The sequence below is a fragment of the Artemia franciscana genome, chromosome 9, assembly GCF_032884065.1.
Source record: "Artemia franciscana chromosome 9, ASM3288406v1, whole genome shotgun sequence".
Taxonomy (NCBI): Eukaryota; Metazoa; Arthropoda; class Branchiopoda; order Anostraca; family Artemiidae; genus Artemia; species Artemia franciscana.
Window position 1 is genome coordinate 6,277,737 of NC_088871.1, and position 144,179 is coordinate 6,421,915.

General features: G+C 34.6%; 2 protein-coding genes across 3 annotated transcripts in view; one reads left to right on the forward strand and one right to left on the reverse strand.

Moving 5' to 3' along the window:
* Positions 1 to 19,105: 19,105 nt before the first annotated feature.
* LOC136030936 (uncharacterized) lies at positions 19,106 to 99,647 on the reverse strand. The gene is made up of 3 exons (XM_065710045.1): positions 99,595 to 99,647; positions 35,270 to 35,506; positions 19,106 to 22,218 (listed from the first exon to the last, which is right to left on the reverse strand). Exons 2-3 carry the CDS (start codon positions 35,499 to 35,501, stop codon positions 21,638 to 21,640), a joined length of 813 nt encoding a protein of 270 aa, XP_065566117.1. The 5' UTR covers positions 35,502 to 35,506; positions 99,595 to 99,647; the 3' UTR covers positions 19,106 to 21,637.
* An 11,775-nt stretch (positions 99,648 to 111,422) lies between these two features.
* LOC136030937 (asparagine--tRNA ligase, cytoplasmic-like) overlaps positions 111,423 to 144,179 on the forward strand; it is a 124,618-nt gene continuing 91,861 nt past the window's right edge. The window contains exons 1-5 of one of the 2 annotated variants that reach the window (XM_065710046.1): positions 111,423 to 111,555; positions 126,421 to 126,572; positions 129,919 to 130,176; positions 135,393 to 135,654; positions 142,988 to 143,172. In XM_065710046.1, the coding sequence (XP_065566118.1) occupies positions 111,504 to 111,555; positions 126,421 to 126,572; positions 129,919 to 130,176; positions 135,393 to 135,654; positions 142,988 to 143,172 (909 nt within the window). In that variant the 5' untranslated portion in view covers positions 111,423 to 111,503. The remainder of the gene's footprint in view (positions 111,556 to 126,420; positions 126,573 to 129,918; positions 130,177 to 135,392; positions 135,655 to 142,987; positions 143,173 to 144,179) is intronic. The other variant, XM_065710047.1, reaches the window with a different exon arrangement.

Consider the following 144,179-nt stretch of genomic DNA (forward strand, 5'->3'; position numbering starts at 1 on the left):
CATTTGCATGTAGGCTGGAACTGAACCACTTTGGTAGGATGGCTTTGTTGTGGAATGTATCACCAAGGTAATTTATTACTATGATTCCAAGGCCAATACAGAATTCAGTAATAAAGAGTAATATTCAGTCTTAAAGTTAGTCAGCTAGAGATTATAGGATAGCTTTTCAAAGTGTTAATTCAGGTGTTTCATGGTTTTCAACCAGTCAGCTAATTGTTTATTCCAGTAAAGTCCACTTTTTACCCACATATCTTTTACTTTTTTGCGCTTTTTAGCAACGTGCATACAAAGCAGTAGAGTCTATATTTGCTGCTAGAGAAGAATACACTGGTTCCCTTTTTGCTTACTTACCTAGTCCATACTTAAATCGTATGTTTAGGAATATGGTATTGCTGTAATATTTTCTGTGTAGTATTGTTTTTGTCAGATGGTTTCATCTTGGCACCAGAAAAAGCTGAAGACCCCAGAAATATATTTATTTTTAAGGAAAGATTTTTGTACACTTGGGTGAAATAAAAAGAAATACACTGTATACAAATTACTGACAAACCCAAGAAACTAAAAAAGATCTAATATTATCTCATTCCGCATAACTTTTATTTTATTCGTCCATAGAATTCATTCTTTCATTTTCTTGAATAAGCTTGTTTGTTTTGTGCTCAAAATTAATAATGAAACAGCTTTCTGATATTATACTTGCCGGTTTCCCACTTAGCTGTTCCCAACAAGTAGTTGCTACCAAATTCCAAAGTTTTTTTTTTAAAGAATAACCTGTTTTGTTTGGCTAAACAACTGTAATTGATGAAATTATTCAGATAGCGGTATTTATTCTTTCACTACTATCATCCATCCAAATTCATCCTACCATTGCATTTGTAACTAATTTGGAAATAAAAATTGGTAAAATCACTGCTTTAATTGCTGACTGAGAACAAAATATTGACAAGCTGAGATTTCAATGGTTTACATTTCAGTTTCACAGAGTTTCAATGTTTTTGCACCACGATTTTACAAACTCAATTTTTGTTTGTCATGTGAGCAAAATGTTGCAGCTGGGGCGGAGAAATTCTCGCCTGTAAGGCTTTTCGCTCTAAGATCCAGATTAAATATGTCAGTTAACTCCAGTGAATGTGTCTTGGTCAGAAACTAATGATATTCTATAATAGTCTATCTTGTTTCTTTTGATCTGAATAATCTCGTTTTGATCATGGGGCCATTCTTCAATGAATTTGAGGCATGGCAATTTATTCAATTTATGAACTTGGACATTTGCACTATCATAAAAGTTAATTTAATGTTATTTGAACAGCAAGCTGACTGAAATTTGCTAGGGGGCATAAGCGTCCAAAGACTACAAGGGCCTCCTGTCTGCTTCGAATGTTGTGCAAGTGACCCCAATTATAAGCTAAGAAAGTTGGGCTAACAAAAATTGAACTGTCTGTGCTCGTGTCAAGGGTTCGACTGTCAAGGCTTTTTCACAAGGTCAGGTAGTTTTACCAACGAAAATGCCCAGATAGTCGGTAAAATGGTGTTAACTTAGACTAAGCAGCTAAGGAAAAAGAAAAAAAAAACAATATACCAGATCAAAATATCAGAAAAAAAAGCAAAAAGATCTGAATAATCTCTTCGTATTGTTGAACAAGAATAGGTAGGACATATTAGTAAGACAGCAGACATATTAAGCATGGAAAGAACGAATGAATGAAAACAAAAGCGCATTGTGCTTTATACGGCATAATATACTTATTTGGGTGCATACTATCTCCTCGAGACTAAAGTTCCGACATTGATACTAATCCAGATCAAGCGATTATGTGTTGTTTTTTTGTTTGAACTTCCAGGTGATTTTCAATTGTAAAATAATTACTAACAAAAGCAAAAAATCACAAAATTGAAAAATTCTGCTCCAAAGCAGAACACCTTAGCTATGCCTTCGAGTTAAACTGAAAAAATAAAAAAAACTAGTTTTTCTAACTGAAAGTAAGGAGCGACATTAAAACTTAAAACGAACAGAAATTACTCCGTATATGAAATGGGTTGTCCCCTCCGCAATCCCTCGCTCTTTACGCTAAAGTTGGACTCTTTGCCACAATTCTACTTTTTAAAACAATTAAAAGCTTTAGCGTAAAGAGCGAGAGATTGCGGAGGGGACAACCCATTTCATATACGGAGTAATTTCTGTTCGTTTTAAGTTTTAATGTCGCTCCTTACTTTCAGTTAGAAAAACTAGTTCTTTTTTTATGTAATTTCTGAAAGTTTTTGAATTAATGCATGTTTGATTTTGCCTCTCCACACATAAATTATTAAAAGGAAATATGCATTTTAATTCCTTTTTTGGCTAAATGGCTTTCTCTTAGTTCTGATCAGACGATTTTGAGAAATAAGGGATGGGGAAGGAGGCCTAGTTGCCATGCAATTTTTCGGTTACTCAAAAAGGCAACTATAATTCTTTTATTAGTAAAAAATATACGTAACTAAAGAATTAACTTACGTAACAAACTTTAATATTCTTAAATTTTTATTATGTATATGAGGGGGTTTGTACCCTCATTAATACCTCGCTCTTTACACTAAATCGTAAGTTTTGTGCCGATTCTCTAAGAATGACCCCTGAATCAGAAAGGCCGTAGAATAAATAGTTGAAATTACTAAAAATACTATAGCATAAAGAGCGAGGTATTTATCTCCTCCTGAATACCTCGCTCTTTATGCTAGAGTATTTTTAGAACTCCTCATATGCGTAATAATCTCTGTTCGTATTAAGTTTCAATGCTACTCCTTGCTTTCAATGGAAAAAACTTCTCCATGTTCATTTTTTCATTGTTTTTTTATAGTAATTTTAGAAAATCCTGCGCCCTTTTCATTGAATTTCTGTTCCCCCATGACATATTTCTCGAGGGAAAGATCCTCCCACATAGCCCCCTCTCCTCAACCCCACCCCCAAAACCAAAAAAATCCCCTGAAAACGACTGTACACTTCCCAATAACCATTATTATATGTAAACACTGGTCGAAGTTTGTAACTTGCAGCCCCTCCCCCAGGGACTGTGGGGGAGTAAGTCATTCCCAAAGACATATTTATTATGGTTTTTGACTATGCAGGACAAAATGGATATCTCAAAATTTTGATCTGTTGACTTTGGAGAAAAATGAGCGTGGGAGGGGGCCTAGGTGCCCTCCAATTTTTTTGGTCACTTAAAAATGGCACTAAAACTTTTTATTTCCGTTAGAATGAGCCCTCTTGCAACATTCTAGGATCACTTGGTTGACACGATGACCCCTGGGGAAAAGAAAAAAAACAAACAAAAAAATAAACACGCACCCGTGATTTGTCTTCTGGCAAAAAATACGAAATTCCACATTTTTAAAAGGACTTTTAAAATTTTGTTATAGGGTTCTCTGATACGCCGAATGCGATGGTGTGACAAATTTTCTCAGGTTCGTAACTTTTGATGACAAAGACCAAATTTGATGAAACTTATATATTTAAAATCAGCAGGAAAATTCGATTCTTTTGATGTATATTTTAGCATTAAAATTCTATTATTTAGAGTTTCGTTTACTATTGAGCCGGGTCGCTCCTTACTACAGTTCGTTACCACGAACTGTTTGAAAGAAAATAATTCGGTATTTCGGGGCTTCTGACATTATTACTCTTTTGCGGAAGTTAGGCTCAAAATTCGAAAAGGATTATATTTTTTCTCTGGGCCTCTTCCACCTCCTAGTTCGTTTATTTTCCCGTTAGTTTTCACCTGTTTTCGCTTTATAGTTGTGTTATCTCTTAGCAGTTCTTTCGTTAGTTGAGTTATGGTTGTGGTATATATGTTTTATCGCTCGTATAGTTGTGTTATTTTCAAATTATACTCCATATTAGAGGGGCTCCGAACACCCAGCATTGTATATTAAGCTCTGAATTTGACGTTTTTTTCTAACGTGGCCATATTCGTTCTGCGCCATGCGCCCTTTTCATTGAATTTTTCTTCCCCCATGACATATTTCTCCAAGGAAAGATCCTCCCACATATCCCCCTCCCCTCAACCCTACCCTCCAAAACCAAACAAATCCCCCCTGAAAACGTCTGTACACTTCCCAATAACCATTATTATATGTAAACACTGGTCGAAGTTTGTAACTTGCAGCCCCTCCCCCAGGGACTGTGGGGGAGTAAGTCATCCCCAAATACATAGTTATCATGGTTTTCGACTATGTTGAATAAAATGGCTATCTCAAAATTTTGATCAATTGACTTTGGGAAAAAATGAACGTGGGAGGGGGCCTAGATGCCCTCCAATTTTTTGGTCACTTAAACAGGGCACTAAAACTTTTCATTTCCGTTAGAATGAGTCCTCTTGCGACATTCTAGAACCACTCGGTCAATACGATGACTCCTGGGAAAAAAAAAAAAAAAAAACAAATAAACACGCACCCGTGATTTGTCTTCTGGCAAAAAATACAAAATTCCACATTTCTTTAGATAGGAGCTTGAAACTTCTACAGTAGGGTTATCTAATACGCTGAATCTGATGGTGTCATTTTCGTTAAGATCCTGCGACTTTTAGGGGGTGTTTCCCCCTATTTTCCTAAATAAGGCAAATTTTCTCAGGCTCGTAACTTTTGATGGGTAAGACTAAACTTGATGAAACTTATATATTTAAAATCAGCATTAAAATGCAATTTTTTTGATGTAGCTATTGATATCAAAATTCAATTTTTTAGAGTTTTGGTTACTATTGAGCCGGATCGCTCCTTACTACAGTTCATTACCACGAACTGTTTGACAGACATCCGCGATCACTTGCATTGACCAAAAATAATACCAGTTGATATTTGCTTTCGCTTGGGTTAACACTAAACTAACAACTGAGTATTTGTGATGCATAGTATAAGCATTTACGTTGCTTCTACTGTGTTATGATAAGATAGTGATTGACTTGTTTGAAAATTTCATGGATGACGGTTATGATCGTGAGAAACGTAGAAGGCAATATTGCGCTCATTCAGACAGGGCCAAGACCCTCAAGAAAGGCCCAAACTCCAGAGTTTGGGGCCAAGCCAATGTCTATTGACTAAGATACCAAAGAGTTCATAATTTTAAATATTCATTTTCCATCTTTGTCATCATCAAATTTTTGTGATTCTTCATCAGTAGTATTAGCCATTCCAAGCTTATGTTTTGCAGATAATTACCCTTTACCCCAAAGAACCAGCCGCCAAACCATATTTGCTAAATTTCGAAATTCGACAATAAATGGCCATCGCAAAATTTCTATCAGACGCATTACAGAAAAATACGAGGTTTGAAGGGGCAGGGGTTATCTGCCCTTCGATCAATCTGAATTTTCAAAATGGCAGCAGAACTTCTAATTTCCAATTCAACGAGCCCCCTCCGAAGTTTATATGATCTCAATTTCTATATGTTATTTAAAAAAACAAGTTTTTTTTTTTAATTGAAAGTAAGGAGCGAGATTAAAACTTAAAACATCCAAAAATTACTTCGTATATGAAAGGGGCTGATACCTCCTCAACGCCCATCTCTTTACGCTAAATTTTGACTCTTTATCTCAACTCTACTTTGTAAAATAATAAAAAATTTTAGCGTAAAGAGCGGGGCGTTGAGGAGAGAACAGCCTCTTTCATATATGGAGTAATTTCTGTTCGTTTTAAGTTTTAATGTCGCTCCTTACTTTCAGATAAAAAAGAAACTTCTTTTTTAATTTAATTTCAGAACGTTTTTGAATTAATGCATGTTTTGATTTTGGCTCTCCGCACATGGATAATTAAAACGAAATTTAAACATAATCTCTTTTTGTTTCAGTGGCCCCGTGTTCTTTTACTTGTCCGAATACTTATCTGACTAATCCAACTACTACTACTACTACTACTACTACTACTACTACTACTACTACTACTACTACTACTACTACTACTACTACTACTACTACTACTACTACTACTACTACTACTACTACTACTACCCTTAATACTACTACTGCTGCTACTACTATCACTGCTACTACTACTACTACTAATACTACTGCTACTACTACTACACCTACTACTACTACTACTACACCTACAACTACTACTACTACTACTACTACTACTAGTACTACTACTACTACTACTACTACTACTACCACTGCTGCTACTACTACTACTACTACTACTACTACTACTACTACTACTACTACTACTACTACTACTACTACTACCGCTACTACTACTACTAATACTAATACTAATACTACTACTACTACTACTAACAACTCACCGCAGCACCAAGCCAACTGAGGCCAACACAGCTTAGCAAGCTCTTCCTCCATTCCAATCTATTCAAGGCCTCCCTCTTCACACTCTCCGAGGAAGTTCCTATTTTTCTAAAAAATTTTCCTGATGACCTCCTCTCGCCTCAACACTAGACGACGTGGTTTTCCGTTTAGCCCTGGACGGTTGGCCGAAAAGGACGATCCTCAATAATTTGTCATCCAGACATCGCGCCCTAGCCATCTCAACATTTCTCTCATTATAACCCGAGAAAGTGGGATTGAACCATACTTTCCGTTCAGCCTACTGTTTGAAATACGATTCGTCAATCTGGTACCCAGAAGAATCTGTAGGCAATTTGTCTAGAAAAGATCTAGCAAATCTTCATCAAACAGTTCGTGGTAACGAACTGTAGTAAGGAGCGACCCGGCTAAATAGTAACCAAAACTCTAAAAAATGGAATTTTGATACCAATAGCTACATAAAAAAAATTGCATTTTAATGCTGATTTCAAATATATAACTTTCATCAAGATTAGTCTGACCTATCAAAAGTTACGAGCCTGAGAAAATTTGCCTCATTTTAGAAAATGGGGGAAAACACCCCCCAAAAGTCATATAATCTTAACGAAAATCAGATTCAGCGTATCAGAGAACCTTATTATAGAAGTTTCAAGCTCTTATCTGCAAAAATGTGGAATTTCGCATTTTTTACCAGAAGACAAATCACGGATGCGTGTTTATTTATTTATTTATTTATTTTTTTTTTCCAGGGGTGATCGTATCGACCCAGTCGTCCTGGAATGTCGCAGGAGGGCTCATTCTAACGGAAATTAAAAGTTCTAGTGCCCTTTTTAAGTGACCAAAAAAAATTGGAGGGCACCTAGGCCCTCTCTAACGCTCATTTTTTCCCAAAAGTCACCGGATCAAAATTCTGAGATAGCCATTTTATTCAACATAGTCAAAAAACCTAATAAATATGTCTTTGAGGACGACTTACTCCCCCACATTCTCCCTGGGAGGGGTTGCAAGTTACAAACTTTGACCTGTGTTTACATATAGTAATGGTTACTGGGAAGTGTACGGGCGTTTTCAGGGGGATTTTTTGGTTCGGGAGGGAGAGTTGAGGTGGGGGGGGGGGTACGCGGGAGTATCTTTCCATGGAAAAACTTCTCATGGGGGAAGAGACTTTCAATGAAGGAGGTGCAGGATTTTTTTGCATTATTTAAAAAAAAACAAGGAAAAAATAAATATGAGAAGTTTTTTCTGCTGAAAGTGAGGAGCAGCATTAAAACTAAAAACGAGGCGAAATTATTGCGCATATGAGGGGTTTACCTCCTCGTAATACCTCGCTCTTTACGCGAAATTATTTTTAGTAATTTCAACTATTTATTCTACGGCCTTTGTAATCAAGGGTCATTCTTAATGAATTGGGACAAAATTTAAGCTTTAGTGTAAAGAGCGAGGTATCGACGAGGGGTGAACTCCCTCATATACGCAATAAAAATATACGAATATAGAAGTTCGTTACGTAAGTTAATTCGTAAATTACGTGTAGTTTTTACTAATGAAAATGTTCGTAAAACAAATAAAAGTCCTAGTTGCCTTTTTAAGTAATCAAAAAATTAAAGGGCAGCTAGGCTTCCTCCCTCTCTCCTTTTTTCTCAAAATCTTCCGATTAAAACTATGAGAAAGCCATTTAGCCAAAAAGAAAATTAATATGCAAATTTCGTTTTAATCGTTTATGAGCGGAGAGCCAAGATCAAAACATGCATCAATTAAAAAACGTCCAGAAATTAAATAAAATAAACAAGTTTTTTTTTAAATGAAAGTAAGGAGCGACATTCAAACTTAAAACGAACAGAAATTACTCCGTATATGAAAGGGGCTTTTGTTCCTCAACGCCCCGCTCTTTACGCTAAAGTTTTTCCTTTTTTAAAAAGTAGAGCTAAGAGAAAGAGTCAATAAGAGTAGAGCTAAGAAAATTAATATGCAAATTTCGTTTTAATTGTTTATGTGCGGAGAGCCAAGATCAAAACATGCTTGAATTAAAAAACGTCCAGAAATTAAATAAAAAAAAACAAGTTTTTTTAAATGAAAGTAAGGAGTGACATTAAAGCTTAAAACGAACAGAAATTACTCCGTATATGAAAGGTGCTTTTCCTTCTCAACGCCCCGCTCTTTACGCTAAAGTTTGGCTCTTTCTCTTAACTCTACATTTTAAATAGTAAAAAAAACTTTAGCGTAAAGAGCGGGGCGTTGAGAAGGAAAAGCCCCTTTCATATACGGAGTAATTTCTGTTCGTTTTAAGTTTTAATGTCGCTCCTTACTTTCATTTAAAAAAACTTGTTTTTTTTATCTAATCCACTATTAGGAGCGCCCATGCTTCAAAATCATATTTGGCCACTGTTATCACTGTAGCTTCCAATATCCTAATCTTTGTTTGCAGACTTATCTTCCTATTCTTCCAAAGTTTTTTCAATTCTGAAAAAAAACACCCTGAGCGTTGGCTATTCTACTTTTAACATGTTCACTGCTCCCTCCGTCTTTATTGATAATATTACCAAGGTAAGTGAAGCTGTTACCCTGTTTAACATTTTAGGAAGATGGTGTTTTGAAAATTTTCAGCGGTTATTGACTATCGATGCTTCTATAAATCGATTTTTCACGAAACTAATTTATATCTTATATTTATTTTGTCTCAAACTCTATCCTGCTTCTTAGTATACAAAACCAAAGCTTCACAAGGCAACAGTAATGCTTTTATCTCACACATTTTCGTTCAAGCCATGGTTTAATTGGAATCTATCATCTTTACAATTTTCTTCCAATATAAGATTATAAATATAATTTTCAAGGAAGGCAAACTTCAAGTCTGTTATGCTGACTTGGTAATTATTCAGTGGAAAATGAATTTAGCCGAGGAACTGGGACAAACTTTCATATCCTCTCATTACCCCTCAGCTTATAATTAGAACTTTTGAAATAAATCCTGTCTATACTTACTTAGACTTAATTGAGTTTATGGTGCGCCTACATCCCCTTCATATTCAAGGCTTTGAATATTTTACCAGTAAGAAATCCTCCAGGAAGAAGACTCTTGGGAATTTCGTGAAAAGGATTTAATCAATTTTAAAAGAATTATCAGGTTTCGTTGGATAAGACACAGAATGAAATCTATTTTGATTATTTTAACGTTTATGGTCATGGTTACCAATTAACGAAAATATAAGGTTTTTTTTTCTTGATCTAGGGAAGGGGCAGGGTCAATATTATCATTTTTATATTTTTTCAACAAAATGCACGTTTGGAAGGAGTGGGGGGGGGCAATTGATTTATCTTTTTATCTCCCAATTGCCGTCCTTATTAATGTGGTCCTATTGACAACCAAAAAAACCACAAACATAAAAGGCGGTTTAATCTTAGAGTCTGGTTTTCATCGACAGTATATTCGTCAGAAAATCCGCAAGCTCAGTCTGGAGGAATTTCATTTTTATACTTTGTTCAAAAATTGACAGAAAAAACAATCAAAACAAACTACTCTTGCTTCCAGAGACAAAAGCTTATTAGCGAGCATAATTGATAAATTCACTAAACAAACAGCTCATTTAATACTGATATAATGGAATTCATCTTTTCTAGATACATTCAAAAAAATTCTTCTTCTCTCCTCTTCTTTCCCCCCTTACCGAACCAAAAAAGAAATGCATACCAGACTAACCAGAAGTAAAAGATTTAAGAAGAAATTAAAAGCAAATCGGTATAATCAACTAATATTTCCAAACAACCTCAATCAAACAGTTCGTGGAAACATTAAAAGAATAAGCTTATTATGCTGAATCCAAATATATTAGATTCATCAACTTTAGTTTTCCCGTAAAGTTACAAGCCTGAGAAAATTTGCTTGAATTTTGAAATAGGGAGCAAAAATCAACTAACATTAAAGGAATGTTAATGCAAATCACACCATGAGATTCAGCATACCAGAGAACCTTCCTGAAGAAGTTTCAAACTCTTATCAGGAAAAATGTGGCTTTTATCGAAAGAGTGTAAGGGGGTGAACAGTGCCTCCCCCCTAAATCGCGATCCAGACACTTTTTATAAGAATTTCTGCAAGACATAAGTATTCTCTACGTAACAGGAGTTGCGTGAGTTGTTAAATTTATTGACGACAAGGTAATCTCGTGTGACTTGTTTTTGTTCTGGGGGATCTTTATAATCCATATAAAATAGGGATTTTTTTTTACATATACAAAAGTTTTCCTCAAGATACAAGTGTTTTTTATGCAATTTATCGTGACTTATTGGAGTTAAGGGTCCACTAGTCAAGCGGGGAAGCCCTGGTTGTAAAAAAAACTGATCTTGGTCTAATATTTACATGTGAAGATGATGTAATCTAGCGTGACCTGTATTGGTTCCAGGGGACATTTATAATCCAGAAAAAAGAGGGTTTGAAGGCTAACGACGCGTGACTTGATAGATCTCACCATTCACTTGCCTCCCTTTTAGTTTTTCTCAACTTTTAAAGTCAGTCCAAGGATTTTTTTTTAACCCGAGCCTTAAGATGATTACTAGTAGAATACGCATTACGAGTACGAAAGGGTCTATCTCTCCTTAATTTTTTTCTGGTTTTGAACAAGAAAATTGACACAATATCGTATTAATATGATTGGGCCCTATACCCGCCCCCCTTTTCTAAGAAATGTCCAGAAAAAGCTTCTCAAAAACAAAACATTTCGAAGTAAACACGTCTCGAATTTAAAAACGTCTCGAAGAAGAAACATCGTCTCAAATTTTAAAATAATGTCACCAAAAACATCACAAAGAAAAAAGGTCTCAAAGTTAAAAAAAACTTCAGGTAGAAAAACATGCCTCGAAACAAATATCTTGAAGAAAAAACGTCACAAAGAAAAAAAATATCATGAAGAAAGACGTCTCGAAGCCAAAAAAACATCTCGAAGAAACACTGTCTCGAATTAAATAAAACTTCACGGGGGAAAAAAAATTACGAAGAAAAAAACAACTTCCCGAAGTTACAAAAAAAAGTGTCACGAAAATAAAATCGCGAAGAAAAAAACATCAAGAAGAAAAAACAGCGTCTCGAAGCTAAAAAAAAAGTCACGAAGGAAAAAATACCGCGGGGAAAAAATATCTTGAAGAAAAATGTCACAAAGAAAAGAAAAACATCACGAAGAAAAACATCTTGAAATTAAAAAAACGTCTTGAAGAAAAAACGTCACAAAGATAAAACAACGTCTTGAGATTAAAAGACGTCAAGAAGAAAAAATGCATCGAAGTAAAAAAACGTGTCGAAGTTATAAGAAAAAATGTCACGAAGAAAATACTCGAAGTTAAAAAGCGTCTCGAAGAAAAAAAAAGGTCAGGAAGAGAAAACTTTGTCTCGAAGTTTAGAAACACCTTGAAGAAAAAACCCCTCAAAAAAATAAAACGTCACAAACAAAACGAAGATAAATCCTTAAAAAATCACAAATTGTACTTACAATGCGCTTTTGTACATAATGATGGGCAAAATAAACTATCCTTACTGTTATATAATATGGGTCACTTTTAGTTTTAAATTGCAAAAGCCATAGTTGTACCTTATCTTAGTTTAACTGTTAAGCTTCGTTTATTTTCCGAAGAACCACAAGATTAGTTTTCCTTCGATTTTTCCACCTAACGAATGGCATAAATGAGACCAATTTCCTAAAGAAAAGTACAAGAGGCAATTAAGCCGTATTGATCGCTGTGAAATCCCCTTCTCACCTTTGAACTGTGAAGCTTTGAGGTGAGGTGAAAATCCTTCACTCAAAGTCTCTTGTGTCCTGATGACGCTTTACTAGGCTTTGATAGTAGCTCTTGCTCAATAAATGTTTAAGATGACAGTTTAATGGTAGTTTTGAAATTAATGGATTCCTACAATCTGTAACCTTTTTCATGCTAAACCCATCCTACATTCCAGGACTTTTCTTTCGACTAAAGCTTTTTGAAAATGTAGGATGTTTAAATTTGCAAGGAGGATGTTTAAATCCGTTCAAAAAGCAAAGAAAGGGAAAATTGACAAAAACTATTTCCTTCTTTCGTATTTTTATTTTCCCCTCTACGGCCTAGAGTCTTTTTGGGTTACCTCTCTGAAGCTTTAATATTGAATGCTGTAATTGAGAGAGTGTGGAGTGAACTTTGGGAGTTCATGCATCTGTGTGGAGCAACTTCGTGTGGAGGGGGTAGTTGTAAAACATTGGAGGGCCCTTTTTGACTTGATATTTAATGTTATAGTGTTCTTTTTAGGGCTAAAAGGACCCTGCTAACATCTGTCTAACCACCAAAGGTAATAGCTAAAAATTTTGACGCAGCTATTTTGTTCAGAATTGACTAAGGATCTAACAAGCATACCTAGGTTATAACACCCAAACAGCTCGTGGTAACGAATTGCAAGTAGGGAGTGACATGGCTCAATAGTGAATGAAACTCTAAAAACCAGAATTTAGATACCAATATCAAAAGAATCGAATTATTGTTCTAATTCCAAATATACAAGTTTAATTAAGTTTAGTATTACTCGTCAAAGGCTACAAGCGTAATACTCGTAATACTCGTCAGGTATCAGGTGAAAAAATTTACGTGATTTTTAAAAAAGGGTGGAAACACCCTTTAAAGGTCAAAAAACCTCATTGAAAATCACACTATCAGATTCAGCGTATCAGATAACTCGACTGCAGATATTCGAAGCTTTTATCTACAAAAATGTGGAATTTTTTTGGCCTTTTTATGTAAGAAGAGAAATCATGGATGCGTGTTTACTAGTCTGTTTTTCCCAGGGGTGATCGTATCAACCCAGTGGTCCTAGAATATCGGGAAAGGGCTTATTACTAGGGAAATCAAAAGTCGTGGTGCGCTTTTCAGGTGATCCAAAAGTGAAAGGCAACTACGTCCCCTCGCATGCCATTTTCTCCAAAATCTTCAGACCAAGAATTTGAGATAGCCATTTTGTCCAGCATAGTTTAAAGGTTCAATAACTATGCTTTGGAGATAACATAACCCCCAACAGTCCCAGGGGAAAAGTGGTTAAGTTAAAAATTTTACCCATTGTTTACGCATAGTATTTGTTATTGGGAATTATGCATGCATTTTTCACGGGGTGGGAGGAGTTGAATTTTTAGCCGGGGTTTTTCCACGGGGAGAATCTTTCATGGGAAGGGAATTTTCCAGAAGGTGGAGATATCAGGGTAAATTTCAAACAGGGAGAATTTGCCAAAATTCCTATACGAAATTTATGTGTCTTGCTTTCTGTTTTCCGACTCAATTTTATACTTGGAGATGTTAAGGGTAAGTATCCGGGGATTTATTTGTCTATGGGATGAGGGGGATATCCATGGAGGTGGCACCAGATATCTTCGTATTATTCAAAAAGCGATCAGAAAATTACTAAAAAACTAGTTTTTACAACTGAAATTAAGGAGCAGCATTAAAACTCAAAACGAACAGAAATTATTACGTATAGGAGGAGGTTGCCCTGCTCCTATACGTAAAAAAGCCTCTTTACGCTAAATTTTGTCCCAATTCGTTAAGAAACACTCCTGAAACACAAGGGTCGTTGAATTTGAACCATAACTATCTTTTTTAAAAATAGGAACAAACTTTAGATTACAATGTAAAACCTCATATAAGTAGTAATGTCTGTTCGTTTTAGGTCTTAGTGTTGCTCCTTTCAGTTGGAAAGACTTATTGTTTTTTTTTGTCTAACAGAGTATATGAAATATCTCAGAAACGACTTGGGGGCCGGATTGAGACTGCTAGAGATAACTGAGGGGTCTTGCGGGACTAAAATTTGAACTGAAGAGATTGCTCAAAGTTGAGGAAAGGTATAAGCAATGTTCTGTTCCAGGCATAAATGCTTTGTGTTATAAGCCGCAGTTGGGCTTAGAACACATGTACAATGAAGCAGCGAGGTTAACTGAAAGAAAGTATGTCTACCAAGTCTATTGAAATTAAATGAAGAAACAAGTTTTTTTAAACTGAAAGTAAGGAGCAACATTAAAACTTAAAACGAACAGAAATTACTCCGTATATGAAAGGGGCTTTTCCTCCTCAATGCCCCGCTCTTTATGCTAAAGTTTGACTCTTTCTCTTAACTTTACTTTTTAAAACAGTAAAAAACATAAGCGTAAAGAGCGGGGCGTTGAGGAGGAAAAGCCCCTTTCATATACGGATTAATTTCTGTTCGTTTTAACTTTTAATGCCGCTCCTAACTTTTAATTTCAGAAATTAATTCAGAACTTTTAATTTTGTATGAACGTTTTCATTAGTAAAAAATATACGTAATTTATGAATTAATTTACGTAACGAAATTCTATATTCGTATTCTTTTATGCGTATATGAGGGGGCTCACCCCTCGTCAATACCTCGTTACGTTAAAGTTTAAATCTTGTCCTAATTCTTTAAGAATGACCCCTGAATCACAAAGGTCGTAAAATAAATAGTTGAAACTACTAAAAATATTTCAGCGTAAAGAGTGAGGTATTACGAGGAGGTAAACCCCTCATATGCGTAATAATTTTTGTTGGATTTTAAGGTTTAATGCTGCTCCTTACTTTCAGTAGAAAAAACTTTTCATATTTATTTTTTCATAGTTTTTTAAATAATGCTAGAAAATCCTGCGCCCCCTTCATTGAAATTCTCTTCCTCCATGACAAATTCCTCCATGGAAAGATCCTACCACGTAGCCTCTCTCAACTCTCCCCCTCAAACCATTACTATTTGCAAACACAGGTCAAAGTTTGCAACTTGCAGCTCCTCCCACAGGGACTGTCGGGGAGTAAGTCGTCCCCAAAGACATAGTTTTTAGGTTTTTCGACTATGGTGAATAAAATGGCTATCTCAGAATTTTGATCCGGTGACTTTGGGGAAAATGAGCGTGGGAGGGGGCCTAGGTGCCCTCCAATTTTTTCGGTCAGTTAAAAAGGGCACTACAAATTTTAATTTCCATGAAGAGCCTTATGATTAGAATGAGCCTTCTCGTGACATTCTAGGACCATTGAGTCGATACGATCACCCCTGGAAAAGAATAAAAAAAAAAAAAAAAAAAAAAAAATCAAATACGCATAATCTGTCTTCTGGCAAAAAATGCGAAATTCAACATTTTGGTAGATAGGAGCTTGAAACTTCTACAATAAGGTTCTCTGATACGCTGAATCTGATGGTGTGATTTTCATGAAGATTCTATGACTTTTAGAGGGTGTTTCCCCCTATTTTCTAAAATGAGGCAAATTTTCTCAGGCTCGTAACTTTTGATGGGTAAGACTAATCTTGATGAAACTTATATATTTAAAATCAACATTAAAATGCAATTCTTTTGATGTAACTATTGGTATCAAAACTTCATTTTTTAGAGTTTCGGTTACTATTGAGCCGGGTCACTCCTTACTACAGTTCGTTAGCACGAACTGTTTGATAGCGTATCTAATATCAAACAGTAATATCAAACAGCTTTAGTATAAAGAACGAGGTATTGACGAGGGGGCGAACCCCCCTCATATACGTAATAAAAATACACAAATATAGAAATTCGTTACGTAAGTTAATTCGTAAGGTACGTATATTTATTATTAACAAAAACGTTCGTGAAAAGTAAACAAATCTAGTTGCATTTTTAAGCAACCAAAAATTGGAGGGCAACTAGGCCTTCTCGCCCAATCCTTTTTTTTTTTTATCAAAATCGTCAGATCAAAACTATGAGAAAGCCATTTAGCCAAAAAAAAAAAAAAAATAACATGTAAATTTCGTTTTAATTATGCATGTGCGGTGAGCCAAAATCAAAACATGCATTAATTAAAAAACGTTCAGAAATTAAATAAAAAACAAATTTTTTAAACTGTAAGTAAGGAGCGACATTAAAGCTTAAAACGAACAGAAATTATTCCATATATAAAAGGGGTTGACCCCTCCTCAACACCTCGCTCCTTACGGTAAAGTTTTTTATTGTTTTAAAAAGTAGAGTTGAGAGAAAGAGTCAAACCTTAGCGTAAAGAGCGAGGCGTTGAGGAGGAGTCAACCCCTTTTATATACGGAATAATTTCTGTTCATTTTAAGTTTTAATGTCGGTCCTTACTTATAGTTTAAAAAACTTGTATTTTATTTATTTTTCTCAGGAACAGCTTATTCCTGAGATATTAAACTTTCAAGGAATTTTTGGGAATAAGGGGGCTTCAGTTTTTTATTGGTGGAGGGATGAGGTGGGATCAAACAAATATTTCCACCAAAAAGGGTTTGTGCAATTTCCCCTGTGGAAGTTCTTTTTTTCACTGTTGAGTTGCAAGGTAAATCAAAAGATACTATGTAAGTCTGGTTATATATAAGTCAAAATAAGTCTACGTACCTGTGATTTCATAGTAAGAGTTTTGGGGTGGGGCGAGTCAAATTAATAATTCCTAAGAATTTTGGAGGGGGTCCTAGGTAAGTCAAATTTTATATTTTGGAAAGGAATGAGAAAGCCGAGAAATCGTTTGTTTTTTTTTTAATTATTGGTTTACTAGACTTAAAAGAGGACCAGAAAACTTTTCTTCTAAACTTCATATTCAGAAGTTCCCAAGTCAAGCGGATTCTAGTGCACAAAAGAACAAAAAGAACAATTTTGGCTCGCCTGAATAAAGGCCAACAGCTTATAATATCTGATCGGCCAGCAATGAGTGCATTTTGATCAGCCTGGTCCAAAGAGTAACTAAATTTTGAATGTTTTGATCAGTACTGGACATAATTATAGGCAGAATTAAAGGCATAATTACATAAGTACTGGAACATAATTATAGCCACACGTCATTTGGCCAAGTGAGCCAAATTATTGTATATAAAACATGTAATTAAATTTGGAGAGGGAGCAATTGCTAATTCAGTATTATTTGAGATCAAACGTTCAATAAATTTACCAGCTTTATTAGCTGGCTTATCCCCCCCCCACCCCCCACAAAAGGCTTTGGGCATTAAAATCTCCACAAATAAATATTTTTTTGCATATTAGAATTGCTTAGATAACTGAATGAATCCATAGAATCTGTATTTTAGCTCTTTGGGTTATTTAAACTTATTATGTAAGTTTTGGTGTTATTCAGCCAAACATTAATTCAAATTGTATCAACATCACTAAAAACTCAACTAAGGCGTGAAGATCTCTTCTAAATAATAACAACATTGGAAAAAGAGATAGTTAAGTATTAAACGCATTGAATATGTTGAATAAATAATATATATTATGTATATTCAGTATACAGATAATTAATAGTTACTCGCACTTTTCTTTTTGTTTTCGTTTGCATAGCATCACTGTTTGGTACAAAGGTCATATGTGATATTTCAAAACTGGGATAATTACCAGAACCCGTTTGCTAAGCTGCTCTCAAAGGGAGGACTAGCAGAACAATGTAGACCAAGATTATCATTGTGGTGGGATATATATTTGCTCTTTTTTTTTGCTTCATCGATAAATCTTGCATCTAAGTTTTGCTGATGGAAGCAAAGAGTGAGGGATGAAACTTAAAACGAACACAAATTATTGTATTTGAATTTTCTATTAAAATATGTACAAAAATATTAACTGATTCGATTCGTGGAACCAGAAAAATGCCCAACATCTCCTTGTTTGTGACAGGCTTGATGCTCAACAGACACTCAAACAGGGCCAAGACAAAGCATTTGAAATATCTGGTTATTCAGCTAAGAATTACTAAATATTAATTTAGTACCATAAAAAAAAACTATCTTCAGGACTTATTGATTCCCGTTAGGACTGTAATTGTACAGCTGTGCAATTATACAGCTGGTTATGCAGTAATTAACATGTACTGCATCATATATTTCACAAACCATTGTTTCAACTGGAAACTTCGCGTGAAAATTAGCTGCAGTCTGCAAAGTTGATTTTTTTAGCTTTTCTTTAATTTTACTCTCGATTTCTTTAGCTATATTTTGCTTTGTAGCCGCAAGTTCATTCTCTGTGTTATGCACTTTTAATTTGTGAACCTAATTACATTTAATTTTGCGAAATTAATTTGCGAACAAAGACATAATTTGCGAACCTATCAGCTACTCTGAGCAAAATCGCTCTCTCAAAATTTGTATTGGATGCTTTTAGACAACATGATTGGCTTGAGGTTCGGGAGGCTGACCATTCACACAAAATGGAATTAAAATGTAATAAGACAAGCTTTAGATGGAAACCCAACTTGTATTACCATTATTCGAGAGCGAACAGATCACTTTGAATCTATGTATGGCTGCTACTATTTTTTTTTTTTTTTTTTTTGGAAATTTGACAATACCCGAGTTTTTAGATTCAATAGAAGATCTGGAGAAGAACATCTGGGGGACAAGATTCAAACTTACAGGGATCAGTGACAGTATACTAGAGGAGCTAGGGCAGATATTTTTTTTTCACTTCATTTTAGTCATTTCAAAGAAGAATTTATTTGCAGAATGTAACCCAGGGAAAAATGAAAGAGTAGCCCAATTTTCACAAAAGAGCCAAGGGAATCTGGCTTTTTTTCCATTTTTTGGTATGTATCGACAACATCTAATGTAAAGACACTAAAAAAAAACCTGCTCAGTTGCAGAGCAAGCGTTAACTTGTTGCAGAGCAACACAACGTTGCAGAACAAGTGCAATCTTGGAATATACATGAATAAAGCCAGTATTCAAATATTCTTAGCAAAGCTTTAAATAACAAAACACCAGAAAGTCATACCTTCTTGAACTGGAAATTTGTCTCCTTTGCATATTGATATTATATGACGTTTTTTTTTGTACAATCATTCTTATTTTACCTACCATTTTATTACAAGAAAGATAATCTTTAAACAACAAGTCTATTTTGTCTAGCTGGACATACAATGCTATAATTTTCAAGATTATTCTTTCCTTTCACACTTAACGTCAAAGATTGTCATTAATAACGCAAGAAACGACTAGATAATAAAAGCTTTTGAGCTAAAATATAAAATACGGCAATGTTAAAACCAGGTATTTCTGTAAAAGAAGGGGGAAAAACAAGTCGAAACTACTTTAGGACTGATAATACTTTTTAAAACCCATAATGGCACTAATTATGATAGGCTAAAGCTTAATCACAAGCAGTTTTTAAAAGTTGAATTGAAAGGGAAACTGAAATATAAAGAATAAGTAAAGAACAGGTATATATGTTTCCCGACTTTCAATATCATTTGTAAATATGCTCGTAAGACAGGGTGAGTTATGGCCTTGAGCTGTGGGGGTTCTAGGTCAGGTAGAGATGCAGGTGATTATGCCCTCTCCTGTTTTTCTCACATTAATTTCCTTTTATTTTACTCCCTCCCCCAAATTATGAGGCCCAATACCGCTACTGAACAAGAGCAGGGAGTTTGAGTTTTTGAATGAAGAAAAATTGTCTAGAATGAATTTGAGAACATGTTAGAACAGTGTTTCCAGTCTGTTAATGATAAAAATAAAGTTTTCTTGTTGATTTTAAGGTTTAGATGGCATTTACTTGTATTCAATTCTTAAAAGTATTTTTTTTATTTATTAGTGCCACTGGAGGAAAGTGGGACAAAAAAAAGAACACGCAAAAAAAAGATAGGCTAAGTACAAACTATACACCTGAATTCTCAACAGTTAAAAACAGAAAATGGCATACCAGGTTCGAAAAAAAAACACTTGGTATTTAACAAAATTTCATTTTTCGTTCCAGGTGAGAGTGAACTAACTTCGGGACGACAAAAGTTGACTTTGTATTCGCATTAAATTTCTACGAACATGGCTAAGTAGCATCTTCAGTGTATTAGCTTCTGCGCAATCAACATCAAATTGGGAATATAAAGGTGAGACCAAAAATATGAGAATTAGTGTTTTTTTATTTACTCATTACCCATTAAAAATATTCAAATTTTAATAATCATTATAATGTGTATCAAACTTTTAGTTTAAAAGCCTTTCCAGGTTCACACTTAATTCGCATTGAATATGCAGTAAATAGAAATTGAATAGTAAATATCCATCTGGAATACACTCAAATAAAAAAGAAACAACAGTCCCTACTTATGTTTTATAAACTGCCTTTTGATTGCTCTTGCTAATTTTTGTGACGGATTTTAGACAATCACATTGTTTCCTATCTCCGAAGAGACAAATAGCCCCAAAAAACTAGGTTTATTACTGCTTCAAGTTCACTCATACTGAGTGGCAAATCTAGAAAAACAAGGAAAGGCAATTTCTGGAGAGACAGATTACTCCACCATTTGTAAGACATCAATATCAAGCCAGCCCAATAATTCTGAAGATTGTTAAGCCAGTAAAAAAAAAAAAAAATGGCCATAACCAAACTCCTAGACGGTAATTCCTTAGTATTACCAGAAACACCCCACAAGAAAATGACAATAATAGTAAAAAAAACAGTAAAAAAGACTTTAATAATTTCAAAAAGATTACAGATGCTTAATTTATTTTTTGCTTTAGTTTATGAAATTTTTTTTTGTAAAAAACAAATTACTTTGCTTTAGAGCTAAATCCCAGATTTTTATATCTACTGCTAGAAATATCTACTGCGTTTGAAGAAATTCAAATAAAAACAATACAACTGGTTCTCTTTTAGTGTTTCTTAGCTTTGATTTAACAGACGATATGAACACATTTACAATATTAAACGCATGGTAAAAAAAAAAAAAAAAGTGACAACATCTAAAGAATAACCATGATGAAACAATCACTGATTTTATGGGTGCTAAATTTGCCCCTGAGCCAAACTACATTCAGCTGAATGTCAGCTGAATTCAGCTGAAATTTCAAGCAGCATACAAATTGAGATTCCATCTTCTTTCTTTTAAGTTATAAGTAATTGGTTCGATGAAATTAATTTTTAATTGACTCAGTGATATCAGATGCACGGCATGAGACGGCCCAGACATAAAAGCAAAAACGCGCCGAATGGAACATTTCTGGAATAAAAATGCCCCAAAATCAATCGACCTTAAAAACACGCTGATTTGATGAACTCGATCCGGGAGCACCTTACAAAAGTGCAAAAGTGACACAAATGTACCTCATGTGGCAACATTGACTTAGCTCACAATTTGGTTTACCAATCATTTTCAATAGTTTCTTCGTTATGTTTGGCACTATTTATATATTAGTACAAATTGTATAGTAGTGCACACATAAAAACTATGGTCACATATAAATATATACAAAAGTGACTCTGCTGATAAATAAAAATTACAATATTTTTTATAGAACACGTGTTCAAGTTGTTTCAGAATGGGATTTAAATGCCAAAATAATTTGTTGGAATGGTAAATCTTTACAATCTTTAGAGTGCAAAGCCATCTGATATTGTTATTACAGACCATTTCACCGTCTATCGCTCGTTGTCTTCGTGTTGTTTGGTCTCAATTATTTCCTCTTGCCTCTCATTCTGTTCCACTTTTTGATCATCTTGTTCTTTTTGGAGATGGCCTGTCAAATCCAACGGGTCTTTAGTAGGAGCTACGTTTGAACTACCTGTTGGTGTATGCCTTCTCCAAGCATCTGAATGCTGCTGCATCAGCGTCATAGCTGGATCCATTTGACTGGCTAGGTTCTGCTGCGCCAGAAGGGTATTCTGATAAAGGGAACTAAGATGCAATTGCTGCTGAATAAATCTAAGCTGAGCATCACTTAGATTGCTTTGACTTCTCACAGCATCAAACAAGTTTTGCATTGGATACTGAACAGGAAAGCTAGATGGGATTTCTGTTTTTACTCTTTTTGGTACAGGTGACACCGTGGGTTCTGCATGACGTTTGCGACTCTGTTCTGTAGAATCTGACTCTGTTTGAACTAATGACCGTATATCAAACTTTCTGCTTGCCGTTGATTGGACAGGAGAGGGATTCACTGGTGGGGATGCATAGCCATAGTGTGAAAAAGGAATCCTAGGACAATGAGTGACTGGACTACCTGCAATTAAAAATTAATGTTGAATTGATTTTTATAATGTGTTTTGTCGAGATAAACTGGGAATTACTAACATGTTATATATCTTGCAATGGAAAGTTGATGTACCAAGGAAGGCGAAAATGAAATTTGAATTAGTTACACCGAAACGACACAACTATATTTATATTTTAAATAAATAAGTGAATTAAAAACAGATCACATGTGTATTTAAGCAGTAGCAGGCAAAAAATAAAAAAAAAACTGGGGGAGAGATAAACAAAACCAATAAGTTAAAAAATAAGGTGTTGCTTTATATTAACATTGTAGTTGTTGTTATGAGTTTTCATAAAGTAATTGTTTGAATTTTCGCGGACAAAGAAAGAAGTCAAATTTAACCGATTAGGTTTTCCTTATTTACTTTCACAGGTCAACGGAGCAACACTGCTGATAATATGGTACTGCCCTGAAAACTTTATCATTTTAAAGCAACCAAAAGAAAAGTCATGGAAAATCACGAGCATCAGGTATGAATAAATATAAGTTGAATTTAGTAGACAAAAATGTTTAATTTTTGATGTCTTTGGTGCTTTGAATAAGAATGGCAATTCCGTACTTGGTTCTAATGGAAAGAGAAAATAGGAAAAATGCGTTTGGGTTTCGGTAATACTATAAGGTTTACCCTTAAGATATGGCAAAATAGCCAAATAGTCTGTTGATTTAGAATTAAAATCAAGTAGTTGTGGGCATCAAGCGCCTAACTGTAGAAAAAGCCAAGACAGATAGGCCGAGCGAGTGACAGGCAAATCTGGCATAAGCCCTTTCTAGGATTGTATAAAAACGATGTGTTCAATTGTTGATAGATATTGCTTGTGTGTACAAGCAATCCTGGGATAGTAAGGTCTGAGGTGTCAATTCACATATATAGGAGAGGTAAGGAGCTCTTTCAGTTTTAACTACAAAATTCTTAGCCGATTTGTTAGTACGCTAGACTTGTAATCTTCAGGAAATGCTTCGAGTCTTGGGGTCACTGGCTATTTGGTTTGAACGGGGGTCAATGGTTTGACTCTGTAACCTCAGCCACAGTCAACCCAGCTCTAAATCAGTAACGGAGGAAATTTGGGGGAAAAAAGGGAAGCATCGAATGATTTGCTCCCAACCACGTATTGCACTCCCAGCTGAAGGCAGAAAATCAGGAGACCTGTGCTACGCAGACCATTGGTCAGCATGCAAAAAAGGTAAGATAAAAAGATTTCTTTAAAATTGATATACAATAAAAATTATTTAGATAATCTAGGTGGGGAGGGGACATACTTTCTACATTTTCAATGGAAATAACAAAAAGTAATTTCAAAATATAGGGGAAGTTCTCCTAGCCTGCTCCACTCCCAATTTGCAACAATGAGTAAATGAGTGGATTGTCTTCTGTGAAAAATGAGGGTGAACTGATTCTATCAATGTGCTTCGTAATATTAAATGTGGATTGCTGGTATTTTGACAATATAACTTACTCGAAAAACTTTATAGCTTGGTGTTTAGTTCCAATATAGTGGAAAAATATGAAAAGCGCCTGTGTTTTTGAAAATATTACACAGTTTTCCAGTAGAAAGGACAGGTTTCCAGTCTTATTCTTTTTTTTCGAAGTCTTTCCAAAAGGTATTTCCATTTGTTATTAAACAGTTCACCTTAAGTAGAACGCCATAAAACGTCTTCCATAAGAAGGAAAACAATCCACTTTACAACGATATACTTGTACGTTATGCCATTATGCTCCATTATATTGACAACATAATTTCGGTCAAAATTTTTTGGCTATTTGTATCACAAAATTTTCACATAACTCCGTGTTTAAAACAGGTAAATTTTGGAAAAACACTCTACAATTTGATATAATTATGGAATAATTAAGTCTCTTACAAATATTGTATTTACCTTTAAAATTTTCAAAGTTCTCAAAGTTTTCAAAAGTTTTATAAGTTTTCAAAGAAGCAGTGCTATAGCTAGAATTTTTTAGAGGGGGGTCACATAAAAACTTTAAAAATGCATCAAAAATATGGTTTCATGCCTTTTTATTACATTTTTCCGAGACGGACAAATATTTCGAGGGGGAGGGCTCAATCCCTCTAACCCCTCCAATGAATACTTCTTTGTTTTAAAGATTTATTTCCTTTTTCATGGCATGTCAGTTCAATTTTAAATATTCTATGTGCCTTCAGTATGACAAAATTATTGAATAATCTTTATATTTATATATGATTCTAGATGGCAGCATTTGTTTAATGTCCATTGTCCTCAGACGTCACGAAAACCATTTGCGGATCCCTATTATCATTAGATTATCATTAGATGGATCCTTTCTATTTCTTATCATCATCACTAATTGCAAAGCTTTTAGAATGGAATTTTATCTTTGACGGTAAGTCATTGCTTCATTTCTACTTAAAGAAAGCCAACAATTAACAATTTTATGCCCAAATTCATATTTAGCCATATGAATTTATTCTGAAAGTCATGTCAACAGACATGATTGTCGCTGAAAAGTAGACTAATGGGATATATTCCATATTGCAGTCTTAAATGTGTAACCGATGGATAAATGGAAAGTTTAATTTTTGGGGGGATTCATATCTTAAACTCGGGTAACGGATTACAAGCAAGTGTATCTAAAAATTAAAAAAAAACTACCTGCAAATTTTATGCTAATAACCCAATATAATTTACAATTATGCTATCTATTTTTTTATTTTTGTACACCAGTTTTCTTAAATAAACTTGATTTAATAAATTGATTTCTTAAATAAACTTGAAAATAACTTTTCTTAAATAAAACTTGTTTATGGTTTTTTACCAGATTTTACGATTGGCTTTCACGATTGTACTAACCGGTCACAATTGATTAAAACGAAGTCAGGAGAGCAACATTAGTCTGAGTGTCCAAGTACTCCGAATTTAATTATAATTGTTGCACTTCAACTGTTTTGGTTCATGGGCTTCTTCAATACCCGATAGCCGATAAACTATCTTAAGAAACAAACAAAAAGAAAAAACAAACAAAAACAAAAAATAAACAAAAACAAAAAAACATGGAGATAAATAAATCAATCATGAGAAGTTCCTGGGAGGGTGTAAAGAGGGCGGCTTTGAATAGATTGGGATGGAGGAGGAGCGTGCGTAGCTGTGTTGGCCTCTGGCAGCTTGGTGTTGCGGTGAGCTGTTAGCAGCAGTAGTTGTAGTTTTTATTTCACCTTCGCTTATTATGGTAGAAAGACTACGTTCTACTGAATTGTGGCAACAATTACAATAACCAAATTTTTAGCAATTTTTATTACGAGGGAATGCTTTCAGTAATCCTACAAAATTTTATGTTCAAATCTGAATTTCTAATAATGTCATTACTGGTCACACTCAATTGAGTTTCCGAAAAATTTACATCTTAGACACTTTATTCAACCACTTTAAAATAAGTCAGCATAGGGCCTGATTATTAATCTCTGACTGTCTTTAGCAGAAGAAAATAAAGCCATTTCGGACATGGGTCCCCAGGCTAATTTGTTGGCTAGGCGGAGAAAAGTTCAAGACAAGTCAACTAACAGATGCTGTTACTGGAGAGCCTCCAAACAGACGGTTCTGACAGAGTAAATGGTAAATGGGGGAACATTTTGAGAAAAGTTATTGCAATTGGTCTGCAAGACCCCCTTGCTACTTAAAAAAAAACGTTGATACCATTGTATCTCCCAGAGAAATATTGCAAGATAAAAACTGGTGAAATGCCAAAATTGATGTCAGTAAGTTACCCTAATTGTGTTAAAAGTAATTAGGAAACGAGAAAGAAGTGGCTCTAGTTGGCTTCCGGTATTGGTTGTAGGTTTGATTGTGTTTTGTGAACTATGGCAGCAAGCATTTAAAAAGTGAGAGGCAATTTTGCCTGCCCCTCAAAATATTTTTTTTATTTCTGAGCACTTCTTACGCAAATTATCAAGCAAATCTTTTTTTTTATTATTTCTTCCTCCCCCCAAAAAAACTGTTTTCAGATAGATGATTCCTTAAAAGAACTCAAAGGTCGTTGTTTTTTTCTTTTTTTTATATTTGGGAAGCATGATTTTTTCTGTCCATGTAATTTTGGGTGTCATTTTCAGTTGAATAGATCTAAGAATAGTAGTAATAACTAAGAATCTGAGAGAAAATTTGACTTGAGATTCAGCTTGATCATAATAAATACTATCAGATTGGGTCTATTGCTTAAAAAAACAAGCTTTTTTTTTATCTGAAAGTAAGGAGCGACTAAAACGAACAGAAATTGTTCCGCACATGAAAGAAGCTGTCCCCTCATCAACGCCCCGCTCTTTACGCTAAAGTTTTTTATGGTTTTAAAAAGTAGATTTGTGAGAAAGAGTCAAACTTTAGAGTAAGGAGCGGGTGTTGAGGAGCGGACATCCCATTCATATACGGAATAATTTCTGTTCGTTTTAAGTTTTAATGTCGCTCCTAACTTTTAGTTAAAAAAGCTTGTTTTTTAATCTAATTTCTGAAAGCATTGAATTAATGCAGCTTTGATTTTGACTCGCCATACATGAATAATTAAAACGAAATTTTTATATTTTTTTTTACTGTTTTGGCTAAATGGCTTTCTCAAAATTTGGATCGTACGATTTTGAGAAACAAAGGTTGGGGAAGGGGGCTTAGTTGCCCTCCAGTTTTTTTGGTTACTTAAAAGGCCACTAGAATTTCTAATTTTATTTACGAACGTTTTTACTGGTAATAAATTTACGTAAAACACTTCTTAATTCGTATATTTTTATTACATATATAAGGGGATTTGCCCCCTCATCAAAACCTCGCTCTTTACGTTAAAGTTCGAATTTTGTTCCAAGTCTTTAAGAATGACCCCTGAATCCCAAAGGCCGTTTAATTAGAATCAATAGCTTTTTTGCAATTACTAAAAATATTTTAGCGTAAAGAGCGAGGTATTGAGGAGAGGACGAGCCCCCTCATATACGTGACAATTTCTGTTTGTTTTAAGTTTTAATGTTGCTCATTACTTTCAGTTAAAAAAATTGTTTTTTTCTATATATTTATTTCGGAATATTTTTTTAATATAATACTGGAAAATCAAGCACCCCCTTCATGAAAATTCTCTTCCCCCATGATAAATTCATTTATGAAAAGATCCTCTCAATTAACCCCTCCCCCAACCATGGCACCATCAGAAAAAATCGTCCATGAAAACGTCTGTATACTTCCCAATAACCAATGCTATATGTAAACAGTGGGCAAAGTTCATAATTTGCTGCCCTTCCCCCAAGGACTGTGGTGGATTAAGTCGTCCTAAAAGACATAGCTAATAGATTTTCCGACTATACTGAACAAAATGGCTATCTCGAAATTTTGATCCGTTGACTTTGGGTAAAAATGAGTGTGGGAGGGGGCCTGGCTGCCCTCCAATTTTTTGGTCGCTTTAAAATGGCACTAGGGCTTTTAATTCCCGTTAGAATGAGCTATCTTACGATATTCTAGAAACACTAGATCGATATGATTACCCCCGGGGAAAAACGAAACAAAAAACAATTAAAAACGCATCCGTGATTTTTCTTGTGGCAAAAAAAAAATACAAAATTCCACATTTATTAGCGGATAGGAGCTTGAAACATCAACAGTAAGCTTCTCTGATACGCTGAATCTGATGATGTGATTTTCTTTAAGATTTCATGATTTTTTTTTTTTGGGGGGGGGAGGGTGTTCTCCCTTTTTCGAAAATAAGGCAAATTTTCTCAGGCTCTTAACTTTTGATGGGTAAGACTAAACTTGATGAAACTTATTTAAAATAAACATAAAAATCCAATTCTTTTAATGTATATATTAGTATCAAAATTCCGTTTTTTAGAGTTTTGGTTACTATAGAACCGGGCCACTCCTTACTTACTGTTTGTTACCACGAACTGTTTGACAGTTGAAAATTAGTTCTTAATATTTATGATAATTATGGATTTTTTTGAATTATGGAATTTTTTTTTACATCGATGCATATCATAATTTGGGTTTTTAAACTTATTTTTGGGAGGATTTGGACCCATTGCCTTCTGAACAATCGTTAAATACAGGAACCCATGAACTTCGATACCGTGTTAGAATCAAGTTAATGGAACTTTCTGCAGTGATTAGGAGTTATGAAGGCCACTGGTCGTGTCCCTGGGTATTTCCAGGGGTCAAATCTAAATAAAGCAGAATTTCCTTCTGTGATTAGTAGGGGATTTAAGATTAGTATTGACGAGATTCATGGGGGGTACTGAATCGTTTATATTACAGATTGAAGCAGCAGTATCCAGGCTCAAAACAAATGTGTTAGTATCCCATTGATTCCTAGCTTTATTTATCATTGTACTAGTAAATAACTTTCCATGTTCTCAGAACAAGGTGGGATGGAGAAGTAGTATTCATAATCGCTTATGCCTAAAATTAGCGATTTTTTTCGACTTGTTTCTCATTTCTCTCAATTTTCTTATTGATTTACATTCACTTATCCTTAATTGACTTAAAGACTATCAGATGAATTGGAAGAAGCCTTTTAAAAGTCATTAAATAAAAAAAACTAATTTTTTTAGCTGAAAGTAAGGAGCGACATTAAAACTTAAAACGAACAGAAATTACTCCGTATATGAAATGGGTTGTCCCCTCCGCAATCCCTCGCTCTTTACGCTAAAGCTTTTCATTGTTTTAAAAAGTAGAATTGTGGCAAAGAGTCAAACTTTAGCGTAAAGAGCGAGGGATTGCGGAGGGGACAACCCATTTCATATACGGAGTAATTTCTGTTCGTTTTAAGTTTTAATGTCGCTCCTTACTTTCAGCTAAAAAAATCAGTTTTTTTTTATTTAATTTCTGAACATTTTTGAATTAATGCATGTTTGGTTTTGGCTCTCCGCACATAAATTATTAAAATGAAATTTGTATATTAATTCTTTTTTTTGGCTAAATGGCTTTCTCTTAGTTTTGATCAGACGATTTTGAGAAATAAGGGGTGGAGAAGGAGGCCTAGTTGCCCTCCAATTTTTCGGTTACTTAAAAAGGCAACTAGAACTTTTAATTTTTAACGAACATTTTTATTAGTAAATAATATACGTAACTTAAGAATTAACTTACGTAACAAACTTTCATAATCTTATATTTTTAGTATGTATACGAGGGGGTTTGTACCCTCGTTAATACCTCGCTCTTTACACTAAATCGTAAGTTTTGTCCCAATTCTTTAAGAATGACCCCTGAATCAGAAAGCCGTAGAATAAATAGTTGAAACTACTAAAAATACTTTAGCATAAAGAGCGAGGTATTTATCTCCTCCTAAATACCTCGCTCTTTATGCTAAAGTATTTTTAGAACCCCTCATATGCGTAATAATCTCTGTTCGTTTTAAGTTTCAATGCTACTCCTTCCTTTCATTTGAAAAAACGTTTTCATGTTTATTTTTCATTGTTTTCTTATAGTAATGCTAGAAAATCCTGCGCCCTTTTCATTGAATTTTTCTTCCCCCATGACAGATTCCTCCAAGGAAAGATCCTCCAACATAGCCCCTCCCCTCAGCCCCACCCCCAAACAAAATAAAATCCCCCTGAAAACTTCTGTACACTTCCCAATAACCATTACTATATGTAAACACTGGTCAAAGTTTGTAACTTGCAGCCCCTCCCCCAGGGATTGTGGGGGAGTAAGTCATCCCTAAAGACATAGTTGTTATGGTTTTCGACTATTCTTTTCGACTGGCTATCTCAAAATTTTGATTCGTTGACCTTTGGAAAAAAATGAGCGTGGGAGGGGGCCTAGATGCCCTCCAATTTTTTGGTCACTTAAAAAGGGCACTATAACTTTTCATTTCCGTTAGAATTAGCTCTCTTGCGACTTTCTAGGACCACTTGGTCGATGCGATGACCCCTGGGAAAAAGAAAAAAAGAAAAAAAAAAACAAACAAATAAACACGCACCCGTGATTTGTCTTCTGGCAAAAAATACAAAATTCCTCATTTTTGTAGATAGCAGCTTGAAACTTCTACAGTAGGGTTCTCTGATACGCTGAATCTGATGGTGTCATTTTCGTTAAGATTCTACGACTTTTAGGGGGTGTTTCCCCCTATTTTCTTAAATAAGGCAAATTTTCTCCGGCTCGTAACTTTTGATGGGTAAGACTAAACTTGATGAAACATATATATTTAAAATCAGCATTAAAATGCGATTCTTTTGATGTAGCTATTGATATCAAAATTCAATTTTTTAGAGTTTTGGTTACTATTGAGCCGGGTCGCTCCTTACTACAGTTCGTTACCACGAACTGTTTGATTAAGATGTCTATTGGGTTGTCAGATTATAGAATAAAAAACTATGTTTCTTATAATTTATTTCTTTTGAAAGTTTGAGTTAAGACCTAGAAAGAGGTAATTAAAGTTTTTCAATTTACTGTCTAAACAAAAGAAAAAACATGTTTCGCTGGTTTTCTAGCGAAATTAAGAGTAGAACTTCACTCTGAAAAAACTTTCTTCAATAATTTAAGAAAAGTGACAAAGCTTGATGAAGGGAATTTCAAGAGATTTTGAGGAATTTGTATCTGAGCTGAAATCTTTGCTGCTTAAGGCAAAAAAGAAAAAAAAAAGCTTAATATTCTCAAAGCGCAATCACAAACACTATCAACTCCGTTAGGCCAAATATAAATAAACACAATTGAAAAAAAAACAACCAAAAGTTCGAATTCTAATTTCTGGAAAGTAGCAGAATAAAAAGAGAAATCAGTCCTCAACTTTCTATAACCATCCCTTCTTTATGGTGACTCCTTAAATATGTAATAAGGAGTCCGTCGGACCCAAATTTTAAATTATAATTTTTTTTAGCTAATATTTTCTTACGGTTGGATCCTTGTAAAAGAGGTTAAAAAAAGCTATCTGGAGACTGCTTCCAAAAGAAGGGTATCCGGTACATCAAATGGTCAAACAGTTCGTGGTAACGAACTGTAGTAAGGAGCGACCCGGCTCAATAGTAACAAAAACCCTAGAAAATGATCCGGTACATCAAATGGTCGCTGAATAAAGCTCCGATTGAATATAATCCATGCTATTTTTACAGCTCTTTAATCTTTCTTCAGAGTTTCGGTGAGCCTTTTCCATGTAAATATGTCCTTGGCTACAACAGGCTCTATAAAGCCCTGACTTTAAAAGTAATCCCTCTTTCATTTTCTCCATATTCAGAATTACAAAGATACTCTTTGGTCTGGATTCTATTTATAGCTCTTTTGAATATACCGCTGCTTCAAAAATATATTTCAATCACGTGTTGTCTGAACTTTTGACCGAACATCGTGTCAATTAAAATTAAGTTATCATATAAAAGCCTTATGCAGTAGAGTTACCCCCTCCTCCATTGAACAACGTGCCGAATCACTTTTTTTCTTGGGAAGTGCGGTTGCGTCTTTTTTTTACCAGGGGGACATTGTCGGACAAAGGGCTGTAAAATGATGAAAGAAGGCTGATTTAATATGAATCACCACCTGTAGTGCCCTTATTAACTAACAAAGGAGGTGATGCTACAGCAAACTGCGTTTTCAGCCATATAATGGTATCATACATCAATTTTCACCAAAGAGGATAAAAATGGCAAGAAATGGAAATTATAAGATAGTCAATCTATTTTTCATGACCTAAAACCTTAACCAGGAGGCTCTGACCAGTTCGATTTGCTTCTGCCTTCTCCCCAATTCAAAACTATAAATCGACGTGATCCTAAAATAATCCCTTAAAGTTTCAACTGAATCTCTTGTGCCATAGTGAACAGTAATCTGGCAGAGCGAATGACGTGTAAGAGCTTAATCAAAGTACAACTAATTACGAATAAATAGTTTTTTGGAAAGTTTTAAGACCTACTCCTTACTATCAACAGAATATATAATTTTCTTGGCCCAAAGAATGATCTCTAAAAGATTAAAGCTTATCAGGCACCATGGATAAAACACATACCCCTTTCCCGTTATAAAACTCATCTGTGAGTAATGGGCAACTTACGTTCTTTACGACCCTTGTCCCAGGGTTTTGGGGTCATGTCATGTTGGACCTTTTGACTATTTGGAACTAAATGCCTATCTGAAAATTTCGATAGAATGACTTTGGGGCTAAAGAGAGCCAGGTAGCGAAAAAGGGAATGAGAGGAGGTTGACTGCCTCAAATTAATTTTGAATCTTAAAAAGGGCACTAGGACTTCCAATTTCCAGTCAGATGAGCCCTATTTGAAGTTTCTTCGATTAGCTATTCCATACGAAATGGCCTGGCGAAATTTTTTTTAACAAGACATGGAAGGCATTTTGCTCTTTGCTTAGGCAGCGCTACTGCGCTGTCTGTGATAAATCCTTCAGTGAAAGTTTAGTTTACTTTTCAATATCCCTAGACTTTTTTTTTCGGTTTCCTTCATCTGCACATGTTATATGTTGTTTATGTAAATACTTTTTAGGTTTGTCTTTTCATTTTGTTTTGTAAGCTTCAATCTACAGTTTTATTCTTTTTTGTACTACAGTTTTGTCTTTTTGTACTTCTTTTTGTTTGGGACGCTTGAGAAGGTTTTGCCCGAAATATTCGCATTTTGTTTTATTTAAGCTCAATTTATAATGTGATTTTATGATATCACAGCGATTCCAATCACATTTAAAATATTCTTTTTTAAATAAGGTATTTTGGTATTTTATAGGGCTCCCCCGCCCGATATCAACCTCTGACTTAAATTATTAGACTTTGAATTTTAACTCTAAACATTAATTGTGTTCAGGTGGAGGAATCCCAGTACCCATCCACTCTTTAACCATTACTTAATTTACAAGTACGGAGTATTTGGAACCTTCGAGGAAAATTTCTGGACCAGCCTAAAAGAAAATGACGAAAAACTCATATCGAAAATTCTAAGCACCCTCTTTAAATTGAATTAACATTGCCACCTTACAAAAGCGAGCTTCAGAGGGCAAAAAGGGGATTGACTGTTGGTTGAACTGAGTATATTCAATAACATTGATTTATTAAATCGTCTTATTACTGTCTTATATATTGTCAAACAGTTCTCTGAACTACTTGTGTACAACACACATAAAGTGCCTTTTAATCGTTTCTGCGAGATGTTGCAAGACTGTTGTCAACAGTTGTTGGAGGGTGTAATTGTTCTTAGGTGTCCATTTTGAGCAAAATCTAGCCCATTTTAGAATTTCACAACAAAAATCGCAGATCCGAAAATTTATGGCAACCAGTACTTCATAAACAGCATTTCTGAGCATACACAAAAAATTATTGCTAAAAATTTGAACTGTAGAAACGTGTTTACAGTGGTACTATTATTACTGGTGTTTTTTATGTTTCAATCCTGATTAATTTTTTAGTATAACCACACATTCAAAAATTAACGCTATCAACAAGTGATAAACTCGTTTTGTTATCAGTGTTGCCACCTAAATTAAAACTCTTTGGATCTCTTTATTTGAATTACTCCAACCAGATAAGGCTTTAAACTTGTAAGACTTTTTGTAAGATATTTTGCTTTGGCTTCTAAACCACAAAATAAAACTAGATAAAGATCACTGTTTTTATAGCAGTAGGATAAACCGGAGAACATAGATTTTATCACTTCTCAGTTCATGGCCCTTTTTGTTTACGACCGCAGCTAAAGTATCAAATAAAAAGTTAGGAACTCAAGAAATTTAAGCAGATCCCAGATTCTTATTTATACTTTAGTCTGGGGATTAATTTTGTTGAACTTTTTCTAAAATTATATTTTTTAATTATATTTTATTAAATTATATTATTTTCAAACATGCTTTTGTACATTATACATTTACATACAAAGATTGTCCTCACCAGAGCACATTGTGTAGCTGACCACAAAAATTGTCATTTTATATAGTAATAGTTCTCGCTATTAAAAAGCAATTCAAAGCACCAAGGACAATGATAGTGAACTTTTTTGTGTGAATTGGTCAAGTGGGAACTTGTACAACTATATGTGTCTCAAAGGATTTGAACAATTAGGAATCCGATTTTTTCAGAAATACAACCATGTACAGTTATGCTGTTTTTGGCAATAGTGGGCGTAATATTTTGAAAACAAGAAACGTTGGTCAAAATCAGGAAAAAATAAAGAAAAACACATGGAACCAAACAGCTTAAGAAAGAGTAGTTCTACTTTCAAGGTTTAATTTTCATTCAGAATCAACAGACTGTTCATTTTTCACCGACAAAAGTGTTTTTTAATTTAACTGATTAGTTTTGAATTTTGACTGTTTAACGTGGCAACGCTGGCAAAAATGTGATACTGTCTGAAAACTTCTTAGTTTGCAACAGCCAAAATAAAAATCCGAAAATTGTGGTTTTCCATGTGCAAAAAGACCCAAGATAGGTTTAGGGAAAAAATACTTGTGATTTGATGTCCTCGGAGCTTTAATAGTTAATTTCTATATTTTGCAATTTGAAGCTGATTACAGCTTATGTTTCAGATCGTTTTGGAATGTACCAAGACATTTTTGGAGGGTTACGAAAATGTAAAAATTATCTAAAACAACTCAAATATAGATGCACCGACGATACCAAAAGGGCTACACCACTGTAGTCCTACCCGAATTGTATAGTACAACCCGTGGAAAGAAAGCTGGATTCTGATGGGAAAATTTTGGCTATTTGGGTATAAAACTAAGGTAGATATTAGGATGTACCAAAATATACAAAAATGTATCAAATATAAGAAAATATGCAAAACATAACAAAAGTTTTATGCTCCTATAGGGGGTACGGTTATAATAATATCCTAAGGATAAGTTTACTTTTGGGTCCCCCAAAAAAATAATGGTAGTAATTAGTGTTTCTACCCTACTAAACAATGTAATTTTGAAAAAAAGCTGGATTGGGTACCTTCGAGAATTGTTTTCGAAAATAGCAAAACTGACAAATTACTAGTATTTTGTCTTTAAGCAGGCTATAATTAATTTTACATAAACACATAAAAAAAAAAAAAAAAAAAAAAAAACGGTGCATGCCATATGGTCGTCTAGCAACTTATGCACATATGTGGTTCATATATACCTGAATGCTCAGCTGTGAGGCCATAGCTATTTTTTTGTTCATTTGCTGCCAAACTGCTTGACAGCTGACGAAGCATGCCACTGAAGAATCCTGGTGGAACGACGCTCCCATGGTACAAATACAAAGGCGTAGCTGCTAATAATTTCGATACTAAATTTGAGTCTTTATCGAGCTGGGGATCAGCAGGTCGTTTTGGCAATGTAGGCTTAGTTGTCATGTCTTGTATACTCATTGAACCTGAAATTACTCTGAATTTAATAACTGACCTTCCCATCAAGGGAAAGGGTTCGACAGGGGCTAGCCTTGAGAACATGTGTTCTAGTCTTGGTGTCGCTGGTTTTTTGGTTAGGAACAGAGGTCAGTGAAGGGACTTGTAAACTCAGCAAGAGTCAACCTAGCTCTAAATGGGTACCTGGAAAAATTTGAGGAAGGTAAACAGGAAGGGTGTGTAAAAGCACAGGATGGCGGGCCCTAAAGCTGTATTGTACTTCCTGGCATAAGGGCCATGGAACAGAGATCAGCACAGCAGATAGGGAGTAGAATGTCCAGTGGTGTATTCTTTACCTTGCCTTTTACCTTAAATTCCTATCAATGCCAAATCTGGGACGAGGTGCCTGGTTTGAACACACACCCGAAATTTTGTTTGACTTATAAAAAGTAAAAAAAATGCATAAAAACCCATTTTTAATGCCTTCTGTAAAATTCTTTTATACGCCTGCTTCCTCCAACAAAATGCTGGATACAGTCTTGCTTCCCATTACGCTCACCTTGATTAAACACTGACACTGGAGTACTAATATAAATGAATAGAAATGTCTTAAAATGAGAAAAACATAAACTGAATATGCTAATCAAGCTTCAAATAATCAAAAATCACTGCAAACAGAAGGGGGAAGGAAGGGGGCTACTGCCCCCTTCCCTAACTGCGAAAGTCTAAAGGCCTACTGTGTCAATATTGACAATAAAAATTAAATTGCAATAAAATAAAATCTTGAGCTGATAAGGTTGAACAATTAATAGCATTAAATATCAGATATTCAGTTTATTTTTATTAGTTCTTTCCAAGATTGTCCATGACAAATATAGTTTTCAGCAAAGCGCCATAACATTAATACCTATAATAGTAATGCATAGGTATATTAATAGGTATATAGGTATATTAATACCTGTTGTATGCTTGTTCGCTATAATTGTTTATTTCTGTTCGTTTTTGGCTTTGTACATTCTTTAGTAGTAACTTCTGGTTGTTTTGAGTTTCAATTATTATATGTTTATATATCTGCTGATCGTAAGTTTAAGATGGCCTTTACTTTTCTTTGAAAATGCTTTTTTCAATTAAAAAAAAATTATTTCTGTTTGTTTTTTATTGTTAAAGTTTCAAGTTTTTCAACATTCCCTATTTCAAAATCGTTTTTTTATTCAACATCAAAGTTTCATCAAAGTATCAACCCAACAGTATCAGAGTAACAAGTATCAAAGTTAAGAAAGCATCAAAGTAAAAAAAGTAGCAAAGTAAAAGAAGTATCAATGTAACAATTAGCAAATTGCATAGCTTACGGCCCTTGTCCTGGAGGCTGGGGGGTGGGCTTCTAACCTTGGAAGTGTAGCTATTTGGTCTTTTGACTATTTTGAACGAAATCATAATCTCAAAATTTTGACCAGATTTATTTGGGTAAAAGGGACTAGAGAGAGACTGGATGCCTTTTGATCACTCTTGAATCATAAAAAAGAAACTAGAACTTTCAATTTCCAATTGAATGAACCCATTCAAAAGTTAATACAGCCGCCTGTACCACAGAAACCTTATATTCCAACGATGGGCAAATTGCATATGTTACAGACTTTGCATAACTTACAGCTCTTGCCCTGGGGGCTATGGGAGTCACCCTCCCATCACTTTTGACTCTGGTAAAGGATCTATAGTTTCTAATTTCCAAAAAAATGAACCTCCTGCGAAGTTTATAAGATCATTCCTTACATGAAAACCTTGTATGCCTCTGGGGTTTAATTTATAACACTTTCTACGGGGCTAAGGGGGCTGTGTCAATCCTGCAGCTATTGGTAACTGATCTTAGGGCTATTTTGAACAAGTTGGCAATCTCAGAATTTTGATCAGATACATTTTGAAGAAAGAGGCCGTGACGGGAATGGGGGACCTAGTTTCCCTCCTATTGCTTTTGACTCCTAAAAAGGGCACTATAATTTCAATTGAATGAGCCCCCTGCAAATATTACACGACCACCTCTTTTCTATGAAGTGCCTCTTAAAAAAAACTAACAATGAAGCCTTATGACCTTTACTATGAGAAACGTTATGGTGTTACGTCTGATTTTATTTTATTACAGCCCCATTGTTCTTTGTCTTAAACAGTTGGTCGTAACGAACCGTAAGTAAGGAGCAACACGGCTAAATAGTGAACACGAATATATACCAAAATGATATCAATATATATATATATATATATATATATATATATATATATATATATATATATATATATATATATATATATATATATATATATATATCATGAAAAGAGAAATCACCAATGCTACAGCACAAACACACAAAAAAAAAAAAAAAAAAAAAAAAAAAAAAGAGACAGAAGGAGAAAAGGAAGACTGTTTTCCTAAATTAGTGATTAATATAGACCAGCACTTGAATGAGGCCTTAACCCTACTCATCCATACAATCACATAGGTCAAACAGCATAGCCACACACAATCAACCATAAAGAATAATCCATGGACAGGCAGTCATGTCGTCAATAAGTATAAGTCGTCATTTACCGAACAATAGAAAAAATAATATAGACAAATAATTCAGAGGCAACACCCAACATAAGGGCTCATCAGGAGAATACACTGGCCTATATAGGGTTTCGCCACTCTAAATTCTCTACCCAGCACAGTGTTATGGCTACCACAGAATATCCATGGCATCCCCGCGTCAGGTATCACCCCCAAAATACATGCCTATGAAAAAAAAAAACAGCAAATGTAAAACAACCAAGTAAAACCAAAACAAGCTTATCTTGTTAATATATCCCTCCCTTTAGCAACAATAGGTAAACTAAATATTATAAATTTTACCAAATCACAAATATTAACACATTGCAAAAAATCTGAATGAACTAAACAATTATAGAATTCATCTTTACCATGTGGCTAATTTTTAAAAAAAAAATCCGCTCAATTAGAAACACAATTCAAAATAAATGGCGCTGTGACAACATTTCTCGAACCTCCGAAATTAGTTAAAAATTTCTTTAAGTATTTCTAGATAATTCTTTTGATATTTATTTAAAAGTTCTTTATAATGGAAACTAAATTTTTTAAATTGCCAAGTTAATTTATTTGCAGAAAAACCTCTTGATATCAATTTTTGGCTTAAGATTTTACATCTATTTTTAAAATCAATATAATTACTACAAATCCTTGCATAACGAAGTAACTGTGAGAAAAACGCTGAATATGTGATATTTGAGTGTATATTACTTTCAGGGAATGGGAAACTAATCACTTCAAAATCAAAATCATCCGTTTTATTATACATTTTAAAACTTAATTTATTATTATCACAAATATTAATATTTAAATCTAAGAAATGATCTTCATGACCAGCGCCATGACTAGGCTCAAGAATAAGCTCTGATGGATATATATTTTTAGAAATATCAATGAAATCCTTACAATTTAAGACCAAAATATCATCTAAATATCTTTTATTATTTGACAAAGCATGTTTTAAATTAATTGGATTATTCTTATCCATCATATATTTATATTCTAGTTGACTTAAAAACAAGTCAGCTATAAATGGGCTGGCATTCCCCCCCATGGGAATTCCCATAATTTGCTTGTACAAATCACCCCCAAATCTTATATAAGTATTGTATAAAACAAATTCCAATAACTCAAAAATCATATCCAAGCTGTAACATCTCAAGTTAACTGTAGTATTAAAGCAGTTTGTCCATATGGCTTTTTTATTATAACTGTCTATTTTTAAGAACCTTTTACTAGATAAGAGGAAAGATTTCTTTATAACAGTTTTTAAATTATCAAACACTAAATTAAGTGATAAATTAGTATACATTTATACATATATATTAGTATACATTAGTATACATATATATATATATATATATATATATATATATATATATATATATATTATATATATATATATATATATATATATATATATACATATATATAAAATTGGCTTAATAAACAGTTTCCAAGTATATAAGATTCATTAAGTTTAGTATTACCATCAAAGGTAACAAGCTTGATAAATTTTTTCTAATTTTCGAAAAGGGGGAAAACTTTTCCTTAAAGAGGAAAAGTTTTTTCAAAAAAATGGAACTTTGATACCAATAGTTACATCAAAAGAATCGCATTTTAATGCTGATTTTAAATATATAAGTTTCATCAAGATTAGTTTTACCCATGAAAAGTTACGAGCCTGAGAAAATTTGCTTCATTTTAGAAAATAGGGGGAAACACCCCCTAAAAGTCATACGATCGAAAATCATACCATGAGATTGAGCGTATCAAAGAACTTAATTGTCGAAGTTTCAAGCCCCTATCTACAAAAATGTGGAATTTCACATTTTTGGCAGAAGACAAATCACGGATGCGTGTTTATTTGTTTTTTTGTTGTTTTTTTCCCCCAGGGGGATTGCATCGACTCAGTGGTCCTGGAATGTTGCAAAAGGGCTCATTCTAACGGAAATTAAACATTCTATTCCTTTTTAAGTGACCAAAAAATTGGAGGGCACCTAGGCCCCCTCCCACGCTCATTTTTTCCCAAAGTCACGGGATCAAAATTCTGAGATAGCCATTTTATTCACCATAGTCGAAAAACTTAATAAGTATGTAACTGGGGACGACTTACTCCCCCGCAGTCCCCGTGGGAGGGGCTGCAAGTTACAAACTTTCACCTGTGTTTACACATGGTAATGGTTACTGGGAAGTGTAAATACGTTTTCAGGGGGATTTTTTTTAATTTGGGGAGGGGGAGTTGGGGGGGGGTACGTGGGAGGATCTTTTCATGGGGGAAGAGACTTTCAATGGAGGGAGCGCATGATTTTCTAGTATTATTTAAAAAAACAGTGAACAAAAAAATATGAAAAGTTTTTTCTGCTGAAAGTGAGGAGCAGCATTAATACTTAAAACGAACAGATATTATTACGCATATGAGGGGTTTACCTCGTTATACCTCACTCTTTACGCTAAATTATTTTTAGTAATTTCAACTATTTATTCTACGACCTTTGTGATTCAGGGGTCATTCTTAAGGAATTGGGACAAAATTTAAGCTTTAATGTAAAGAGCAAGGTATCGACGAGGGGTGAGCCCCCTCAAATACGCAATAAAAACATAGGAATATTGAAGTTTGCTACGTAATTTAATTCGTAAGTTATGTATATTTTTTACTTATGAAAAAGTTCGTAAAAAATTTTAAGTTATAGTTGGCTTTTTAAGTAATCAAAAAATTGGAGGGCAACTAGGCCTCCTCCCTCGCTCCTTTTTTCTCAAAATCTTCCGGTTAAAACTATGAAAAAGCCATTTAGCCCCAAAAAGTTAATATGCAAATTTCGTTTTAATTATTCATTTGCGGAGAGCCAAGATCAAAACATCCATTAATTCAAAAACGTCCAGAAATTAAACAAAAAAACAAGTTTTTTTAAAATGAAAGTAAGGAGCTACATTAAAACTTAAAACGAACAGAAATTACTCCGTACATGAAAGGGGCTTTTCCTCCTCAACGCCCCGCTCTTTACGCTTAAGTTTTTTACTGTTTTAAAAAGTAGAGTTGAGAGAAAGAGTCAAACTTTAGCGTAAAGAGCGGGGCGTTGAGGAGGAAAGTTTTTTACTGTTTTAAAATAAAGAGTTAAGAGAAAGAGTCAAACTTTAGCGTAAAGAGCGGGGCGTTGAGGAGGAAAAGTATCTTTCATTTACGGAGTAATTCCTGTTCGTTTTAAGTTTTAATGTCGCTCCTTACTTTCATTTAAAAAAACTTGTTTTTGTTGTTGTTTAATTTTAATAAAAAACACACCATCAGATTCAGTGTTTTAGAGAATCATACTGTAGGAGTTTCAAGCTTCAATTTTAACAAAAATGAAGAACTTTGTATTTTTTGCTAGAAGAAAGACACCAGATGCGCGTTTATTGTTTTTTTTATTATCATTATTTTTTATTCCTAGGGGTGGTAGTATCAACCCAATGGTCCTAGAATAATGGGATATGGCTCGTTCGAAAAGAAATTAAAAGTTCTAGTGTCCATATAAAGTGACCAAAAAGATTGGGAGCAGCTAGGCCCCTCCCGCGCTTATTTTCCCCAAAATGAGTCTGATTAAAATTTTGAGATAGCCATTTCGTTCAGCATAATTGAAGGCCCAATAACTATGCCTTTAGAGACAACATGACCCCACATCCCCTCGGGAATGGTCTTGAATTATATAATCGGCCCAATGTTTATGAATAGTATTTGTTATTGGGTTATGTTTTCAGGTTGGGGGTGTCTGTGGTTTTTCGGCTGGAGGAAAGTGCCAAGGGGGGAATTTTCTATGAGGAGAGAAGTTTTTGGGGGTTGAAGTTTTCAGGGGTACACTGGGGGACTTTTCCAGGATTCCTATACGAAATTCTTCTAATTTGTCTTACTTTCTCTTTGCCGACTCAATTTTATGCTTGGAGATCTAAATGGTAATTGTCAAGGGTAAATTGTCACCGGGATTGAAGTGCCTAGAAATTTTTTTTTTGGAGAGGGGGGATTTTTCCGTGGAGATGGAGTCGGATTTCTTAGTATTATTTAAAAAACAATAAAAATTAAAAACAAAAACAAAAGGGAGAACATTAAAACTTAAACGAACAGAAATTGCTGCGCATACAAGGGTGTTTCCCTCTTCTCAAAACTTCGCTCTTTACTCATAAAAGTTGATTTTGTCGCAATTCCTTAAGAAAGAATCCTAAAACAAAAGGATCTTTTATTTAGAATATTAAAAATCTTTTTAAAGTGCTAAAAACTTAAGCTTAAAGATTGCGGTGTTGAGGAGAACCCCCCCTTAAATGTGTAATAATTTCTGTTCGTTTTTTTTTTTTTTTTTTTTTTTTTTTTTTTTTTTTTTTTTTTTTTTTTTTTTTTTTTTTTTTTAGCGTCATCAGACCACTTTATGCGTCACCATTATATTTTATACGTCTCCACTAAAACAAACTTATTCTCATTATTTTTTAAATCCGTACAGTTATATTTTGAGAATAAGCTATACATTTCCGCATAATCCATTTGAGGAATATATCAAAAACAATCAAGAGATATTCTTTTCTTTCTCACATTGCAATCAGACCCAGTCAGAGAGAAAAATACACTTGGATGGAATGAGATGTGGAAAAGTGTCATGAAATTTGATGGAATTGAGAGAAAGTCAGCGGAAAATAGAACGATTCTCATGCAAATATGGACATGAATTGATGTCAACACTGTCTTTTAGTAGAATTGCTCTTGATAAAACCTAAGAAGAATAACACAAAAAAGTGAAACCTTGAAGAGAAGCATTTTAATTAACAATTTTTAGCCTATTTTCTCTTTTTACCTCTCCTAGGGGTAGATAAACTAAAAGGGTTACCTCTAATAATCATACTATCTGAGGTAATATTCCACTGATATGTAAAGTAACTCATTATGCGGAAATTAAATGTTCAGTGTTTGTAATCATATAGGAGGGTGCCCCTTCTGCGCCCTAAGCGCCCTTACTACTACTTACTACGCGCCCCTCTTTACCCCCAACAATAGTGAATACAAATTTCAAGAAAGCCACTTTTTCAAAAGGGTTAAAATACTGAATAAATAAACTTTAGAGGATGACTTGATCCTTACAGCCTCTGGGATAAGGCCTGTAAATTTTACAACAATTTACAACAATTTACAGTGATTGTCTGTAAATTGTCTGTAATTGTACTGTATATTGTCCGCTGTTCATATATACGTTTTATAATGAGATCCAAAGGCATGGTAATTGGGCCTTTCAACTATGATGAACAAAATGGCTTCTTAAAATTTTAAATGGGCGATTTTGGGAAAGAAAGAAGTAGGGAGGGGACCTAGTTGCCCTCTAGTATTTTTGGTCACTTAAATTTGGACTAGAACTTTAAATTCCCATTTGAATGAGCCTTCTCACGATATTCTAGGACAAATGGGTCGATACGACCATCTCTGGAAAACACACATCTGTGACCTTTCTTCTGGCAAAAGATACAAAATTCCACATTTTTACCGATAGATGTTTGAAACCTCTATAAAAGGGTTGTTGAATACATTGAATCTGATGGCGTGATTTTCATTAAGATTCGATTTATTTTAGAGGGTGTTTTCCTCTTTTTTCGAAAATAATGAAAATTTTCTTAGACTCATAACCTTTAATGGGAAACACTAAGCTTAATAAAATTCATATATTTGAAATCAGCATAAAAGCCAATTCTTTTGAGGTATCTATTGGTATCAAAATTATGTTTTTTAGAGTTTCGTTTACTATTGAGCCACTTTGCTCCTTACTCATAAATTGTTTCTCCGGACTGTTTGAAAAAGGGGTCTGTAACATCCTAAGTCACCAATTGGCTGGAAATCAGAGCCAAATAGGAAAAACATTTGTTATGAGAAGGGGAGATGTGGTAGCTGGAATTAGGCTTAAAAATTGTTTGGACATAATTGATTTTGAGCCAACACTCGCAAGTCCTTGGGCCAAGAACAAACAAATACACAAAAAGCCATTTTTTTTGTGGACGCAGGTCCTCTGAAAATTGGACCCAAATGTAGTAACGCCAGGTTTTTGTCCAATCTGCTCTAAACCTACAGCCCTTAAGTCTTCGGGCTAAAAGAACTCCACTATAAAAGAATAATAGAAACAAATATTTGGTCCCCAGAAATGGACCTGAAAAGGGCCAAAAAAAGCCCAACAGTCTGTTTTTCAAGTGAGTACTAGCATAGAAAATCCTTTTTGAGTTAGGAGGATTGGATTCCCAAAAGTCAAGTCAAAGTCATGATTATCAAAGAAGTGTTGTTTTTATCAGCATGTAGATTATATCTTAAAATCACCTTATATCCTAAAGGACCAACTGAGCAAGGTAAAATTGAAATCAAAACAGTCATCAAAAAATGGGGATAAAAATGTCTGAATTTTTCTTTTAGCTGGAGTTGAGCACACCAAACGTGGGCCAGAACACAGTCAGAAAAATTATTCTTCTGGTTGGCTTGAAACATTCATGTTATGCTGCCTGGGTAAAGGTGACTTAATTTTTGCTCTGAAGAAAAAAATTGCTAATGTACCCAGAATTGGGTAAAAAAAAAAAATAGGTGGTGATATGCCGGCTTATAGCTCCCAACTGCAAGTCATTGAGCCCAGGGGAACTTAATGTGAAAAATTCAATTGGCTCTCCAAAAAAGGGGTCTAAAAAGTGCCAAAAATATTTTTCTTGTCGTCTGAGAACTTACATCCTCATTTCCTCTGATCAAGTAAATCCCAATACACAAGGAAGATTTTAATTTTTGGGCAGCTTTGCCCAAACGACCTATTTGGCCAAAATGGGACCAGAAACTAGTTTTCCTGATTCGCTTGAAAGTTTCAAAGCTTTTTGACTGGGCTAAAGGGACCAGATATTTGGTTTTTGGGTTAGGATGATAGAGACTCCGAAAATGGGCTGAATAGCTTGATTAGTCTGAAAATTTTAGCCTTTATCCCCTGGACCAAGAGGAACTTAATATGAAATAATAACCTTTCAGACCCTGACAACCGACAAAAAGGAGTCTCAAAAAGGAATAGAAACATTGTTTTTGCTTAGCTCAAAAGAAACATTGTTAAGCTCAAAAAATACTTCATTAAGCCTTGGGTCAAGAGGATCCTAATGAAAAGGATAATAGTGAAAAAAATTAGTTTCTCCCGAAAATGGTAATTTTTTCCTATCAGTTTGAAACTTACACTTTCAAATTTTCGAGTCTATGGGATTCTAATGTAAGGAACAATTTAGGATGCAGCACATGCTTTTAAAATAGGTTCAAAAAATTTGTATCCATTTGGTTTCAATTCTATTTCTGGGCCAAACGGACTCTACTTGACACATACATGAAAAAAGAGATTTTCACCAGAAAATTGGGCCCAGGAAATGGGCCAATACACTTTTCACTTCTTAGAAGATAGGTCTTTCAATCCGTAAGTCTGTCGGCAAAGTGATCATTAACACACAGAAAAATGTTATTTTCGCTCAATCAGTTTGAAAATTAAAAGTCCTAAGTTCCTGAGCCAAGGAGAAACTGCAAAAAAAAATTCCTGGTGGGTCACACGGGGCTCAGAAAGGGCCAAAAAGATAAGTCCTTCAAACCGTAAGTCTCTCGGCAAAGCGATCATTAACATACAGAAAAATTTTATTTCCGCTCAATCAATTTGGAAATTAAAGCCCTAAGTTCCTGAACCAAGGGGGAACTGCAGAAAAAAAGCCTAGTGGGTCACATGGGGCTCAGAAAGGGCCAAAAAGATAGGTCCTTCAAACCTTAAGTCTCTCGGCAAAGCGATCATTAACATACAGAAAAATTTTATTTTCGCTCAATAAGTTTGGAAATTAAAGCCCTTAGTTCCTGAACCAAGGGGGAACTGCAGAAAAAAGCCTAGTGGGTTACATGGGTCTCAGAAAGGGCCAAAAAATCTTTTTCCAAACAATTACTTGGAAAACCATTGATAAGCATTTCTTGATTGGCACTTCAGTTAGATACAAATGGGCCAAGAGAATTTTGAAATCACTTATCGTGATTCCTCAACTGAATTTTTACTTGGTCGCTGCGAGAAATCACATTAACTATGAAGATATTTTTAAATATAGAATCAAGTATATTACTGGATGAAGTTTAAAATGGTTTATCAAAATTTGTTAGTACCTGAAAATTATATATGCATACATAGATATTGTTTTAGAATTTCCCTATAAATAGGTACATAAATAATACTGTCTTCGTTCAAATTATAAATGTATAATAATTTTAGAGCTGAGGTTCAAGTCTTCTATCTAAAAATATACCGAATTATGTATTTTTTCCTGCTCTGATGATCATATTGAGTGACTGGTCTTAAAAATTGAGAGAGGACTTAATTTTTTTTTTTTTATTGCCCGTGAGTCCTAGTCAGATTCTAGTAACAGTCCAAATATTCTTGAATTAACATTAAGCTGATATGTAATATATTGTTGCTACTGGCATCGTAGAGCACACATGAAATAATTATCGCAGTATGTATTGTTATTGTTAATTCTAAAGATGACTTTTATCCAAAAGGATAAAACCTGGTTAACCTGGTAAGGCGTAGGTCTCTCCTAGTAAGGAGAGACCTGGTAAGTAAGGCGACCTGGCTCAATGACTTTTATGTATTACTGCCTCTTTGCAAAATTACTTAAGTTAGGATCTTTTACGAGGATTAAATAAAATAAAACAAGCTTTTTTAACTGAAAGTAAGGAGTGACAATAAAATTTAAAACGAGCAGATATTATTCCGTATATGAAAGGGTCTGTATCCTCCTCAACGCCCCGCTCTTTATGCTAACGTTTGACTCTTTCTCATAAATCTGTTTTATCAAAAAATAAAAACTTTAACGTAAAGAGTAGGGCGTTAAGGAGGGGACAGCCCCTTTCATATACGGAATAATTTCTGTTCGTTTTAAATTTTAATGTTACTCCTTACTTTCAGTTATACTTTTATGTAAAACAAGCTTAAAAACTTTTTTTTGGTTTTACTTGTTTTGCTGTTCGTTTTAAGTTTTAATGTTATTCTTTACTTTCAGATAAAAAAAAACGTGTTTTTTTTATTTATTTAATCTTTAAACGTTTTTGAATTAATGTAGGTTTTGATTTTGGCTCACCGTACATGAACATTTAAAACAAAATTTATATATTAATTCTACCTTTGTTGGCTAAATGGCTCTCTCAAAATTTTAATCAGACGATTTTGAGAAAAAAGGGACGAGGGAGCGGAGTCTTGCTGCCCTCCATTTTTTTTTTTTATACTGAAAAAGGTCACTAGAACTTCTACTTTTATTTACGAACGGTTTTATTAGTAATAAATATACGTATCTTACGAATTAACTTACATAAAGAACTTCTATGTTTTTATGTTTTTATTACTTATCTGAGGGGTTCTCCCCTCTCCAATACCCCACTCATTACGCTAAAGTTTGAAGTTTTTTCCAATTCTTTACAATGACCCCTGAATCACAAAAGATGTTTAATTAGAATAAATATCTCTTTTGAAATTACTAAGAATACTTTAGCGTAAAGAGCGACGTATTGAGGAGAAAACGAACCCCCTCATATACGTAATAATTTCTGTTCGTTTTAAGTTTAATATTGCTTCTTACTTTCAGTTGAAAAAACTTGTTTTTTTATTTAATTTCTCATTGTTTTTTTTAAATAATGCTAGAAAATCCAGCACCCCCTTCATGGAAATTATCTTCGCCCATAATAAGTTCCTCTATGAAAATATCCTCCCACGTAAGCTCACCCCTTGACCACCCCCACCAGAAAAAATTCCCCTGAAAACGTCTGTATACCTCTAAATAAACAATAATAATTGTAAATAATGGGCAAAGTACATGCTTGCAGCCCTTCCGCCGGGGACTGTGGGGGATTAAGTCGTCGTCAAGTACTTGGCTATTACATTTTTAGACTATGTTGAACAAAAAGGCTATTTCAAAATTTTGATCCAGTGACTTTGGGAAAAATGACCATGGGAGGGTAAGCTAGTTGCCCTACAAAGTTTTGGTCACTTAAAAAGGACACTAGAACTTTTGATTTTCGTTCTAATGAGCCCTCTTGTGATATTCTAGGACCGCTGGGTCGACACGATCACCCCTGGTAAAAAAAAACACAAAAAAACTAAAAACAAATAAACACGCATCTGTGATCTCTCTTTTGACAAAAAATACGAAATTCCACTTACAAATAGGATCTTGAAGCCTCTACATTAAAATTCTCTGATACGCTGAATCTGATGATGTTATTTTCATTAAGATTCTATGACTTTTAGGGGGGTTTCCCCTCTTTCTTGGAAATAAGGCAAATTTTCTCAGGCTCGCTTTTGATGGGTAAGACCAAACTTGATGAAATTTACATATTTAAAATCAGCATAAAAGTCTGATTCATTTGTCGTGTCTATTGGTATCAAAATTTGCATTTCAGTTGCCATTGAACCGGGTTGCTCCTTACTTACAGCTCGCTACCACGAAATGTTTGATCTTTTACGAGAGACACGCGTTTAAGCAAATTAAGATGCAGCATGTTCAATGGAATTTAATCACTCTGATAGATTTCACCAAAAAGCCTCCGTACATAACCTACCCTGGGATAAAAAATTAAAAAAATAATATATGGCCCGTCAAACAATCACGACAAAAATTTAGCAATACAGCAGAAATTGAGAAAGATAATATAGCTATTTAAATCCAGGGGGAGGAGAGAGTCAACGGTGGTCAGCATAGTATTTTGAGCTACTTAAGGTACTTTGAAACCTCAAAGACACTAAAAAGGGGTTTCAAGACCTTATGAGAACCAAAAATATTCATAAGCAAGGTATATTTTGATAAAATTAGCGTTCTAGGTTAAGTTCGGATTTACTTGGGAAAAATTAAACCCTCTGATGCAATGTCACAGCGAGGAAGGAGGAGGTTAACCCCTCCCCAATTTTTGTAATAATTTACGTGTATTTAAAGGGATACATATCAGTTTAAGGCATCTGTTAAATCCTATGACCTTAATCTGCAGTCCCTGCGTCTTGTTGGAGGGACAATACACGACTTGTCAAGAATGACCGGATGTCATTCTGACTTAGGGCAAGATGCGCACAAATGTCCAAGTGTGTTTATTTTAAAACCCTCATTAGCTGTAGAGTTCCTTTGAAGAGTTGATATGTGTGCTTAGTGCCGTAGACGTTTTTGTGATGATCACACCAGCAACACAAGCCTTGAGATATACAAGTATTTGACATATACAATTATTTGACACATATACAAGTATTTGACATATATTTTTGACATATATAAGTATCGTACAATATTTTGCTTCTTTTTTTCCGACTAAACAAAATATTGTATATCGGATCGTCTTTGTTCTTGAAAAACCATTACATGATTAGATAACACTTGCATTTATTCCTGAAAATAACGGAAAATCCCTTTGTCCGCCAACAACATTGAAAACAAGGAAGCTGTGTATAAAGCAGAAAAACCTATGTGAAGGGGTTATGATCATTTTGGACTATGTCCCTACTCGGGAAGGCCTTTTGGGCATCCTTAGGCTTTTTTAACAATCAAAGAAAAAACTGGGACGTAACGTCTATGTTTGCATCTTGATTTCGCGGGCCCTGAAGGTTTTTACTGATCATGGATGTTTAAACATGTAACGTAACATGTAACAACCAAAGAAATTTTGAAAAAAAAATATTTGCAAAAGTAAACAAATAATTCCCTATTACGTAACATTCAGGTGTATTATACCACTATATAACAAATAGATTTATTATAGTATTGCGTAAGACCCAGGTACGCGTAATAACGTTTTGAGGGGCTAGTAGCTCCAATTTTACACCCCCTATGGGCCATTTAAAACCAATTGAGGCAACACTACTACAATATAGTCAGATTTAAACGCTTCACATCCTGGAGTGACAAGATTGATATACTACAGATTGACATCCTATTAAGACTTAGCTTCTTCAAAGTTCAATTAAAAAATGTGACTTTTCAATAAGCCTCTTTGTCATTGAGTATGTGTCTCCCTGACTTTGTTATTTTCGTTTGTTCTTTCAGAGAGAGAATCTTGACCTTTGCGACGCCACAAAGTCTGCAACAACTATGAAAAGAATTTTGGAGAGGCCCGAAAGAAGACAAGTGTAATATTTACACCTATTTACAGATTTGGATATCCCTATTTTGAAATCAAGAACAATAGGGCGGCAAACCAAGAGAGACGACGCTCCAGACATCTCAGTTGAGGCGTACCTCAGTAGGTCACTATTTTTTCCATTCCTCAAAAACACTTTTCAAACTTTTACCCAAAAGTTTGAATTGCATCAGAACATATTATCACCTTTCCACCGTCAGTTACAAACCAGCCTAGAAGAATTTGATAATCAAAATTCTCTTGGTTTTATCAAGTGCTAGTGGAATTTTACTACCTTGAAACTTCTGGGGGTTGTGATGAATTCATTCTGCTGTGACAAACTTTGAATTAACAAGAAAAAAATTTCATTGAGGTTTTGCAGTATTGCAATGCTTATTTCTTGTCCATGGTAAGCGTTACTCTGTATTTTAGCAAAAATTCCAGTCATTACTTGTACACCTGAAAAGTCATTTTGAAGTTCCTAAGGACCTACTTGAGAAACACGGCTATCATATAGTGGCTAAATGGTCTGGCAAAGGGATAAATACACGAACGATCTGGGGTCAATGAGGATCAAGTAGTCGATAGTTTTTGTACAAATTTACGAAGGCTCAACATTTCTTTGTAAAAAAACAAACAAAGACAAAATAAAAAATAATTTTTGGAAAACTTTGGACATACGGTCCACAAAATACAACAGATAAGCAAAAGACAGAAGTACACCTGCATTAATCCCAGGTAGGTTTTATCTACCCGGCCTGAAAATAGTCCCCCTTGTGATCTGACGAATTTGATTATGCTCAATTAGAATCTCAAGTCAAAGTTTCCCTCGGATTTTTGTTTTATACTCTTGATACATAAATTTATTCAGTTTAAAATGGAACCTCATATTTACTGGGGATCCCCTGACTGCTTCTCATGTAATCTCTCTTTCTCTTTTTGGTGTAATGCATTGGATAAATTTCTCGTTGACTTCTCATTAACGTTTAATGCCTACTGCCACCGTACTTTACCTTTACAAATCATATTATTCCTTGTTTCTAATTAACATTACTTAGTAGATTAAAGTGCTCCGACATTGCTTCAGAAACCCTCCCAAACTAATGTCAATTTTTCTCAGGTGCTGTGGAAAAGGAAAGTGGCAGACAATTAAAATCTATGGTCCAAAATATGATTACTGGAGAATATTTGAATGGATCGAGTTTTCCAACTGGAAAGTGTAATCAATATTTTCCCACTTTTGCTTCGTGGTTAGCCCATTGATTTTTTAAGGCGACAGTATATACGCATAACACATTGACATTCTTTATCGATAGAGCTTTCTTCGGAATTTTCTAAGAAAGGGGAATAAAAGCACTCAAGTGAGTCATTTTAAAGAATGTGCAATGATGTATTGTTTCTGTCGCTTTAATATCAATTAAGGATTTGCAGGTGAATAAGAAAACATATTAAAATAAATTTATTTATATCCAAATAATTCAAATAAAAAGAAATTAATGTTCTTCTTCTTGCTACCAGGAAAAACTGAAATGTCTTAAGGTTAAAAATGAAAGCGCAGGGTGGTTCTGACTCTAATATTTTTATTATGCTTCTATTTTTTTAGTCTTTGGTGAGTCTAAAAATCAGTATATAAGTATATATATATATATCTCTTTATATCATTTTTTAAGTATGTCTTTCTTATCTGTCTTTTAAGTTTGTCTTTTTAGTCTCTAGCAATTTTTGAAATGTATATATATATATATATATATATATATATATATATATATATATATGTTGTTGTAGTTCATATGTATATATATATATATATATATATATATATATATATATATATATATATATATATATATATATATATATATATATATATATATATACAACAAGGAAATATACAATATACAATACACAATATACAACAAGGGGAAACAACAACAAGCAAACACAGATCCGTAATCTTTCTTCTAGCCAAAATTTTTGCAGATAAGACCTTGAAACCCCTACAGAAGGATTCTCTGATGCGCCATATGTAATACCCTTATCTTATTGGGGGTGTTTCCCCTTTTTCGAGAATACAGCAAATTTTCTCCGTCTCGTCACTTTCGTTGGGTAACACTACTTAATGAATTTTAAATATTTGGAATTAGTATAAAAGGCCAATTCTTTTCATGTATCTATTGTTGTCAAAATTCTGTTTTTTAGAGTTTCGTTACTATTGAACCGGGTCGCTCTTTACTTATAGTTCGGTATCACAGGAAACTACAAAAGGAAGGGAAAGGACATTAAGCAAAAACTAAATTTGAATGAAGGTTGACCGAGAATTGGCTGAAGAAGTAAATACACTTGCTTATTTAGAAAGTATTACAACTAAATCTGGCTTTTCCCTTGTAGATGCTGAAAAGAAAAGGTAAAATGATGCATAAGTTGGCTTTCATCAGATTGGGAACAAACTAGAAGAAATAAGATTTCCATAAAATCTAAAGTTTAAATATTTAAGACAACGGTGGTGAGTGTAGCTAAGTTTGATACAAAACCTTGGCATCTAAAACCAGAAAAGGGGATTGTGCATATTGGCGTAGAGTTGGTTGGTTCCTAAGGGGCGGGGAAATGAGCATACAGGGATTAGGAATTATCTTTATGATCAATTTGAAGTTATTTATGGGAAGACTATCAGTATTCTAGAAGGAGGACTCATAAGATGCTTCTCCTATGAATAGTTTCAAAATAACTTTAGAAGTAAGACCCAGTTAAAAGATATGAAGCGACATTTATTAACGAATAATTGATTTGAGTCTACTCAGAATATGATTTAAGCTAGAATGGCAAAAGAAACTTAAGGATGTTGTTCTTGAGGCTCGTACATGACCGAATCGCTAGAATATTTTTAGTGAACAGTCCATAATGAAACAGTCCATGAAACAATTGCCATAATAATGATACGGCAAAATGACACGGCACAAAACGGATTCTCAAAATGAAATCTTTCAAGGCTATAATTCCTACTTTCTTGTTATTCATTCAGAATCGTTTTGATATAAAATGGCAATTGTTCAGCAGGTTTTTTTTTACATCGGGCCCAGTGGGCCCAGCCCAGCGGCAAGTTTGTGACAGAATAGCAATTTCGAACAACAAAATTGTTGTGTTTATGGTGCCATTTAAAGGGAATTTCAATGCCTTGAGTTCAGGGATTCTTAAACAGAGCAGTTCTGCCTCACTTGTTCTTTTTGTAGTCACCAAGAAACTCATAAGGAATAATATTTTTCAAAAACGCTCTACTTAGATCATTTTGCGTATAAAATTTGTTCTCTAAAGAGTTTTTCCTCACAGTCGCTGTTAAACTTCTTCAAGAGCAGATTAAACTCACGACACCTCCATTTGGAATGGTGTCCCAGGGGATGGAATTCCTAAAAGTCTCTCTGTTGATTTCTTTAAAAAGAAATTGGACAGACAAAACTCTCTGGAGTGAGCCCAGGGAAATGGTTGAATAGTGACATAATAGGCCCTAAGTTTTTTTTAGCAGTCTGAGCCATATGTTTTTTTCCATAAGGCAAATTTAGCATATTTAATTGAAACCCAATTAATAACTGGCTGAACAAGTGACATATCATTAAGTAGTTGACACCATCGTTATCAGATGTTAGTTACTCGTATCCCTTTCCCTCTAGTATGGTGAGTGAAGTATGCCCTTTTTATTGCATAACTGATAAAAACATTTTGAATATTTGAATAGTTCATAAATGAGCATTGACATCTATATTTTCATTTTTGGTTCAGTGTGAATAGAATATTGTATGGAAGAAAAGAAACTGTCTATGATTTTGACAAAGAAAGGGAACTTTTGTTATCCTTGCTTACAACACGCTTCTCTTTCCCCATTTCCTGTTCAAAGGTCTCCTCGAATAATACATCGAACGTCCTCAGGAAAATAATCAGCAAGAGTGATGTTAAAACTGCTGACTGCTTTTTTCCTCAATAGTCAGTTTTATTGAGTGCTGATATCGCTGAAGCGATCAGAAGCTGACAAGGGCTCTCTTTATCTTTTAATAAGGCAATTGATCGATTGTTTAATTTTTTTGTGTGTTGAAGGAGAAAAATTGTTTAAAGCTAAACATAGCTTTTAATGTCTTTTTTAAATTAAATTCTGCTGTGAATTAGTTGGTATACAATTGCTTAGCTATGTTCCAGTACTTAGCAGAACAGATATATCTCAATAAACTTGGATTTTGGGCAATTTTACTAAGGTTATTTATCTTGTGTAATTGATATATTTGATCTTGTTTAATAACTTAAGTGTTTTTAACTTAGAAGGAGTTTTCAATTAAGGGAATATAATTAATTGATGCTCTGTCACCCTCGTAACATATAAAATGTTATCTTTAAACTAAGAAATTATACATCATTGAAATGAAAATTTTGATGAAACCAGCAACAACACAATTACAAGAACTACTACTGATATTTCGTGGCAGCACCAGGTCGTTTGAGGCTAACAAAGCTGCGTATTCTAATTCCTCCATTTCAATTTACTCTTAGCTTCACTGCTTACTCCCTCTCATAAGGCTCTTAATTTATTAAAATCTCTCTCATGCCCTAGTCCCTCCCTTACTATTTGAAGAACTCAGATTTGTTGTCTTGCCCCAAGTGGATGGGCAAGAAGCACAATTTTTATCAATCAGATATTCTTCATCACCATAACGCGATTTATTCATATTAACCTTTCCTTTACATTAGAATCCCATAAAATAAGAACTCCAATAAACCAAAAATGAGTAAAAATATGATGAAATAATCTACCAAGCCTATAACTACCATAAATCAGCATTGATAAAAAAAATGAAACCTAAAACGAACAAAAACTACAATAAATAACCGAGTCAAACTCAAAATGGGTGCCTTCCCAAGGCCAGAACATAATTCGCACTTTACTGAAAAAAATACAAATGAATGTGCATTGTCAGTTTAACACACATGTGCTGATATTTATTCCTTAAAATGTTAACAACGCTTGATTTATTAAAGTTATAAAGGTGAAAACATTAAAAGAAAAATTGTGATGTAAATTGAAATGTTCACCTTAATATTATCAACTGGTCCTGAAGCATTGCTGATACGTCCTCTTGACCACCGAAGTGGGATAGTGTCTTTCGATTTATTTCAATACAGTTACAATATTGCCCAAAATTTTCACCTTAATGCTCTTAAGTTCAGTAGTAGTAGTAGTAGCACTAGTAGTTATATTAGTAGCAGTAGGAGTAGAGTTAGTAGTAGCCTTAGCTTTAGTAGCATTAGTAGTAGTAGCAGTAACATTAATAGTAGCAGTAGCAGTAGTAGTTTTAGGAGTAGAACAGTAGTATTATGATGCAAATATTGTTTTTTGGCTAGTTCAGCATCCCCCACAACAAGCATTGTAAGTTTGAATTTCACACACAAAACTGTTCCTAAGAAATTGCTGAAATACCCTTTTGAAAACCAGCATAGGTAGGGCAGGTTGTCATCCGTTCAATAGAAATTTTCAGAAATATGATCTGAAAATTTTACCTTCATACCCGTATGCATAGCTGTAATAGTAGTTACAACAGTACTATAATTACTCAACTTAATACAATTAGTAATTGGTATGATATTGTCGATTTGCTCTTTCGATAACCTGTATATTCATATCCTTATTGAATTTTTTATCTTAATGCTCTTAACCTTAGGAGCAGTTGCAATAGAAGTAGTACTTGGAGCAACAGTAATAGTAGTGGTAGAACCAGTAAATGTTGCAGTAGCCGCAGCATTATTAGTTATCAGAGTTGCCAACTTGCTCACTTTTCATGTGAAATGTATTCCTTTTTTCCATTGCACTCTTTCAATTCACGGATGGATTTGCACTCTTTTTGCCCATTATTTGTCATCCTCAAAGACATAATTTCCGGACCTTTTAACTACGTTGAACGAAATGATTATCCCAAAATCTTGATTGGAAGCGTTTGCAAAAATTGATGGGCGTGGGGGAGACATTTGCCCTCCGTACTAATAAAAAAGGCACTAGTCCTCTTAATTTCCAATCGAATGAAGCCTTTTTGAAGTTTCTATGAAAATGCTTTCTCTAAGAGCTTTATATGCCCAAAAGGCAAAACTTACAACCCTTGCCCTGAGGGCTGTGGGGAGGGGGGTATTCATCCTCAAAGACATAATTTTCGGACCTGTAAAATACGTTGAACAAAATGGCAATATCAAAATTTTGATCGGAATTGTTTGGGGAAATGATGGCCCTGGGCATTTGCCCTCTAATCACTTTCAACTATTGAAAAGGGCACTATCCCTTTCAATTCCCAATTGAATGAGTATTTTCGAAGTTTCTACGACAACAATTTGTATAAAAACCTTAAATGCCCCCAGGGCATAACTTACAACCCTTGCCGTGAGCGGTGTGGGGGGTTGTCATCCTTAAAGACATGGTTTCCCGACCTTTCTACTGCACTAAACGAAAAGGTTATCTCAAAATTTTGATTGTATTTGGGGAAATGGTGGGCGTTAAAGGAGGGTTAGTTGCCCTCCAATCACTTTTGATTAGTAAAAAAGGCACTAGCTTTTGCGCTGCTTATGATATACCGTAGAAAGTGGGAGCAAAAAACATTTTTCGTAGATCTTAATGTTCAACACATAGTCACTCAACGACTACCTAAATTATTCTTTTAGAAAATTGTTATGAAAAGCTTTGAGTGAATGTGCGTTGGTTTTCTGAAATATCAAGCGTTTCAAAGCTGAATTTGACCACTGTTGTCAGTGTGGTATTTAGCTTTTAATTTGAAAGAATAAAAAAGTTTTACTTCATTATAGACAAATGCCAAATTATACTTTAACAAGAGCCAAGAGCTCATATGGCACTTGTGACGATGTCAGAAGAGCCAAGAGACAAGAGCTCATATAGCATGAGCTCTAGCAAAATTCAAAGAATCAATAGATTGATTTAAAAGGAAAATCAGAGGCTTAATGCCGGTCGGGACTTAAAACAAGAGCTCTGAGACAAAAGGTCCTTCTAAATATCAAAATTCAATAAGATCCGATCACCCACTCGTAAGTTAAAAATACCTCATTTTTTCTAATTTTTCTCTCCTTTCACCCCCCCCCCCAGATGGTCGAATCGGGGAAAAAAAATTTATCAAGTCAATTTGTGCTGGCCCCTGACACACCTAAGAATTTTCATCGTCTTAGCACATCCAGAAGCACCAAACTCACCAAAGCACTAGACCCCCCTAAATCCCCCAAAGAGAGTGGATCCACTCCGGTTACGTCAACCACGTATCTACAACATTTGCTTATCTTACCCACCAAGTTTTATCCAAATCTCTCCACTCTAAGCGTTTTCCAAGATTTCTGGTTTCCCCCGCCAACTCCCCCAAATGTCACTAGATCTGCTCGGGATTTACAATAATAACTCTGAGACATGAGTTCCTTCTAAATACCAAATTTAATTAAGATCCGGTCTCCCGTTCTTAAGTTAAAAATACACAAATTTTCTAATTTTTCTCTAATCCCCCCCCCCCCCAACTCCCCAAAGAGAGCGGATCCATTCCAATTATGTCAATCACGTACCTACAACTTGTGCTTATTCTTCCCATCAAGTTTCATCCCTATCTCTCCACTCTAAGTGTTTTCCAAGATTTCCGGTGTCGAAGATTTATGTTTCCCCCCTCCAGCCCCCTATGTCCTCAGATCCAATTCAAAATAAAAATGAAGCATCTGAGACATAATATCTTTCTATATATCAAGTTTCATTAAGATCTGATCACCCTTTGGTAAGATAAAGAGACCTCAATTTTCACGTTTTTCTAGATTTCCAGTTTCCCCCTCCAATTCCCCCCAATGTCACCAGATCTGGTCGTGATTTAAAATGTGAGCTCTGAAGCACAAGATCCTTCTAAATATCAAATTTCATTAAGATCTTATCAACTGTTCGAAGTTACAAATGCCTCATATGTTCTAATTTTTCTCAATTACCCCCCCCCCCCCCCCAAAAAAAAAAGCAATGAGAGCGGATCGGGTCCCGTTGTGTCAGTGACATAAAGTGGACTTGTGCTTATTCTTCCCACCAAGTTTCATCTTGATCTCACCACTCTAAGCGTTTTCCAAGATCTCCGGCCCCCTCCCCCCAACTCCCCCAAATTACACTGGATCCGGTCAAAAATTAAAATGAGAGATCTGAGTTACCAGGTGTTTTTACAAATAAAATTTCATTAAGGTCCGATCACTTCTTCGTAAGTTAAAAAATACCTCGTTTTTTCTAAATTTTCATAATTAAGCCTCCCCCCAACTCCCCCAATGAGAGCAGATCCATTCCAGTTATTTCAATCATGTATTTAGGATTTGTGTTTATTTTCCCCACCATGTTTCATCCCGATCCCTCCACTCTAAGCTTCTTCCAAGATTTCCGGTCCCCCCGAGAAAGTATGACAAATACAAATAATAAACAAAATTTTGGAATGTTCTACCTCTATCTCAAAATACAGACAGAATCTATGGTGTAGGATGTCCAATATTATTTATTTTTAGATTTTTATTTATCTTAATTTATTTATTTTTTGACTGGGTTGGGTTATTTTAGTAAGGTAAGATAAAGGTCAAAGAAAATAATTTAAAAATGTAAAATTTGTGGTAACTGTAAAATAGCTGACCTATAATATAAACTCACATATGTTACAGGCTGGGACTAAGAAGCATTCCCTGGAGTTGGTCTGATACCGATAAGAGTTGCACTAGCTGAACTATTGGGGGGGGGGGGGGGTTAGAGTGTTGGCAAGGGATGTTGGCGACTAGCTCTTTATTTTTACCGACTGACTTGGGCGATACTGCTATTAAAATTATTTTATTTTTACGTCTGACTTTTACAGACACATTTTCTTTCATTGATTTTATGTCACATCTTTCCATCAACCTCTTTGTCCTAACAATAGAAAAAAAATGTAACAATAGTAAAAATGTAAAAAAAAGTAAAAATATAAAAATAGTAAAAAAGTTGTCCCATCTGAAGTGCCTTGTGCATGTGTGATTTTCCAGGAACGAAAGCGCAACCGCCCGGCATTACTTCCTCCGGAACTAGAGAGTTCAATTTAAAAATTTTTGAAACTTTTAATATGAATTGACAATCCCACAGATTTTAATCGATTGCAAATTGGTCCTCCATGGGCTAAAATCATAGGTTGGTGCCACAAAACGGTAGAAAACACCACTTGCCCATGGCACAATCTCTTTGGTCAATTTAAGAGGGTTCTAGAATCTTAAATCTCTCTCCAGTAACTTATCAGAGAACCCTACTGTAGAGCTTTCAAGCTCTTATCTACAAAATGTGGAATTTTGTATTTTTTGCCAGAAGAAAGATAACGGAAGCATGTTTATTTGTTGTTTTTGTTGTTGATTTTTTTTTTCTTTTCATGGGATGATCGTATCGACTCAGTGGTTCTAGAATATCGCTAGAGGGTTTATTCAAACGGAAATTAAAAGTTCTAACGTGTTTTTTAAGTGAGACAAAAAATGGAGAGCTACTAGGCCCCTTCCACACTCATTTTCTCCCAAAGTCATCATATTCAAATTATGAGATAGCCATTTTGTTCAACATGATCGAAAAATCTAATAACTATATCTTTGAGGATGACTTAATCCCCCACAGTTCCTAGGGGAAGGGCTGCAAGTTGTGAACTTTGCCCATTGTTTACATATAGTATTGGTTATTGGGAGTATACAGACGTTTTCAGGGGGGATTTTTTCTGGTAAGTAGGGAGGGGGGTTGGGGATAGGTAGTTACAAGGGAGGGTCTTTCCATGGAGGATGTTTTCGTGGTTGAACGGACATTGCTATGAAGGGAGCACCCGATTTCCCAGCATTATTTAAAAAACGATCAGATATTAAATAAAAACAATAAGTTTTCAACTGAAAGTAAGGAGCAACACTAAAACCTTAAACGAACAGAAATTATTATGTATATTATGGAGTTCACCCCCTAGTCAAGACCTCGCTCTTTACGCTAAAGTTTTTTTTAGTACTTTCAAAATAGCTACTTATTCTAATTAAACCGCTTTTCAGCATCAGTGGTCATTCTTAGAGAATTGGAACAAAATTCGAACTTTAGCGCAAAGAGCGAGATATTGACTAAGGGGCGAACCCCCTATTATACGTAATAGTTTCTTTTCGTTTTAAGTTTTAATGTTGCTCCTTACTTTCAGTTGAAAAAATTGTTTTTATTTAATTTAGCTAGGACCATAAATCCTTCTACAAACATTCTAGGACCATAAGGTATTTTGCATATGCATATAAATTAATAATTGAAAAAAAAAAGTTTTTCCGATAAATTTTAAGATGGAAGTTGTATATTAAAACAAACAAACATTATTCGTTCTTATTTTATGCAACATACATAAGAAAAACAATTTAAAAAAAAGATGGCTCGTGACATTTCCCTATATTTCTACGATTTTGAATAACTAGTGCTTCACTGAAAATTGAGCCTGCTTGATTTTATAAAGCATGTTGGACATACATGTACATTAGTAACTAAAAAAAAATTGATAAGCGTAATGACGGAAGTTGAAATTAAAACAAATAAACATTGTTGCTTCTTAGTTTAGGCAAAGTATATAAGAAAAAATATTTAAAAAAATGATGGCTAGTGACATTTCCCTTTGAAGGGTGCAGCTCAACATTATGACTTACGCAAAACCCCCACACACACAAACATATATACATATGCAAGCCTACATAAAAACACAAAGATTTGTATAACTTCTGCATGGCGGCTTCAATAATGTTACTTCGGAATTTATCTTTCACCCCTTTCCATTTGAATATCCCTTTTCTTGTTCATTAGTTTCTGCTCTTTCCCATTAAATGGATCCCCTCATCCTTCTTTCTTCCCTCCATACTGTCGGGAAGTGTGACCCCAAAAGGCAAGAGGTTATATTCTCCATCTTTTAGATTACTGCAGAGAGAAGCAAAACTACTGTGTTCTGAAGAAATTTTTCATTCGTGCATTCAGGGATTGAAAAGACTGAACGAAGGAAATGAATGTTAGCCTGAGGCAAGTGGCTCCTTTGAAATTATTGTGAATAAGAAATATTGAGCGGGGAGAAAAAAAAACTAGTCTAGAAGAATTATTTCCTGGAGCGAGTTGTGCTATTCAATTCAAATGGATAAGCTTTATTTCACATAATAAAACCACTATGATTTACTTGGAAATTTCAAAGTTTAATTTATATCAAACATATTTCCCGAAAGAGACATAAGTTACAAATATATACTAGAGTCAAACAACCACAGACTAGGCCAGAAGACACACCCCGATTTGTTTTTGCTAGTAATTATGACTGTCCGTTGAATTCCCAGTTTATGTTTTCTTATAATATTAGTCGCTGCGATTCTTCCGAGAATTTCATAACAGCTAAAGCAGCAGTTTTCGGTAGTTTTCCAACATCTTTGCAGTTTGGACTCTTGCAATTAAAAAATGGAAAGGTGTTACTTTCACAATTCTTTAGCATCAACTTTTTCTTCCTCTTCTTCTCTTATTATTTTTCTTGTAAACAAGAGCAATAGAACGTGGATCGTGTGAAAGGAAATGTGAAAAAAAAAGCATAAGTGATCGCTTAACCAAAAAAAGCCTTTGCTGGTGGCGTGAAAAAAAAACTCATGCTGTCATTAGTCTAGGAAATTAATGGAAATCTGTAGTGTGAATACGCTACAAACACGCGTCTAACTCTCAGAGATAAAGGATAAAAAAAGGATAAAGATCCTCCTGAGCCATTGCTGGCGCATAGGGCGTCGAGTCGACGTTTCAGTTGCGGAGTGTTTTTTACAGGGACAAGTAGCAAGCTTGTCGCCCAGCCTTACTGCAGCGGGGATCGAACCCAGGTGCTCCGTATTGCCAATTAGAGCATCAATTCACTGTGCTACAACGTTTCAAAGAATATTAAAACACACAATAACTAGTATAATTAATATAACTACATTAATATGTAATTAATGAACTACATAATTAATTAACTACATAATTAATTAATTAACTACAAATAATTTTTAATAAATAATAGTTTAAATATTACACAATAATAGTTTAAATAACTAATAAACTACAAATAACTTAAATAACTACAAATAATAGTTTAAATAACTACAAATAATTAACTAAAAATTAAATAATTGATTAACTAAATAAATATAATTAATAACTACATTAATATAACTACACAATAATTAACATAACTACAGGACCTGTAAGCAGAGGTGAATTGACTTTTTGAACGGATAGCAGAGATTAGTTTCATAGTGGTTCCGTACCTATTATGGTGAGATTATTCGTGCGATTTCCTTATCTTGCAATAAAAAATCAGATCTTCGGATTTGCCGTTTAATATAGATTAATTTGAAAAGCTTTTTCTACAAAACCAGTTTTCAAAGAAAAACCCATTTTTTCCAAAAATGATCAGAAATAGAGTCAAATAATCCTCCAAGCGTAAAAATACCACAAATCACTATCAATAAATAAATGAAACTTAAAACGTACAGAAATATAGATTATAGCTAAGTCAAACGCATAACGAGCACAAATTAAAATCAGTAGAGCTGATAACCCCCATGCCTTTTAAAGATCAGAACATAATTTGCGCTTTACTAAAAAAAAAAGGAACGTGGATTGTCAGTTTAATATGCACATACTGATACTTATTTCTTCAAGTCCTAATATTTTTTTTATTTATTAAAGTAAAGTGAAAATATTTAAAACTTATTTTGTTTTCAGTAATGCGTAAATTATCTTCTGGTCTTGAGAAGGCATGGGGGATATCAGCCCTACTAATTTTAATCTTTGTTTGTTTGGAATTTAACTCGGCTATTTACTGTAGTTTCTCTTCGTTTTGAGTTTCATTTATTTATTGATAGTTCATTGTGGTAGATGACTGCTCATTTTTGGCTAAATAAAGCCCTTTACTTTTCTTTCAAAAACTTGTTTTGTGGAAAAAGTTTTTTAAATTAATTTCTGTTCGTTTTTATTGACATAGTCTTTTTCTTGAAAAAAAAAGCTTATTTCTTTTCATTTTTTTTCAAACAGTTCGTGGTAACGAACTTACCGTCGTGGCTCAATAGTAACCGAAACTCTAAAAAATGAAATTTTTATACCAATAGTTCCATCAAAAGAATTGCATTTTAATGCTGATTTTAAATATATAAGTTTCATCAAGATTAGTCTTACCCGTCAAAAGTTACGAGCCTAAAAAAATTTGCCTCATTTTCGAAAATAGGAGGAAACACCGTATAAAAGTCATACGATCTTAACGAAAACCACACCATCATATTCAGCGTATCAGAGAACTCTATTGTAGAAGTTTCAAGCTCCTATCTACAAAAATGTGGAATTTCGCATTTTTTGCCAGAAGACAAATCACGGATGCGTGTTTATTTGTTGTTTTTTTTTGTTTTTTTTTTTCCCGGGGTGATCGTATTGACTCAGCGGTCCTAGAATGTCGCAATAGGGCTCATTCTAATGGAAACTAAAAGTTCTAGTGCCCTTTTTAAGTTACCAAAAAATTGGAGGGCACCTAGGCCCCCTCCCATGCTCATTTTTTCCCAAAGTTACCGGATCAAAATTCTGAAATAGCCATTTTATTCACCATAGTCGAAAAACCTAATAACTATGTCTTTGGGGACGACTTACTCCCCCACAGTCCCCGTGGGAGGGGCTGCAAGTTACAAACTTTGACCTGTGTTTACATATAGTAATGGTTACTGGGAAGTATACAGACGTTTTCAGGGGGATTTTTATGGTTTGGAGCGAGAGCTGAGGGGAGGGGTTACATGGGAGGATCTTTCCTTGGAACAATTTTTCATGGGAGAAGTGATTTTCGATGGAGGGGCGCAATATTTTCTAGCATTATTTAAAAAAAAACAATGAAAAAATAAATATGAAACGTTTTTTCTACTGAAAGTGAGGAGCAACATTAAAACTGAAAACGAACAGACATTATAACGCATATGAGGGGTATACCTCATCGTAATACTTTGCTCTTTACGCTAAAGTGTTTTTAGTAATTAAAACTACTTATTCTTCGGCCTTTGTGATTCAAGGGTCATTCTTAAGGAATCGGGACAAAATTTAAGTCTTAGTGTAAAGAGCAAGGTATCGACGAGGGGTGAGTCCCCTCATATACGCAATAAAAACACACGAATACAGAAGTTCGCTACGTAAGTTAATTCGTAAGTTACGTATATTTTTTACTTATGAAAACGTTGGTAAAAAATTAAAAGTTATAGCTGCCTTTTTAAGTAATCAAAAAACTGGAGGGCAACTAAACCTCCTCCCTTGCTCCTTTTTTCTCAAAATCTTCCGATTAAAACTATGAAAAAGCCATTTAGCCGAAAAAAATTAATATGCAAATTTTGTTTTAATTTTTTGTGTGCGGAGAGCCAAGATCAAAACATGCATTAATTTAAAAACGTCCAGAAATTAAAAAAAAAACAAAACAAGTTTCCTAAATGAAAGAAAGGAGCGACATTAAAACTTAAAACGAACAGAAATTACTCCGTATACGAAAGGGGCTTTTCCTCCTCAACGCCAAACTCTTTACACTAAAGTTTTTTACTGTTTTAAAAAGTACAGTTAAGAGAAAGAGTCAAACTTTAGCGTAAATAGTGGGGCGTTGAGGAGGAAAAGCCCCTTTCATATACGGAGTAATTTCTGTTCGTTTTAAGTTTTAATGTCGCTCCTTACTTTCATTTAAAAAGACTTGTTTTTTTTGTTTAATTCTATAAGAATCCATAGTTTGGCTTGCTATTTGTATACTGGGAGAGACTTTTTCAATAATCTTTAATCTTGACACAAACAGGATTTTTAATTTAATTTTATACTTCCTCAGGTAGACCTGAAAAATGAAACTTAATATCTTTTTTAAAAGATTCTATCTATCCTCTTTGACACCCTGGATTTGACACTCTTTTTATTTATACATATATTGTAAGAGCAGAAGCAATAACAGCAGTAGCCCCGAAGGTTTCAACTTAATACCCCCAGTCGTTCTCGCTATATTGCTGAATTGTCTTATTGGCAACCATAAGCATAATGCCTTTAGATTTAGTTTAAAGCAACATTTAGTTTTAAAGCATAATGGGCCAATTGTAAAACTGTGGGGGTTGACGTGCCAAATACCCCAAAAGACATAGTTACTGGGCCGATATACTATACTGAACAAAATGGCTGTCTCAAATTTTGACCGGATGTGTTTGAAAAATGAATGGGCTTGAGAGGGGCTGCTTGCCCTCCAATCTTTTTTTATTCTTAAAAAAACACTAGATCCTTTAATTTCGAATTGAGTAAGCTCCTTCAAATGTTTTGATGATATTTCTACCTATTCTGGAGTGGTGCTGCTTATGATATTGCTTGTATGCCCTTTTGAAAACTTGTATGCATACAGTTTTTTTGGTTTAGTTGAAACTCTCCCTAAACGCTCCCTAAAAGTTATACCTGAATACCCTTGTCGTCATTAGTTATAGTACCTTTAGTGGTAGTATTAAAAGTATGCACATAGCACCAAAGCACAAAATCTCAAAGAAAAGAAGAACGAGGACAATAAACATCCAGTGAAATAATTGAAAATTATGCAAATATCAAACAGTTCGTGGTAACGAACTGTAGTAAGGAGCGACCCGGCTCAATAGTAACCGAAACTCTAAAAAATGAAATTTTGATACCAATAGTTACTCAAAAGAATCGCATTCTTACGCTAATTCTAAATATATAAGTTTCATCAAGTTTAGTTTTAACCTTAAAAGTTACAAGCCTGAGAAAATTTAACTTATTTTAGAAAATAGGGGGAAAACCCTCTAAAAGTCAAAGAATCTTAACGGAAATCACACTAGCAGATTCAGTGTGTCAGAGAACCCTACTGTAGAAGTTTCAACCTCCTATCTTCAAAAATATGGAATTTGTATTTTTTCCCAGAAGACAGATCACGGATGCGTGTTTATTTATTTATTTTTTTTCCCAGGGGGTGACCACAGTCCCCGGGGGAGGGGCTACAACTTACAGACTTTGACCATTGTTTACATATAGTAATGGTTATTGGGACGTTTACAGACGATTTCAGGGGGACTTTTTCGCGTTAAAGGGGGTCAGGGGAGGGGTTTACATGGGAGGATCGTTCCATGGAGGAGTTTATTAAGAGGGAAGAAAATTTCCATGGAGCGGCGGCAGAATTTTCTAGCATTAGTATTTTTAACTTATGAGCGGGTAATGGGATCTTAATGAAATTTGATATTTGGAATGATATCGTGTATCAGAGCTATTATTTCAAATCCTGACCAGATCTGATGACATTGGGGGGAGTTGAGGGGGGCCTAAAATCTTGGAAAACGTTTAGAGTGGAGGGATTGGGATGAAACATGGAGAGAAAATAAGCACAAGTCCTAGATACGTGATTGACATAACCGGGACGGATCCGCTCTCTTTGGGGGAATGGGGGGAGGCTTAATTCTAAAAAATTAGAAAAATGAGGTATTTTCAACTTACGAAGGAGTGGTTGGATCTTAATGAAATTTGAAATTTGGAAGGCTATCGTGTCTCAGAGCTCTTATTTTAAATCCCGACTGGATCCGGGGGAATTGAGGGGCGGGGGAACCTAAAATCTTGGAAAACGCTTAGAGCTGAGGGATCAGGATGAAACTTGGTGGGAAAAATAAGCACAAGTCCTTGATATGCGATTGACATAACCTGGACGAATCCGCTCTCTTTGGGGGAGTGAGGGGAGGGTTAATTCTGAAAAATTAGAAAAATGAGGTATTTTTAACTTACGAAGGAGTGATCGGATCTTGATGAAATTTGATGTTTGGAAGGATATCATGTCTCATAGCTCTTATATTAAATATCGACCTTATCCGGTGAAGGGGAAGTTGGGGGGGGCGGAGCCTAAAATCTTGGAAAATGCTTAGAGTGGAGGGATCGGGATGAAACTTGGTGGGAAAAATAAGCACAAGTCCTAGATACGGGATTGACATAACCAGAAAGGATCTGGTCTCTTTGGGGGAGCTGGGGGAGTTAATTCTAAAAGTTAGAAAAAATGAGGTATTTTTAACTTGCGAAAGAGTGATCATATCTTAATGAAATTTCATATTTAGAAGGACCTCGAAACTCAGATCTCTTATTTTTTATCCCGACCAGATCCAGTGTCATTAGGGGGGGGGGGGGCGAAAATCTTCGAAAACGCTTATAGCAGAGAGATCAGGATGAAACTTGGTTGACAGAATAAGCACAAGTCCAAGACAGGTGACTGACATAACCGGACCGGATCTGCTATCTTTGGCGGAGTTAGATGTTGGGATTCAGTGCTTTGGTGAGTTTGGTGCCTCTGGACGTGCTAGGACGATGAAAATTGGTAGGTATGTCAGGGAGCTGTACAAATTGACTCGATAAAGTCGTTTTCCCCGATTCGAACATCTGGGGGGCTGAAGGGAGAGTAAAAATTAGAAAAATTGAGGTATTTTTAACTTGCGAGTGGGTGATCGGATCTTAATGAATTTTGATATTTAGCTTGGCCTCGTGACTCAGAGCTCTTATTTTAAATCCTGACCGACATTAAGCCTCTGATTTTCCTTTTAAAGCAATCTATTGATTCTTAGAATTTTTCTAGAGCTCATACCATATGAGCTCTTAGCTCTTGGGTCTTCCGACCTCGTCACAAGTGCCATATGAGCTCTTTTTTTTTTTCAAAATCGTCCGATCAAAACTATGAGAAAGCCATTTAGCCAAAAAAAATAATATGCAAATTTTGTTTTAATTATTGATGTGCGGTGAGCCAAAATCAAAACATGCATTAATTCAAAACGTCCAGAAATTAAATAAAAAAAATAAGTTATTTAACTGCAAGTAAGGAGCGACATTAAAACTGAAAACGAATAGAAATTATTCCGTTTATGAAAGGGGTTTTCCACTTCCTCAACGCCTCGCTCTTTACGCCAAAGTTTTTTTTTAAAGTAGAGTTGTGAGAAAGAGTCAAACTTTAGCGTAAAGAGCCAGGCGTTGAGGAGGGGACAACCCCTTCATCAACGGAATTAACTTGCGAGTGGGTGATCGGGTCTTAATGAATTTTGATATTTAGCTTGACCTCGTGACTCAGAGCTCTTATCTTAAATTCCGACCGACATTAAGCCTCTGATTTTCCTTTTAAAGCAATCTATTGATTCTTAGAATTTTGCTTGTAGTTAAATACTTTTTTTCATTTAATTTCGGTCAAGACCTCTACTTGACTGTCCTCAGTGCAAAATAGACTGATAAAAAAAAAAAAAAAAAAAACAACTTAAAACAAAAGACAAAACTAAAATATGATGACCCTTTCTTAGTAACGGTGAAAGGGTAACTGAATAAAAAACACAAGTCTAAATGACATTTCACAATTTCATCTTACATACAGCACTCAATGTTACATAAATACTTACATACATACAGCACTTACAACAGCCTAATCGCTCTCCAGGTAGGTTGTTTGATTGTTTCACAATCGAATAAAATATCTGATAATAATATACCTGGAAAGCGACTAGCCTTTAAGAGTGCTGTACGTAAGATGAAATTGTGAAATGTCATTTAGACCTGGGTTTTTTATTCAGTTACCCTTTCATTGTTACTAAGAACCTTCTGGCACAAAATGCCAAATTTCACGTTTTTTTAGATAGGAGCTTGAAACTTCTACAATATGGTTTTCTGATACGTTGAATCTGATGGTTCGATTTTCGTTAAGATTCCGTGACTTTTAGGGGGTGTTTTCCCCTATTTTCTAAAATAAGGCAAACTTTCTCAGGCTCGTAATTTTTGATGGGTAAGACTAAACTTGATGAAACTTATATATTTAAAATCAGCATTAAAATTCGATTTCTTAGAGTTTTGGTTACTATTGAATCGGTTCGCTCCTTACTACAGTTCGTTACCACGAACTGTTTGAATATTGAAGACATAGTTATGTGCTCTTTGGACTATTGGTTACAAAATGGCTATCTCACTATTTCGATCAAATGCGCTTAGGGAAAAGAGGATGTCAAGGAAGGGCGTCTATTTCCCTCCATCACATTTGACTCTTAAAATAGAACTAGAATTATACATTTCCAATCAAATGAGCCTCCTCTAACGTTCACAAGACCACCCTTTCCATTAAAATCTTACATGCCCCAGGGCATAACTTATAACCCCTACCCCCAGACTCTGGGTGTTGTTTCAACCCCAAACCCTTCTTATGTGATATTTGGACTATTTTTGAACAAATTGCTATTTCAAAATGTTTATCGGATACAATTGAGGAAAATATGGCTTCAGGGGGGGGGGGGGTTAGCTACAACCCGATCACTTCGACTCTTACAAAAGGACAACTAAACTTCCGATTTCAAATCCAATGAGCCCCCACCAAAGTTTATAAGACCACCCTTTCCATAAAACCTTGTATGCCCCTCCCTTGGAGTATAACTTACAACCCTTTTCCTGAAGGCTTTGGGGGAGGCTTCTCATCCTGAAAGACATGATTTCCAGACCTTTAAAGACCATTTCTTTTCTGCATTTACTATTAGCGATGTCCAAGTAGATGTTTCTTTGGATATAAACTCGGGACGTAAATTAGTTAATTTTCGATTCCCAACGCATCTAAAATCTGGATAGCACCTTGTAACTTCTGGTACCCGTTGAAAATTGAAAAATAAAATTGATGAAATGATAATCGATGCTTTCTCACAAGAATTAATATTTAATCCTAATAATTCCAAGTTATTGGCTCTTTTTGGGGAAGGGTCTATGAAGGTAGTACATCAATAAAGTTTCCTATTTTCATCTGTATGCAGTACTGACATCTGTTTTCCAAACGCACTGTTTTTAGCATTCAATGATACCACGGATAATCTGTATATATCTATGTCTATGTCTCTGATTAATAGATGTCTATTTTAGACATCTAAAATACTCATACTGATTTTACTGAACAAAACATCAGTAGGCAGCATACTCACATTTATACACCTTAGACCTTCTTGAGTGATTAGCAGCCTGCAGCCCTTATTTTAGATTCAAAGATGTCCGGCCCGAGTAGTGAAGAGTCGACTTCAGGTTTGGCGAAACTACTAAAAACACATAACAATATCGGATTTAATTGTAAATTAGAAACATAAAGTGCTAAAGAATATTTTTGATGTGCAAAAATTTAACATTTTAGGATGATTGTATGTGGTTTGAGTTCCTTTTACAACATCTGCAAATTCAGCCCAGTCCAATAAGCAGCTCTATTTTCGGTTCTAAAATAGACATTGGATGATTATTTGGTATATTTGTCAATTATTTTTTCGCGGGCTATGTAATGACTTTTCGGCTCCTAAAACGAAATTCAGTTTTCTGTGCGTGTGGTTTGTGTTCAAACAATTCGTGTTAACCAACTGTAAGTAAAGATTTATTCCGCCCAATTGTAACCAAAACCCTAAAAACAGAGTTTTTATAACAATAGATACATCAAAATTGGCTTTTAATGCTGAATCCAAATGTATAAAGTTCATTAAGTTTATTATTATCCGTCGAAAGCTACGAGCTTAAGAAAATGTACCTGGATTTTCAAAAATGGGACAAAGACCCATAAAAAGTCAAGCGATCTTACCAACAATCGTGCCATCAGATTCATCATGTTAGAGAACTCTACCGTGGAGGTTCCAACCTTCAATTGATAAATATGTAGAATTTTGTATTTTGGGGCAGATTAAAGATTAAGGATGCGTTTTTTTCATTGGTGATAGTATTGAGGTATTGATCGTATTGATCGATTGACGCCCCTGCTGAAGGTAAAAAAAAAAAAAAAAAAAATAAGAAAAACGAAAAAATAAAGAAAATAAAAAGAAAAAAAATATAAAAGAAAATAAAAGAAAGAAGAAAAAAAATAAAAAATAAAATAAAAGAAAAAAATAAAATAAAAATAAAATAAAAGAAGAAAATAAAAGAAAGAAGAAAATAAAAGAAAATAAAAGAAAATAAAGAAAATAAAAGAAAGAAAAAGAAAAAAGAAAAAAAAAATAAGAAAAAGAAAAACGCTCGAAATACAAGCTTGACTATGTTTTTCAAGTCAATTTTCCAAATCAAAAACCAAAGAACCAATAGAAGAGGAAGAAAATGTCTTTTCAAGAAAGCATAAGAAAACCCTGTTACCAATTAGTTGACTGTCTCGTCGGTTTACTAATAAACACCAATTAAAACCGGAGATAGTTACATGCATTACATGAATTTAAGAAAGTTTATCTGAGCTCTCAGTTGGAATTTATGTTCATTCCTGAAGATCTACTTACCTAAATAAATCCAACTTCGCAAAAATCCACTGTCTTAATAGCCGTCCAATGGTGTGAAAACCTTCTTTGTCTTTACAGTTCAAAAACCTAAAAGATTTTAAGCAAATGAATTAAGGAAAAGGAATGCAAACTTTAAATGAATAGACAAAATGTCTTAGAAGTTATTGTTTAAAGTTCCATTAGTATTACTATTTCAATTCTGGGATATATGCAGGGACGCCAATTGAGAGGGGGCACCGTTCAAGCTATGTTTTTTGTCCCTCTTCCCCCCCCTTAGATTTTGAAAACCACCTTTTATTAGTGTTTCATTTAAAAAATTATTTGTTTTCACTTCATAGATTGTAAAAAGCAAAAATATTACCCCGCCCTAGAATTTGAAAATTACAATTTTAGCCCTCTCCCCATATTTTGGGAACTAATGCCACTGCATGTATGCAAATTTTTCATGTAGAACTATGGCCCCAGGCTAGTGTATATTTGTGGATAAAAGTGTGCAAATTTACTTGAAATTGCAGCTTCAGATGCAGAATTTGTGGGCTTCCTTTGCCATTTGAAAAAAAGAAAACACTCAAATAGTTTATAATACATTTTGGAGAAAACGATTTCTCAATAACTGTATTCGTTTTTTTACAGTATTAAATGAAAAAGATTCTAGTTAAACCGATCAAAGAATAGGATATGCTAACGTTTAAACTTGAAACTCCAAAGTCTCGGAAGTTACGCTAAAATTGCTGATTTCAATTTTGGCGTGCATTTTTGTTTGTTCACTCATACAAACTGGTGCACATTTATGACAATAACCATTCGCAATTGTTTGAGACCCCAGATTCAAGTAGAGAAATTGTAATTTTGTGTTACCTTAACGAAAGAACTTCGCCAAATAACTTATAAAACACTTTAGGGAAAAGATTTGTTTTCTATTATCTTTTTCTTTTAGAGTAAAAATAAATCAAACTGATGTTAAATAAATGGTGAAAGAATAGATATAGAAATTTATAAACTTAAAAGACAAAAAAAGCATGAGAAGAAATTATTTTTGGTACTTGTCCATTATTCAGAACACACTCAAGAACTGAAGTTAGGTTAATGATTCTTACTTCATAATATGCAGAAAAATCTTATTTAACACATTTTGCATGCGCCCTCACTATACTCTACTTTACTCTACACACTATACTCTAATGTGCAAATATAACGTCCAAATATATATTTTCAATGCATTTTCCAACCCGTAACTTGTTTTTACAGTTTTATTTCGTCGCAGTTGTCAATTTTCAGGTACTAAGGGTGAAGCAACTGAGACGCATTAGAAAATAAATAAGATATATATAATTTGGGCTATATATTTGTGCATTAGGGGGGGGGGGTAATTATAACAGTGCTGCATGAAGAATGTGTTAACTATGATTATTCTACACATTATGAAGCAAGAATCACTAACCTAACTTCAATTCTTGAATGTGTTCTGAATATTAGACAATTACCTTATTTTAAGGTTACACTGCTTACATCAGTATTCTTGAGTGTGCATAAATAAGAATGCTATCATGCTATCGGCATAAGAATGCCGACTCTGTTCTATTTAAATGGGAATTCAGCTTTTGGTATTTACGACTAAAGCCAAGTTTTGTCAAAATCATTATTTCTGTTTTGTCAAAACCATATTTCATGTTTTGTCAAAACCAAGTTTTGTCAAAACCATATTTCTTTGCCGTAAAGTTTGAAAACGCAGAAGTATTTCCAGGAGAAGGAAATGCAACGAAAGTCTGTTTCATTATTGAACACCTAGGACTTCAATGAGTTCAAAATAAATTACTTGTACGGCTTTGCGATAACCAAGGGGGTGAGTCACCCCCTCCCTCAACTCCCCCTTTGAGCCATCCTTAAGCAAAAAGCAGTATCATGATCAAAATACTTCCATCAAAGCACCCTAAAGAACAGCCTTATCGTCGACTTTTAAGCCCTACCGTATCCATATTTCTAATTTCCATGAAACAAATTACAAATCTCAAAGATGACAATATCGCGTGACTAAAACTTGTGAAAAGGGGAAAAATAATCAAATTTTTTTGTTTAACTTATCGTGGCAAATGACGACGTATTCATGAGAGATTATTAAATTTAAAAGGTAATAACTTTCAGAATATAGAATGTCTCATAACGAAACTTAGTTACTTCGGGGAAAAGGGGGAAAAAATAAACCTATCCAATTGTTCGTATATCTTTGCTGTGTTATTCAATGAAGATGTTGTTGGTCTAGTATTTTTTTTATTAATATATAATTAAAGCACATTTGTTACCATGACTTCTTATCTCCATTTTTTTTACCTCACATTTCTGGTTTTAGGGTTTGTTTTCTTTTTAAGTTTACATTTTACGACAAATTATTGCATATTTTGCACATGGTGTAACGACAAAACTTTTAGGTTGCCATTTAATCAGAAGACTTTAGAAAAAATCCCGAAGGTGGCGCGACCCGTCCAGCCAATGGCGTAAGGGCCTAAACTTACGAATAACCACTCATTTGTAAAAAATGATTCGAAAACAAGTCTTTGAAATTTTATATAACGACCCCAGTTTAAAATAATGACTAATTTTAAATGAAAACGTTTATCGGTGAATTGGATTAAAATCCTGCGTATACGATACCTTGTTGGAGCTTGTGCCGTACAGAATTTTTTCCAATTTTTTTTCGAATTCCAAAAACCTTCCTTTTTTATTCAGTTCACCACGAGACCGCGTTTCGCTCGGTGAAGTGAATTTTAGACATACAAACCGTGTACTGCGTAATTCAAACATCTAAAATTCCCTTCCCTGCCTAAAATTCTCCTCGGATAATTGCCCGTTGAAAATTCTCTCCGCGTGTAAAATTGAGTGGACAAAGGGAAAGTAAGACAAAAAAGAACAGAGAAAAGAAGGAATTGTGCAGTAGCCTATCTACTTCCCAAAATACAGGTAGAATATATGGTTTAGAATGTCTTTTAGGATTTATTTTTATATTTTAATTATTTTATTCCTGTTTATGGAGGCTGGGCATTGAGTTATCATAACAGGGGTTGATAAAGGTTGAGAAAGTTGACTTGTCGGCTTATTAGAAGTAATAGGAGATCGAGCTTTGCTTGGTGAAAACTGTCAAACACTAGCTGGAAATTTCGTATAGTCAGGCATTATGTTAACAGTTGATTCCGGTCAGCAGATTTCAGCTAGAAAAAGATGTATAAGAAATATATTAAGGGGGCTATCTATATTCCAAAATGCAGGCAGAATACAAGGTTTAGAATGTCTTGTAGTATTTATTTTTATATTTTAATTATTTTATTCCTGTTCATGGAGGCTGGGCATTGAGTTATCATAGCAGGGCTGGATAAAGGTCGAAGAAGTTGACTTGTCAGCTTATTTGAAGTAACAGGAGATCCAGCTTCGCTTGGTGAAAACTGTCAACCACTAGCTTGACATTTCGTATAGTCAGGCATTATGTTGACAGTTGGTTCTGGTCAGCAGATTTCAGCTAGCAAAAGATTTATAAGAAATATATTAAGGGGGCTGGAAGGAGGGAGCAAATTTTCCCAAAATCGTGACCTATCTAAATCTTTTTTTTATACCGAAGAACGTTAGTATATTAACTTTCAGGAAAAACACCTTGCCGTTTTCCAGAAAAATATACACGCAATTATTCCTCGTTAAATAAAATAGATGAGCAGATTTTACAAAACTGCATTTTAGCCAAAGGAATAATAGATACATATTCTAACAATTTCTATTAAGCATTGATAACAAAATCTATGGCCCACTGTTTTTTATTTTCCCTCAAACAACGATTGGATCGAACCGACGGTCATAGGCTATTGGAACAGGTCTCTTTTGAAAGGTAATTGCATTCTCAAGTGCCCTTCTTGTGTGTTTGAAGTCATTGGGGCAATAAATAGGCCACTATTTCAGTCCCTTCTTTGGCTTTAGGAAATAGCTCATTCATTAGTACTTGTATTATAAATTTACATTTTCACTACAAGTGTATTAAAAGGGTATCGGCAAATGTCAAGCTTGAAGGAACGACATTCCTCTCCCCCTTACAAATGGTATAATTTCCTTTTATTTTGGGTCTCGATTTCCTCTTTTATTTTCATTTGAAAAAAAATGTTCTTTTTATGTATATTAAAACGTTTAGAAAAAAACTGGTGCAAACAAATAGCCATTTAAAGCTGATTTAGGAAAGGAGTCTGTTAATTCAGTCCATTTTAATAGTAACAGTTTATCGCGAAAACAAGCTTGTGAAATTTTGAAAAAGAGCTTGAAAAGAGCACCATTTGAGTCATCGTGGCTGGATACCTATACAGCATAATTGCAGTCGCTCAACTTGAACAAGAGCTAAGAGCTCATATGGCACTTGGGACGAGACAAGAAGAGCTAAGAGCCAAGAGCTCATATGGTATGAGCTCTAACAAAATTCTAAGGATCAATAGATTGATTTAAAAGGAAAATCAGGGGCATAATGCCGGTTGGGATTTAAAATAAGAGCCCCGAGTCACGATGTCCTTCTAAATATCAAAATTCATTAAGATCCGATCACCCGTTCGTAAGTTACAAATACCTAATTTTTCCACAAACACCAAAAACAAGAAGATCAATAAGGAATTTTTTAAGACAGTGGGAAACAAATTAGAATGAATATTTCGGCCCTATGTCCAAGGGCCATTCTCAGAAATACAAATAAGAAAAAACAACTTACAAGAGGATAAAATCAATAAAACTAAAATGAACAGTTTTTCAAAACAGTCCCAGCATCCTTACCTCAGCGAAGTTCAACCAGGACTGATAAATAAATTGTTATGAAGCGAGGCAATTCATTGAAATGAAAGAAAATGATTTAGAAACAGGTTTTTAATGCCAGCCTATGTTTTTTCGCTGCTGATCTTATAGGTCTATTTGTGACATGTTCTGTGTTAATATCTATTGGTTTTTTAAAATATTTTGTAAGGTCATTTTTAGTTAAATTTGTGTATAAAGCATTCAGTGAATATTCTCCTAAATCCCTATTTAAGGAAATATTATTACTAATCTTAAGTCTGATTTCAATTGCTTCTCGAACTACTTGCTTTATGCCTAGATAAGACTCCATAAAGATAAGATAAAATACGACTCCAGTTACTCGCCAAATAGGTGTCTATCAAATACCATGCGACTGTGGCAAATTCTATGTAGGGAGAACCCACCAGAATTTTGACAAACGTCTACAACAACATAAAGAGGATATCACCAAAGCTCTGAATTCTAATATTACTTCTGTTTCTTTTGATTCTGCTTTAAGCAGCCATGTTTTCAAAATCCTAGCAACAAAATACGTTTTGAAGAATCCACCATTATTAGCAATGATCTAGGCATAAAGCAAGTAGTTCGAGAAGCAATTGAAATCAGACTAAAGATTAGTAATAATATTTCCTTAAATAGGGATTTAGGAGAATATTCACAGAATGCTTTATACACAAATTTAATTAAAAATGACCTTACGAAATATTATAAAAAACCAATAGATATTAACACAGAACCTGTCACAAATAGACCTATAAGATCAGCAGCGAAAAAAGCTAGGCTGGCATTAAAAACCTGTTTCTAAATCATTTTCTTTCATTTCAATGAATTGCCAGGTTTCATAACAATTTATTTAACGGTCCTGGTTGAATTTCGCTGAGATAAGGATGCTGGGACTGTTCTGAAAAACTGTTCATTTTAGTTTTATTGATTTTATCCTCTTGTAAGTCGTTTTTTCTTATTTGTATTGCTGAGGACCTTGGAAATAGGGCCGAAATATTCATTCTAATTTGTTTCCCACTGTCTTAAAAAATTTCTTCTTGTTTTTGGTGTTTGTGATGGAAAGGGAGTGTGGTCTTCGTCGTTATTCACCTCATTTTTCCGAATTCCCCCCCCCAAACTCCACCAAAGAGATCGGATCCGGTCCGGTTGTGTCAGTCATGTATCTTAGACTTGTTTTTATTTATCCCATCCAGTTTCATCCTGATCTCTCCTCTTTAAATATTTTCTAAGATTTCCGGTCCCCCCCAATGACAATGGATCCGGTGGAGATTTAAAATGAGAAATCTGAGTTACGAGGTCCTTCTAAATATGAAGTTTCATGAAGATCCGATCACTCTTTCGTAAGTTAAAAATGCGTAATTTTTTCTAATTTTTAGAATTCAAACTCTCCCCCCCCCCGACTACCTCAAAGAGAGTGGATCTATTCCGGTTATGTCAATCATGTATCTAGGACTTGTGCTTATTTTTCCCACCAAGTTTCATCCCGATCTCTCCACTCTAAGTGTTTTCCAAGATTTTAGGTTTCCCCCTCCGAACCCCCCCCCCCCCCAATGTCACCAGATCCGGTCAAGATTTAAAATAAGAGCTCTGAGAGACGATGTCCTTCCAAACATCCAATTTCATTAAGATCTGATCAGCCGTTCGTAACTTAAAAATACTTCATTTTTTCTCTTTTTCCGAATTAAACGGCCCCCCTCCCCCCCCCAGATTTTCAAACGGGGGAAACGACTATTTCTAATTTAATCTAGTCTGGTTCCTGATACGCCTGTCAAATTTCATCGTCCTAGCTTACCTGGAAGTGCCTAAAGTAGCAAAACCGGGACCGACAGACAGACAGACCGACAGAATTTGCGATTACTATATGCCACTTGGTTAATACCAAGTGCCATAAAACTAGCGAAATTATTCCCCTCCCTTTTTTTCTTTTTTGCCACTAGCGGGGTAAGAAAAAATCATAGAGAGCTGTTTAAGGTCTCTTTATAAATATATTTTTTTGTTTCTACGTTCCTTGTATAACCTTGGCTTAATAAAGCCATTATGAAATCTAGGAAGGCATGAAAACAGTACCGTCATAATTTCCATGTTTAAAATCCTAAATTTGAGATTTACAGCCCCCCACCCCGCTTCTTGCATAACTCCACTACCAACCGTCTAGATAATCTATATATAAAAATAAGTTGTATGTTTGTTCGTTTATACGCATATGACGTCATTGTAAGTATATAAGGGGGCGATTCAAAGAGAAATTTCAGTATAAATCCTACAATGGCAGAAGAAACAGCCGAGGAATCAAATCGTGTGAGAAATTTTAGTATAAATCCTACAATGGCAGAAGAAACAGCCGAGGAAGCGGCTCAAAGAATTAATGCCAAAAGGCTTGCAGCTAAAAGAGAAAGTAAGAAAAGAAAGCGTGCCGAGGAATCACAAGAACAACGTGAAAACAGGCTTGCGGCTCAAAGAGATAATGCCAAAAGAAAGCGTGCCGAGGAATCACAAGAGCAACGTCAAAATTATCGCCTGGGATTCAGGTACAGCCCAGTCGATGATTATAGCTTGAGTAGATGTGTTCAAATCGGGACTATGTCTAAAATTTGTCCCTATTGCAAGGCCTTGAAATTTAATGGTGAAACAATGGGAATGTGTTGTGCCTCAGGAAAAGTTAAACTTCCTCAACTGGCTGCGCCACCAGAGCCATTGAAGGCTTTATGACGTTACAGAACGGGACACCGGGACACACGAAATATAAATGACGACCGGGACATAGGGAATATAAATGACGACCGGGACACTCAAAGAGAAATTACAGACCGGGACACAAATGACGACCGGGACACAGGGATTATAAATAACGACCGGGACGCAGGGACGTAACTACAACGGGGACGCCAGAAGGGCACCGGTGGGATATATAAATGACGACGGGGACACAGGGAATATTCGCAAGAGCAACGTGAAAATTATCGCCTGGCATTCAGGTACCGAGCATGACAAACTAAGTTTGACTCTTTCTCTTAACTCTATTTTTAAAACAGTAAGAAACCTTAGCGTAAAGAGCGGGGCGTTGAGAGGAAAAGCCCCTTTCATATACGGAGTAATTTCTGTTCGTTTTAAGTTTTAATGTTGCTCCTTACTTTCATTTAGAAAAACTTATTTTTTTATTTAATTTCTGGACGTTTTTAAATTAATGCATGTTTTGATCTTGGCTCTCCGCACATAAATAATTAAAACGAAATTTACATATTAATTAATAGCAATTAATCTGAAGATTTTGAGAAGAAAGGAGCGAGGGAGGAGGCCTAGTTGCCCTCCAAGTTTTTGATTACTTAAAAAAGCAACTAGAACTTTTGATTTTTTACAAACGTTTCCATTGGTAAAAAATATATTTAACTTACGAATTAACTTACTTAATGAACTTCCATATTCGTATGTTTTTTGCTTATATGAGGGGGTTCAACCCTCGTCGTTACCTCGCTCTTTACACTAAAGCTTAGATTTTTCTCCCAATTCCTTAAAAATGACCTCTGAATCACAAAGACCGTAGAATAAATAGTTGAAATAACTAAAAATACCTTAGCGTAAAGAGTGAGGTATAACGAGGAGGTAAACCCCTCATATGCGTAATAATTTTTGTAGAGAAAACTTTTCATATTTATTTTTTCATTGTTTATTCAAATGATGCGCCCTGCGCCCCCTTCATTGAAATTCTCTTCCTCCATGAGAAGTTTCTCTATGGAAATATCCTCCCATGTAACCCCCCCTCAACCCTCCCCTTTAACCAAACAATCCCCCTGAAAACGTCTGTACACCTCCTAGTAACCATTACTATATGTAAACACAGGTCAAAGTTTGTAACTTGCAGCCCCTCCCACGAGGACTTCGGGGGAGTAAGTCGTCCCTAAAGACATAGTTATTATGTTTTTCGACTATGGTGAATAAAATGGCTATCTCAGAATTTTGATCCGATGACTTTTGGGAAAAAATGAGCGTGGGAGGGGGCCTAGGTGCCCTCAAATGTTTTTGGTCACTTAAAAAGGGCACTAGAACTTTTAATTTCCGTTAGAAAGAGCCCTCTCGCGACATTCTAGGACGACTCAGTCTATACAATCACCCCTGGGAAAAAAACTAATAAACACGCATCCGTGATCTGTCTTCTGACAAAAAATGCGAAATTCCACATTTTTGTAGATAGGAGCTTGAAACTTCTACAATAAGGTTCTCAGATACGTTGAATCTGATGCTGTGATTTTCGTTAAGATTGTATGACTTTTAGGGGGTGTTTTCCCCTATTTTCTAAAATGAGGCAAATTTTCTCAGGCTCGTAACTTTTGACGGGTATAGCTGAAATGCGATTCTTTGGATGTAACAATTGGTATTAAAATTCCATTTTTAGAGTTTCGGTTACTATTGAGCCGGGTCGCTCCTTACTCAATCAAACAGTTCGTTACCACGAACTGTTTGATTGAGTAGATGTGTTCAAATCGGGACTATGTCTAAAATTTATCCCTATTGCAAGGCCATTTTCAGATCAATTTCTGGCAATTGGAAACAGAAAGCTCCCAGTAGACTCAATTTCAAGACGTATACAACTGCCTGCTGAATTCTGTAATTTAGTGACGTCCAAAAATGAATTGGTTGAAAAGGTATTTCCGAATATTCTAACCAATTATAAAAATCATAAAAGACTCAGTGAACGAGCGATTTTGTCAGGTAAGAATAAAGACGTCCACGAAATCAACAATATTATTTTGACCAAGATTCGAGACCAGGAAGTAATTGACAAATCAGTCGACACAGTTCTGGAACCAAATGAAGCGGTTAATCATCCATCTGAATTTTTAAATTCACTGGATCTCCCAGGTTTCCACCACACGTGCTACAACTAGAAATTGGCGTACCAATAATACTGTTACGAAATATTAACCCACCAAAGCTTTGCAATGGCACGCGACTTGCCGTAAAAAAAACATAAAAACAATGGAAACCGTAATAGAGGCAACAATCTTGACAGAGCCTTTTGAGGGTGAGGCTGTTCTTATTCCACGCATTCCCATGATTCCAACGGATCTGCCTTTTCAATTTAAAAGATTGCAATTTCCATTCCGACACAACTAATGTTTACGAAAAGGTAAATATAGAGGATGAGAATTTAATTGAAAAGACTGAAGAAATACTTTTTAAAAATTTTAATATTAAAATAAATGACAATGATAAAAAGTTCCCTTTCCTATATTGGACTGTAAAATTTCATAAGAATCCCCCTAAACCACGGTTTATTGCTGGAGCAGCTAAATGTCCAACCCGCATTGCTGCTACTGACCTTTCTTTAATTTTAAAGGAAATTGTAAATAAACTTAAAACCTATTGTTCTGGTATTAAAAAATTTTCGAATTTTAATCCATATTGGAGTGTTAATAATTCACTGCAGGTGATAGATTCTTTAACAATGGTTTCAGCTAAAAGAATTGAGTCTTTCGATTTTGCGACAATGTATACTAATTTATCACTTAATGTAGTGTTTGATAATTTAAAAACTGTTATCAAGAAATCTTTCCTCTTATCTAGTAAAAGGTTCTTAAAAATAGACATTTATAATAAAAAAGCTATATGGACAAATTGCTTTAATGCTACAGTTAACTTGAGATGTTACAGCTTGGATATGATTTTTGAGTTATTGGAATTTGTTTTATACAATATTTATATAAGATTAGGGGGTGATTTGTACAAGCAAATTGTGGGAATTCCCATGGGGGGGAATGCCAGCCCATTTATAGCTGACTTGTTTTTAAGTCAACTAGAATATAAATATATGATGGATAAGAATAATCCAATTAATTTAAAACATGCTTTGTCAAATAATAAAAGATATTTAGATGATATTTTAGTCTTAAATTGTAAGGATTTCATTGATATTTCTAAAAATATATATCCATCAGAGCTTATTCTTGAGCCTAGTTATGGCGCTGGTCATGAAGATCATTTCTTAGATTTAAATATTAATATTTGTGATAATAATAAATTAAGTTTTAAAATGTATAATAAAACGGATGATTTTGATTTTGAGGTGATTAGTTTCCCATTCCCTGAAAGTAATATACACTCAAATATCACATGTTCAGCGTTTTTCTCACAGTTACTTCGTTATGCAAGGATTTGTAGTAATTATATTGATTTTAAAAATAGATGTAAAATCTTAAGCCAAAAATTGATATCAAGAGGTTTTTCTGCAAATAAATTAACTTGGCAATTTAAAAAATTTAGTTTTCATTATAACGAACTTTTAAATAAATATCAAAAGAATTATCTAGAAATACTTAAAGAAATTTTCAACTAATTTCGGATGTTCGAGAAATGTTGTCGCAGCGCCATTTATTTTGAATTGTGTTTCTAATTGAGCGGATTTTCTTAAAAATTAGCCACATGGTAAAGATGAATTCTATAATTGTTTAGTTCATTCAGGTTTTTTGCAATGTGTTAATATTTGTGATCTGCTAAAATTTATAATATTTAGTTTACCTATTGTTGCTAAAGGGAGGGATATATTAACAGGATAAGCTTGTTTTGGTTTTACTTGGTTGTTTTACATTTGCTGTTTTTTTTTTCTTTCATAGGCATATATTTTGGGGGTGATACCTGACGCAGGGATGCCATGGATATACTGTGGTAGCCACAACACTGTGCTGGGTAGAGAATTTAGAGTGGCGAAACCCTATATAGGCCAGTGTATTCTCCTGATGAGCCCTTATGTTGGGTGTTGCCTCTGAATTATGTGTCTATATTATTTTTTCTATTGTTTGGTAAATGACGACTTACACTTATTGACGACATGACTGCCTGTCCATGGATTATTCTTTATGGTTGATTGTGTGTGGCTATGCTGTTTGACCTATGTGATTGTATGAATGAGTAGGATTAAGGCCTCATTCAAGTTCTGGTCTATATTAATCACTAATTTAGGAAAACAGTCTTCCTTTTCTCCTTCTGTCTCTCTTTTTTTTTTTTTTTTTTTTTTTTTGTGTGTGTGTGTTTGTGCTGTTGCATTGGTGATTTCTCTTTTCATGATATATATATATATATATATATATATATATATATATATATATATATATATATATATATATATATATATATATATATATATATATATCTATATAGATAGATATCATCTATCAGCTGACATCATGAAATTAGTTGTCAGGTGACGTCATGTTTCTGTGTCGGCTGACGTCATGAAATTAGTTGTCGTCATTTTTGCTTTGACGGTGACGTCATTCAAGTTATATAAGACATATGTTCACGTAGAAATCTATTAATGTTTAAGTTTACAATGACTGATGAAGATGCTCAAAGAGTCTATGCCAAAAAACTTGCTGCTGATAGATGACGACCGGGACACAGGGAATATAAATGACACAACTACAACGGAGACGCCGGGGGGCACAGGGGGATATAAATGACGACCGGGACACCGGGACACAAGGAATATAAATGACGCCCGGGACACTCAAAGAGAAATCAGAGACTGGGACACCGGGACACAAATGACGACCGGGACACAGGGAATATAAATGACGACCGGGACACAGGGACATAACTACAAAGGGGACGCCGGGGTGCACAGGGGGATATATAAATGACGATGGCGACTCAGGGAATGGTCGATTAGCAATCACCATCAACAAAGCTCAAGGGCAATCATTAGAATCATGAGGTATAGATCTGAATACGGATTGTTTACGCGCGCGGGGGGGCTTGGGGGGGGCGCGAAGCGCCCCCACCAACTAGGTGTTGGGGTGGCGCGAAGCGCCACCCCAACAGCTAGTATATATATATAAATAAGTTGTGTGTGTGTGTCGAGTGACGTCATGTTTGCGTGTCGACTGACGTCATTATAAGGATTGAGCTGTATGCGTCATGAAGTTGTTTGTCGACTGACATCATGTTTGTCAACTGATGAAATTACATACCGGGAAAATGACGAACGGGACACAGGGAATATAAATGACGACTTACGCGTTGGTAAAGTGTTATGTTCCAGGTTCTAGGTCCGAGAGGTTCCAGGTTCGAACCTTGGCTTTAGCACTAATACAAAAGAAGAAAAAACTAAAAAAGGTAAAAACTACAAAAAAAACTAAAAAGAAAATACTAACAAAACTAAAAAAAATAAAAAACTAAAAACTAAAAAAAAAAAAAACTAAAAAAAGGTAAAAACTACAAAAAAAAACTAAAAAGAAAAAAAACTAAAAACTAATAAAAAACTAAAGAAACTAAAAAAACTAAAAACTGAAAAAGAAAAACTAAAAAAACTAAAACTAAAAACCGGGACACAGGGAATAAAATGACGACCGGGACACTCAAAGAGAAATTACAGACTTGGACACTGGGACACAAATAACGACCGGGAGATATAAATGACGACCGGGACTCTCAAAGATAGAGTAGAGACCGGGACACAAATGACGACCGGGACACTGGGACACAGGGAATATAAATGACGACCGGGACACTCAAAGAGAAATTACAGACTGGGACACTGGGACACAAATGACGACCGGGATACTGGAAATATAAATGAAGACCGGGACACAGGGACACAACTACAACGGGGATGCCGGGGGCACAGGGGGATATATAAATGACGACGGGGACACAGGGAATGTTCGATTAGCAATCACCATCAACAAAGCTCAAGGGCAATCATTAGAATAATTAGGTATATATCTGAATACGGATTGTTTTTCCCATGGACGATTTTATGTTGCATGTTCAAGAGTCGGTAAACCTGACCATCTATTTATGCACAGACAATGGGACATCGAAGAATGTTGTATATTCGCAAGTTTTACGTAGTTAAAAACATATATATATATATATATATATATATATATATATACTAGCTGTTGGGGTGGCGCTTCGCGCCACCCCAACACCTAGTTGGTGGGGGCGCTTCGCGCCCCCCCCAAGCCCCCCCCGCGCGCGTAAGTCGTTACGCGCCATAATAGTTACGCGCCATTGTAGTTGTGTCCCTATGTCCCGGTATCCTATATTTCCCTGTGTCCCGGTCGTCATTTATATTCCCCTTGTCCCGGTCGTCATTTGTATCCCGGTGTACCGGTCTGTATATACATTCGTTTTTTGTTTTGTTTTTCTCCTTTATTTTTTTCCTTTTTTTTTCTTTTTTAGTTTATTTAGATTTTTAGATTTTTTAGTTTTTTTATTAGTTTTTAGTTTTTTTTTCTTTTTAGTTTTTTTGTAGTTTTTAACTTCTTTTTAGTTTTGTTAATTTTTTTTTTTACTTATGTCCTGGTCGTCATTTATACTCCCTGTGTCCCGGTGCTTTGTTGATTGCTAATCGAACATTCCTTTTGTCCTGGTCGCTTTCTCTTTGAGTGTCGTCATTTATTTTTTTCTTTTTTAGTTCTTTTAGTTTTTACCTTTTTTAGTTTTTTTTAGTTTTTTAGATGAAAATTTTTTTTAGTTTTTTCCTTTTTTTCTTTTTAGTTTTTTATTGGTTTTTACCTTTATGTTAGCTTATTTTTCAGTTTTTCCCTTTTTTTTTATTTTTTTTTTATTTTTTATTTTTTTTAGTTTTTTACCTTTTTTTAATTTTTTTAGTTTTTTTAGTTTTTTTAGTTTTTTAGCTTTTTTGCTTTTTTTATTAGTTTTTAGTTTTTTTGTAGTTTTTGCCTTTTTTTAGTTTTTTCAGTTTTTGTTTTAGTTTTTTATTGGTTTTTACCTTTATTTTAGCTTATTTTTCAGTTTTTTCCTTTTTTTTAGTTTTTTTTAGTTTTTAGTTTTTTTAGTTTTTTACCTTTTTTTAGTTCTTTTTAGTTTTTTTAGTTTTTTAGCTTTTTTATTTTTTTTATTAGTTTTTAGTTTTTTGTAGTTTTTGCCTTTTTTTAGTTTTTTTAGTTTTTTAGCTTTTTTATTAGTTTTTAGTTTTTTTTGTAGTTTTTGCCTTTTTTTAGTTTTTTTAGTTTTTTAGCTTTTTTATTTTTTAGATTTTTTAGTTTTTTTATTAGTTTTTAGTTTTTTTTTCTTTTTAGTTTTTTTGTAGTTTTTAACTTCTTTTTAGTTTTGTTAATTTTTTTTTTTACTTATGTCCTGGTCGTCATTTATACTCCCTGTGTCCCGGTGCTTTGTTGATTGCTAATCGAACATTCCTTTTGTCCTGGTCGCTTTCTCTTTGAGTGTCGTCATTTATTTTTTTCTTTTTTAGTTCTTTTAGTTTTTACCTTTTTTAGTTTTTTTTAGTTTTTTAGATGAAAATTTTTTTTAGTTTTTTCCTTTTTTTCTTTTTAGTTTTTTATTGGTTTTTACCTTTATGTTAGCTTATTTTTCAGTTTTTCCCTTTTTTTTAGTTTTTTTTTATTTTTTATTTTTTTTAGTTTTTTACCTTTTTTTAGTTTTTTTAGTTTTTTTAGTTTTTTTAGTTTTTTAGCTTTTTTACTTTTTTTATTAGTTTTTAGTTTTTTTGTAGTTTTTGCCTTTTTTTAGTTTTTTCAGTTTTTGTTTTAGTTTTTTATTGGTTTTTACCTTTATTTTAGCTTATTTTTCAGTTTTTTCCTTTTTTTTGGTTTTTTTTAGTTTTTAGTTTTTTTAGTTTTTTACCTTTTTTTAGTTCTTTTTAGTTTTTTTAGTTTTTTAGCTTTTTTATTTTTTTTGTTAGTTTTTAGTTTTTTTTGTAGTTTTTGCCTTTTTTTAGTTTTTTTAGTTTTTTAGCTTTTTTATTAGTTTTTAGTTTTTTTGTAGTTTTTGCCTTTTTTTAGTTTTTTTAGTTTTTTAGCTTTTTTATTTTTTTTATTAGTTTTTAGTTTTTTTTGTAGTTTTTGCCTTTTTTTAGTTTTTTCAGTTTTGACGTCACCTGATCCAGTTTTTTCAGGTGACGTCACCTGATCCACGATCCACAGATCCACAGACAACTTATTTTTATATATATAGATAGTTTTTTTTTTTACTTATGTCCTGGTCGTCATTTATACTCCCTGTGTCCCGGTGCTTTGTTGATTGCTAATCGAACATTCCTTTTGACCTGGTCGCTTTCTCTTTGAGTTTCGTCATTTATTTTTTTCTTTTTTAGTTCTTTTAGTTTTTACCTTTTTTAGTTTTTTTTAGTTTTTTAGATGAAAATTTTTTTTAGTTTTTTCCTTTTTTTCTTTTTAGTTTTTTATTGGTTTTTACCTTTATTTTAGCTTATTTTTCAGTTTTTTCCTTTTTTTTTAGTTTTTTTTTATTTTTTATTTTTTTTAGTTTTTTACCTTTTTTTAGTTTTTTTAGTTTTTTTAGTTTTTTAGGTTTTTTACTTTTTTTATTAGTTTTTAGTTTTTTTGTAGTTTTTGCCTTTTTTTAGTTTTTTCAGTTTTTTTTTAGTTTTTTATTGGTTTTTACCTTTATTTTAGCTTATTTTTCAGTTTTTTCCTTTTTTTTAGTTTTTTTTAGTTTTTAGTTTTTTTCGTTTTTTACCTTTTTTTTAGTTTTTTTAGTTTTTTTAGTTTTTTAGCTTTTTTATTTTTTTTATTAGTTTTTAGTTTTTTTTGTAGTTTTTGCCTTTTTTTAGTTTTTTTAGTTTTTTAGCTTTTTTATTAGTTTTTAGTTTTTTTTGTAGTTTTTGCCTTTTTTTAGTTTTTTTAGTTTTTTAGCTTTTTATTTTTTTTTATTAGTTTTTAGTTTTTTTTGTAGTTTTTGCCTTTTTTAGTTTTTTCAGTTTTGACGTCACCTGATCCAGTTTTTTCAGGTGACGTAACCTGACACATCCACAGACAGACAACTTATTTTTATATATATAGATAGACTAGCTGTTGGGGTGGCGCTTCGCGCCACCCCCAAGCCCCCCCGCGCGCGTAAGTCGTTACGCGCCATAATAGTTACGCGCCATTGTAGTTGTGTCCCTATGTCCCACCTGTGAATATAGATAGATATATATATATATATATATATATATATATATATATATATATATATATATATATATATAAAAATAAGTTGTCTGTGGATGGATGTGTGGATGGATGTGTGGATGGATGTGTCAGGTGACGTCACCTGAAAAAACTGGATTAGGTGACGTCAAAACTGAAAAAACTAAAAAAAGGCAAAAACTACAAAAAAAACTAAAAACTAATAAAAAAAATAAAAAAGCTAAAAAACTAAAAAAACTATAAAGGTAAAAACCAATAAAAAACTAAAAAAAAACTGAAAAAACTAAAAAAAGGCAAAAACTACAAAAAAAACTAAAAACTAATAAAAAAAGTAAAAAAGCTAAAAAACTAAAAAAACTAAAAAAACTAAAAAAGGTAAAAAACTAAAAAAAATAAAAAATAAAAAAAAACTAAAAAAAAGGAAAAAACTGAAAAATAAGCTAAAATAAAGGTAAAAACCAATAAAAAACTAAAAAAAAAGGAAAAAACTAATAAATGACGACACTCAAAGAGAAAGCGACCAGGACAAAAGGAATGTTCGATTAGCAATCAACAAAGCACCGGGACACAGGGAGTATAAATGACGACCAGGACATAAGTAAAAAAAAAAAAACTATCTATATATATAAAAATAAGTTGTCTGTGGATCTGTGGATCGTGGATCAGGTGACGTCACCTGAAAAAACTGGATCAGGTGACGTCAAAACTGAAAAAACTAAAAAAAGGCAAAAACTACAAAAAAAACTAAAAACTAATAAAAAAAATAAAAAAGCTAAAAAACTAAAAAAACTAAAAAAAGGCAAAAACTACAAAAAAAACTAAAAACTAATAAAAAAGCTAAAAAACTAAAAAAACTAAAAAAAAGGCAAAAACTACAAAAAAACTAAAAACTAATAAAAAAAATAAAAAAGCTAAAAAACTAAAAAAACTAAAAAAACTAAAAAAAGGTAAAAAACTAAAAAAACTAAAAACTAAAAAAAAAACTAAAAAAGGTAAAAACTAAAAGAACTAAAAAAGAAAAAAATAAATGACGACACTCAAAGAGAAAGCGACCAGGACAAAAGGAATGTTCGATTAGCAATCAACAAAGCACCGGGACACAGGGAGTATAAATGACGACCAGGACACAAGTAAAAAAAAAATTAACAAAACTAAAAAGAAGGTAAAAACTACAAAAAAACTAAAAAGAAAAAAAAACTAAAAACTAATAAAAAAACTAAAAAATCTAAAAATCTAAATAAACTAAAAAAGAAAAAAAAGGAAAAAAATAAAGGAGAAAAACAAAACTAAAAAACGAATGTATATACAGACCGGTACACCGGGATACAAATGACGACCGGGACACAGGGAATATAAATAACGACCGGGACACAGGGACACAACTACAACGGGGACACCGGGGGAAACAGGGGGATATAAATGACGACCGGGACGAAAAAACTAAAAAGAAATAAAAACTAAAAACTAATAAAAAAAACTAAAAAATCTAAAAATCTAAATAAGCTAAAAAAGAAAAAAAAAGGAAAAAAATAAAGGAGAAAAACAAAACTAAAAAACGAATGTATATACAGACCGGGACACCGGGATACAAATGATGACCGGGACCCGGGACACAGGGAATATAAATGACGACCGGGACACAGGGACACAACTACAACGGGGACACCGGGGGAAACAGGGGGATGTAAATGACGACCGGGACACCGGGACAGGGAATGGTCGATTAGCAATCACCATCAACAAAGCTCAAGGGCAATCATTAGAATCATGAGGTATAGATCTGAATACAGATTGTTTTCCCATGGACCATTATATGTTGCATGTTCAAGAGTCGGTAAACCTGACAATCTATTTATATGCAAAGACAATGGGACAGCAAAGAATGTTGTATATTCGCAAGTTTTACGTAGTTAAAACCATATATATATATATATATCTATATTCACAGGTGGGACATAGGGACACAACTACAATGGCGCGTAACTATTATGGCGCGTAACGACTTACGCGCGCGGGGGGGCTTGGGGGGGGGCGCGAAGCGCCCCCACCAACTAGGTGTTGGGGTGGCGCGAAGCGCCACCCCAACAGCTAGTATATATATATATATATATATATATATATATATATATATATATATACATATACATATGGTTTTAACTACGTAAAACTTGCGAATATACAACATTCTTTGCTGTCCCATTGTCTTTGCATATAAATAGATTGTCAGGTTTACCGACTCTTGAACATGCAACATATAATGGTCCATGGGAAAACAATCTGTATTCAGATCTATACCTCATGATTCTAATGATTGCCCTTGAGCTTTGTTGATGGTGATTGCTAATCGACCATTCCCTGTCCCGGTGTCCCGGTCGTCATTTACATCCCCCTGTTTCCCCCGGTGTCCCCGTTGTAGTTGTGTCCCTGTGTCCCGGTCGTCATTTATATTCCCTGTGTCCCGGTCGTCATTTGTATCCCGGTGTACCGGTCTGTATATACATTCGTTTTTTAGTTTTGTTTTTCTCCTTTATTTTTTTCCTTTTTTTTTCTTTTTTAGTTTATTTAGATTTTTAGATTTTTTAGTTTTTTTATTAGTTTTTAGTTTTTTTTTTTCTTTTTAGTTTTTTTGTAGTTTTTAACTTCTTTTTAGTTTTGTTAATTTTTTTTTTTACTTATGTCCTGGTCGTCATTTATACTCCCTGTGTCCCGGTGCTTTGTTGATTGCTAATCGAACATTCCTTTTGTCCTGGTCGCTTTCTCTTTGAGTGTCGTCATTTATTTTTTTCTTTTTTAGTTCTTTTAGTTTTTACCTTTTTTAGTTTTTTTTAGTTTTTTAGATGAAAATTTTTTTTAGTTTTTTCCTTTTTTTCTTTTTAGTTTTTTATTGGTTTTTACCTTTATGTTAGCTTATTTTTCAGTTTTTTCCTTTTTTTTTAGTTTTTTTTTTATTTTTTATTTTTTTTAGTTTTTTACCTTTTTTTAGTTTTTTTTAGTTTTTTTAGTTTTTTTAGTTTTTTAGCTTTTTTACTTTTTTTATTAGTTTTTAGTTTTTTGTAGTTTTTGCCTTTTTTTTAGTTTTTTCAGTTTTTTTTTTTAGTTTTTTATTGGTTTTTACCTTTATTTTAGCTTATTTTTCAGTTTTTTCCTTTTTTTTAGTTTTTTTTAGTTTTTAGTTTTTTTAGTTTTTTACCTTTTTTTAGTTTTTTTTTAGTTTTTTTAGTTTTTTAGCTTTTTTATTTTTTTTATTAGTTTTTAGTTTTTTTTTGTAGTTTTTGCCTTTTTTTAGTTTTTTTAGTTTTTTAGCTTTTTTATTAGTTTTTAGTTTTTTTTGTAGTTTTTGCCTTTTTTTAGTTTTTTTAGTTTTTTAGCTTTTTTATTTTTTTTATTAGTTTTTAGTTTTTTTTGTAGTTTTTGCCTTTTTTTAGTTTTTTCAGTTTTGACGTCACCTGATCCAGTTTTTTCAGGTGACGTCACCTGATCCACGATCCACAGATCCACAGACAACTTATTTTTATATATATAGATAGTTTTTTTTTTTTACTTATGTCCTGGTCGTCATTTATACTCCCTGTGTCCCGGTGCTTTGTTGATTGCTAATCGAACATTCCTTTTGTCCTGGTCGCTTTTTCTTTGAGTTTCGTAGTTTTTTAGCTTTTTTACTTTTTTTATTAGTTTTTAGTTTTTTTTTGTAGTTTTTGCCTTTTTTTAGTTTTTTCAGTTTTTTTTGTTTTTTATTGGTTTTTACCTTTATTTTAGCTTATTTTTCAGTTTTTTCCTTTTTTTTAGTTTTTTTTAGTTTTTAGTTTTTTTCGTTTTTTACCTTTTTTTTAGTTTTTTTAGTTTTTTTAGTTTTTTAGCTTTTTTATTTTTTTTATTAGTTTTTAGTTTTTTTTGTAGTTTTTGCCTTTTTTTAGTTTTTTTAGTTTTTTAGCTTTTTTATTAGTTTTTAGTTTTTTTTGTAGTTTTTGCCTTTTTTTAGTTTTTTTAGTTTTTTAGCTTTTTTATTTTTTTTATTAGTTTTTAGTTTTTTTTGTAGTTTTTGCCTTTTTTAGTTTTTTCAGTTTTGACGTCACCTGATCCAGTTTTTTCAGGTGACGTCACCTGATCCACACATCCACAGACAGACAACTTATTTTTATATATATAGATAGATATATATATATATATATATATATATATATATATATATATATATATATATATATATATATATATATATATATATATATATATTCACTGGTGGGACATATGGACACAACTACAATGGCGCGTAACTAATATGGGGCGTAACGACTTACGCGCGCGGGGGGGACGGGGGGGGGTCGCGAAGCACTCCCAAGAACTAGGTTCGTGAACTATTAAAAACATTAAAAAAGCACTAAACAACAGCTAGTAGCATTATAAAGTTCCATATGGTACCAAAGATGGTACTTTTAGTAATATTTTTGGATTTAAATGGATGGGAAGCATAAAAAGATGGTTGAAAACCCTTACAACTCCCTCCCTTGTAAAATCTCACGGCCCAGTCTCTAGTAAGTGAAAACTGAAAAATATTTTCTGTAAAACAAACAAAATAAAAAAATTCATTAAAATTTTTTAGGACTCAACAGTAAAAGCAAATCACATAAATAATTTGCCAGAAATTCCAAAAACAGTTTGAAACACTAACTTCTCTTTATTTTTCTTTTTTTTTCAGCACTAGAGGGGTGCCATAATTTATAGAGATCGGCCTAAGAGCTCATTGAAAGCTAATACTTATATCTATTTGCTTAACACAAGCTTTTCTTGAGAGCATCAGCGTAAGGTGGTAGGCCTACATAGCACTAAAAAATAGGCCTTTTTCAGTCGTATATTATTGAAATCTCCGTGGCCCAAAAGCCTTAACCACTTGTTTAAAATCTCCCTCCTGAATGATGCCCCTCCCAGTGACCTTAGTAAGTAAAAATGAGAAAACGAGTTTGGGAAAAACAGCCTATTAAAAAAATCGCACAAATTCAAAACTTATTCGGAAATAACTATAAATACTATTAATGTTTATACTAACAGGAAAGGTAACGTACTATAACGTATTTTTAAGAATTCAAAAAAAAAGAGCTTGAAACCAGTTTTTTTCTCCAGAGCCAGAGAGACACTGGGAAATCATACAAGTTTTGAAATAAGTAACCACAAAACTATTTCCAATTAGGGCTTAACTTTCTCCACTCCGTAAAGGTGTGCAATAATTGGTCACATATTTTGACGTCACACAGCGATCCATCATTGGGAGCAGGGGATTAGTGGCATATGGCATTGAAGAGTGGTACTGTTTAGGTCATGTGCTTCTGAAATCTCCACAGCCTAAATCCTTAGTCGGATGACTAAAATATACCTTTTGAATATCACCCCTCCCAGTCGCCTTAGTGAGAGAAAGGAGAAAACAAGTTTGGGAAAAAAGTGTCCAGTAAAAAGAAAAGATTCACATAAAATCAAAACCTACTCAGGAATAACGATAAATAACATTTATTTTTATTCTAACAGGAAAGGTAAAGCATTGAAACACATTTTGGGAATTTCAAAGAAGAGCAAGAAACTCTGGTGTGAATTGAGATAACTAGGGCATGCTCTACGGATGAAGAATGACAGGTTACCAAAAATTTTCCTTTTTGGCCAACTGTCTAAGGCCAAACGAAAAGCAAGTTCTAGGGGAAGTGGGAACTTCCTGAAGGAAAAGCTTTGAATAGATTGGAATGGTGGAGGAGCTTGCGTAGCTGTGTTGGTCTCAGGCGGGTGGGTGCTGTGGTGAGTTTTTAATAGTAGTAGTAGTTTTCATAAGTCTGTATATAGTACAGTTTCGAATCATAGTTTCTTCAGTGCTAATGTATGAATTGTTTTGTATACCTAGGCTTGTATGATCGTTTTGTTGTTTCCTTTTCTTTTTCTTTGTACCCTACAGTGCATTATTCACATGTTTCATATCGGCATTAAAACCAATTATTGTTGGTACTATAGGACTATGTTCCATAAACAATTAAACTTTTTATCTTAACTCCCTAAAAATACCAAGCATGATATATCTCTTGGATCCGTTATGTAAGAAAGTTTTAGATTTGTTAAAGGGGAAATTTAAGAGAGTTTCAAAGTAAGACCTATAATGAATGCCTAAATTCAAGAAAAACCCACTTCAACCTCCTTAGTTTCTTTGCCTTCGCTGGGCAGAGATCTTTTTGCAATTTTTATTGTTTTTACTTTTTAAAACTTAAAACTAAGCAAAAATTTCATGCCCAAAATAAAATTTTTCTAATAAAAGTAGAGAGTTAAGTTAAAACTGAAAACTAAGTTAAAACTGAAACAGAACAAAAATAATTCCGTTACAGTTTATGAAAAAATGTTTCTAACAAACTTATTCATGATATTTCCCTAATTTTTTTTAATTCTGAAAAACTAGTGCTTTACTGAAAATACAGCACCAACGCAACAAAACAGGATTAGGAGCACAAAAATCTTAAATAGCTTGCGTGAACTAAAAGACTAATTTATAAGACTCTCAAGTTAAAACTGAAACAGAACAAAAATAATTCCGTTACAGTTTATGAAAAAATGTTTCTAACAAACTTATTTATGATATTTCCCTAATTTTTTTTTAATTCTGAAAAACTAGTGCTTTACTGAAAATACAGCACCAACGCAACAAAACAGGATTAGGAGCACAAAAATCTTAAATAGCTTGCGTGAACTAAAAGACTAATTTATAAGACTCTCAAGTTAAAACTGAAACAGAACAAAAATAACTCCGTTACAGTTTATGAAAAAATGTTTCTAACAAACTTATTTATGATATTTCCCTAATTTTTTTTTAATTCTGAAAAACTAGTGCTTTACTGAAAATACAGCACCAACGCAACAAAACAGGATTAGGAGCACAAAAATCTTAAATAGCTTGCGTGAACTAAAAGACTAATTTATAAGACTCTCAAGTTAAAACTGAAACAGAACAAAAATAATTCCGTTACAGTTTATGAAAAAATGTTTCTAACAAACTTATTCATGATATTTCCCTAATTTATTTGAATTCTGAAAAACTAGTGCTTTACTGAAAATACAGCACCAACGAAACAAAACAGGATTAGGAGCACAAAAATCTTAAATAGCTTGCGTGAACTAAAAGACTAATTTATAAGACTCTCAATAGTCCTTTGGCTATTAATCAACAAATTTTACAAAATAATTTTAATTCTCTAAAAAACACAGGCAAGCTCAGTTTTCAGTTAACACCAGGTTTTCTGAATTCTAAAAAAAATGGGGGAATTTCACGAGTCAGTTTATTTGAAATTTTTTTCAGATATTTGTTACATAAGTTGCGAACAATAATTTCTGTTATTCTTTAGTTTAAACTTCACTATCACAAGAAAACTTCGTTTTTCTTCAATCATACATACATAGGAATAGCCGAATACCATTCTCTCCTGGAAATTGATTGTTTGTATCATGATATGACTTAGGTCTGGCTTTACAGCTTAACTGGCTAAAGTCCATGCTTTATAAGCTGGATCAAACAGTTTGTGGTAACAAACTGTAGTAAGGAGCGACCCGGCTCAATAGTAACCGAAACTCTAAAAAATGGAATTTTGATACCTATAGTTACATCAAAAGAATTGCATTTTTATGCTAAATTTAAAAATATAAGTTTCATGAAGTTTAGTATTACCCATTAAAAGTTACAAACCTGAGAAAATTTGCTTTATTTAAAAAATAGGAAAAACACCCGTTAAAAGTCAAAGAATCTTAACAAAAATCACACCATCACATTCAACGTATCAGAGAACCGTACTGTATAAATTTCAAGCGCCTATCTACAAGTTAAATAAAAAAACAAGTTTTTTTAAATGAAAGTAAGGAGCAACAATAAAACTTAAAACGAACAGAAATTACTCCGTATATGAAAGGGGCTTTTCCTCCTCAACGCGACGCTCTTAACGCTAAAGTTTCTTACTGTTTTAAAAATAGAGTTAAGAGAAAGAGTCAAACTTTATCTTAAAGAGCGAGGCGTTGAGGAAGAAAAGCCATTTTCATATACGGAGTAATTTCTGTTCGTTTTAAGTTTTAATGTTGCTCCTTAGTTTCATTTAAAAAAAACTTGTTTTTTTATTTAATTTCTGGACGTTTTTGAATTAATGCATGTTTTGATCTTGGCTCTCCGTACATAGATAATGAAAATGAAATTTGCATATTAATTAACAGCAATTAATAGGAATATTTTGAGAAAAAGCGGCGAGGGAGGAGGCCTAGTTGCCCTCCGGTTTTTTGATTACTTAAAAGAAGTAACTAGAACTTTTAATTTTTTACAAACATTTTCACTGGTAAAAAATATGAGTAACTTACGACTTAACTTACGTAACGAACTTCTATATTCGTATGTTTCTATTGCGTATATGAGGGAGTTCAACCCTCGTCGATACCTCGCTCTTTACACTAAAGCTTAAATTTTGTCCCAATTTCTTAAAAATGACCTCTGAATCACAAAGGCCGTAGAATAAATAGTTGAAATTACTAAAAGTACTTTAGCGTAAAAAGTGAGGTATAACCAGGAGGTAAACCCCTCATATGCGTTATAATTTTTGTTCGTTTTAAGTTTTAATGCTGCTCCTTACATTCAGTAGAAAAAACTTTTCATATTTATTTTTCATTGATTTTTCAACTAGTGCTAGAAAATCCTGCGACCCTTCGTTGAAATTCTCTTCCCCCATGAGAAGTTTCTCCATGGAAATATCCTCCCACGTAACCCCTCCCCCCTCAACTCTCCCCCCTAAACCAAAAAAATCCCCCTGAAAACGTCTGTGCACTTCCCACACAGGTCTCAGTTTGTAACTTGAAGCCCCTCCCATAGGGACTGCGGGGGAGTAAGTCGTCCCAAAAGACATATTTATTAGGTTTTTCGACTATGGTGAATAAAATGGCTATCTCAGAATTTTGATTCGGTGACTTTTGGGAAAAATGAGCGTGGGAGGGGGCCTATGTGCCCTCCAATTTTTTAGTCACTTAAAAAGGGAACTAGAACTTTTTATTTCCGTTAGAATGAGCCCCCTCGCGACATTCTAGGACCATTCAGTCGATACGATCACCCCTGGAAAAAATAAAACAAAAAAACAAACAAATAAACACGCACCCGTAATCTGTCTTCTGGCAAAAAATGCGAAATTCCACATTTTTGTATATATGAGCTTGAAATTTCTACAATAAGGTTCTCTGATACGTTGAATCTGATGGTGCGATTTTCGTTAAGATTGTATGACTTTTAGGGGGTGTTTACCCCTACTTTCTAAAATAAGGCAAATTTTCTCTGGCTCGTAACTTTTGATGGGTATAACTTATCTTGATGAAATTAATATATTTGAAATCAGCATTAAAATGCGATTCTTTTGATGTAATACTTTGATGGGTAATATTAAACTTCATGAAACTTATATATTTAAATTTAGCATAAAAATGCAATTCTTTTGACGTAACTATAGGTATCAAAATTCCATTTTTTTAGTTTTCGGTTACTATTGAGCCGGGTCGCTCCTTACTACAGTTCTTTACCACGAACTGTTTGAAATGTGGATTTTTTTTTTGCCAGAAGACCGATCACGGGTGCGTGTTTATTTGTTTTTTCCCCAGGGCTGATTGTATTGACCCAGTGGTCCTAGAATGTCGCGAAAGGCCTCATTATAACGGAAATTAAAAGTTCTAGTGCCTTTTTAGGTTACCAAAAAAAATGTGAGGGCACCTAGGCCCACGGTCATCTTTTGTCACCGGATCAAAATTTTGAGATAGCCATTTTGTTCAGCATAATCGAAAAACCTTGCAATTTTGTCTTTCGGGACGACTTAATCTCCGAAGTCCTGGAGGAGGGGCTGCAAATTACAAACTTCGACCATTGTTTATACATAATAATGGTTATTGGGAAGTGCAGAGACATTTTCAGGGGGATTTTTTCATGTTGAGGGGAGGTGGGGCTGGTCAGGGGAGGGGGTTACGTGGGAGGATATTTCTATGGATGAATTTATCATGAGGCAAGAGAATTTCCATGAAGGGACCCTAGGATTTTCTAGCATTATTTAAAAAAAAAAAACAATGAGAAAATAAACGAAAAAAAGGTTTTTCAGCTGGAAGTGAGGAGCAGCCTTAAAAAATAAAACGAATTTTTTTTTTTAATTTAAGTGAATATTACATTTACGTTTACCTCGCTCTTTGTGTTAAAGTATTTTTAGTAATTTCAACTATTTTTTCTACGGCCTTTGTGATTTAGGGGTCATTCTTAAAGAATCGCGACAAAATTCAAGCTTTATTGTAACGAGCGAGGTATTGACGAGGGGGCGAACCCCCTCATATACTTAATGAAAATATACAAATATAGAATCTCGTTACATAAGTTAATTCGTAAGTTACGTATATTTATTTCTAATAAAAACATCGTAAAACAAATAAAAAGCTCTAGTTCTCTTTTTAAGTCACTGAAAACTGGAGGGCAACTAAGTCTCCTCCCCACCCCTTTTTATAAAAATCCTCCGATCAAAACTATGAGAAATGCATTTAGCCAAAAAAATTTATATGCAAATTTCGTTTTAATTATTCGTGTGCGGTGAACCAAAATCAAAACATGCATTAATTCAAAAACAATCAGAAATTAAATAAAAAAAAAACAAGTTGTTTTTACCTGCAAGTAAGGAGCGACATTAAAACTTAAAACGAAAAATAATTATTTCGTATGTGAAGCGTCCTCAGCGTCTCGCTCTTTACGCAAAAGTTTTTTATCGTTGTAAAAAGTAGAGTTGTGAGAAAGAATCAAACTGTAGCGTAAAGAACGAGGGGTTGAGAAGGGGGCAACCCCTTTCATATACGGAGTAATTCCTGTTCGTTTCAAGTTTTTTTGTCGCTCCTTACTTGCAGGTACAAAAAACTTGTTTTTTTTTACTTAATTACTTTATTAAGCTTTATTAAGATTCACTTTAGGGGATAAATAAGGGAACATGTGCCCTCTGTGTCATGAGATTCCCTATTGAGACCTCCAATTCCTGATTTTGTATGAATATAGTATCTGATCGTGGGGTCTATATTTGAAACTAAATATAATCTCAGATTAGAAACTTTATATTGATATTTCATTTTCCAAGTTTTGAAACGTTCAAAGTGTTCTTTATAGAATACAAATCAAATGAATACTTTGAAATTACGATTCAAAAACGTCTCCTTGGAAGTACCTTGGGTAAAGAAAAACTGTTAGGTTTCGAGCAGGGGGTTGTGATTTTTTAACTGATAATTTGTTTCTTATTTTTAATCTTGTAGATTCAATTCAGAAAACATAAGATCTTGCCGTCTGTATTCCTAAGAAACACGAAAATAGAATAATATTCTTACTATCGATATCTATCCCTCCACAAGTATTCTCTACGGAAAGCCAATATGAACTGACTCATATATTTCAAGTATCCCTATGAAATCCCTCAGAAGCCACTTCTTGTGGGGATCTCCTAAATGATGTCACACTTCCTTAGGGCAAAATTTCTAACAGATATCGCGCACCCATCATAATAACCAATAGCAAGAGGTACGAGTTTCTCCCCAAGGCAACATTTGAAAGGCTAGGAGGCGGGTGGAAGGAAGTGATTAATGCTTTCTGGCAAATAATGGGGAGAAAATGAAAAAGCCTTCTTGATATTATCCTAACAGCGTAAACATTGGGGAATCGATTGAAATGCTCTGTATTTAATGTCCACGGTTTTTGAACATAAGGTGCAGTGTCTCATTTTGCCTTACAAATGAGTTCTCAGGAGCCAACTAATGTACCATGGACAGCAAAAATAGAATATAGTTGTTTGGTTTGGTTAAATGGATGCTTACAAATTCATAGGTATCTTTGAACAAAACAGTAATCCAACTTTTAATGAAAAAGACCCCCATATGTGGAGGTGAAAAATCCGTACAAACAATCTAAAAAAAAATATAGCAGTGCTATGTAGTTTTTAGATTAGTTGTGCTATAGTAGCATAATAGCAGAAACCTAATGCTATAATATAGTATAGCATGTAATATATATATATATATATATATATATATATATATATATATATATATATATATATATATATATATATATATATATATATATATATATATATATATATATATATATATATATATATATATATATATATATATATATATATATATATATATATATATATATATATATATATATATATATATATATATACATATATATATATACATATATATATATATATATATATATATATATATATATATATATATATATATATATATATATATATATATATATATATATATATATATATATATATATATATATTCGCCCCCCAAACCACCCCGCGCACGTAAGTCGTTACGCGCCATATTAGTTACGCGCCATTGTAGTTGTGTCCCTGTGTCCCACCTGTGAATATATATATATATATATATATATATATATATATATATATATATATATATATATATATATATATATATATATATATATATATATATATATATATATATATATATATATGTATATGTATATATATATACATATATATATATATATATATATATATATATATATATATATATATATATATATATATATGTATATGTATATATATATACATATATATATATATATATATATATATATATATATATATATATATATATATATATATATATATATATATATATATATGTTTTTAACTACGTAAAACTTGCGAATATACAACATTCTTCGATGTCCCATTGTCTGTGCATATAAATAGATTGTCAAGTTTACCGACTCTTGAACATGCAACTTAAAATTGTCCATGGGAAAAACAATCTGTATTCATTCTATACCTCATTATTCTAAAGATTGCCCTTGAGCTTTGTTGATGGTGATTGCTAATCGAACATTCCCTGTGTCCCCGTCGTCATTTATATATCCCACCGTGTCCCCGGCGTCCCCGTTGTAGTTGTGTCCCTGTGTCCCAGTCGTCATTTATATTCCCAGCATCCCGGTCGTCATTTGTGTCCCAGTGTCCCAGTCTGTAATTTCTCTTTGAGCGTCCCGGTCGTCATTTATATTCTCTGTGTCCCGGTCGTCATTTGTCCCGGTATCCCGGTCTGTAACTTATCTTTGAGTGTCCCGGTCGTCATTTATATGTCCCGGTCGTTATTTGTGTCCCAGTGTCCCAGTCTGTAATTTCTCTTTGAGTTTCCCGGTCGTCATTTATATTCCCTGTGTCCCGGTTTTTAGTTTTCTTTTTCTCCTTTATTTTTCAGTTTTTTTCCTTTTTTTTCTTTTTTTCTTTTTCAGTTTTTAGTTTTTTTAGTTTTTTATTAGTTTTTAGTTGTTTTTTCTTGTTAGTTTTTTTTGTAGTTTTTACCTTTTTTTAGTTTTTTTGGTTTTTTTCATTTTTAGTTTTTAGTTTTTTACCTTTTTTTGTTTTTTTAGTTTTTTAGCTTTTTTAGTTTTTTTAGTATTTTCTTTTCAGTTTTTTTGAGGTTTTTACCTTTTTTAGTTTGTTTTCTTCTTTTGTATTAATGATAAACCCAAGGTTCGAAACTGGAACCTCTCGGACCTAGAACCTGGAACATAACGCTTTACCAACTCAGCTACTTCGGCTTGAATACATTCGTTTTTGAATTGGTATATGATGAAATAATTCAGACGTCATAAGCGGACATACAGACAGACACACAAACAAACAACTTATTTTTATACTAGCTGTTGGGGTAGCGCTTCGCGCCACCCCAACACCTAGTTGGTGGGGCGCTTCGCGCCCCCCCCAAGCCCCCCCACGTGCGTAAGTCGTTACGCGCCATTGTAGCTTTGTCCCTGTGTTCCACCTGTGAATAGAGATATATATATATATATATATATATATATATATATATATATATATATATATATATATATATATATATATATATATATATATGTTGCATATAAATAGATTGTCAGGTTTACCGACTCTTGAACATACAATATATAATTGTCCATGGGAAAAACAATCTGTATTCAGATCTATACCTCATTATTCTAATGATGTGTCCCTGTGTCCCGGTCGTCATTTATATTCCCTGTGTCCCGGTCGTCATTTGTGTCCTGGTGTCCCAGTTTGTAATTTCTCTTTGAGTGTCCCGGTCGTCATTTATATTCCCTGTGTCCCGGTTGTCATTTGTGTCCCGGTGTCCCGGTCTGTAATTGTGTTGCGGATTAACACTACTGCTTTCGTAGTTTTTTTTTTTTTTTTTTTTTTTTTTTTTTTTTTTTTTTTTTTTTTTTTTTTTTTTTTTTTTTTTTTTACCGTGATCAGCGACCTGTAGCTCCGAAGTGGTAAGAGTTAAAAATTTGAGATTTTTCAGAGGGAAGGGAAACGTGAAACAGAGTAAAAAAGTTCCAGAGAAGTTCCTAAAATTTCACAGTTTTCCATAAAAAAAAATAAAACCGTTTTTTCTTAGAAACTCTGCGTTCGATGTTTGGCGTCAAGTTAAGACGACCCTAGCTTCGGAAATAAACTTGTTAGAAATACAGTTATGCTGAACTCATGTAGAACTTTCATTTGTCTCTTCGAGAACCGGAGCACAAAATTCCGTAGCTCTTACAGATTTCCCGGAAATAATTCCGGAAAAGTCCATCTCGTTCCGATTTTTTTTGGAATTTTCTCAAATTTTCGATTTTGGTGATTCTTATATTTTTATCGAGTAGTGCTATGAAAAGTATGCAAGAAGAAGTGAAGTCATCTATATACCAAGTTGCTTCGTTCTCTAAGAAATAATTTCCGAAGTTTCGACGTTCTAGAGGTAACTTCTGTTCTGGACCAGCTAGAATTTTTTTTCCAACGCGGTTCGACAGGTCTCGATCTCCTAACAACTGGAGCTTACAATAGTTTCTCCGAAATAAAATTCCTTCTTTGGGTTTTTCTATTTGGAAGTTTTGTCATGCCCTCGGGGCGATTTAAATTTTTTGGTGAATTTGGTTTGTTTTATATTTTCCTAGTTTAGACCATCAAAAGTTAAGCAGAAAACTATAAGACGTTATTTCCGTATCTCTTTCAGATTTCCCGGAAATAATTCCCGAAATGTGCGTCTCAAAACATAATACTTCGAATTGGCGTCAAGTTAAGACGGCCCTAGTTTCGGAAGTAAACGTTTTAGAGATAAAATGATTATGAACTCATATAGAACTTTTATTGATGTTTTCGAGAACTGAAGCATGAAATTCCGTAGCTCTTACAGATTTCCCGGAAATAATTCCGGAAAAGTCAATCTCGTTCCGATTTTTTGAAATTTTCTTAAATTTTCGATTTTGATGTCTATTTTATTTTTATCGAGTAGTGCTATGAAAGTTATGCAAGAAGAAGTGAAGTGTTCTTTATACCAAGTTGCTTCGTTCTCTTAGAAATAATTTCCGAAGTTTCGACGTTCTAGAGGTAACTTCGGTTCTGGGCCAGCTAGAATTTTTTTTCCAACGCGGTTCTTTGAACTTTTTCTTATTTTAGTTTCTTGGTTGTCATTATTCATGTAGTGCAAACTGTGGTTTAATTTGTATCGTATTATTCTGTTGTACAGGACAAATTCTAAAAGTTAAATTTGATTTCTAGTTTCAATTATTTAAAGAAATTCTGGTTTATCTTGAAATTGTAATTATCCATCCTATAAATATTCAGAATTGTCAACTGTGTTATTGTGTTATTCTCGTTTATTTCTGGACCAGCTAAACATTTTACCAAACTCAGTTTAGTAGGAGCTCGAAATAAAACCATATCAAAGATGCTTCAAGATAACAATCGAAGCCGCATTAGAAAAATGTCCTCTGAAGAACATAATGGAGACTGTTGCTCCGCAACTGTGTCCCGTAGGGCACAGTTGCACGTGTTGCTCCGCAACTGTGCCCTAAGGAACAGGGCACAGTTGCTGCAACACTTCCCGTTGCACAGGCAACGGAGGTCTAGTTTCTATTCGAACAATCCCTGTGTCCCGGTCGTCATTTATATATCCCGCCTGTGCCCCCGGCGTCCCCGTTGTAGTTGTGTCCCTGTGTCCCGGTCGTCATTCACCGTGATCAGCGACCTGTAGCTCCGAAGTGGTAAGAGTTAAAAATTTGAGATTTTTCAGAGGGAAGGGAAACGTGAAACAGAGTAAAAAAGTTCCAGAGAAGTTCCTAAAATTTCTAACAGTTTTCCATAAAAAAAATAAAACGGTTTTTTTCTTAGAAACTGTGCGTTCGATGTTTGGCGTCAAGTTAAGACGACCCTAGCTTCGGAAATAAACTTGTTAGAAATACAGTTATGCTGAACTCATGTAGAACTTTCATTTGTCTCTTCGAGAACCGGAGCACAAAATTCCGTAGCTCTTACAGATTTCCCGGAAATAATTCCGGAAAAGTCCATCTCGTTCCGATTTTGTTTGGAATTTTCTCAAATTTTCGATTTTGATGTTTCTTATATTTTTATCGAGTAGTGCTATGAAAAGTATGCAAGAAGAAGTGAAGTGTTCTATATACCAAGTTGCTTCGTTCTCTAAGAAATAATTTCCGAAGTTTCGACGTTCTAGAGGTAACTTCTGTTCTGGACCAGCTAGAATTTTTTTTCCAACGCGGTTCGACAGGTCTCGATCTCCTAACAACTGGATCTTACAATAGCTTCTCCGAAATAAAATTCCTTCTTTGAGTTTTTCTATTTGGAAGTTTTGTCATGCCCTCGGGGCAATTTAAATTTTTTGGTGAATTTGGTTTGTTTTATATTTTCCTAGTTTAGACCATCAAAAGTTAAGCAGAAAACTATAAGACGTTATTTCCGTATCTCTTTCAGATCTCCCGGAAATAGCAACTGTGTCCCGTAGGGCACAGTTGCACGTGTTGCTCCGCAACTGTGCCCGAAGGAACAGGGCACAGTTGCTGCAACAATTCCCGTTGCACAGGCAACGGAGGTCTAGTTTATTTTATATTCCCTGTGTCCCGGTCGTGATTGACATTGACAGAGGACATGGTTTTCCTTTGAAGGTGTATCTGCCTTGGGAAGCAATTTACTGTTAATGTTTGAATTTTTTGGATGAAGAATACTGTCAAATTTAAACAATTGGTTTTGCTTACTGATTTTCACAGTTGAGCGTGGTAAAGTAATAAAAATTTGGTACCGTCCTAAAAACTTCGTTACTTTAAAATAACCAAAGAAATATCTTAGAAAATTGCAGTTTCACGCATGAATATGCCTTATTTGGATCTGTTGGCATAACTGTTGAAGTTCTTGATACTTTAATGCATTCTTCTTCCATGAAAATCGCGAAGGATTAAATAATTGTTTAGGTTAATGAGTTGAAAACTGGGAAATATAACTTTTTGGATGTTATAGTTTTCACATTTAATAAAATTTTGCGAAAGGATATAATGATATTCGAAAAAATAGAAGTTTTCAGAAATAAGTGTATTTTTTAATGTGATGATTTTTCAATTGAACAAACTTGCTTGAAAGCATCATTCCGAAAATGTTCAGAAACAACATCAACAAACAGGCACTATACTTCTGAAATATTTGATACGTAAACCATTTTATTCCACATAATTATGTGTTAAATTAATTAAATTATATTTTATGATACAAATTTTGCACTTTTCGCTTTGCAAAATTTTTGCTTTTAATTATTAACGATGTGCTGTACTGGATATTTCACCGTCATAGTTCACCTTCATGAATTTTCTACTATATGTTTTTAAAGCCAAAACTGCCAATGTTATATGGAAGGCATTTTAAGGGTTCGGCTGACGTGCATGAACGATATTTAGGCAGCCTTGCGGCAGCCAGCTAATATTAGTGACAAAACCGGCTATATCGATCTGTGACACAACTTGTTATTGTACCCTTGCCTGACCTAAAATCATTCTAAATCTAAGTAGAGGTGCCCTCATAAGACCCCCATTTTCTTCTCTAAATGTCTCTTCTCACTAGACGTATCGTCGGTGCTAATTATAATTCCCACTAAAGCATGAGCTAAACCTCAGTACAAAGAGGGGGAAAGGGCTATCACACTGCCTCCCAAAGTCCACCTTCCGAATGAAGGGAGGTTTTAAATTGATCCAAATAGCCTCTTAACAAAAGTTTGGTGTTAGATCCGATAAAATATTTAGTAAGCCACACTCTCTCAATAGTTGAACCGAAGCTCTGCAGCCTTATCTAAAAAATTGGGTTCGCCAGAGCAGAAAGGCTTGAAAACGATCAAAAAACTGTTTCTTCTCTAGGCAAATTGAGTCTTTCATAGTTCGTTCCCTAGGCCAGGGGAGCTTCTATTTTTCTGGCGGAAGCATTTAGGAGACTCTAAAAAATGGCTGAAAAACTTTTGTCTTTGGTCAGTCTGAAGCTTAGTCAGGGTCTTAAAGAAAACCCTAATGTAAAAAAAGTGCATATCCTAAATGGAGCCCCGAAGTGGACAAAAACTCTTTTCCTCTGCCGGCTTGAAAGTCCTACCTTTAAATCTTTGGGCTAAGTAGACCGCAATGAACGACAAATTCCAAAAACTTATAGTTTCACATAAAATTAAGGCCCAAAAAGGCCAAAAAGTGTTTATTTTTATCTGATCGGCTTGAAACTTTAGGTGGTTGTTTTTGGGGATAAGAGTATTCCAAACAGTATTCATCATGGGATCAGTACCATGTATTTGATTGTGCAATCTTGTTTTTATGTATGAATATATCCTTTTTTCCAATCACCAGTGAATTTTTATCGGCCAAGCGATAAGCCTAAAAATTTATACTGCCCAAAAATGGGCCCAACCACCTTGATATGTACGATTGGCTTGATAATTACATCCATAAGTCTTTGGCCAAGTAAGTTCTGATGCAGAGTTCTGATGTATCTATTTGCGACATCCAAAAATCAGAGAGCAAAATTTATTTCTGTCTGGCTGGCTTAGATATTTTTTTTTATTATTTTTTTTTTTTTTGAATGGCTGCCGCTAGGATAATGCTACAGCGTCTTTCAACCACTCACACTAACAAATGTAGATGGATAGACGATATATGAAGAAAATTAAAGACCGTAGTAAAGAGTACACCAACAATTATTTTCGCTCAATAGTAAATTTTATACAACACAATTAGGGTTAAAAAAAAAACAGAACTCTTTTTTTTATACACGACCTAGACATTCAATTATTTAAACGCTCCAACAGTGAAAAACAACAGAGAACATGATTCAGCATAAAATATCTCTAATGAACATGGAACACGATATGTCATAGATGAATCTTTGGAGATCTTAAGAGTTGCAAGAATACAAGGTACAAGAAAAGGTTCGAAGCTTAATTTTAAGAAGACAAAGTCTGTAGTACTATGAATATTTGAAGGTGAACAGGCAATGTTGGGTAACGAGAAGGTCGATCAAGTGAACAGGTTCACTTACCTGGGTATTTATATTAGTAAAGACGGTGGGTGCAGTTAGTGGCCATTCATACGGGGCTTAGTCGTACTCGTAGTTGCGACTTGGTTGTGGTTGAAACCTAGGCTTAGTTGCTGGTGAGTTGATCCAAATTGAACTATTATTACGCCTAGGACTGAGACTGAGACCCATGTGAACGGGAAGCTTTTCCCAAATCGTAGTTGTAGTTGCGACGACGACTACGACTAAGCCCTGTGTGAATGGCCACTTATGTTGTTAAAAGTAGAATATGCTAGGCCAGAGTATTTAGAGTACTAGGCCAGTTGGAAAAAAAGCTTTTAAGAATAGAAAGAAAAGTTCGCGAGCCAATATAAGAATATTGGAAGCTACAGTGATGATAGTGGTCAAGTATGGTTCTAGAGCGTGGGTGCTCCAAAAGACAGAGGAAGATTTGTTAGATGTGTTCCGAAGAAATTGTTTATTGATAATTTTGGGTCCTAGTTTCACTGACCGTATTTCAAACAGTAAGCTGTACGAACAATGCGGTTCAATCCCACTTTCAAGGGCTATAAGTAGTGACAGGATGGGGGGCTAGGACATTTTCTGTGGATGAAGGATAACAGACTGCCAATTATCTTATCAGCCAACCATCTACGGACAAATACAAAGCAGGTCGTCCCCGGATGAGCTGAAGAAGGTGCCAAGGAAATACTTGATGAAATTAGAACTTCCTTGGAGGGTGTAAAGAATGAAGCTGGGATGGAGCTGTAGACAGCTGTGTTGGCCTCAGGGAGCCTGGTTCTGCAGTAAGTTGCTAGCAGCTTTAGTGTAGTATATACATCATGTTTGCAGCAACAGCTCCAGCCTAATAAAGAATGATCCACTGGCCATATTAACTAAAAGTTTAAATCACACTTTGGAGAAAAATGTCTAGTGAGATCAATTTCACAACCTCTGCATCGCAAACACCTATTTTCAACGTTAAATTATCCGCCAGTACACTTGGCATAGTAACGAAGGTCACACAAAGAACATAATTGACTACGTCATTATTTACCAGCGCTGGAGATTATTGGTGAAGAACTGCAGAGCTAACAGATCAGCAGAGCTCAGAAACGCAGACCACAGGCTTGTGTGCGCTGAATTCCAGCTTCACCTCCATGCGCAACAATTGGAAAGAAAACCCATCGCTGCAGATATTGGGGAATTAAACGAGCCAGATACTAGCCAGAAGTACAGCTCTGAGATATCGAATCGCTTTGAGCCCCTTGACTCACTTAATAAAAGCGAATATCTCTGGAAGAATTTTAAATTGCAGACCAGCGAAGCAGCACAACTAGTGCTTGGCAAGAGGAGTCACCCAAAGAAATCGTGTCTAACTAATGAAACACTGCAAGTAATAGAGCAAAGACGGAAGGCAAGATTTCTAGGGGACATGATTTCATATTGAAGGCTCACTGGAGTGCGGAATCGACTTATTCACCGGGATAGAACCCAGTTTGTTGCAGGGAAAGCCGAAGTAATCGAACTAGCTTCAAAAAAGAAAGACATGGGTTGCCTATTCAAGCATCTCTGAGACCTCACAGAAAATAAAACTCCACCTTGGGTCCCATACTGTCCAGGGATGGGAAACTTCTTTCTGATGAAGGTTCTTGTCTTGAGCGGTGGAAGGACCACTTCTGTTCACTCCTCAACAATACTAGCCCGTATTTACCTCCTAAGGATAGTCCCAGCTAACCTAGCAGTCAAAGTCCTGAAACAGATGCTCCTCCAAACAAGCCTTTCAGCCCCTCAGAAATTGAATATGCAGCAAAAAAGCTTAAGAATAATGAAGCTGCTGGTACCTGCGGCTTAGGCTCAGAACTGCTAAAATAAGGAGGTCCTGCAATGTTCCTGTTTCTCCACACCCCGTTCTCTACAATCTGGCAAACAGAGATAATTCTCGAGATAATTCCCGAGGGTTTCATCGTCCCCTTATGGAAGAGGGAAGGTTCAAGAAGCGACTGTTCCAACTCCTGGAAAATAACACTTCTTTCAGTCCCTGGCAAACTGTTTTCAATGGTTCTGATGGATCAGTGTCGGAATATCATTCGAGAAATCTGGCAACCGAAGCAAGCTAGTTTTATGTCAGACCGTTCAACCAATGAGCAGATTATCACCTTTCGAGGAATAGTAGAGAAGAGCACAGAGTTCCAACAGAAAGCATTTGTTGCCTTCGTCAACTTCCCTGCTGCATTTGACTCAGTCGATCGAGAAGCTCTTTGGTGGATTCTGGAGTTGACTGGCTTACCCGAGATTATTGTAGACTTTTCAAGACGCGGTACCATAGGACGGAAAGTTGTGTACAAGTAAACGGCCGGTGCAGCCCGTTCTTTCAAATCACAACAGGGGTGCACCCAGGATGTACAGTTGTCCCAAAGCTCTTCAATGTCATCCTAGATTACATTATGACAAAAACCAATTCACGTCTCAGCTTTGGGCTTAAATTTGGAGATCTTGCCATCACAGATGTTGATTTTACTGATGACTTGGCTTTTCTGACAGACTCCATGGATTAGCTGCTGGAAGCGCCCTTAATTCTACGAGAAGAGGCTGCCAAAGTAGGACTACATATAAACTGGGACAAAACTAAAATTTATGGCCATAGACCCGTCTTCTCCCACTTTTAACTCTCCAGTTAGCCTGGACAGCACCACTGGCATCAGAGTTGTTCAAGAGTTTACCTACCTGGGCTCCAAAATTCCTTCAGATGGATCGCTTCTCCCCGAGCTGCAAGCGAGATTATCCAAAGCGTCTTTTGCCATGGGCAGACTGAACTGTCACAGCTGGCGAAGACCGAAAATCAGTCTTACAACGTAACTGCCAATCTTTAACTCCCTAGTCAGCTATGTGATGTTTTATGCAGCTGGGACAGGGCAAGCATCAGCTGCAGCCCTCTAGAAATCGACTTATTTCAGTCGAAGAACCTGAGCCTCCAATATTTTGGTCACTTAAAAAAGGGCACTAGAACTTTTAATTTCCGTCAGAATGAGCCCTAACACCACATTCTAGGGCCACTGAGTCAATACGATCACCTCTTGGTTAAAGAAAACAACAAAAAAACAAATAAATACGCTTCGGGGATCTGTCTTCTAGCAAAAAATGCAGAATTCCACATTTTTGTAGATAAGAGCTTGACACTTCAGCAATAGGCTTCTCTGATAGGCTGAATCCAATTTTCAGCGTATATAGTGTGATTTTCGTTAACATTGTATTACTTTTAGGGGGTGTTTCCCCCTATTTTCTAAAATAAGGTAAGTTTTCTTAGGCTTTTAACTTTCGATGGGTATGACTAAACATGATGAAACATATATAATTAAAATCAGCATTAAAATGTGATTCTTTTGATGTAACTATTGGTATCAAGTTTCCGTTTTATATAGTTTCGGTTACTAATGAGCCGGGTCGCTCCTTACTACAATTCGTTACCACGAACTGTTTTATTTTCTGAATAATAAGGGGAAAAAAGTAGATTTCTCTCTTTTATACATTTTCTTTTCATATTTTAGAAGAAAACTCAAGTAATATGAGCCTACTGAATCCAACTGTAGAGCATTGGAAATTTAACCGGATTTGTTTTTGTTCATTAACCAGTATTTTGGGAAACCATGTTAGTTCTCATCGATATTTTATGATACTTGAATGGCAAAAATGAGCTATAAACAAAAGGTTAGTCGACTAACCTTGTGGATAGTACTCATATAATTTATATTTTCATTTCTCTTGAAACAGTCTGGTCCTAGAAGGTAGTTTTTAGGCATGTTGGAGATTACAAACTACTATCATTATGTGGCAACCTAAGGTAGTTTCGTCAAAACGTAACAAATGATGTGGAAGAAATAGAAACAAAAAAAAACCAAAATGCCTGATGAAATTGTAGAAAAAATCTCTGTCATGTCTACTGGTGATTCTGGTGAGTTTCTGTTTAGATTTTCTCATTAATTTATCCATGCATGAGTATACTGAATTTCAATAAGAAAAATATTAGTCTAACTTAAAGTTTCTTTGGCAGGTCAACATCCCAATTTCAAGAGCTGGATGAAAATTATTGATCACATGAACTGTGTTTTTGAACTTGATTTTGTTGAACAAAATTATGCCATTGCTGGCCTAGTTCTAGCATATGGGTCAATAAATATATAGCATATATGATTCTATTTCTGATTGGACATCTACCATGTGGCCAATATGGGGGTAAAGTTCATTGGTGATGAATATTATATTTAGATTCAGGATGGAATCATATTTATATTTAGCATATAATGCATAGCCTATTCATACATATAATACATAGGCTAGCTTGACGTATTAATTAGGTCTATTCAATAATCATGTTAATTAATAGCCTACATCATCACTGATGTATTAATGTTAGCTAATACAGCTTAAAAGATTACAGACATGACAGGTCTTTATCCCTCCAAGGCTAAAGTAGGTGTAAGACGGCTGAAGATACAGGTTGTCTAAGTCTTAGAAGGTACAGACTTGAATAAGTGAGAATTCATAATGCTTGGTTTAACAATTGACCATTAGTAGACTCGAACAAACAAATCAATATTACAAAGGAAGTTTGCATGAAATTGGTTGTGGTTCTCAAAAGATTAGCCTAAAGGAAATGGGGGAACTCAGTAACCATATTAACACTTTTTTTTATAAACAATATATATGGTCAAAACCAGAATGTGTCCAGAAACAATCCAGACATGGCACTCAAAACTGTTCTTGGTTTGTATACACTCATTTCTGGTGAATGCACCAGAAAACTATTTGGAATGGTATGCATAAGTGAGAGAGTAGCAACAGTCAACTATTACCCAAATCTTCCACTATTACACTTATCCAGACTATCTGATAGATAAGAGAAAGGTCAAGTATTTTCAGTAGCCCCTCCACAGAAGTCTTGACTACCAGTGGTCTGTCTTATTCAAGGCTTCAATGGCATCAATGAAGTTTATAAATGAAGTTTATAAAGCTGTTAACAAAGTTAATAAACCATTTATCTTGCAAAATTTTGTTGACTTTATTGCTGTCAGATAAACATTGAACCTAGTTTAACTTTTCCAAGAAATTCCTCTAAGTTTAGCCATTAGCAGAAGACATGTGGAAAATTTCAAATAAACCGCACACAATTAAATGTCTACATATATAATAGAGCATACTTGTTTAAATATTTTGCTTGGTAAAAGAAGAAGAATTGGACAATGAAATATTTTCATCTAAACCTTACTTATTAAAAGGGGGAAAATGCTTAAGAAAATGGTTTTCTTAGTTCCGTGTCTGATTACTTTGATTATTTACTGTAAAAATGGCTGTAAGGTCAAAGAGTTGAAATTCTCATGAGAGTAGAATAAACTTTATGGTGTGCAATTCCATGAAAAACTTTGTTAACTTTGATAACAAAGTTATGAGGAGCACATTAAGCATATAGGAAAGAGGAAAGATAATAGCTTGTTGCCTCTGAATTATTTGTCTTTTTTTACTGTTCTTATTGTTTGGTAAATGACAACTTATACTTATTGAAGACATGACTGCCTGTCCATGGATTATTCTTTATGGTTGATTGTGTATGGCTATGCTGTTTGACCTATGTGATTGTATGGATGAGTAGGGTTAAGGCCTTATTCAAGTGCTGATCTATATTAATCACTAATGCAGGAAAACAGTCTTCCTTTTCTCCTTCTGTCTTCTTTTTTTCTTTTTTTAAGGTGTTTGTGCTGTTGTATTGGTGATTTCTTTTTTCATTATAATTTTTCAAGACTCAGACTTTTAAAAATCACATGAATATGTATATACAGATAGATTCCTGGTAGATAATAAACTGCTGCAGTAACAAAAATTCTAATAAAATGAAAATAGATAAATTATCTAGGGAGTTACTTATCCTTAGAACCTGACATAGCTTCTTCTTGAGTACATTGTCAAAAGCATATTTGTAGTCAATAAATGCTACTATGATAACCATCTTTTGACTTAGCCTTCTTTATTTCATTGTCAAGCATGAATAGCCAATCAACTGTGTTGACGTCTTTTCTGGAACCATGTTGCTATTGTGGAAAAAGACCATTATGCTATTAAACCATTCAAGTCTCATTGTTATCATTTTTTTGTGAATTTTCAAAGGATTACCACTATTGCTAGCAACTCACCACAGCACCAAGCTGTCTGAGGACAACATAGCTATGCATGCTTCTCCCTCCCAATTTATTCAAAGCCACAGTTTTTACACCCTCCCAGGAAGTCCCACTTCCCTTAAATCTTTCTTAATGGTATCTTCCTACTCCAACTAGGGATGACTTGCTTTTTATTTGGCCCAAAAAGTATAGTTTTTTGCAGTCTGTCATTGTTCATCAGCTGAATATGCCATAGCCATCTCAATGTTTCTCTCACTGTAGCCCTTGAAAGCAGGATTACACTACGCTTTTTGTACAGCCTACTGTTTGAGGTATTGTCAGTCAGTTGGGTACCCAAAACAATCTGTAGGCAATTTCTCTGGAAAACATCTATCAAATCTTCCTCTATTTTTTTGGAGTATCCATGCTTCAAAACCTGCTTTACCTCTTGTCATCACTTTAGTTTCCAATATTCTAGTCTTGGTTTGCAAACTTATTTTCCTTTTCCTCCAAACTTTTTTAAACTATAAAAAGAGCTGTGGGCCTTGGCTATTGTACTTTTAACATCATCACAGCACTTACCATCTTTACTAATTATACTACCTAGGTAAGTGTCCACTTGATTGATCTTCTTGTTAATCTGTTCTTGTACCCTGAACTTACAAAATCTCTAATAACTCATTTGTTTTGCTAACACTTTCATCTAGGATACTTAAATCATCAGTATTATCTAAGTCCAGGAGAGGCTTATTTCCCCATTTGATTTCATTTTCTCCTGCTGTCTTTACTATGCTCCTTTATACAAGGATAAGACCTTTGCTAAAGCTTTTCTATCAACTGAATCAAACGTTTTCTCACAATCAAGTAAACTGAGGGGTAAAGGTATTCAATGACTCTTGCACTTCTTGATTGTTAATTTAAGGAGGTCAACACCTCTACCCTTCCAAAAACAACACTGCATTTTTGCAATGGTTTCTTTGATGTACTATTCAGTTAATACATATATTTGACCCAAGCACCTGTAACAAAAGCATAATAAGGCAACTGCAAGCAAGCACACAAGCATTAGCATTAATATATAAGCAAAAGCAAGCAATAAGTTCATTTCATCTTCCTTCTTTTCTTCATGTGATTCAACGATGTTTTTTATTGAATATGCTCAACTTCAACTTCATTGGGGGGTTTCACCTGACGACCAGAACGTTTTTTTTTTTTTTTTTTTTTTTTTTTTTTTTTTTTTTTTTTTTTTTTTTTAGTACAATAAGTTCATTTCATTTCATTTAATTTTTTTTTTTTTAGTTTTTTTTTTTTTTTAATTCGGCACAATAAGTTCATTTCATCTTTTTTTTTTTTTCAATACAATAAGTTCATTTCATCTTTTTTTTTTTTTAAAATAATACAGTACAATCAATTCATTTCATCTCCCATCTTTTCTACAAATTCAACTTTGTTGGGGGTTTCACCTGACGACCAGAACGAGTTGCCATTGCCCTTCTTCCATGGTTAATCTGCTCTGCCTGAGCCAGATCCGTGGCCTCCACCTCTTTGTGTGTGACACCATGCTTTGGTGTTGGAGACTCCACTGTAGGGGGGTCCGTAGTCTCTTGGGAATCAGCTAAGGGATTGGGAACATTCTTTGATGGCGAGACGCTCGAAGTTTCGACTTGGCAACTAGCATCATTGTGCAGGTCAGTCACCATTGGGTCTTGTCTTGATTTGATGTGTATTCTGTTGCGGTGGAACGTCCCTCCTTCTTCGAGACGCACATAGTATGAACGAGGGCTGTCGCCAGTCTTGCAAACTGTTGCCTTCTTCCAGGTTCCCTGGTCAGTCAACTGAACCCACACTTTCTGACCCGTTTTCAGTGGTTCCATATTCCTTGCATGCTGATTATAGTGTTTACTTTGTGCCTCTTGGGCCTTCTCCCTCTGTTGTCTGAATCAGTCAAATTGGAAGGCTCCTGGTTGCAACGTTTGTGTGATGCTGGGCAGGAGTGATCTCAGTTGGCGTCCCACCATTATTTGAGCTGGGGCAAATCCATCAACGGGTGTGTTCCGATACTCCAATAGTGCCAGATACGGGTCACTCTTGCTCTCAACGGCCTTCACCATGAGTCTTTTAGCAATTTGAACAGCCTTTTCACTTAAGCCGTTGGACTGAGGGTAGTTTGGGCTTGAGGTTGAGTGTAATATTCCCCAGTCAGTCATGAATTGCTCAAATTCCTTTGTGCTGAACTGGGGGCCATTGTCAGTTGGAAGTCGCTCGGGAATCCCATATTGGACAAAGTGAGATTTCAGTTTGTTGATGACCTGCCGTGACATGGTGTTTGTCAGGCGATCAACCTCAAAGAACCGACTCATGTAATCGACAGTGACCATGTAATCCTGTCCATTGAGCTGGAACAGGTCAGCAGCTACATGCTGGAATGGGTAGTCGGGTATTTTATGCAGGATCATCGGCTCCTTCTGTTGGTTCATAGCAAACTTGGCACATACCTCACAGTGGTTGACCAGCCTCTCAATATCTCGAGTGATGCCTGGCCAGAATACAGACGTTCTTGCCCTCTCTTTGGTCTTCACCACTCCTAGATGGGAAGAGTGTAATTGGCCTAATATGCATGCTCTCATGCATATCGGGATGACTATGTGCTCCCCTTTAACAACAAGGCCATCAAGTTCTGCCAACTCATGACGATAACTCCAGAAGGGCCCAAGTTTTCTGTCTAGGCTCTTTTTATTGTTCGGCCAACCCACTTGTATTGTTTCCAACAGGGAATTCAGTGTTTCGTCTTTAGTCGTTTCTTTACGTATTTGTGCAAGCCTTTGGCTTGCTATGGGTACAGTTTGAAGGACTGAGTGAACCAGAATTTCCATGTCTACCTGCGACTCGATGTCTGTATCCGCAAGGTGCAGGCGGGATAGGGTGTCCGCTACAGGGATAGTCTTTCCAGGTTTGTATCTAAGCTTGATATCATATGGCTGAATAGCCAACATCATTCGCTGCAGCCTTGGAGGTGTCCTTTGTATAGACTTCCCAAAAATCGACTCAAGAGGCTTGTGGTCTGTGGTCACGCATATCATTCTTCCGAACAGATACTGGTGAAATCTTTTGCAAGCAAAGGTTATTGCGAGCATCTCTTTTTCCATTTGGGAGTAACGCTGCTCTGTCTCACTTAGAGAGCAAGATGCAAAAGCGACGGTTGCTCTGTCTGTTGATAGCTGGGCACCCAAACCATGCTGGGAAGCATCTGTGATCACCTCTATCTCCTTGGCCTCTGGATCAAAGTAGGAAAGGTTTTTGGAGATTGTATTCTGAATCCCTCTCTTGGCCTCCTCGTGGCTTGTATTCCATTCGAACTTCTGCTGTTTGGACAGGTCTCTGAGGGGTTTGTTCAGCGTAGCCAGGTTGGGGATGTATCTAGACATGTAATTGTACATTCCTAATAATGTCTGTAGTTCCACTTGGTTTCGGGGTGCAGGCATGTTTTCTAATGCCTGGGTTTTCTCTGGGTCTGGGGCAATGCTGCTTGTTGTCAGTCTGTGTCCGAAGTAGGTGATGGCAGTAGTGTCAAAAACACATTTTTCTTTGTTGAACCGCACTCCCTTGTCTCTTGCAGCTTGGAGTACTGCCCTCAGCTTGGCGTCATGTTCAGCATCACTACAACCAATGCCTGCAATATCATCAACAATCAGCCCAATATCCAGTTCTGTAAAGACCTCCTCCATCTTTTGCTGGTATTCGTCCTGCGCTGAAATCAATCCAAATGGGTATTGGTTCCATTTATACCGGCCATACATGGTGTTGAATGTTGTCAACTCAGAGGATGGTTTGTCCAACACCATTGACCAGTATCCATTTCGGGCATCCATCTTAAAGAACCTCTTTGCACCTTTGCACTTCGCTGCTACTTCATCAAATAAAGGTATAGGGTAATGCGGTCTCTCAATTGCTCTGTTTAAATCAACAGGGTCCAAACAGATCCTGAGTGACCCATCTGCCTTTCTCACCAGAACCAAAGAATTCACCCACTGTGTTGGCTTGGTCACTTTTTCTATGACTCCAAGCGACTCCAGTCTGTCTAACTCCTCTTTGAACTTAGCTTGTAGTGCAAAAGGAACCTGTTTTGGCGGTTGTATAGTAGGGATTGCACCCTCTTTCAGATATATTTTGCAGGTTCCAGGCAGTGTCCCTATGCCCTCAAAGACATCACTGAATTCATTTAAGAGTTTTTGGATGACTGGTCTGATTGGGGCTGGATTGCTAACACTGAGGACAAACTTGATCAGCTGAAGTCGTTCACTAGACTGGCGGCTGAGGATGGGTGCTCTATCTGTGCAGACCACATGGAAGGTATGGGTCTGGGGGGTTTGGTTCTTGTACTGAACTTTTAGGTTGGTTGTCCCCAGTACCTTTAGCTGTTCTCCAGTGTAGCTGGTCAGCACATCAGCAGTTGGCAGCAGTGCTGGCTTTATTGCCAATTTGTTGAAGTCTTTGAGTGGCAAAATATTGGCCTTGGCACCAGTGTCTATCTTGAACGCCAATTCACTATCGTTTTCTGTCAGTGTTATCAGAGCATAAGGCTTTTCCATCTTTTCTTCTGTAGAAATGGACTCAATCATGAATTCTCTCCCATCTTCCAATTCGCTTCTTGTTTCAAGTTCATGTACTACTTTGCTCTTGCACATTTTGGCAAAATGGTTCATCTTCCTGCAGTTGCTGCACTGCTTCCCTTTTGCTGGGCACTTATGGCTTCTTGAGTATGGGCCACCACAGAAATAGCATGCAGGGGAATTTTTCTGTCTTTGAACCACTTCCACCTCCTACTTAATTGGAATCTGCGTCTGTTCGTTAAGCATGAGTGCTTGGGTCTCTTGCACAGTTTCTATAGCTCGACTGCACTCAACTGCTCTAGCCAAGGTAAGTGTGGCTCCCTCACTGAGAAGCCACTCACGGATTCTTGCATTCTTGACTCCAAAGACCAACCGATCTCGAACTAGCTGGTCTTCTAGGGTATCAAATTCACAATCCTTGGCAAGTACTTTCAACTGAGTGACATATGACTCAATGGTCTCTCCATCCACTTGGTTTCTCTGATGAAAGATGTATCTGGCAAAGATGGGGTTTGCACTTGGCTGAATATAATTCTCGAACTTGTCTAGATATACTTTTGGCTTGTTTGCCTCCGCGTCAGATAAGGTCCAAGTGGAGAACACATCCTGTCCTTTTTCTCCAGTCCAGATAAGTAAGTATGAGCATTTCACTGCATCTGATTTTCCACTTAGTGGACCAGAAAACATGAGCTCACAATGTCTCTTAAATTTTCTCCATTCTGATTTTAGGTTGGGGCTTGACCAGTTGATTGATGGAGCTGGTGTACTATCCATGTTGAACCTCTGACACCATGCAATGGTTTCTTTGATGTACTATTCAGTTAATACGTAAATTTGACCCAAGCACCTGTAACAAAAGCATAATAAGGCAACTGCAAGCAAGCACACAAGCATTAATATATAAGCAAAAGCAAGCAATAAGTTCATTTCAATTTTAAAGTCTAAAAAAAAACATCACACATAGTAATTTGCTACCTACAGAATTCAGGCTAATGCCTTTGTAAATACCATACTGTTGGCACCTTTCTTATAGAAGGGTTTAATTACAGTTTTCCTAAAATCACTAAGTACTCCCCTTTTCTAGAAACCATATTCATAATCTTGTAACTTATTCCTATCCTCATAACTTGCAGATTTCAAATTTAGGAAATGTTATTTTATTTCTATGACTTGTTATATACCTCAATTTGGGCTCTTCTAAATCTGGAGTTAAAATTAACCTGCATAATGTAACTTACCTTATCTTCTCCTGATGTTGAAGTCTAAACTTATTTCCTAAAGTGCTTTGACTTGCTCTTGCTGTGTGAAAAACCCCAAAAGCTCATTCTTGGCATGTTTTTTGTTGTAGAGTGTCTAAGGGTACACTGTAATATGAGAGAATGTGTCAGGTACTGGCTGTTCAAGTATATTTGCAAAGGCCTCAACTTTTGTTGATCACTAGTAAGGGGTTGGTATCTGTGTACTGTGGGTATATTGTCACCTTTTCTATTTTACCCTGCCATTTATGGAGATTTTATATTTGATTACTCATATCTATTTCACCTGAAAAATTCTTCCATGTTATTGTCATGGCTTTTAAGGCTATTTTCTTTTGTATTTGCTTTTGCTCTTTGGAAATTAATGATTTTTTTAAGGCAAGGTTATTTCTGAAAACTGTTTCAAAGTTTACAACTCTTCTATGGCTTTCCTATAGTTGATCAAATTTCAATATTTTTTCAAAGAGACATATTTGTTGATGATGCAACTTTAGTGTCCAAGTCTGCCAAGGAGTTCCAAACTCTCCTAAATTTAGCTAAAGCTTACTTAAAACCAAAGAAATTGAAGCTAAACACATCCAAGACATAAATTGTCATCTTTTATTGTAAGGAGCCCAACAGACACCATAACTTATTTTTTACCTATAAAGGTAAATCAATAAAAGTTCCCCTCAAATATGAGTTTTTGGGGTTCATGATTACAGCAAATAGTAACTGGACCAAACAGAATAAATAATGATTTTTTCTTGAAAGGTAGCTGTATGTGCTCTACTCTGACAAACCACAGAATTATAATTTAGAATCTGAAATGCATAATTAGCTTTTTATGACTAAAGCTCTGTCAGTTTCCCATTATGGTTGTGAGTTTTGGAGGATTGCTTTGGTGAGACAATTGGAGTCTCAGCGGTTTTTGTGTAGCTTATCCTAAAAAAGTGATAGGCCTACAAAATAATTTTAGTAGTTTGGTTCTCAAAGGTGACATGGGTTCAAAAAAATTTACTTCATGATAAGACTATATAGGTGATTAAGTTTTGGTTACAGAAATTGTGTTAGCTCAATATGTGTACCAAAGACAGCTTATGATGAGGTGTTGAATTCTTCTAAAAAGGCAGTTGGCCAAAAAAATTAAAGCTCTTCTATATGATGCTAGCTTTTCATGGACATGGAATGAGAATCAGCAGAGGCGTTTATTCCAAGGTGCTGCAGTACAGGGTTAATTGCCATCAAATTTAGCTTATGCTGTTAGTAAAATTTAGCTTATGTGTCTGTATTTGTCAGCACATGGACAATTTTATCAGCTCATTTTCTATATCCTCCCTCCCAATCCCAGTCACACCCCTGTGCATCAGGGTCCCCATTGTAAACCTGGGGAATTTCCTTGATAGTGTGGAATCATGCCTATGGAACCAGGAGATTCAGATTTGGCTTACTTGTGCTGAGATGTCAAAAACCTTCAGACTTATTGCCTGTAAAAGGCAATGTTCAAAGTATATGTGCTAAAGCTCAGTTTGTCCCTTTTTGTTTCAGACCAGTAAAGTGATTTATAATTTTTTGCTGCAACACATAAAAGTCATCTGACACTTTCTAATTACCCAAGACTGTTTTCTAAGCCATTCTCAATGCGTACATAAGAAGGAATATGTAGATCAACATAATTAAATTGGGATTTAGTATACAATCCTCCACTGATCAGGGTTGCCAATTGGACACATTTTACGTCACAATGGCATCTTCCTATGTGTCAGAACACAATGACAAGGTGTTGCCTTTTGGACGGGATATGGAGAGTTTTACTTGACAGAGGATACTTAAGTGTTGGTTGCAAGTGCAAGCAAATTATGTACTGCTGTATAGGAGACACTGAGATTCATATGACAAAATGACTTGGTGGTAGGTGTGCTTGTTCATTTTTGTGGGGTTGTGGGTATGATCTGGAACAGTTTCTGGGTAATTGCCATAGTTTGGAGAATTGGAGGAACAGTATTTTTTGGGGATGTACCTGGGCTTTTTTGTAACCCCCAGCCAAAAAAATTTATATATATATATATATATATATATATATATATATATATATATATATATATATATATATATATATATATATATATATATATATATATATATATATATTTTGCTTTTAGGTCCATCTCTTAAGGGTGAACTACCCTACCATAATTTGTGCTGCTTAAAACTTGTTTGAATTAGTGCCAATATGCTTTTGCACATGGTTTTGCAGCTTGTGTTTTTTATTGTAGTCAGAATGTTATATTGTCTATCTGAAGATTTTGTACTTTGTGGATAGTTATATCTGGAAGACAGCATGTTTCCAAGATTAGGCTTCAGCCAAAAATGTTCATCTGTGATGAGGCATTATTATTAATTGTCTGTACATTGAAATAATTTGCAATAATTAGATTAAAGTCTTGTAACTATGAAATATTTACTAGGAAAATTTGGGCAAATCCAATCTTGAAGAATCAAATTTCTAAGTGTTGAACTATTTAGATAGTCATTGCCTGTCCAGCTTTTCATGAGTGCACATGCCCAATGAAATGTCAATTGTGTATATTTACATAAAATATTTTGTAAACCAGGTACTAAACCTGTTATAGCAAGGAAGAAATTTACGTTGACTTTTCCATCCAAACTAAGAGACTTTTTGAGATGGATTTTTGTTTTCAACATATGTTTAGCAAGCCGAAAAAATTTTACCTTTTGTTGAACTAATCCAGTTGTTTTCATGGGAACAGGATATGAACAGGGATCCAACTTCTCTACTTGTGAAAATGGGCCCTTAAGAATTGAAACAAAGCACATAGGTGTATTGTAAATGGCACTAATATGTTCAGTATCTGATCAATCCCATATCAAACAGTTCATGGTAACAAACTGTAGTAAGGAGCAACCCAGCTCAATAGTAACCAAAACTCTAAAAAATGGAATTTTTATCCCAATAGCTACATCAAAAGAATCGCATTTTAATCCTGATTTCAAATATATAAGTTTCATCAAGTATAGTCTTATCCATCAAAAGTTACAAGTCTGAAAAAATTTGCCTTATTAGAAAATAGGGGGAAACAGCCCCTAAAAGTCATAGAATCTTAAAGAAAATCACACCATCAGATTCATTGTATTAGAGAATTATATTGTAGACGTTTCCAGCTCCTATCTACAAAAATGTGGAATTTTGTATTTTTTGCCAGAAGGGAGATCATGGATGCGTGTTTATTTTTTTGTTTGTCTGTTTTTTTGTTTTTTTTCTTTTCCCAGGGGTGATCGTATCGACCCAGTGGTCCTAGAATGTTGCAAGAGGCCTCATTCTAATGGAAATGAAAAGTTCTAGTGACCTTTTTAAATGACCAAAAAAATTGGAGGGCACCTAGGCCCCCTCCCATGCTAATTATTATCCCAAAGTCAACGGATCAAAATTCTGAGACAGTCATTTTATTCAGCGTAGTCAAAAAACCTTATAACTATGTCTTTGGGGACAACTTACTCCTCCACAATCCCCATGGGAGGGGCAACAAGTTACAAACTTTGACCAGTCCTTACATACAGTAATGGTTATTGGGAAGAGTACAGACGTTTTCAGGGGGATTTTCTGGTTGGGGGAGGGGCTGAGAAGAGGGGGATATGTTGGGAGAACTTTCCAGTGAGGAATTTGTCATGGGGAAGAAAATTTCCATGAAGGGAGTGCAGGAATTTCTAGCATTATTAAAAGAAAATAATGAAAAAATAAATATGAAAAAGTTTTTCAACTGGAAGTAAGGAGCAGCATTAAAACTTAAAATGAACAGAAATTATTACGCATATGATGGGTTCACCTCCTAATACCCCGCTCTTTACGGTAAAGTATTTTTAGTAATTTCAACTATTTATTCTACGGCTTTTGTGATTCAGGGGTCATTCTTAGTGAATTGAGACAAACTTTAAGCTTTAGTGTAAAGAGCGAGGTACTGAAGAGGGGGTGAACCCCCTCATATATGTAATAAAAACATGAGAATACAAAAGTTCGTTACGTAAGATAATTTATAAGTTACGTATATCTTTTACTAATAAAAAATCGAAAGTTCTAGTTGCCGTTTTAAGTAACCAAAAAATCGGAGGGCAACTAGGCTTCCTCCCCCGCTCTTTTTTTCTCAAATTCATTCGATCAAAACTATGAGAAAGCCATTTAGCCAAAAAAATGTATATGCAAATCTCGTTTTAATTATTCCTCTGTGGAGAGTCAAAATCAAAACATGCATTTGATTCAAAAACGCTCAGAAATTAAATAAAAAAAAACAAGTTTTTTTTAACTGAAAGCAAGGAGCAACATTAAAACTTAAAACGAACAGGAATTACTTCGTATATGAAAGGGGCGGCTTCCTCATCAACGCCCTGCTCTTTACAATAAAGTTGTTTTTACTGTTTTAAAAAGAAGAGCTGAGAGAAAGAGTCAAACTTTAGCGTAAAGATCAGGGCGTTGATGAGGAAGCAGCCCCTTTCGTATACGAAGTAGTTTCTGTTCGTTTTAAATTTTAATGTTGCTCCTTACTTTCAGTTAAAAAACTTGTTTTTTTATTTAATTACAAGTAACAAAGATAACAAAAAGTGCTTCATGCCACTTAATGGGCCCAGGGTTAATAGCCCAATCATATCTTGGATGTAATCATATTTTTAACACAGGCCTAGGTGAAGTGTTGCTACTTGGTGTATATCTTACTTTTTGCTGTAGCTAAAATCAGGATAATTTTGTTTAGATTCTTTTCTTTTTATGGACTAAATAAATTTTCAAAGCGATTGAAGTTTCTCTTATGCTTCGATTTGACATTGAATAAGAAATCAAGCAGTAAGTTCTTCTCTTAAAATCTTAATCATTCAATTTATCACAATACCAAATAAATTAGTAACACTTTATTTCCATTGAAGATGCTTTTTGGAAATACTGTAAATCTTTGGACTTGACATGATTCTATCTTAATTTATTCTCAGTCATGTCATTACTCAATTATTAATAAAATTTACTACAATAAGAAATAAATACTTGATTAGAACAAAAACTACTTTTTTAAATACTGGAGACTGTGATTACAAGCGGTCGTGTTAAAATATACAGATACATTAACCAAATAGGTAAAATTCTGGACAGGGGGCTTTTTGCTTTCTTGAGAAGAGTTAGTTGAAGACTCCAGAGCCTAAATTATGCACTAGGAAGGTATGTACAAGCTTGTATCTCTACTGATTCCATATTTCCAATGCTTATGGTTCATAGCCCTAGATGCTTAGATGTCAACTGCATTTTGTAACTTTGACAAAAAACTTCTATCCTTTTGGGCTGAGTCTGCTTTTCTTTGACTCTAGGCTCTGTAGATGTTTTATTTATTTTTATTTAAACAAAAAACGGAATGAGCCCTAGGCTCGTTTCTTAACAAATATGATAGAAAATTACTGCAATTAAATCATAAATGTAACAGCCTGATTAGATAATAACAACGATATATACATACGTAAAAATAGAGACAACACTTCTGATTCTGGACACCAAAGCCATAAATGCTGTAACCTATTGGCCTTTCAACTTTTGAAGATAACTAAAACTATACTGCCAATAAGTATTAAACTAACTTTGCAATGAACAGAAAGGACAATAAACTGGAGTTGGATATGATGCTAAGAATTTGGGTAGAATTCAGGCAATATTTAGATTTTTTTCTCAAATTTATCATACGTTCTTTTTTCAAAAGATCATAACCTCAAGATTCAGCAAATGTATGAGGCTCAAAACACTTGTCTCATTTGTGCTTTGACTGTTTCTGAAGTTTTAAGCTGTGTCTGAGATAATTGAAGGTCAGTGTAAGGCAGAGGTAAATACATCAGAAAAACTTCTCTAGGCTTCATTCATGTTCTGGATATATTCCTGAAATTTTTGTTCAGCTAGTTTAACCACTTTCCTTGGTAGCAAAAAGCCTATCATCAAGAATTCTGCTTCGCTTCTGTTTTAGAAGTTTCGTATGTGTACCAAATCTGTGAAGCTTCCACAGAATGGCTATGGTCAGCAGTTTGATTTTGGCAGTCCAATGTAAGCAATAAATTATTTGTCTAGTAGGCTTATTAGAGCAAGCCGAGTTATTGCCACTCCATACTTGAAATCCTGTGACCATGAGGACTGGGGTTCAAGTCTTGGTGTTGCTGATTATTTGGTTTTGAACATGCATCAGTAGCTTGACTCTGTAAGCTAGTGTTGATCCAGCTCTAAACAGTTGCCTGCAGAAATGTGGGGAAGGTAAACATGAAGCGTGTGAAGCGCGGATGGTTGCCCCCTTGCACTTCCTGGCTAAAGGGCCATGAAATGCATATCAGCACCACCAGTTTGGACTTTAGAGTCTATTACCACATCCTTCCTATAATTTTTTGGTATAGGTCTAGATTAGGGGTTATTGAAAAGGAATATGTTAAGAAAACAATTCTCATTTTATAATTTGCAGAATAAATTGTTGCTAACACATTTTAACTGCAGCTCTACTATACTGTGTCCTTTTATATATATTCTCAGTTTGCACCCCTACTTATTTGTGTCACACTCCAATTGATTAGAAGTTGAAGCAATTTTTTTCTATATTTTATCTTTCCATTTATATTTTCAGTGATTCATTTGTGTTGTGTTTGCCCTATTATTTAATGAAATTATTGTTGGTCTTGATTACCAATAAATTATTAAGAAATTTTAAACTGGGAGGAATTACTGTTCTTATAACTGCTCTGCTCAAATTTGGATAAGTCAGCGGTTTGCTTGGAATTTAAATTTTGTTTAATTTTCAAGGGCGGCAAGTTTATACTTCAGAAAAATTTGGTGACGATGAAAAAGGCGATGGCACCTCAGAGAATCCTTTTAAGACCTTATTTCGTGCTCTACGATATGTTGAAAGTGAAGGAGATGCAAGTATATTTGTTGATGCAAAAACTGAGGGCGAAGTAAGAACTTTTTTATTATTATCTTTTATGTAATTGAGGGATGTAACAAATGTTTTTTAATATACCATAAAAACAAAAAATTTGACTTGAATCCTTTATTCTTGTGAACTTTAATTTATGGATGATTAAATATATGAATATAAGCTACCTTTGAAAATTTATATAAGCTTATTACGGTGTTAGTTGTGTCATTATGCTGTTACTTTGTCTATTCTTATTATTTTTATGAGCATCTGCTTAGTTGTTTTTTTTTTTTTTTTTTTTTCTGTAGTCTTCAGCTGTACTTTTGTTCCTAAAAGACATCTGTTGAGCTCCATCTATACCAGAAATTAAAGCCCTGGATGTTGTGCTTTATATATTGGTTAGTTTATATATATATATATATATATATATATATATATATATATATATATATATATATATATATACATATATTATTTGTGTTATAGAAAAACTGTTTAGTCCTTGGGCTATATGTTCTTAAGGATGTTGTTAGATTTCCCTATCTCGTATGTTATAAAAATTACAAGACGTACACAGGACACAAGTAGAAAAAGGCAAGCCTTTCTAAATCCTTTCAAAAATTTTTGGATAGTTGCATAGGAAACTCAAGGAAGTAGAATCTCTGGCTCTTTAACATTTTCACTCTGTATACATACAAGCAGAGTCGCTCCTAGGGTTGGTGGTGCCTGTGGAAAAATTGATTAAAGCGCCACTATCTTGACTGAAATAGAAACAAAAAAAGCCGGATCAAAGTGGGCAATTCCCCAGCGGCGGTGCCCCCAAAGCTATGGTGGCCGGGGCGACTTTCCCGGTTGCCCCACCCTTAGGAACAGCTTAGCATACAAGTTTAGGTCATGGTGAAGATGGTAGGTGCATTTGAGGCTGATGAATAGCTCTGGTGGAGGGGGCGAAAGCACCAAAGAAAGAAGAGAATATTTAGAAAAATGAATTTATCAATTTCACATAAATGCTTGATGTGTCTTGGAACAACATCCTAGGTGTTGGTATGGTTCCTGCATACTCCGGATTGATGTAAATGCAGTCACGCATTGCCATTGTTTATATGGTGGCCTGAATTGCTGTCCTGAAACTCATGAGCACTACAAGCAATGCTGCAGGCAACTACCGCTCTTGCGATTGGTCGATCTTAAGGCCAAAGTCTGGAATGATAGCAGGCTACTACTACAAGCAGATTTTTTAGCTTGATAGGAAAAATGCTTCTACTATTTTCGGGTATCTCTCTTATATATTCCTAAAAGATTTGTTTTGCCTCTAAAAATACAAACATCAAAAGTCTGTTGATTCTTAAAGACATCTACACCTTCAAAAGGAAGCTAAATTTTCTTAAGTTGTTTGATACCATCAGTTTTTAGCTTGATTTTCATTTTTTTTTTTTTTTTTTTTTTTTTTTTTTTTTTTTTTTTTTTTTTTTTTTTTTTTTTTTTTTTTTTTTTTTTTTTTTTTTTTTTGGTTTGTCTGGGATACTCTGCTACTAAAAGTTGCATAACTGCATATAGAGAATTTTTTAATAAAAATTTGAATTCTCTGTTTTGTCCTAACTTTTTAATATATACGTGGCTCTAGAAGTTTTAACTACTAATTTTAAAAACAAAATTTCATTCTCACTTTCTTTGGTACTTTAAGGCAGTCCTTAACACTCTAAATTACAATTCCATGGAAAAGGGGTATTGTGGGCTAATTTTCATTGTCAGGAGGGTTCTGAGACTATATCAGTGTTTTGGATTCTCAGGTTTTGAAAATCTATTGTCAACATCTAGTTGCCAAAAGTTTAAATGCATGCCTATATAATATATTGCAAATTATAATTAACCTTATCAACGTAGTCAGAATAAAATCATTGAATGACAGACTGTCTAAACAGCTTTGTAATGAAAATCATGAAATGATATAATGAAAACCAAGTAATGTAATGATGAACTATTTGTTTGCTATTTCATACATATTTTCATTGGCCGTCAAAGGAGGCCTGTCTAGATAGGTTTCATAATCCGTTTAGTTTGATGCTGGAGCTATTAAAGGATAAAAATAGTATATTATGATCTAATTTAGTCTAATCCTAAAGTTACATTGAATACTTGACTGGCTTGTTTCAAAATTTAATCTGTTCTCTGTTTAGCTCAATTTGAATTCAAAATAAATTTTATAGAAACAAATTCTTTTCTTTCTGCATTTGTGACAAAACTCAAATTTATTAAGAGTAGAAAAAAATGAGAATATACTTTTTCATTGTGAGCATTTGGATTCTCCCCATTCGGATGACAACTTTTTGATGACATTTCGAATATAAATACACCTGATAAGATTTTGGATCCTTTTTCAAGTTTGTATACAGAAGAGTCAACGGCTACCTGAAGAACGGATGGAAGTAACTACAACTGATGAATTGAAATTGAAATTCATAAACGACTAGCAACAATTCTAGTTATCCAGTTACTCCTACAGCTTATTCTCAAATGTTAGCTGCAATTGAACTAGAAAGGGTGCATTGCGCCAATTAAGTTCTAGGATCAGCGGCGTGAATGACCCCCCCCCCCCCAAGGTTCAAATGTTTTATTTTACATATTCTTGTTTTTGGTTTTCAAAATTTCGGAAAGGACGAGATTCACACTCCACTAGCACAAGGAAAGGAGGTTCTACTGATTGCTTCAGTCTGTTTTCCCCTATGTATTTTGTCTCTCGGCATTTAGAAGCCCCATTTTTTAGGATGATTAACAAACTAATTTGTTCAATATCTGATCAATCCCATATTACAAGTAAAAAACACTTATATCCTATTTTTCCAATCGTAGAAACAACTAGTTGTCAGAGCTTTTAATACTAAAATTGTTTTTGTTCTTATCTTGGATGAAAAGTTGCCTTTAAAAGCAAATGCTTCATAATAACTTTCAAGCCTAATAAAAGAAAATAAGCTTTAATCAATAGAATATGCTTTTAATTTGAAGCAAAAGTGTATTTAAACGGGTAAGTTTTTTTTTTAATAAGACGGTGAAAAATGTCTTATTTTATCTGTCGTATTAAAAATTTCGCCCATTTTTACTATATTATCTGTTCAATTATAAACCAAGAGGCAGTGTGGTCTAAGAAATTATGAAATATTATTAAATATATAAATATTATTAAATTGCTTCTCAGCTTTTCAGCTTTTTTATTTGCTTCTCAGCTTTTCCACGCCTGCATATTTCAAGTCATGTGACATACCACATCTTGATGTACAGCTACAAAGCTAGTGTTTTTTTTACTCACCTTAATCCATATTCCTTGATTAAAGGCAATGTCGCAGTTCTTTTAAATAACATCGGTTAGTTATAATTACATCTTTCAGACTTCTGAAAGTTATCAACAAGTGGCTATGGGAAATGGAAATGAGTGTGTCCCCAAATGGAACATTCGCTCTAACAGGGAATTAGAACTGCTCAACGAATTTCTTAAAGATAGGAGTTACATAAATGGTTTTAGTTTTTCTTCAATGGATCTTGAAGTTTCGTCACAGATCTCCAGCGTTACTACGGCTTTACCATATGTCTCAAGGTGGCTTAGACATGTGAAATCTTTTCCAGTTGGGGAGTTGAAGGCTAATATGGTAAATAATAATTTAGTTTTGGCATGATATAGTCAAATACTAAGGATCAGAGATGAGCAAACTTTTATGTACAAGAATTACGCAACAGAAATCTTCAGGAGGATAATGTCCCATGTTCACTCTAACAAAAATATACAAACTTGGAAACACTTGAGTGCAAAAGAATTATGTCGTGTCATCGTTTATCAAAAAGAACAGCATTAAGCCCTTTTGCGAAAAATATTTTCACCAAAAGACACTATCCTCACAGATTCTTCCTATATACCTACTTGGTCCCCATCCGCTCCTTTACCTGAGCATATGAAAAAAAAAATGTGTCCCCCACAACACTGAGAAGACTAGTAACCAATCCAAAGCGTTTTCAAATTTTTTGTTATCTCTGCCATTTCCCTAGTCTATCCCTTCTTATATTCTTATCAAAGTTTTCATACTAGCACATTTAGAACAGAGGCTTCATGTATACATTTAGAAAAGTGAACACACTATCCCTTGAAAACAGTATCAGACACAACTGTCCACAAGACCGTAGGAACCTTAGTTACCCCATCTACTCCTCATCTCCACATATAAATGTAGACCTGGTACTCCTCTGAACTCGTGATTGTTTCGCGATAATTCAGGAATTGGTCTTAAATAATCAGTTGATTGTCCCGAGTCTAAACACATTTGGTAAATATTTCCTGCGTGGTGTTTGAGCAGGCGCCTGAATAGACAAATCAAATGGTTGGTGGGTTCGTGTATTTTGGTGTGCATAATTGCTGTGGACCTAGGACTTGAGTCTTCCTTCAACAAATTACAGTTTTTGTTGTATTCTTGCCTGCAGTCCCATAAGAAAAATGATTCCAAACTGAGAAGTGATATTGTCAAAGTTAGGCCCTTGTTCAAGGGGGCAACGTTGGTGTGACGTGAACCATGTAGTCTAATGGGCAAGGACTCTAAACTGCAAATAGCCTCTTTAAGCTAGAGATTTATTCTTAAATTTAGGTAGAAATGGAACCTTGGGCCTGTAAGCCCCCCCCCCCCCCTCTCCAGCACTCCCACATGAGATTTGCACTTGCAGACTTAAACGTTCTTCTTTTTACACTTAGAAATAACTATGAATGAATGAATGTCCCAAATCGAAACAGACTAAGTATACATTTCACTAATGATGCCTGAGTTGAATCAAGTAGGTATTTAAATGTTTTGTGAGCCTACATCTGAGTAGCGCGTATTTTTCATGAACGGTGTTCTGTTTTGTTTTATTTCGACCAAAGTAGTTATTTAGAGATTCACAAGGTAGTTGGTTATAAATCTGAGGCTAATATTGTAATATAGAATTTCAAGAACAGACTTGGCTTATTGAAATATAGCGATAAAACTTATTAGCCAACTTTACTAGTTTTAATACATTTAAATATTACTTCAATTGAAAAACGAACAGGAATTAAATCAAGAAACAGTTTTTTTTCGTGACACTTAAATAGTAAATTTAATACTTAAAAATGACAAAAGCTGGCTCATTTAAGTTACAAAACTTCAAACGAACACATACTACAATAGACAATGAATCTTATGTTGCTTAAACTGAAATTTTTATCTTCCCAGTTGAGTTTTTACGTTGGAGGACGGGGGGGGGGGGGGCAGTGACAAGGATAACTCAGTGATTGCCACCGATGTTTTTATATTGAGGTATTTTCTTTTGGAACTTCGATTAGTACATTGATTTTCTTTTTGAATTTTGTTTTCATGAAAATCATTTGGCACTTCAGCATCTGGTCACAAAAGTTGCGATGTATGTAAAGGATATGAAAGCGGGGATGTGATGGTGAAATTGGTTAATCTGGAGGGGACTAAACTAGAAACAGAGTTAGAGGAGGTGCTACATCATCTGCTGTTTTTCTGTCCACCTTGAAATTTGTTTATGTTATTCGTGAATAATTTAATTATATCAGTAAAAAAACGATAGTAAATCTTGCATACAAAAAGAGTGGTGTTAAATGGAAATAGGCCAAAAAGTACCAAAAATCCTACAAGACAAACTCTCTAAAACTCCTTCACTTCGCCTTACTCATTCTTGCCTCCACTATTTTGCAAAAATTTACCATAAACTATCTGTTTCAAATAAATTTTCCTTCCAGGCTTTATGGATGCTCAAAAAGGGCTCTATAACTTTTAATTTCCGTTTGAATGAGCCCTGCCCCGATTTTCTAGAACCACTGGTTCGATCGGGTCATCCTTGGGAAGAAAACAATAAAAAAGAAAAGAAAAAAAAACAATCAACAGACAAATAAACACACACACATGATCTTTCTTTTCGCAAAAAAAAATTTTAAAGGAACAATATGAAATGATTCTTCTCCAACTTGGATTGTAAAACTACTTTCTAATAAATAAAATCTCACTGAATCAAGAGCTATTCCACTATCTTCCAATATATCTTCCAACTTATCAAAAAGAATTGCATGTTCTTTTGTATCAAAAGCTTTTTTAATGTAAAAAATATAGTTGGTGAAATATAGTAGGCTAGGGATGTGATGGTGAAATTGGTTAATCTTAGAAGACCAAACTAGAAACGGGATTAGTGGAGATGCTAATTCAACTGCTGTTTTTTCTGTCTACCTTGAAAATTTTTTATGATATCCGTGAATAATTTAATTATGTCAGTAAAAAAACGATAGTAAATATTACAAACAGAAAGAGTGGTATTAAATGGAAATAGGCAAAAGTTAGCTTATGTAAGAAGTGAAACAAACAAGTGGGAATCATCACGAATAATGAAATTTAACCTAAAGCAAAAGGAATTATAGACGAATAAAATGTCAAAACAAAAACTGAAGAAATTTACTATGAATGAAAGTGGGACTGCCACGCCCATCAAACCACATTAGTGTGTGCGTAAAAGCTAAGCGTAAAATCTGCTTCACTGAAAACTAAATAGATTGTTTCGAATACTACCAATTGACGTTGCTGAAAATTATATTTAGATATTTCTTTTTCAAATATTTTCATCGAAAGAATGCATTTTTTTTCACAGTTATGTATGTGGGCCCCAGCCCCAGACTTATTTTTGGGATTTTTTGTTCGTCTTGCTTATAAGCTTTTGTATCCATTTCAGTTGTTGATCGTTTGTGCTAAGGAAGTAATCACCTTCGTGATTATTCCTTGTTTCAAGCTTGACTTCTTGCATGGGGAGAATTTGAGAGGCAGTTTTAAATATTATCTCACCTCTCTGTTGAAATTATGGCTAATTAACAGTAGTGTTGGAATATCTAACACTCTACCAGACAGTCAAATGTCGAAATTGAAGTTAAGGAGCTCGCACTTTGAACCCTTTTGGAAAGGGGTGGGGACAGTTAAGATGGACATAACTGAGTGGGAGTTAAACCTGGGAGAGCTTTCTTATCTCCAATAGAAAATTCTTGCACTTCTCAATACTGGGTAACACCACAGCCTTAGAGGTCTATTTCCTTGCAGCCTCAAACTGTCATACTGATCAAAACCTTTCCCCTTTTTACGCTTGGTAAAAGGCCTTCATACGCACCACTAGGTGCCATGAGAGTTTGATACAAACTGAGGCTAAAAACTGGGTAAAGCACTTCGGGGTGAAGGAGGAGGGGGCATGTAACATCCTTTGATGAGTTCTAATTATAGAGACAGGCAAATAGAGCGTAGTTGCGAATACCAACTAAGGGTGAGAATAGGGTAAAGGGATACCGGGCACAGATGTGGGGAGAACAATAGTAACTAGTTACGGGAAAGAATCTCCCGTGGATTACAGTGGGGGGAGTTATGCCTTCATAAGGCAATCATAATTGACACTGACTCGCCAGAACTTGGTGTTCGCTGAGTGGTATGACATGTATTTCTAGTATCTAAGGTTAACTTATCCCACTCTACCTTCAGATTATTGCCGCTTTCTGGTAAGAGAGTAATGAGCTCTTACTCGCTTTAAGCTTGCGTTTGTAGACTAGTCAATTTTCATCTAGAAAAGAACCCTTTTCTCAAGCGCATCCCGCCTCGTGAAACCATGCAGTCTGTAAGCACAAGACATAGTTTCAGATTTTACCCGCTCTTTATTACTTCTACTTTTCCTTAATCTCTTTGCTCTCTTAGTAAGAATAAACAAATTGTTATAAAATGAAAATCGCGCGTTATGTAATCCAAACTGAAAACACTCCTTCATAATATTTAGGTTGGAGAAAGGAGGATCTTAAAAGAAATTCTTCTCCTTCAATACTTTCTACTTCAACGCTATATTCAAAAGTAGTAAGCTACACAAAAGACAATTAGGTATTTAGGCAAGATTCAGCACATGATATTCTCATGAGGATATAGTAACTAGTTACGGGAAAGAATCTCCCATGGATTACAGTGGGGGGAGTTATGCCTTCATAAGGCAATCATTATTGACACTGACTCGCCAGAACCTGGTGTTCGCTGAGTGGTATATGTATTTCTAGTATCCAAGGTTAACTTATCCCACTCTACCTTCAGATTATTGCCGCTTTCTGGTAAGAGAGTAAAGAGCTCTTACTCGCTTTAAGCTTGCGTTTGTAGACTAGTCAATTTTCATCTAGAAAAGAACCCTTTTCTCAAGCGCATCCCGCCTCGTGAAACCATGCAGTCTGTAAGCACAAGACATAGTTTCAGATTTTACCCGCTCTTTATTACTTCTACTTTTCTTATTCTCTTTGCTCTCTTTGTAAGAATAAACAAATTGTTATAAAATGAAAATCGCGCGTTATGTAATCCAAACTGAAAACACTCCTTCATAATATTTAGGTTGGAGAAAGGAGGATCTTAAAAGAAATTCTTCTCCTTCAATACTTTCTACTTCAACGCTATATTCAAAAGTAGTAAGCTACACAAAAGACAATTAGGTATTTAGGCAAGATTCAGCACATGATATTCTCATGAGGATACTATGGTATTCTATATATGATATTCCCATAGGTTTCAGTAATGAAACTAATGGGGGTCAAAGTACGATTTAAGGGGAGGGGGCAGGGCGGTGGCTCTTCTTTTGGGCTGTATTTATTATATGTTTTTCAAAAGTGGGCACAGTGCATGTACATCTAAATTGAATGTTGGATTTTGACATAGGGTACAATGCGTCAGCCTTTATTGATTAACAATAGGCAACATTTTTATTTTTATCTTTATCATTTTCAAGATTCCAATTTTGTGAGCACTTGCTTTACTCTGTTTATTTAATTATTTTTGTTTCATTTTAGAAATACGCACCTGTAGCAAAGAGTGCTCTAAAGAAAGCCCAAAGTCTATATAAGCAACAACAGACCAAATTAAAAGCTGCAGCGAAGAAAACAGCTGAAGATGCAGAAAAGAGAGCCAAGAACCTTGAAGAGGCAAAGAAAATAACAATAGCTGAAGACAAACATCTTCCGAGTGCTAAGCTGATCAAGATTAGGGACTCAACCGAGCATAGGGAGAGAAGAGTTAAAATCCATGGTTGGGTTCACCGTCTCAGATGGCAGGGTAAGAAAGGATTGTGGGTTCAAAAACTTTTTGTCTAAAAAAAAAATTGGTGAGGTCATTTTGGTTAGTTTTTAAAACTAGTAACTTTGTTACAGCGGGTTCGTAAGATATAGCCCGTTGCCTTATTTGTTATTGTATTCTGTGAGTAATATTGTTTCAAAAGGCCAAGAAAACTGCTTTTTTCAAACAAAAAAGCCTGTTTACAGCAACTCTGTAAATTTTGATACTGCTTGATTTAAACTTTGTGAAGGGACCTACAATCTAATGTTGGGCTCTGAAAGGTGTTTTAAGGTTCCTTTTTCACCCCTTTTCAACTTAAAACTGATGAAGGATATTAAAAACAAAACTTTTTCGCATGCTGATCAATGGTCTCCGTAGCGCAGACACCAATCTCCTGATTCTCTTCCTTCCGCCGGGAGTGCACCGTGATTAGGGGTAAATCATCCGACTCATCCTGTGTTTTCTCCCAAATTTCTCCAGATACCTTTTTAGTACAGGATCGACTGCCAAATTGAGCTTACAGAGGCATGCCTCTGACCCCCGTTCTAAACCACAGAGCCAGCGCCACCAGGACTCGAACCCTGTCCAACGGGTAACGGATTTCAAGTTTAGCGCACTAACAATTCGGCCAGGACGGTTATACAACTGGCTTACCTTGTGAAAAATAAATGCTATCTACACGTTTGGCTTTGCAGGTTCTCTTGATCTATAGACCTTGAATAGGTGATTGTCAAGATTTGAGCGAGCTTTTAAGCAATACTCCTCCGAAGATAAGACCTTGTTGCATAACATCTCTCTAGCGTTATAATTACTTAATGAATACAGGTGGTAGCTTAGAAACATTTTTCCTGTGCCTGACATGCGCTACGTAAAACTTTGAAAAGTTTCCTTCATATAATAACATGATTGTTAATTTTATTGCCAAGATTTGAGCTAGACTTAAAACAATAGTTTTCCTAATGTAGAAAGTTCTTTTTATTTTAATATCATATTCCAAGCTTTATAAGTACTGAAGGAGTAGAGATAGTATCTTAGAAACGCCTTTCCTGGCCTTGAAATGGGCTACTGAAACATTTTCAAAAGTTACCTCTATAATTATATGATTGCCAATTTTATTGCCAGTACTGGGATGGCCAAGATTTGAGCCATGCTTAAAATAATGGTTTTCCTAAGGTAGAAACTTCTCCATAGCATGTTCCAATCCTCATAAGTACTGAATAAGTATACATGGTAGCTTAGAAATCCCTTTCCTAGAGGTACTATTGGCTATAGAAACATTTTCAGAAGTTTCCCTCATATAATAATACGATTTTTTAAATTCATGTGAAGCTAGTGCAATTGAAGTGGAGCGGGTGGAAGTAAGAACTTGAATTTTTTTTATTCCCTAGCTCAAACTCTCAAACCTTTCCAAAATATTTTCATTTCTATAGTTTAAGAAATCTAGAAGTTAGCGAAAATCTGTTCTTCTTTTTGCTATTATTATTTTTTTTTTTTAATAAGAGGCACTGAGTTACTAAATTTTTCGGTTAATATTCGTTCTTTTCGGATTAAAATATGTTACACTTGTATAGCGAGGGGGTCCATAACCTTCTCCTCTTAGATGTGAAGTATTACAAAGAGTGGTAAAAGAAGTGAAAGGGGCCTTGCGTTTAACTGAAGGTTTTGTTCTAGACACATTATACTATAATTCATCAGAATTACTGCTCAAGTTGGGCTGGGAAGGTATTCCCAGGCTCTAGCATCCACTCCTTTTCTTACTTTAGTTGCTTGCATATTCTGAGGGGCACGTCTTTATTCTTATCTGTATTAGTTTCGAAAATGATTTTTCCATGCTCGTTTTCGGAATATAGATCTGTTGCTTAAAAATTCTATCATCCTGAGGCAGCAATTTTTCAAGTTAGAAAAAGGCATCTCTTCTCCATTTTCTCATTGATATATTTATAAACATGTATCTTTTGGCTTTATATTTTATATGACTGAACCTTATCTAATTTGGGGTCTGGTACTTACTAAGGTAGGCCCTGCTGCAGTAAAGATATATAGATTACTGACAGATTTTTCGTTGAAAATCACTTTTCAATTCAGTTCACTTTATTTATAATCCAAGTACATTTAACTAATATCCCAGTACCCGCCTCAAGAACGGTGCAAAAAAGTACTTGCGACTGGGCAGGTATATAAAACTCATATTCTAATTAATAATTCACTACAAAATAGAAAAAAAAGTTAACCAATAACGACTAATCTCTCATCAACTCATCAATACTAATAACCAATCTCATAGTAAAACAAAAAAACAAAAAAAAAAACCTATGAACCTTGGCCTAATAAATACTTTTTCAATTTACTTTTTAATAACCCCAGGTGCTCAGCCGCCCGAATGCTCTCCCAAACAGAGTTCCATACTTAGGCTCTGAAAATCTAGTAGAGAAGCTGGCCCTGGTTAGAGAAGCGTTTCTTAATGATGCAACTATCTGTTTTCACTAAAATAATCACGAAAAACCTCTGGACGTAAGTTATTCCAACATTAATAGGCAAAAATTCGTACTTTCGTACTCCTGTAGCGTTCCTACATTCAAATACGAAGCATAAGGGTGAATCAGAGCATGGTATAAAAGCAATAAAACTCTCGGAGGTAAAAACTTTTTGAAACGTTGAATTGCTCCAAGGCCGTGGGCAACCTTTGTTGCAACAATAACGCTGTGGCGTTTCCACGAAAGATTACAATCAATGCAAAAACCTAAATAACGGATTTCCTGAACCTGAACCACATGCTTATTATCAAACAGAATTTTACCATTAATATCATTGGGCTTGCCTACTCTAGTATATAAAATAAAATTAGTCTTAGCAACGTTTACTGATAACAAACTTAATCTAGTAAAAACATGGAAACTTCACGAAACTCAATTCACTTTCAATGCAAGGCTATCCAAACAACGACTAGAAAACATAACTGCATTGTCATCAGCAAATGACGTTAAGCAACAATCCGGAAGATAGAACCTCATGCTATCTACATGTGGACCAAGGACCGACCCCTGTGGCACACCGCATGACACTTGAGAAGATGAAGAAAACACATCATCAATCATCACTTTAATAGACCTCCCGCGTAAATAGCTTTCAAACAACTTCAGACACACTCCTTTAATACGCAAGCATTCTAATCTCTGCGATAAAATACTGTTAGGGGGATCTCACTTTTTGCTAAACAATTATTTACAAAATCAACAAGATGAATGGCAGCATGACTAGTTGAATGACCTTTTCTAAACCCGAATTGGGTGCCACAGAGTAGGCCATGTTTTGTGAGATATAAATTGATATTAATGCTGTAATTGCTGTAATTAATTACTGTAATTAATAAATTATAATTCTGACTAATTAAAATAAAAAAAAATTATACACAACGAAAGGTAGACTAAGATAGATTATTCTTATCTTGTCTCCTATTTGTAAGGTTAAGACTATCTTATTCCCAGTTTTAGGGATGGTCCAACTACCCAAGCGTCCACATTTACTTTCAGAAATTCTACACATCCAAAATGAGGATAAGTCCAAGGCCGTATCCAGGGGGATGAAAGGGGGTTCGAATCCCCCCGCCCCGAAATGTTTGTCTGACAAAAACGTAAGAAAAACGGATAAAATCAATTTTTTTCATGCATTTTTGATAGGGTTTTTCTGTACCCTCTCCCCTCCCCTGAAAAAAATCCTTGTGTAAAACACTCCCCCTCCAAAAAAAAAATCCTATATACGGCCCTGGATAGATCATCTCTCTTCTTGGTCCTTCAAAAAAGCTTGATGGTGAATTAAAACTACTTAAAGACAATGTTCTGCGTAGAGCAATGATCGACCCCCTGATTCTCTTCCTTTGCCCGGGAGTGTAAATCGTGGCTAGGGGCATATCTGACGTTTCCTGTGCTTTTTTCCACGATATTTTCAGGTGTTCATTCTGGAGCCGGATCGAATATGGCTGAGCTTACGGATTTAGGGTGCTGATCCCTGTTCCAAATTAAATAATCAAAAGACCCTAGGGCCTGAACCCTGCTCTGTCGGCAGAGGATTTCAAGTCTAGCGCGCCAATTACTTGCTTAGAACGGCTAACCACTTGGCAATGATAAATTAGAGCAACAACGAATATTATCTATGGTCAAAAGGCTTTCTATTATAAAAAAAAAATGGAAAAGGCTACCCTCTAGCCCCCTATTCTTATCTATTTGTTAAAAAAAAAAGAATATTACAAACAATATGCTTCAAAAGAAACTTATGAGTGTCATCTAACATGATCGAAAAGAACGTACTTATTTAAATTGTCAATATTCGCTAACTATTCTCAGGTAAAATTTGAGTAGGCTAAATGAATAGTGACTATTTTATTCAGAAGCTAAAATATTTATGTGTAATCTATAACAATAAAGGAGTCCAGAGCTTCATTTTATTCTAGTTTTATATTTTGACTCAAATCTTATTTTAGCCGTCACGTTTGTTATCAACAATTCCCAGAGACTTACAAAATTGGGTAATTTAAAAATGAAATATAATATAAACAATAGATTCTATACTGCATTTCGAACTTAAAACAAATCTAAAAATCTCATATTAAACTGTAAAATAGTAAAGCTCTCCACAGCTATTTATTTTTTAATAAAGATATCTCCTTTTTTTATTAATTGTTTTTTTCTTGTGACTGTGCTCAATATTTATCAACTATTTTCTCCAATAATTTTTTCATATTGATTAAGGATTTGACAACCGATTGTTTATAATAATTTTCTGTTAGCCAGCAAAAACATTATCATTAGGAAAACTGTTATTGTTTTTTTTTTTTTTTTTGCTAGGAAGGCAGAAACATGCCTTTAATCCAAAGTATAATTCGCTCCTACCCAAGAATGACTCTGTTGAAGACCCCATGCTTTTTGCACCTACTGCTCATCAAACAGGCCAATAAAATTTCAATTATCTTCACCATCTGTAGTACCCTCCTCCAATGTGTATCTCTTTGTGCATTTGGAATGCTCGGAAGTTTTTTTTGTTTTTTTTTCTCGCCAGGAAGGCAAAAACATACCTTTAATCCCAAGTATGATTCGCTCCTACCCAAGAATGACTGTGTTGAGCAATTCATGCTTTTTGCACTTACTGCTCACCGAACAGTCCACTAAAACTTCAATTGCCTTTGCCTTCCGTAGCACCCTCCTCCAATGTGTATCTTTTTGTGGATTTGGATTGCTTAGAATTTAAAAGTGAATAGGTTCCCTATAAGAATTAGTCTCAATCCATTAAAGGAAAATTATATACCCTAACCCCTCACCAATAGGGAATAAGGTTTACATACCCCCTACTATAAGATAGCTGAGATCCGATATTTTTCAGAAAAGATAGGTCAAATTATTATTTGTCAATATTTAAAACATAATATCTCTTATCAACAGTGTATCAAATTCACCTGGATAGGTTTTGTTTATTGTTTTTAGCTTTTTTAAGAGGAAGTAATCATACTTTTCAATTTAAATTTGTCTTGGGTATTGTTTACGATTATTACTTGTTTACAACTGAATGAAAAGGATCCAGTTTCTAATCAGTTATACTTCAAATCATTATCGCTTTTCATTCCAACAAACAATAAAGAAGATAATAACATCTTGAACTAATAACCTTTTAGCAATTAATATTATTATATTTCAAATATTCAGTTTAATTGACGCAATGAGAAAATTCTTAAAACTGAGAATTGCAGACGAAAATTAATTGAATATTTCGCTTATATATTCAATAGCCATCCTCAGCAAAACAAAAAAGTAAAGATAAAATTCAAATTACGATAAAACTGAGGAAAAGAAAAATGAAAGCAACAATGAAAAGAGTCCCAGCATCATTACTTTTTGCAAGTTCAGCTCTGGCTAACAAAAATGGTAATTCAGACAGATCATATCAGAAACAAACTTTTAATGTTGTTCTTGCTTTTTTGAAAGCTTCCTGTTTGGTTCTATTAATCCTAGCTGAACATGCATAAATTAACGAAGCTTTGACTCTTTTATTTTTGTTTTTATTTTCAATTTCAAAGTCGAATTTTATCTTTATTTTGCTTATTTGCTTTGCTGAAGACAGTTATTAGACACTTAGCTGAAATATTCATTTAACTATCTTCTGCATTTCATTGTTTCTAAAATGTCTTCATTTATTTATTTTATTTATTTTAATTTCATTTATTTTTCATTTATTTTATCTTCATTTTCATTTATTTTAGCGTCATGGAAAAGCTCAAGTGCATGTAGTTTATCTCCCGTTTAGTTTGCTTCAACCCATTTAACCCCTTGCTCCTCTAACCCAGCCCTCATTCAACTCCACTCTTCATCAAATTTATGCCCATTTAACTTAACCTCTTTCAATTCTATCCATTGCATCTTAACCTTCGTTTCATGCAACCCCAATGCAATCCAAAGCCCACTTTAATTCAACCTTATTCAACTTAAATTGACCTTACCTGTTGCCGGGGTTGTGTTTAATATGGGCCAAGTTGAATGGACGTTGAATTACATGAAGCTAGAATTGTATGGGGTGAAGTTGAAAGAGCGTTACGCTGCATGTTTTTTTTAGTTAAACCGGTTTTGAGCTGAATAAGGTTGAGTTGAAGGGGGGGGGGTTGAACTAAAGAAGTGTTGATTTAAATGGGGCTGCATTTAAAGGAAGATGAATTTAATGATTTGAGTTGAATTTGGTTGAGTAAAAAGCGAGTTTAGTTAAACGGGAGCTGGCAAAGCTGCATGGTCTTTACTATTTATTCATTATTATTGAATTTATATCTTTATGCGTTATAGTATTACAGTCGAAGGAAAGGATTCAGTTTTTATGAGTAACTTTGGATACCTCATCTCAAGTGGATTGTCAACATCTGAAGCTGAGGTATCAGGAAAAATTTTGTACTTAAAGAAAATTACGAAGATAAAATATATTATTTTTGATTTATGAACAAGGATACATTTAATCTACTCATATCTACCTCATGATTATACTAATATGCATGTGTTTGACCTATACAAGGGCTACGATATTCTCCATCGTATGGTAGGCCTGTCACTAGTAGTATGGCCAAGATGGGTACAAGGGTTTCAGTGCTTCTCTTCGTGTTTCAGTGAAACTGTGAGGAAAGGGTATGGACTAAAACTGAAAGGTCAAAAAATTTTTCATTGTATCTTACTCTGTTCTCATATGGACATCCGAAAAAGCGATTTCTTACGTATTTTTATTATAATTTGGAACCGTTTTATACATAAACTTGAATAGAGTTTTGTAATTCATGCAAGGTAAAGCTAATTTATAATTTTCTTTTCAGGCAAAAAGATGATGTTTATTGATCTAAGGGATGGTACTGGGTATCTTCAGTGTGTACTCACTGATATGTTGTGTCAGACGTACGAGGCCATCACTTTAACAACTGAATCTTGCGTCACACTTTTTGGAACGGTTAGAGAATTACCTCCAGGGAGCCACACGGCACCTGGGAACCACGAACTAATTGTAAGTGTATTTCTTGTACTTCTTGACAATTGATATGATACTTTATGTTTTATCTTTCCAAATATTGTTATCAACTTTTATGAACTTGTGATAATCTGATCTCTTTCGATGCATTTAGGGTGTCGTATTTATCAGCAGGAACCTAAGCTTATGCTCTGTTTCAGCTTTGCAACCTGGCATGCCTTGTTATAAAGCTTATTAATATTTGGGCTTTATGACCCATAATTGCTTCCAAGATTAAATAAATTATTATCTGGGAATTTTTAAGTTTATGCTAAATTTTTGTCCACGGTTCAGTTTGGCAACAATGGTTAAACTTGCGCAACTAAAATTCTGTTCATAGTTTTGTAATAACCAGAAGAAAAATCGTAGAAAATCCTGGTTTTCTGGCACAAATATGCGGGATATCGGAAAATTTCACAAGGGGTTTGAAAATATTAGATAGTTATCTATACGTCAAAAAATTTTTGGACTTCAACCCAATTTAATTTTAGGCTCTAATATGTTGAGAGTGATCAACCATAAAGAGGACGGACTAATCCCTGCTTCTTTTCTGTCGTTAAGTATGTTGCGCATTATGTTTGACCTCATTGCTGCGTGAACATCTAAGCCCAAGGGGAAAGTGGGATATTGGGAAATTTCTCCAAGGTCGATGTTTTTGAGGCACGGGGCAGTGTATCCTGATGCCAAAAACTTCCCTAGAGAGGATATGGAGCAATTAAATAGTCGATTGTCGACGATTTTTGTCAATTTTTGGCTCTAATATCCCGATAGGGATCCTTCTGATCAACTACTTGGGGAGTTTGATCACCCCTATTGCTAGGGCCTTGCATGTTTGCACTTTAGGGATTTTCGTGTTCCACTATAATTTCAGTCATTGGTATCCCAGTTGACTCTTTTTCTGCCCTTATGCTTCTGGGCTAATTAGGAACTCAGCTGGGCTGTTGGGGAAAATGTGAACTCAATGGTCGAGTTACTTTTTTTGTAACAGATTGTATTCAGGGAGT

Bases quoted from the DNA above. Each gene is read 5' to 3' on its own strand.
- LOC136030936 (XM_065710045.1), bottom strand. From the start codon at position 35,501: ATGAGTATACAAGACATGACAACTAAGCCTACATTGCCAAAACGACCT. The intron at 22,219-35,269 runs GTATATATGAAC...TTTTAATTGCAG, and splicing joins CCTCACAGCTGAGCATTCAG to GTAGTCCAGTCACTCATTGT.